The sequence below is a fragment of the Colossoma macropomum genome, unplaced genomic scaffold, assembly GCF_904425465.1.
Source record: "Colossoma macropomum unplaced genomic scaffold, Colossoma_macropomum, whole genome shotgun sequence".
Taxonomy (NCBI): domain Eukaryota; kingdom Metazoa; phylum Chordata; class Actinopteri; order Characiformes; family Serrasalmidae; genus Colossoma; species Colossoma macropomum.
The window spans coordinates 7780296-7902692 of NW_023494795.1; the positions used below are offsets into that span (position 1 = coordinate 7780296).

The 122397-nt window shown below is 39.4% G+C and overlaps 1 protein-coding gene across 1 annotated transcript; it reads left to right on the forward strand.

Moving 5' to 3' along the window:
- The first annotated feature begins 7446 nt into the window (after positions 1-7446).
- On the forward strand, positions 7447-109452 carry scara5 (scavenger receptor class A, member 5 (putative)). The gene is made up of 10 exons (XM_036581336.1): positions 7447-7826; positions 17587-17705; positions 23494-23625; positions 61387-61572; positions 63835-64323; positions 72339-72419; positions 73828-73935; positions 79116-79181; positions 93882-94070; positions 108265-109452. The coding sequence occupies exons 2-10, from the start codon at positions 17594-17596 to the stop codon at positions 108396-108398; spliced, it is 1497 nt and encodes a 498-aa protein (XP_036437229.1). The 5' UTR covers positions 7447-7826; positions 17587-17593; the 3' UTR covers positions 108399-109452.
- The last annotated feature ends 12945 nt before the right edge of the window (positions 109453-122397 follow it).

Consider the following 122397-nt stretch of genomic DNA (forward strand, 5'->3'; position numbering starts at 1 on the left):
AACTAATGACTTATCTTCTCAAATTTTTTGATGTATGATGAAATCAATACTTATTTTCTCAAAATAATGTGTCAAAGTAATGATTACATTTTAAAAAGTTACCAAATATTTTAGAACAATAACAATATTCTGAGTACATCAAAATGTAATATTATGATAATAAATCATATCTATATCTATCTATATATATATATATATATATATATATACAAGAAACAGTAAGAAAAACTAAGGAAGAAAAACTTTATTTGTGCTTTACATTGGTTTCAACCTGCCACAGATCCAGTTCTACACAGCGGTCATCGAGTTCATCCTTACTTCAACCATAACCATCTGGTTTGGTTCCTTCACCTCACAAGAATGAGCTGTTATGGAAATTGTATTAATTCAATGTGTTTGCTTTATTGCTTGCAGAGTGTAAGACTATGTACGGGCAAAATACCTTGTCCTCTGACTGAAAGAAATGCTTAGCTGCCTAGATACAGAACAAGATTGGACAAAATATCCTGTCCTCTGCCTTGAAGTGCTTGCTGCTTAGATAAGAAAATAGGAAGCCCCTATGTGCTCATAACCTTGTATGGCTATATTAACAGAAATCTGCTAAATACTGATTACAACAGTTGTCAAATCCTTTCCTTATTTGGTATCCAGTCAACGTCTAGTTTGGGGTATAAGACCCCTATGTAAGGGAGACCGCTCTCTTCTCTTCACTCTCTGGTCTGTATAATTTCTTTCTTAAATAAATAACTCTTGCTTATTCAAAACTTTTGTTCTTCTGATTTGTTCTTCTGTCAGGATTTCCATGACAGAACTTTGGGAATTACCATGACAATTACTTGGCTTCCCTTGGGTGTGCCACACGTGTTCCGGGTTTTTGGATGACGGACGAATTGGAGGATGCTCATGAGATGAAAATAAACTCATCCTTAACCTCCAATGAATTTTGAGTGAAGGCTTTTTGTCGCATCCTGCACCTGGGAACCACTGTGGCTCACCACAAGAAGCACCTAAAATGTATGATCTCTCTGATTTGTTGAAAGTGTTCTCATTAATTGGACTGATTTGTAGAAGTTTCGGTAACTTTTACGTAAAAGGGGAATGAGATTCTCTGCCTGTACGACGGCATTAGGTTGATTTTCCTTGTTTTTGGATAAAATAAGGCACATGGTTTTGACAAAAACATGTGCTGAGATATATAGAATTATGTACTCCACAAGAGGTGGTGATCGCTGTGTACGAGGGAATATATCCACGAAAGAACCGGTCCGATCAGCCTGATCAGATTGAGAACACTGTAAATTTGACAATTTAAATATAATTTAAAATAGAGATTTCTTTTTGTATATTGGTGGTGAAACGCATCCAGGTTTTGAATAACTAAATTCTCAACAAAATAGGAAAAAAAAACAAAGCAAAATATAGACAAAGCCAGAATGTAAAGAAGGCTGTACTTACATAGGACCTAATATTGTTTTCATTCACTATCCATTCGTACCGTGGGGGGTACCAGATTTGGACAAGAACTCCAAATGTTTTGCAAGGAGTTCAGACCCACATCACACAAACTCATAAGGGTCCTGATGGCAAAGATGGGAATGGACTGGTCAAAGATTTCAACTAACTGGCCGAAACAGGAGAAACGCATGGTCCAACCCGGGTGGGATCATGAGGAGGACGATGACTACAGAGAATTAGTCAAAAACCTGACACAGTGCCTTGCAGCTGGCTTCCCACTTTGTATGGACATGATAAAAATCTCAATGTGTAAGCAGGCTGATGAAGAGACTGTTACTCAGTATCTGGTCAGGCTCACAGAAGTCCACACAGACAATGTGGGCTTAAACAAACCAGGCAAACTGGCAGAGAATGGGGGTCAAGTTTCCGCCTGGGGAAGCACACCTCCAGAAGAGCTTCCTGAATGGGATAGAGCCTGCTATATCAAATATGATCAAGAAACTGTGTATGGGATGGGAAACTGAGAGCCTCACCAAAATTGAGCAGTATGCAGTGCATGCTGAAAAACAGGAAGACAGAAAAGAGATCTAAAGACTTCCACAACACCACTTTGACCATGTTTCAGCACCTTCAAGGCCAAGGTGGAGAGAGAGGAAAGGGGACATGGAAGGGGAAGAGGACACTGGGGAGGACGAAGCGGGAGCCAACACAGACTGAATCTGAAGGATGTCATCTGCTGGAACTGCAGGGAAAAAGGACACTTTGCCAATGACTGCACCACAGAATGGAAAGAGGAATTGAAAGCCAAGGCTGACTGGCAGGCGGAAGACGGGGATGGTGAGGCAACTGAGAACAGGAGGGGTAATGTAGACCAAGAACACACACATAACATAAATTGTCATTTGCACAGCTTTTCCTTTCAACCAACTGCCATGTATACCTGTCAGTTGAAAAGGAGGAAAATACAATTGATGGGGAGGAAAACACAATTCCTGGTTGACACTGGGGCAACCCACTCAGTAATACAAATGGCTGAATTTCATGAGATTCCAAAACTCAGCAACCACAGTGTTCACACTGTGGGGGCTACTGGACACTCAGTAGTGGAACATTTCAGTGAACCATTGGGGAGCGAGACTGAAGAGGGGCGCAAAATAAAACATTCATTCCTTGTCTCAAGCACATGTCACATAAACTTATTGGGAAAGGATTTGATGTCTGCATTGAGCTTCTCCCTAGAGTCGGCACCACAAGGGGTCACTGTCATAGAAAATAGCCTGAACTGTGTTAAAGCAGAACCAGGAAGTCCTCTTTATGTATATGAGTGGAAGTTGTGTCCCGACCCAACCACGGAAATCACAGAATTTTTGATAGAAAAGGCAATGGAAAAAATGAGTGGGGAACCCAATATTGAGTATATTTCTCCTCCCGACCTCCATTGCACAGCTTATGTGTATGAGGAAAGGGACGAGACATATGAAAAAGAATGGCTCAGGGAAAATTGAATGAAAAATGAAAAATTGCGAATAACAGAACTGTACTGGGATAAAAATTTCTGTGCATGCCTAGTTGAGCTCACTGGATCAGAGGAGCTTAATTGTGAGCGTAATCAGAAGCAAATGTTTTGTGTGGAATACTCAGCCCAACACATCTCCCTAGCTAAACCAGCAGCAGTTAAATGGAAGGCAATAGGCCCATGGATGCGGAGATGTTCTGATCCTAGGGTGTCTGACTGGATGCTCACAGAAACCCCAAGGTGTCTGGTTCGGTGCTAGGCTGCAAGACTACAAACAGAAAATGCCGTTATTGACACACAGTAAAAGGGAATTGAACATGCACCGAATGACATGGCTAGTGGTATATACTATAGGCCTAGACAAACACAATACCCACTAAAACCGGAAGCTGTGGAAGGGATCAGACCTGTGTTTGACTCCCTATTAAAGTAGGGGTAATTGTTCCCTGTCCCTGATTTACCAGTTCGAACACCAATTTTCCCATAAAAAAAGGCTTGAAAGCCCCCTCAACCTGATGAGTGGAGGTTTGTACAAGACCTGAAGGCAGTAAATTCGGCCGTGGTACAAAGACCCCCAGACGTACGAAATCCATACACAATTCTGAGTCATGTCCCTGGGGGTAACCAAAGGGGTTTCATTAGTCGATTTGGCCAACGCATTCTTTAGTGTTCCTGTATGTAAAGACAGCCAATTTTGGTTCGCCTTTATGTTTGGCGGGAAACCATATACATTTACTCAGCTGTGCCAAAGATATTGTGAAAGCCCCACAATTTATAATCAGGCACTCAAACAGAGCCTACACTCACTGTCCTTAACATCTGGAACCGCACTCTTGCAGTATGTGGATGATTTGATGATCTGTGCACCAACAAGAGAACAGTGTGAGCATTGTTGCAACACCTCGCTAAAGAGGGCCAAAAAGCTAGTCTTTCTAAACTGCAGTTCACCCAAAGATCAATCAAGTTCCTAGGATATGACATCTCAGCAGAAGGGAAGAAACTATCTACAGACAGACTTTTTGCCATTTAAAAGATTCCAAAGCCTAGTACCAAGAAACATAGGGAAAGGCTGAGACCAGCGGCGTATTTCTCTAGCAAATTAGACCCAGTAGCAGCAGGCCTGCCTCGTGTCTCAGGGCGGTAGCAGCTGCAGAAAAGGCGGTCACCGCCTCACAAAACCTGGTAGGATATTCAGATCTTACTTTGCTGGTGCCACTTGCGGTCTCCATGCTTCTCACAGAACAGAAAGTGTCACATCTGTCCACACAGAGGTGGGTAAGGTACAATACTGTGTTGCTTAATATGCTAAATATCACAATTAAGAGATGTACAACTCTTAACTCTGCCTCTCTTCTTCCCACAGAACAGGACGGAGAACCACATGACTGTGTGGCACTAACCAATAACCTTTGTACTCCTAGGGCGGAGCTGAAGGATGTCCCCCTGCACAATCCAGATCTTGTCCTGTATGTGGATGGATCAGCATCAAGGGATCCCGAAACAGGCAAAAATAAAGTAACGTTTGCAGTAGTAACAGATCATGAAACAGTTGTGTCAGGTGCCCTACCAGGCAACCTGTCCGCACAAGCAGCGGAACTCAAGGCACTCATTGAAGACTGTAAATATGCTGAGTGCAAGTCTGTAATTGTCTATACCCGCTAATTGTCTATAGCCGCTATGGCTTTGAGGTACAGGCATTCTACTCTGAACTCTATTCACAAATAGGTGAAAGCTGCACTCCCTGACCAGCCGCACAACCCCTACATGACATGAAACCGGGAGACTGGGTGGTAGTGAAGGACTTCCGACGAGCCAGGTGGAACAAGCTAAGGTGACGAGGACCGTTCCAAGTCCTTCTGATGACCCAATCGGCTATAAAGGTGGAAGGAAGGACTACATGGGTGCACGCTAGTCACGGCAGACGAGTACCAAAGCTGGAATCCTCAGCCTCCTAGATGTCACTCGATCAGTCGGTGTGGATGCTTTCCGGGTCCAAGCTCCTTTGCCCAGCTGTCAACATAACAGGTAGGCTGAAAGAAACCCCAGCGAAGGCTCTGAGCAGGGAGATCAGAGACCACGTCACCATGTGCCTACTTTCTTCACCAGACAGTCGGATAATAACTTGCGAGTACAAGGGATAACAGGAGAAACTGCACACCTATCACGTCTCAGTTTGTCGACTTTGCCCTGGCCACAGTGGTGGGGTCCTGCATGTAATAGGGATTGGGATACTGGCCCAGTGGAGAAATATTCCACCACATCTGTTCACTGAAGACGCATTCCAGTGGTAGAGAGGGTGTGCGGGAGCCCCATTGAGGTGGGACAAGTGCTGATTGGGCATGCCTACACTCTGAGCATCAAGAAGGGTAAAAGCTCACCTCTATATACCAAACCACATTTACCGCCTACAAACATTGCCTGTAGACTCTCCTGACACAGTTTAAGGTGTGCAGTAGATAGAGATACTGACAGATTGATTCCCCAACAATGAACAGATGCTCAAAGGACCAAATATGTTGCTCAGGGCATTGTTAATGTTGATACAAACAGACTTAAATCACAGGAAGAAGCTCACCCTGACCATTATGGAAGGAAACACAACCACCTTTAGATTTGACGTCTGGAAAGACTGCTCTCACGAAGAAGGATTCGAGACACACATATCAGATGATTAAGTTCACCGACGACAGTGATTACAACCCCTATGTGGATCCACCAGACCTATACCCCACACCTGACTGACCCTCCGTCCAAGCCTAACACCAATGAAGAAAACGGAGATGTGCTCCTTCTTATAATTCGAAAGAATGCTATAAACATATTTTCCTACTCTCTATAGCTTTGTTCAGAATTATAAGAATGCTGTATGCTCGTAAAAACAGTCTTAGCTCAGTAGTCCTACTCATATCTATCTTGAATTAATTCACTATTTTGTTATCATTTACATAACAAAAGGGGGGAAATGTTGTGGAAATTGTATTAACTCAATGTGTTTGCTTTATTGCTTGCATGTGTAAGACTATGTACGGGCAAAATACCTTGTCCTCTGACTGAAAGAAATGCTCAGCTGCCTAGATACAGAACAAGATTGGACAAAATATCCTGTCCTCTGCTTTGATAGAAGTGCTTGCTGCTTAGATAAGAAAATAGGAAGTATCCTCGTATGGCAATTGACCTCTGTCACCTCGTCCTGCCAGTAGTTCTGCTTTCATAAGATATTCTAGTCGTATTCTAGCCCCTATGTGCTCATAACCTTGTATGGCTATATTAACAGAAATCTGCTAAACACTGATTACAACAGTTGTCAAATCCTTTCCTTATTTGGTATCCAGCCAACGCCTAGTTTGGGGTATAAGACCCCTATTTAAGGGAGACCGCCTTAGAGCACGCTCTCATCTCTTCACTCTCTGGTCTGTTAATTCCAGACATATTTTACAGTCACTGGTGTTATACGAACATGGTATAACACCATGACGGTGTCGTGACAGTGACTCCAGTGACATTCTGGTTAAAACTGAGGATTTTGTAAATTGGCTGACTGACTGGTCGTCAGGTGAGCTTGTGCAACTATTTAAAATCAGTATTAAAAGTAACATTTGACATTATTTTGACATTATTTTAATTACCCAGCCATTAAAGCAAACAACACCGGTGACACTTAGAAGTTATATCCTGCCTGATAAACAAAATTATAAATAAATTCATGAAATATAATAAGCAAGTATGGGCTTGACTTCTCATGCCTTGAGATGCTTCCTCTCTGATGAGCTTTGACTCAAGGAAGCAGTTTAATACTGTTGAAAATAATGTGTTAAAATGTAATTTAAGAGTCCTTATAACACCAGTCACCAAAATCTCTGTGACAAATATGTTTTTTAAATAAAATACAAAATGTTTAAATGTAGTACAATGTTAATGATATAAACAGTAAACATGACACAAGTTAAACCTCTTACAAATATTGTTTTATATTAAAAATGGCTTCTCAAATGTTGAAAATTGGTTATGTGACGAGCTGTTTTACAGATACAGAGCGACTATGAAACAATAAAGAAAGAAAAATCTGAGAAATCATAATCATAAGGAAAAAAATATTAATTATTAATTAATTATTTAATCTTAGATCAGCTGTGTAAATATACATAGTGACTTTTGGAGCTAATATTTTAAGCATCTTTTTAAGCCCTGCAACCTTTGTGACGTGGTTTCCCCTCCAAATGGAGAATGGCCCAGATATTCATAATAGCTCTTTTTTATTAATTATACTATATGCTTAGTAACAGTCTGTGTGCTTGTCCAGTATGTGTGACTCGCCAAGACAAACTCTTTGTATGTGTAACTTGGCGAAATATAGTTATTCTGATTTTCCTCTGCTCTGCAGTGACGCCTTATTTCCACTAGAGGGCAACAAACGCTTCCAAACAAAAGCCCAAACTTTCTAAACTTCCAGCTGTGGGTTTGAGCTCCTCCGCCTGAGAGAAGTGGACCTGTGAGCTGATCCGGTGGGAGGTGAGGATGTGGGGAGGTGAATGAAGTGGTCATGTGAGGAGGTGAGGACAGTCCGTCGTGTTTACCCAGTACAGCCTCAAACGAGCGGATGATGCGGGCACTGGAGTTTTGGAGGCGGACTTTTCGACTGGCCAGGCATCAGAGAAGACCAAACAACAGGAGACTTTGATCTCGCTCTCTCTCTCTCTCTCTCTCTCTCCCTCTCTCTCTCTCTCTCTGACGAGAAGAAGCTGAATGAGAAGTTGCGGAGCAGCTTGCCTGTGTGTCACTGAGCGGACTACAGGAGAGCAGAGCAGAGTGATGTTTTGGACAGTTTGAGCATCTTCTCAACTGGAAACTCCTCAAGGTGGGTGACTGTGTACTCGTGAGAGACCCTCTGTCATGTTTTGAAACGTTTCAGTGGCAGCTTTGCTCTTGTTTTCGCTGTTTAGTTCGCCGTTCACCTGCGCAGCCCCAGCAGTGAACCGCATCTCTCGCTGATAGAGTCCCGCAGGGCTGCACGGTGTATCGCTCGTTAACGGTTATCGCGAAGTTGAGCATTGTTATACCGATGTCGGGGAAGTGTGGAATATGCAAATAAGCTGCCTAACGAATCACAAGCTTTGTTTACTGTTACTATGGGAGCAATTTCAGATGAGTTTCTGTGTGTGTGTACTGATGAGATGAAACATTCAGTCCAGTCTTAATAGTTCCAGACAGTCTTTGGTTATATCACATAAAAACCTGATGTGTTTTAAAGGAAAGGTTCAGCCTTGTGTTTGCATGCATGTAGGATGTTATTAGCCACTTTCAGCCCATGGCCAGTCTAAGTGAAGAAGTCAAAAACAAAGAAATTGACAACATTAACAAACTTTTTTACTGTAAACATAGATGAAAAGCAGACAAGAAGAAGAACAAAATTTACCCCCAATCCCCACCCCACAAGTGGTCTGTCGAAACCATTGTGGGCTGTGGTGCATCCACACTGTTAAAAAGGTTGGGAAACCCTTGTACCACAAGGGAACAGTGGTCACCAGCCCCCCCTCCTAGAGATCTACTTTCCCGCAGAGTTTAGTTCCAACCTGCTTCTAACATGCTGTTCCCCCCTTTCCTCACACTAATGCATCTGATCTAGCCAATCACACACTTCTAAACAAGTTAATGAGATAGAGCAGGTGTGGCAGATTGGAGTTCGGACCGGAATCTGCAAGAAGGTGAATCTTCAGGACCACGGTTGGTGACCACTGATACAGAATGTTCTGTATAATGTATGACTGGACAACAGAGCTCAATATGGCCCAAATGATCAAATTGCAGTTATATTGCTACATCAAACGATTGTGATGTGCCTTGCAACATATTAAAGAAATGCATTGATTTGGCCCACGAGAAAGGTGCCCCGACCCAAACCCCTCACCCAATGAGAGAACGGAATTTATATACTATTTCTTAACTGTATCCTTAATTCTTGTTTTGATTGCATAATATAGTGTGTGTTATAAATACACTCAATTTGAAACCTTTATTTGTATATTATTCTGTCTTTTTGGCCCTCGGCCGACCACAAAATCCAAAAAATTTGGGGACCACCGCTTTAAACATTGGGTGTGTTTTTTTATTTGGTCAGCATTGCAGCTTGGTTTGCTCTTTTCACTTAAGCTTGATAGCGCTCTGTGTTCAGTCTTGTCTGTCCATCACATGCCGGGATTGTGCAATGCCGGTCATGCGTGAGAGAGAGTGACCTGCAGGGTGGAAAGACAGGCCGCGGAAGTGTGTCCGTGGGTTAATGCGCTGGCTTGCTTTTTTGCTTACAGAAAGACGCGAGAACACACGCACATACATGCACTGATACAGCTACGCAATCGCACACAGGAAGACAGAGGCCACTGCTTGCCTTGCGCAAACAAACAAACAAGCACGCATGCACAGGAAGTGCAACCCCGTGTTTTTGCTGCAGGCAGCAGACCCAGTAACCCAGTGGTTCTCCTTCCAGATGACTAAAGAAGTCGATTAGGGAAGTTTTGTGTTGACTGCTCCAGAGCAGAGACGGAGCGCTCTTTGTTGCCGCTCCAGAACCGGGAGAATCGGAGCGCACTGAGCAATGATGTCATTAATGGAACTTTACATGGCCAAATAGAACAGACTGCTCGTATATTAGAGCGCGTTCTCAGTTCTGTGGTTTAGTTGTATTGGAATCAAATGAGATTTCCACCGATTTTTCAAAACTCATTCAGGGTGGTTTGATGTGAAATTGTGCATCGTAGGGAAACGTACCAGCTCTTATTTCTTTACGTTGGTGGTGATAGGAACCAGGGGTCATGTTATTTACAATGCAAATGTATTTTATTTACTATCCAAAATGACCAGTGAACGTGCACCTGTCTTTTGAGTTTAGTATGCAGTATTGATGATGGTAAAGTAGTGGTAAATCTCGGGGGGACATTTTTGCCTTACAACACCCTGTATTTATCTCTCATTAATTAAAAAAAAATGTTTTTTTATTGGCCAAAATCTGATTTGAAAACTGACAAAAAACAATGTCTCAGGCATCAGGCAGCATATTCCATTTCATGTAATAACTTTCTGCGAGGGAGCTTTTACATGAAACTCTTCAGATGTCTGGTTCCTATCACCTCCATAGCTCCAGTTCAGTGAGAGCTTAGCTAGCATCCATAGCTCCAGTTCAGTGAGACCCTAGTTTACATCCATAGCTCCAGTTCAGTGAGACTAAATGAGATAATGAAGACTTTTCTTATGAACTGGTAGCGCATCTGAACTTAATAAAAACATTGGGCCTCATTCAACAACCATTTTTGAGAAGAAATTTCTTCGTAAAACTCACACAATCTTTATGAAGCTTCTGACATTCACCAATGCTTTCTAATTTGGGATTTGTTCTTAGGTAAGAACAGAATCTGCACACATTTAAGAGCACAAAGGTGTAAACAATTCTGTGATTTAAGAACACACCATGAATCTGATGTAGACTTTTTCTTAGGACCTTTGTCAAGAACTAATTTAAGAAAAAAACTTAGGGAGATATTGGCGAGTAAGGCCCATTGTCTGAAACTAACTAGTGCTAACTAAGGACACAGTAAAGACTTTACAAGCAAACCTAAGGGCAGATTTACACAAACCTGATACAGCCTAATGCAGGTTTTTTGGAATAGGAAAATATGCTAATCAAGTGTACTCCAGGACCAGGATTGGGCGTCACCACCCCAGACCATCATGGTTATTGCTGCTGCTAAGGGTGTCCTGTCTTTGAAGACTCTTGGAACATTTTTAGTCTTGGCATGACCTTGTTTCAGCAAGAGAGGACAACTCTAGTGTTTTCTTTACCTCCTCACCCTGGTAACACCCACTCTGCACACTTTTGCCTCTAGAAAGACCCACGGATGCTCCTTAAAATGCACTTCATCTGGGAGACAGAGTGCTTATCTTAGAGGTTGAGCGCAACGTTATCAACTTTTGTGTTTTCTCAGGGTCTTGTTGTTCACAAGACCCTGTGTTTCACTGTAGCCCCTGTTTCCTAGCACCCCGTGTATGTATGTGTGTGAGGCACCGGCCACCTAAATGTCACCGGACACTCACAACACTTAATGAAAAAGCCAGTGATGAAGCGTTTTTTAATGACTTCAATAAACAGTCCCCCGCCCCGCACATCTTCTTTTTGAAGGACGGTGCAGCACTTTTATTAAGGGCCACTCAAGCTGGAGAGTAATCACTGCACTGTTTTCCCATTTGGCCAAGAGAGGCTCTGTCTCCACAGAGACATCACTGCTCCCTCCAAGTGCTTACAGGAAAATGAGGTGTGCTCACAAGATTTATAAAACACTTTTTTATCAAATGCTTACAAGCAGGGCGGTGATGTAAAAAGCCAGGCCGGTCAGTCTATCTGTGTCTAGAAGTGCTATGTCAAATCGAACCTTCTGGAGGCAATATAGCCCCCAACTAGGGATTCACAATAATAACAGAATCAAGCCAGATTCAGCAGAATCTTGCTTGAAGAAAATTATCAGACAGATGTTTAGTTGATGACATTTTATTGTACTCTGGAAGAGCACAGAGTTTAAGTAACGCTGGGTAACTATGCTAAAATGTCTTCATTTTACTGCATTTATAATTCTCATTTGCATTACATTACATTTCTCCATAATGTTAATCTAGGTAGATGCAGTCCCAACTTCAGTCTCTTATTTTATGTATCAGCACTGGCAGATATCTACATAAAAATTATTGCAGTTGTGTCCACCATTTATTTATATGGAAGTTAATCATCAGTTATAATTTCATGACTGTAATGGGCTTAGAGCCCATGTGTCAAATACAAGGCCCTCAGGCCTAATCAGGGCACAATCCTGTTCAGCCCACAAAATTATTTTCATTTTCTATTAATATTAGCTAATTTCACCATGAGCTGCACTACAGTTCCCAGCATGCACTGCAACTTAATGTGTGCTCCCACCCCCTCCCCAACAAAAATCTATGGGACAGCACCAAAAAAAAAGAAAAAAGTTCTAGTTCTAGTTCAAGTAATTGGCCAGTTTTAAAAACGCTACTGTACATTGGGGATGTTTAAAGAAGTTTAACAGTTATCTGCAGCTACTGTAGCCTATTGTTTTATACATAACAATTTGTATTTTAGAATCTTTCAAGTATTCAGTGCCTATTTATTGCTGTTGTAGTGTTGACATATTTTGAATAAACTATGGCCAGTTGGGTTCATGGCAAAATGTTAAGTAAAAATAAGAACACAGCTGGCCCACAGATTTGGTGAGATTTTTTAACACAGCCCTTTTAGTGGGTGAGTTTGACACCCTTGTGTCTGCAATGAAAAACAGGTGGCTGAATGTCATTGATTGTAATACATTTATTGTCAGGCAGCTCTTTTAAGAGCAACCCCTGTATTCATTATCACTGAAAACACAAAAAGGGAAAGATTTACAGGTAAGAGTGTTACGATAAGGAGTATTAAGTGTCTAATGAAGGTCCTTAGGTTTCAAAATGAACAAAAAGCTGTCTCATGATATGTTATTGCATGTTTCATTACACTGTTGTAACTGATAAAACCTCTGAAAAATGAAATATTAACTTGCATAATGTGTATTGTGAAAATGTCTTCAAGTATTGTGAAATTCTCAGGTTGGAAATGGCCATGTTTTTCCCCATAAAAAATGCTTGTTTCTGGTGCATTTTTACATTGAAATACAACTTAAAAATGGCTTTTCCATTCATCGATTTTTATAATCGACCAATAAATGCTTAAAATGCATTAAAAGTAACAGGACATGTCAAGAGCTGACAGCTTTACTGCTTTCTTAGAAGCTTTGCCTTACATCAGGGGTCTATGACCTTAACTGAAAGAACAAAACACTTAAATTCTGCATGTTGCCAACAAACTTTTAACCAATCAGTGCAAATAAATCTCAATCTCTGTCCAGCCTTGGTGTCATTACAAACTTTGTATCGCTGTTGTTGGAAGAAAACCTTGAATCTCCAAAATGGTAACTTTACAGGAAAAGGAAAGAACCTACCTTACTTTTAATGTAAGTCAAAGGAGCCAGAATTTCATTTTGGGACATTTCTTTTGGTCCATTCTTCATGAAATTTACATACAATGTAAAGAGCAACAGACATTTTCCTCAGACAGCAGTGATATATAAACATTAATGCTTTGATATAAACAGTTTATTTGCAACTGAAACTTCCTCAAACCTCTTTATCAGTTATTACTCTACCTTGTTTTTGAGTTGCATTAACTATCACGCTAAATTGTAGTGGACATTTTAAACTGAAACACATGAAGCATCAACTAATGTTAACCACACTGAGCAGATTAAACTTCCAAACAAATGTCACTGAGGTTTAAAGAAAATTAGAAAACAGCACTTTTATTACAGATTGTGGAGTTTCTTGGCTGCCTTCATGTTTAAAACACAAGGCGTATCAGCGGTCATTACCATGAAGGATAGGTGGGTGGACCCTTCTGTAGCACCATCACTTTTCATTGACTTAATGAGCTGTAAGCTGAACTTGAGATGCGTTCAACAGACATGTTGCTTCATGCACTGACTTCAGAACAGAGTAAAACAACTATACACAGTATTCCTATAAAAACAGTTACCAAGGTTTTTGAGGACTGAGCTGGAACAATGTTACAGCTTGGTTTTTAGTCCTGGAACTCCTGGAGTTCTGGTGATATTACATGTTTGCCCTATTGCCCATCCCTACTGTGGAGGTTAGAAAGACTTTCCATTGTGTTTTGGCATAGGCTTGAATCAGAGTGTGTCACACTTTGCACAGTTCATGTGACTTTGTGCTTTGTTGTGAATTTAATGGTGCCGTGTACAGGAGCTGGAAGAAAAATCCACAGCTCCTGCTTTTCCTTCCCAAGTGACTATTCAGAAGAACCAGCTGGTCTGATGGTACAAACTGGACCAAACGTTCTCAGAAATTGCTCGCATCACCATCAATGGTGGATTTGCTCAATAAAAACTGTGTGTAGTAGCAGGTTTTTGGAGCAGGCCTCTCACGGCCCTGCATGTTGACAGCAGGAGAGTGATGAACATAGTGTGATCAGCCTGTAGGCCAGTGGCTCTGAGGGGGAACAGGACACTCTTTATTGGAGTGCTGGAATGTGGGGAGCTTCAGCTCACTGACAGCTGCTCTGCTTAGCCTCTCTCGCTCTGCCTCCCTCTCTCTCTTTATTTTTCCCTGTTTTTCTCTGATATATGGCACTAGATGGCAGTACTGCTGGGGAGTAGTACAGTAGCAGCATTCCTGCATTGTGCGGTCATGACTGAGCCACATTCTGTGGGACACACAGGCTACTCATTAGGCTCAGTATACTGTATGTGTATTTGTGCTGACTTTATGGGTGATCTTAGGTCCATTTAGGGTTAATTTGATAGTCGTGCTCCATCCGTCCACACTTGTGTTTACTATCTTTATGAGAGTTTTTACTAGAACTAAAAACCAATATATGCACAAAACCCTGATCCTAATTCAGTGACCAAGAAAGAATTCAGAACAGAAGTACAGATTTAAACAATTAATTAAAAAAAAAAACGAATAATATTCAGACCTGTCATAGTTATAACAATTGCCTGATTGCTGTCAGGTTGAGTAGTCTTGTTATGATCTCTTAACAAGAATGGTCTGGAGGCTACTGTTGAAAAACAAATCTAGGTGCCATGTTGGTGGGAACATAGACTTATTATGGTGCGAGTGAACTGCATTTGAAATTTATAAACCAATCCAGTGCCTTGTGAAGGCAGAGCTCAGTAGAGGGTGACAGTGCACTTGTAAACATTCTCCAACAGACATCAAGCCTTGTGTTAGCCCATCGATGTAACATAAGTTAAAATGGCTGAAAAGCTGAAAAGTATTAATAAACCTCTTGCAAAGAAAAAGGGTTCTGTTAGCTTACAATAGTGTTTCGCCAACTACTTTGTTTTGCTTGTGCTATTGGCTATTCCAGGCTTTAAAAGAGTACAGATTAGAGGAATTTGGGGTTTTAGAGGGGGCACAGCCTTGCTTGCAGTAAATCCAGCACCAAAAGTCCTGTAAGACTTATTTGGGCTGATTGTGATTATTTATGCTGACCACAATTGTTTCCCACAGTTGTTAGCTTTCCCAAACATAGGTTTACATCACTTATGATGAATGTGAATTCGGTGCATTTTCATCAATTCTGTGCTATAGGCAGCTTTTTGCACAAGGATGTCTGCCTGCAGCACCAAGCGCGTTCAACCAGTGCAGCTCAACAGCCGTGTTTCTTGAACAATCTCATCTATGTTAGGTAAAATACATGTGGTGTTAGTACAGGATATCACATTGCCCAACAAGTTTGAACCTTAAAATCATATACCTGTGAGGGAGTACTAGTGTCTTGTTATGCTTTCATGAAATAAATTAATAACAAATTAAACAACAAACTAGTTTTTACCAGTGCATGGTAACTCGGTTAACCATGACAGGGCCCAGGCCTAATAAGGACCAACATAAAGTCCTTTCAAGGAAGTGTTCATGGTTTCCTATCTTTCTGAAGACGTATGATCCCCACAAAGGAAACAAAACAGAGTATATGCCCAAATACACTATGTGCCCTGCAAACGTGCAGCTTTGGTCTGTTCAGTACAAACCCCTAGACCAAACATTCAAGTCTCTCGGAGCGAAAGCCACTTACAGCCTCCTACAAAAATCTCTGGATCACTCTATGAGAGCCAAAACAATTTATTGGAACTTTTAAGCCAGGTTTGAGTGTTCTGCGTTGTCGTACATCATGTTGTTTTGGGTTTTTAAAGCCAGTGGACATGATTCATGTCCAATCACTCCATCCAAAACACCCCGACACGAGGCAATGAATCATGAAAATCTCAACCTCGCTTGCTTGTTTGAGTATGGCATTGCCTCGCAAAGTGTTTACTGGTACTGTAACAGCACTCAGTGCCAAACATTCATGAGTCTGATTGTCATTATGCTACCAACTCAACGGATGTCATGTGGCTAGTCTGGCAGCGGTGAACATTTTCAACATGGCCATGTCACTTTAGCCAAAGATTTGGACGAGAGTTGAGTCGAATACAAGCATCTTAATGTGTTTCTGACGCCAGAGGGCTAAAGGCAGACTGTTCTGTGTGTCAGTTCTCAAGTGTCTTTTTAAAGTTTAATAACTCTAACTTGGACAAAATGGTTTAACTCTTTGTATTTACTGAAAACACAGCTTACATGGTTGTTGTACTCTTAAAAAACAAGACTTTTTACAAGATTGGCCCCTCATGGACCCCAGTTCTGCAAGTCAACATTGAACACTTTACACGTTGCCTGGTAAATTGTTGCACCTGAGTAGGATGTTTAAAGACTTTAAGTATGATGCGGGTCTGAAAGTTTCTGTCCTGCTTCATGTCCTGAATGACAGTATCGAATGTTTATATCCCGTTTCTGTCCCGAATGACAGTTCTGAATGGTTATGTCCTACTTTATGTCTTCAGTGACGATTCTGAATATTTATGTCTCATTACATGTCCTGAATGACAGTTCTGAATGTTTATATCCTGCTTCATGTCCTGAATGACAGTTCTGAATATCTATGTCCTGCTTCATGTCCTGAATGACAATTCTAAAGGTGTCTGTCCTGCTTCAGGTCCGGAATGACGATTCTGAATGTTTATGTCCTATTTCATGTCCTGAATGACATGTCTGAATGTTAATGTCCTGCTTCATGTTCTGAACGACAGTTCTGAATGTTTATGACCTGCTTCATGTTCTGAATGACAGTTCTGAATGTCTATGTCCTGCTAAATGTTCTGAATGACAGTTCTGAATGTTAATGTCCTGCTAAATGTTCTGAATGACAGTTCTGAATGTTTATGTCCTGCTAAATGTTCTGAATGACAGTTCTGAATGTTTATGTCTTGCTTCAAGTCTTTATTGACAGTTCTGAATGTTTATGTCCTTCTTCATGTCTTTAATGACAGTTCTGAATGTTTATGTCCTTCTTCATGTCTTTAATGACAGTTCTGAATGTTTATGTCCTGCTAAATGTTCTGAATGACAGTTCTGAATGTTTATGTCTTGCTTCAAGTCTTTATTGACAGTTCTGAATGTTTATGTCCTTCTTCATGTCTTTAATGACAGTTCTGAATGTTTATGTCTTGCTTCATGTCTTTAATGACAGTTCTGAATGTTTATGTCCTGCTTCATGTCCTGAATTATGGTTCTGAATGTTTATGTCCTGCTTCATGTCCTGAATGACATGTCTGAATGTTTATGTCCTGCTTCATGTCCTGAATTATGGTTCTGAATGTTTATGTCCTGCTTCATGTCCTGAATGACATGTCTGAATGTTTATGTCCTGCTTCATGTCCTGAATGACAGTTCTGAATATTTATGTCCTGCTTCATGTCCTGAATGTTTCTGTCCTGTTTAGGTCCTGATTGACCGTTCCGAATGTTTATATCCTGCTCCAGGTCCTGATTGACAGTTCTGAATGCATATGTCTTGCTTCATGTCTTGAATGCTGTACCTGAACATTTCTGTGCTCCAGGTCCTGAATGACAGGTCTGAATTCTGAGGTATTTTTCTGTCCCACTTCATGTCCTGAATGTTTCTGTCTGGTTCAGGTCCTGAATGGAGAACAAGGCGATGTACCTGAGCACTTACGAGGAGCGAGACAATGGCTCGTTCTATGAGGAGGGCTATGACGGGAGGAACCTATCCAAACTCAATCTCTGTGAAGACGGTAATGAAACACTTTCACCTCAACATTTACTGTTTTGACAGAATTTCTCAGCTTGTTTGAATGAACCTCAAGACACACTTCAAGGTGTACAGTCATGGAAGGTTCCTTTGAGAGCATTTCTGCTCTTGCTTAAGGATGTAGAACATTATTCCTCTCCTCTCTGTGTAAACTCCCAGCAGGGTGTCCTTGGTCAGGAAGTGACCACCCTTTACAAAGATACATGCTCGATCATTTAGACTAACAGTGTTCATACGACACCTGCTCTCAGAGCTGCAGGAGTTCCAGGGGTCACTGAGCATGCTGGTTAATAAAACAGGCCCGTCACTGCGAGTGTGGAGTGTTGACAGAAGGGCAGCTGGACGCATCATAGAGAGCTATGTGAGCTGACCAGACATTTTTTTTTTTATTTCTGTTTTATGTGCCTATCTGAAGCTCAGCACAGCAGTGGGAGGCAGTGAGAGTTTTGACAAGTGTGAGTGGAGCTGTGGTAGTTTAAGAATGAGGAATGAGGAAAGAATTTCTGCAGGCCTGATTGGCGGATTTGAAATGATATACAAATACAGTGGCCCCAATGTGTTTGGACATTTGTGCCATAATTAAAAATGTATTACGTTCATTGTGTTGGAAAACAATGTCAAACCAAGTGGCATTTATTTTAAACAGACCATTCCATGACTAATTTTCATTTTGGGAAAGTATTCTTTCAAGAGGCAGCTGGTATGTTTTAGATCGTTATCGTTTTGAGCAGTTTCTTTGGAGACTTTTGCTGGCTTGGATCCAAAATGCCTTTGCACACTTCTGAGTTCATGATCCCATCAATAAAAACAATCTCACTGACAAAGTTGAAAGAAAAACAGCTCCAGATTTTGGATGTTTTCACCTTGGTGCTTTAGGCTGGGCATCCACTACACAACTTAAAATCTTAGAGCATCACAAACTTGATGTCAGTTTGTCACCGAATTCCTTGTCTTTTTGTCGTGAAGGCGCTCAGACTAGACGACGAGGCAAAGAGAGAGTATAACACACATAATGAGTTTGGACTACAAATAAAAACTCAAACTCCCAGATCTCCTCAGAGATCATGACACAGGACCTGTTTGTGCTTTTATGTGCAGCTGAGCTGAAATTGTAAAGAGAGTCAACTGACCTCTGGATCCGAATATTATGAACATTCTAAACATGATCAGCTAATTTTAGCTTAGCTTACACTGCACTAGCTTTATGATTTACGGCTTTGGCAGGGGCTGAAAATCAGTTAGACACAGAACTACAAAACTACTCTCTCTCTTCCTCTCTCTAATTCTTTCTCGCACTCTCTCTCATTCTCTCCTCTTTTTCTTGCTCTCTCTCTCTTTCTCTTTTTCTTCTCTTCTTACTCTCTCTCTTCCTTTCTCTTGCCTTGTCATTCTCCCTCTCTCGTTCCTTCTCTCTCTCTGTCTTCTTTTCCTTCTCTCTCTCTCTCTCTCTCTCTCTCTCTCTTGTTTGCTCTCTCTCTCTCCTTTTGTCATTCCCATCTCTTTTGCTGCATCTCTTTCTCTCTCTGTCTTCTCTCTCTTTTTCCTTCTCTCTCTTTCCCTCTCTCTGTTTCTCTCATTCTACCTCTCTTGCTCTGTTTCTCTTTCTGTCATTCTACCTCTCTTGCTCTGTTTCTCTTTCTCACTCTCTCCTTTTCTTCCTCCTTCTCTCTCTCTCTCCACATTTTCTTGTTCTCTCTCTTTCTCTTTCTTTTCTCTTTTCCTCCTCTTTTTCTTACTCTCTCTCTTTCTTTCTTTCTCCTTGTCATTCTCCCTCTCTCGCTCCTTCTCTCTGTCTCTCTCTCTCTTCTTTTCTTTCTCTCTCTCTCCCTTTCCTTCTCTCTCTCTTTCTGTCATTCTACCTCTCTTGCTCTGTTTCTCTTTCTCACTCTCTCCTTTTCTTCCTCCTTCTCTCTCTCTCTCCACATTTTCTTGTTCTCTCTCCTTCTCTTTCTTTTCTCTTTTCCTCCTCTTTTTCTTACTCTCTCTCTTTCTTTCTTTCTCCTTGTCATTCTCCCTCTCTCGCTCCTTCTCTCTCTCTCTCTCTCTGTCTTCTTTTCTTTCTCTCTCTCTCTAACTTTCTTTTGCTGTCTCTCCTTATCTCTCTCTCTTTGTCATTCCCTGCTCTTTTACTGCACCACTCTCTCTCTCTCTTTCTTTCTGTCTTCTCTATCTCTCTTTTTCCTTCTCTCGCTTTCTCTCTCTTCTTTTTCTTCTCTTTCTTTTCTCTCTCCTTCTCTTTCTCTTTCTGTCATTCTCCCTCTCTCCCTCTGCCTCTCTTTCTCTTTCTCACTGTCTCCTTTTCTTCCTCCTTCTCCGCTCTGTCTTCTACACTTTTTCTTCCTCTCTCTCTTTCTTTCCTTCCCCTCTCTCATGCTCTCTCTTTCTCTCATGCTCTCATAATATGGGAATAAACAGCATTAGAAATAAAATCTCTCTCTTCCTCCTCTATGACTCAGCCTCTAAAACCTCTCTCTGAGTTCAGGCACCAGCATAATGTCCCACTTATGGTCCTCGTAGTTCTCGATGTCCTTGGATTCGCACACTTAGGACTTTGCCCTGAAGCTCCAGCCACACACAGCTGTTATTTCTGTTCTGAGGTTTTTTTTATTTTAAAAGGCGTTCATAAAGGAAAGGCCACCGTGCTTCACTTGGATATGCGTGAAGGTGACGGCTTGTATTGGTTGATTCTAATGAAAGTCAAAGACGTGGAAATTTCACAACAAGACACCTAATCTGACAGGAAAGCGTAAGCGCTCGGAAAGTTGAGAGCGGCTGATATGACGCCATGCTAGTGGGAATCATTACCAGGCGGCGATGACTTTAGCTTTAATAAGTGTGTTTACCTCCGAAGTCTTTTGAAGCTACAGTCTGTAATGTGAGCTGGAGGCTAGCCAGAGCCAAATGTGTCATGCTGAAACGCTGGCGTCGCACAGGTTACATAAACAGCCGCCCAACATGATGCTGACACGCATTTCAGGAGATCACTGAGCGCTGTCCCCTCAAGGACAAACTCCACACACGTGTTCCTGGAATTGCTGTGTAAATAACTTCCTTAAGGATTTGCGCTAATTAGCTGAAGGCCTCGGGCTTCAGTTTTAGTGATAATTTTGATCGATTCGCCAAACAAAGTCATGGTTCTGATGTTGAAAAGCATGACGATCTGCATTAGTGGAGCTCAGGGCAGCCAGAATGTTCCAGAAACTCCTTTGGGTCGATGTGTAGAAACAGCTGTGTTTTTCCGCGTCATGGTGAAGGTCCAGCAAATCAGCTCTCACAGCATGCAAGAGCTAAAGAAAGTCTTCAGTTCATCTCCACTCATGATCATCTGCTCACTGCTTCTGGAGAACTCGAACTAAGTGCAAGAAGTTCAATTATAAAACGGATAGTTCTGGTCCTACAATCTGATTGGCTGAGCAACTCTACCATACTCTAAAGGAACTAGATTTCTTGGTGGAATACTTGTTCACGTCAATTGTTATTACTAATAATAATTTAAAATATTTTCTGAAAAGTTATGTATCTTATTTTATGTTGGCTGCCACTTTATAAAAGCAATAAGCCACTTGAGGCTTTTTAGGGAGTTTTAGGGACTCCACTTTGCATTGTGCCTAAGAACACCTCGTGGCTTATTGCTTTAATATACACTCTGAGGTTGTTTTCACACCGGAGATTTTTTCCAGACCCAGGACCACTTGCTCTGCAAATTTGGTACATTTGATCAAGTGTGAAAGCTGTTTTCAAGCCCGGGAGCGGTCCAGAGAATCGATCTCTGGTCCTCCTGAGATCAGTGGTCTGGGGTTCACTTCCAGCAAACTGGTGCAGTCCACTGTGCGTGTGGAAGCTTTTTGCTCCCGGCACCATATGTAGGGTTGTGTGATTGGTTCATTTTCTAATGTTACTGCTTTGTGTACTGAGAGCATTGCGAAAAACACACTTTCGTGCTGGCCTGCATGGCTAAAAACCTTCTAATACGAGACCGGCTCCTTGTTTGCAGGTGCTACTACATGGTGTAATGCCATCTGTCCAAAAAGCACTGTTCCTCAACGTTTGAGTGTTTGCATCCAAGGTGAATAATAAAAAGCAGCAAAGAAATGAAGCAAATCTACTGATGTATGGAATTGTTCAAACGATCCGCGTTTGGCTGGAATTCTTGTGTGTGAAAGCAAACTAGCGATAATGAGCCCCTCCCCCAACCAAACTCAGAAATGGTCCTGGATGTGGACTCAAGTATTTGGGACAAGTGTGAAAATGCCCAAAAAGCATTCTTTACCTGAACTTTATTGAGTTATGGAAATGTTCTGCATGCAATGAAAATGAGCCAGTTTTGTTACAAATGTTCTTCAAAATGTCTACATAATTCAGTCTTTGAGAAGTTAATAAACTCATTCAGAGTGTTTTAATATGAAATGGTTCATTATAGAGAAACTTACCAACGCAGGTGTCTTTACAGTGGTGGTGATAGGAACCAGGATGTCTACAACACAAATATAGCCATTTAATTTACTGTCCAAAACTTCCAGTGAACCTGCATGTGTCTTCTGAGTTTTGGTTTATATATGTAATGTTGAGGATGGTAAAATAGTGGTAAATCTGTAAAAAAAAAAACACCCCACATGTTCATCTCCACCATGAACAGAGTTAAAAATACATTTAAGGACATTTAAGATTTTTCCTCAAAATGATGTCTCAGGCATCAAGTATATTCATAACCATTTAATGTAACGTCCGTTGAGGAAGCTTTTAGAGACATTAAATTCTTCAGATGTCTGGTTGAAAAAATTCTAGAACTAAGAAGTAAGTTTCTCTAGACCTGAGGAATCCACATCAGACCACTCTGAATGACTTTGTTTACATTTTAACCATTTAATTATGCCGAAATTTTGAGAAATTGGCGGAATCTGTGGTCATAATCACCAACTCAACACTCTAAAGTTTGTTGACCGTAGCTTACTTTTCTTATGTTGATCAAACTTGTCTTACTAGAGTGGGTTTAAAAGTGGTCACTGTAGTGCCTGGTCAGTTTAGAACCACACTCAGCAAAAGAAAATATGATAGTGCAGTCTTACAGCCAACAAAAACAATGCTTACAGTTAGCCAAAGTAAACAGTATAAGTGTACACCCAGAGAAGATAGACTAGGAGGAAAGACAACACAGAGATAGTAAATAAAACAAGGAAAAGACCTGCCCAAAATGCAAATAGATGAAGCCAGGAGCCAGTGGAAAATATGTGTGATTTACTCAACAAGGTTATTCAGTTTCTCATTATTCTGGCTTAAGCCAAAAATAAGTAAGAGAAAATAAGTCAGACAAATAAAAGGTGTCTTTTTGTCTTAATGGCAGAAACAGGCTGTGTCCATTTGCATGGAAGTTCTTAGTAGAACCCGCTAATCTGGCCACTCCCACCAGTGCAAAGTGTCAGTAGACTGTTGTCTCTTAGACAACTGAAGCATATATACCAGTTTACCAGAGACTTTTAGGAGTTTTGTTGCACTTTCAGTTTACAATAGTTTGAAACTAATGCAAACAAAGGATTTTTATTTTTATTTGTATTTTTTTTCTAGTGAACATCCATCTCTCTTTCATTCTGTCTCAGTGCGTGGCATGTCGTGCATCATGTAAAACCCTTCTGTAAAAGCTTTTGTGCATGTATCTTGACTAGAAATCAAGAAAGTCATTGTCTTGTAAGACCTGTTGTTCTCCTATAGCAATCACAGCAATGCCACACAGTGTTTGAGGTGTTTCATACAGCTTTTGCTCTTCTCTTCTGCAGTGGGTTCCGGAAACCGCAGGAGAAAGACGGATAACTGTTGTGGCCACTTGGACTCGCTGTCCGCTATCAAATATGCCATTGTTTCCCTCTACATCCTGGTCCTGCTGAGCATATTCGGCCTGTGCATCGCAGGTAAACACCTAGCATCTGCCACCCCCCTTCGCTATCTCTAACACACTTTTATGCAATCAATAATCTATATGAGCCATGAATGTCCCATTGGTGGTGCTGTAGGTCTCTGAACAGAGGACGAGAAAAAAGAAAAGACAGAGTTGCTTTTTGTTGGTCGACCACTCAAACGTGTGTTTCTTGTTTTATTAAAAATGATAATTCAGTTAGGTGAACCTCTCATGAAGCTCGGTTACATTACAGTTAATCCTGAAGTGCAGCAGAAACATGAGTGACACTATATAACAGGCATATTCAGAGACAGAGCAAAATTACCTTAAAATGACCTTAAAAAGGATTATTTTTGAAAAATTAGATTTTATTTAAATTAAGAATATGCTTAAGAATAAGCATTGTTAAGAATATCTAAAAGGATAGTGTGGCATGCACCCATCCCCTGGGCCCTGATGGTGGCCACGAGAGTCAGCAGGAAGGTGGAGCCCGAACTCCAAGCCCAGACGAAACTCCGCAAAGACAGTAGGGAGAGGATGAAATGCACAAAGGAGTGGGGGATGGCACGCAAGTCCCGAGTTCCACCTACTGGGTACCGCCTCCAGTCCCGGTGAAAGGCCACTTTAATTTGCATCAGGTTCAATCCCGGTGGCCGAGATGCAGAGCAGATTTCATCCTCTCCTTTCATCTGGACTCGGAGTTTGGGCCCCACCTTCCTGCTGGCTCTCACAGCCATCATCGGGGCCCAGGGGACGGGCGCATGCTACAGATAGATTTGTAAGAAAAATAAATAAATAAAAAAAACAGATGAAGGAGGTGGAGAGGAATGCTGCTAAGGCCAGCTTTACTGAAAGAGGTTCTTACCAGGAAATCATACAAGGGCTGTGGGGCATCATTTAATGTTCAATATTTCAAGGGGTTCCTAAATGATGCAACTGTCTGTCATCATGAGATTGTGAACTTGACCCATGGCTGCAAGTCCAAGACAACATAGCTGTCCTCTCTCTCTCTCTGGGTGGGTAGGACAGCTCTCCCTTCTTTTCCATCACTGAACAGCTAGCCAGTGCGAGTGTCTGTTATCTGATGTAACAGAACTGGCAGTTAGCATTCTCCTTCAAGCGTGTTGAGTTGTCCAATATTGCATTTGCAGCAGTTCAAAAAGATGTAGTGGCCTGAAATGACTAGAGGGAAGGCTTCGTCTTCTTAGTGCTGGTAGTATCACATGATTGGGGAGGAATTGGAGGGTAGAAAATTGGAGAAATATGCCAAAAAAAGTTCAATAATTCAATACTCCATCAAACTTCTAAGAGCAACATCTACCGCCCTCCTCCCAGCATCTCTGAACTAAGCAATGCACTGCCCCAGCACTGGAAGTGACCACCATGTTTGGCCAGTGTACAGACATTACAGCAGAGACTACGTCTTTGTATTTCACCACCAAACATTTACTAAAGGAACACTTCAAGTCAATGTTTTTACGTCTGTGTTTTTACTTCAAGACTAGTGGACAGAGCTTAGACGAGAGGGTAGAGGCTGCTCAGCGAAGAGTACAAGATGTACTCACCAAGAAAGTGCTCTGACTCGGACACCATCTCTCTCTCTCTCTCTCTCTCTCTCTCTCTCTCTCTCTCTACATCTGGCTTCACTTGAGTCTGGCTATTTTTGACTTCCAGCCCTGTCCAGAATCACCCCTCGGGTTGAACACCTTACAGTAATAATTCGACCCCCCAAATGTGCTTGATCATCCCAGGCATGTTTAAAGTCTGAAGTTTCTTTGAAACAACAAACTTTTGTCCATTTGGATAACTTACAGTGCTAAAAACAACATAAGCAAATCTATTTGAGATTACTTAATAACACAGTTTGAGGCAACTGTGTGATGATGTACGCATGCAGTTTGCTAATCGGTGACTATACGCTTCCATTATTTGTTAGCTACATTAGCTTAGTAGCTCCAGTGCAAAACTAAAAAAATGAACACCAGATGTTTGCCAACATTTGGGGAAAGGAGACGAATGTATGTTTGATATGTTGAGATGTTTGGCCTTACTATCGCTTGAAGGCCCTTAGTTTCGTACTGTACCTTCCTGTGCACTTATTAAGCTCTTTCTTTTGTAGTTTGCACTTCAGAAGTTTAATTTATGTGTGTTGAACTCTGTGTTTTGATCGTTCGGTTCGCCATACACACAAAACTAGTTGTGTGTGTGTGACTCTGGGGAAATCAGAGCGAAGACAGCGGACTGCTTTTGACCTTAAGCTAATGCATAACTGCCCTCTGAGCCATTAATTTTTCACACTTAATACCATGTGACAGAGTGTTATGGAGAAGTTACAGTACACTACCACACACTGCACCACTATTGTTAATGTAAAGGAACTATGGGTAAATTTATACTGCACTGAACTGTATACATGAGGCGGACAGTATCAACCATGCTGTGCCTCTTTGACCCTTTGTGCTCGAACACACCTGTAATGAGTTGAAATGCAGCCTCATCTGTCCATCTAGAGCAGATGCAGTCATTTAGTAGACGCTTTAACGTTTTCTTCCCTTAGACAGTTCTCACTGGGCGGGAGGTGGGGGCGCTTTTTAAGTGAATGTTTCAGTGTGTGCTGAAACATCTCTTCTCAGTTGCCTTGGAGAAGATTCCATTAAGAACATTATTTATAATAAAGGCGTTAAAAAGGGTTAATTCAGCGCTATAGCCGTGAAATGACAAGACATTAGGTTTGACGAATCGCCGAAAGTATCAGCAATCACGAAGAGTTTCCATCCATCATGAGTGTCGGGTAAGTTGGATCCAGCACATCGACTACAAGAACCGACTGATGAAATTCATACAAAGACATTAACTTATAAATGTATGTTTGTAAACACTGTTAAAGTTTCAAAACATAATGTTCAGTGTCCAGTCCATACAGTCTGGGAAAAGGAAGCTGAAAAAAACTTGAATAACCATAAACAGTCAATGGGATACATTAAAAGGGAGCACATTACAGTAATGTTACTTTTTCTTGTAACAAAATAGTCTAATACATCATATTAGTTACAGTCTGAATTAGAATCTTACCTTTTCTACTCATGTGATTTAAAATGAATAATTTCTTGTCAAAGTGACCTTTAAGTACAAGTGCATTTTACAGTATCAGAAAAAAAAAAACAGAAAATTACACAGAAGACTCGACAACTTAATATAAGATCAAATACCTTTTTAATCTAATTATTTAATTGTTTTCCATTCTGCTGGGATATTTTTCCACACCTCCAAAGTTCAGTATTAGAAGTTGGTTGAATTTTCTGCTTTCCATGATCTAAGTAATCCCAAAACACACCCAGTGATGTTGAGGTCTGGACTCTGGGGTGGTCACTCCATTATTCTGAGAGCACCAGCAGCTTTTTGTTTGATTTGCTTATTTATTTTGTATTTTTTTTTTGTTTATTTCCTTTTCTCAGTCAGTGTTTCTTGACAGCTACTCACAGTGGATGGACAGAAACACAATATGATTTTTTTTTTTCAGATCTGAAGCAAGAGTGGAGCTTTTTTTTTCTTATTTAAGTGCTGTTTATCTGATGGGACATTTGTTGTTTGGGGTCCCATTTTTTGAAAACCTTTTTCTTTGACTTTCTCTTTATTTGTGCAAGTAGATTATCTCATATCTAATCTTCTCTGAAATATTTCCTGAAAAATGAATAACTTGCACTTTGATTGCCATTTAATTGAGTGGAAAACAGCACTGTAGATATGTCTAATACTCAATAAACACAAATATTATTCCATACTGTAAAGCTTTTGCCCTAAATCCTTTGAATTGTTCTAAAACATGCTGTTTAATATGAATGTATAGTTACCTGTTCATATCAGTTGGTTTTTGAGTAGTCTTCAGTACACAGCCTTCAATGCTCGATCACAAACCACCTGTTTCCAGGCTCAGATAAGCCCCTAAGACTTTAACAAATAGTGTTTCACTTGGATTTTTGCCACAGTGTATAGAGAACATCTGAAAATATTCATAGACAAGCATACAAGAGGCTGCCATAGAGCTTTTTAGCCACTGATTGGTGGATGTAAAACAAATTTCTCAACAAAACGTCAACACTGTGAACTTTCAAAATAGTCTTTAGTAATAAGTGGCTCATCAGAGACACGAATGGGCATGATGAATGCGTGTATAAGATGTGGATCAGGAAGACGCTGTCAGAGTTCCAGTGGGAACGCGAATACATCCCATCCAATTTTTAATCCACATTTGCTTTCTATTTGCACTCATGCTGAATTTATGAGGTTCTAGTCCCAATGACCTGCATGTGCCTGCACTCTATAACATTCCTTAGTGACAGTGCATAGATAAGTGTGTATGGGAGTGTGCAAGAGCGTAAAGGGAGAGTGTGTGTGTGTGTGTGTGAGAGAGAGAGAGAGAGAGAGAGAGATTGGGTACTATAACTCAAATTGCACTTAGATTTCTCCAGCACAAACTCTCTAATGGTGGGCCTTAAGATGGTATGTTATATTATCCCAATAAATTACGTTACAATATGCTTTTCTGAGAGTATCATGGGTATAGACCAAATCTGAATATTTATAGCTTGACTGTACTTCCAGTTCAGTACTGTAAATAGCATCCAATTAGCATGGAAGCAACTTAAAATATGGTACAATTTACAATTAATAGCAACATAACATACAGAACATTGGCAAAACCTGTAAAATCTTATGTTTGAGGCTGTAATGTCCAATGTACCCAAGGACATAGTGGATCTTACTTACACCTTTCCCATTTTCTGACATTCAAAAGCAGGTAGAGCTCAGATTAGTATTAATCCCATATCATCCGTCTTTGCTAATACCTACAGCTGAGGCTAATCACAATCTAGCCAGTCTTCCAGATCAAGATGAAGTCATCAACACTGGTAACAATGACCAACAAAAGCACCAGAAGGTAAACTACACCCTCAAAAATGATGGTTCTTCATGGGTTCTTTAGTAAAGAAATGGTTCTATATAGAGCCATGAACACTTAAAGAAACTCTTTGCATAATTAAATGGTTCTTCTTATCATGAAAGGTTGTTCAGCTTGATGGAGAATGTGCTGCAGAAGGTTTTGTACAGAACCTTTTTAAGAAGGGTTCTGTGTAGCACCACAAAGGGTTCTTCTATGGTCATGATGTCATGATTGTAACAATAGCAGAACGCTATTTTGGTGCTATGTAGAAGCAAGCATGACATCATGACCATAAAAGAAGCCTTGTTGGTGCTATATGGAATCATTTTCAAATAATCTCTAAATAGAACCTTATACAACACGTTCTCCATCAGTCTGATGAACCATTTTACCATGCAAAGAACCCCTTAAGCATGAAATGATTTTATATAGAACTCATGGTTCTAAAGAGAACCACTGCCTTTACTGAAGAAGCCTTAAAGAACCACCCTTTTTAAGTGTGTAGGATGGAATATTGATATATTGATTACTACAGTAATTACTTTGTAGAGAGTTTGCCATTAGTTACTGTAGTTAAGAAGCTAATGCTAGTAGTATTGATGCTAGTGGCCACAGAACAAAGAGTAAATTGAAGGTTTTTTTCAATCTACTCCTGATTCTGTGTAAATGCAGATATTTGTGTGAGTATGTGAGCAGAATATTGCAGTAAATTGATTCATATCTGGCAATAACGTTAGCTAACTTGCAAGCAAGGCAGCTAATTAGCCAGCTTAGACACTTTAGAGTGATATAAAAAGGCTGAAAAGTTAATCATGCTTATTATAATGGCTCCAGCTGTTTCTAGAGCAGAAAGGAAATAAACTAAACCTAGAACTGTAAGTTTGTTTGGGTCTTGTTTTTGAATGAGCAGTGAAAATACACCTGTATAAAGTGAATGCGTCTTTGTTAAATGGTGCAATGAAATCTGTGGCTGGTGCAAGTTCACGATTATATGACAGGAAATTAACCACACAAAGTTGTGTGGTCAATCTGAGAAGATCAGTTGAAAAAAGTCTTGTTTTTCCAATATCTCGGTTTAAATATGTTTGAAGATTAGTACATAATCCTGTTGTATCAATGCAGCACTGCCTGCTTTATCCATCCGGAAGTAAATTCTTTGCTGTTGTGATGTGATGCTGATCATCAGTGCTTCTACAACGCTGACCAACTGCATACATCATAAAACAACAGATATCCACATTGTTCCTGCACCCTGTGATGTTCTGAGTGACTTCTTCACAGAACTTCCTGTGAAGCATAAATGTGTTAAATGCTTATAACATCCTAACATGATAGAAATGTGGGAATAAATAGAAATGTAAATAATCTTTATTGTTGGGATATTGTTTAAATGCTTGTGTGCTGATGTTTGGAATTAATCTGTCAGCAGATTAATTCATTAATCCAATTATTCATGCTAATAAATCCATTTCAACTTTGTGTTTACACAGTTGTTTTAGAAAAACCATCAAGCAGTGTGACTGCATAGCCATGTTTAACATAGAAATCTGTTTTTTAATAGTAATGCTCCTTGTTTGTTCATCATGGTATGTTAGCATCAAATTAGCAGGGCTAGCTCGGTGCTATATGTGATTTTTATGTTAGTCCTAGTTTAAATGCAAACATTTTAGGCTCACAGCATCCGTGCAGGTAGCCATTTTTACTTTGTTTGCCTTTTTTTATGCATCTTTTTCTTTAAAAGCTTGAACTTTTTGTCTTTTATTATTATAGCATTAGCCTGTTCAGCTTTCTGCTGAACTGCTCAGCCTACTCTAGTGAGGGCAGAATACAGCCAGTTAGAAATATAACAAAGTGTAAACCAGTTAAATAGTCTGTTAGCAGCAACCAGTGATGTTCAACTGGCCATTCATCATCTGCTAAATCTCCCACCTCTACTCACAGCCAGCCCAGTTCAATATAGAATAGGCCTGCTGTGTTGTCTAGAACCCATAGTGAGCGGTCTTGATTTTCTTCATATACAGTGTTCAGTTCTTTTAAGAACAGAGCCATTTCTGCGTCCTCATACTGTGATTTCTATTGAGAAAGTCTTTGATGTTGAATTAGCTTGAGCGTATTTATGTGTATTGTAGAGTGGATTCCATTGGAGTCTGCAGGAACGAGCCACTTCCCTACAGCTGTACAGCATCTGTCCACACAGACACGCACTGGACAGCCCAAAATAATCACTACACTTCCCTCTGCGTCTAGAACCATGCCAGGACACAGCTATAGCAGATAACATCATGGTGGAAACAGATTTAGTCAGTGACTGGCGAGGAAGGCGATGAAGGACAGCTCCCACTGTCTTTCAAATATTCACTAACAGTTTAATTATATTCAAAATAAATAAAAGTCTCTGATGTTTGTAAAGATCTTAGCGGGAACCCAGTTGATCCAAAACAATTTTGGTACAGTGGTGTTTTAGCTCTTTAAACACTAAGCATTCAAATGTCCAATGTTCAGTTCCTTACTCTCAAAAGTACATAATTTACGTATTAGTTTTATAGTCGTTACTAAATGAGTCTTAATTAATAACTACATAATACATTTAGGGTTTCACATTTTGAAACTCTTCATAATCCTCTTCATAAAATAGTATCTCTAAAACCTTGGCCTTTTTGCTGTGGATTTGATTGCATTTCATACAATTATTTACATATTACATTATTACATAATAATTACATAGTAGCTACATAGTGAATAACTTTACGTTCAGTTTACATTATGTATTGACAGCTTGAAAAATAATATTTTGCATTTTTTACTTTTTTCTGTTTGTTTTCATGCCAAAAAAATGAAAAACAAAAGTATTTTAAGGATTTTAAATTAAGGGGTGGCCCCAGTAACTTCTCATCAATGTCAAATCATAATATTTAGGTAATAAGCACAGGAGTCAACATTTTGAATCACATATTCATCTTTACAAAATATTAACCTTTAGAACTCTTGTGTTTCACTGTACATCTGATTAGAGTACTGAACTATTTAAATGTTATTACATAATGATTATATAGTAGTTACATAATGAATAACATTTACATTAAGTTGACATTCTGAATTGACGCCTTATTCTGAATTTCTGACACTACTGCAGCTGCCCGTGAGAAGTAATTAATACAAAATGACAACTTATCTTTCTTGTTAGTCATTGCAACTTCTAAGTGTTCCACTGAGCTAATGCTGTTGAGTGAACAAATTCAGCATTGCTCTAAACAGTGCTGAAACCCAAAGTGTTTGACACGAAACCATATTACCATAGTTCTCTGCAATATGATACTAAGCGTACATGAGAGGTCTGTGACATATCACTGCTGGTATCTGCATTAAAGCTGGAGCCCCTGCAGGGTGCGACCTGGATTAAGTCAAATTCGCTCACCCGCCAGAATGGCTTAAAAACATATTTTCAAGGCTCTGTGATTTGCCGCATTTTTTACGAGCTCTCTGAGAAACTATAAAAACTTGGAGCACATGCACAGAAAGATATGGCAACTGTGATCGGCTGCTTTTACGAGAAAAAGTTATGGACTTATTTGGGTTTAGATAGGCCTTAAGCAGAGGAGAAATGGAGAGGGGTCATGAGGGAAAGGCGCCTCGAAGGCACTGCCAAGTAAGGTAAAATGTCAGGTCTTAGTGTGTGAGATTGAAGTGACACCTCCTAGAGAGTGCATTTATTTATTTTATAGGTTCAAAGAGGGGTAAGAAAGACAAAGAGAGAGAGAGAGAGAGAGAGAGAGAGAGAGAGAAAGAGAGCTTTAGAAAGATATTGTACCACTTAAAAATTTAACAGACTCCAAGGCTTGAGTGGCTCCTAACTGGCATCCAACTGGAATAATATAATCAGCATCTACCAGCACCCTAGCAAACACCTTGCTACAGCATACTTAGCGACCACCTTGGATGCCAAAGCAACCATCTGGGACACCATAGCAGCCACCTGGTAGCAACCTAGCAACCACCGTGAATACCTTAGCAACTACTTAGAAACACCCTAGCAACCTCCAGTGATACCATAGTCACACCCTAGCAACCACCTGAAACACCACAGCAACCTCTTTGGATACCTTAGCAACCATTTAGCAACACCTTACCAACTACCTAGCAACACCCTATCAGCAACATAGCAACCACTTAACAATAAACTAAAATGCAATAGCAACCATCTAGCCAAGCATCAGGTCTAGTAATGATGGAGTTGAACATACATGCAGTAACTAAGATCAATTACTTTAGAAAAGAAAAATGAACTACTGTTTAGTTATAGTTCATACTCAATAAACAAGTACTATTTAACATACAGTATTTCAATGACGTTAAAATCGTGCTGCCACCATTTTGGTAGGCAACATGAAGTTCTTTCAGCAGTGCTGCGGCTTTTTGTAATGAGATAACAAAGCCATAATCAATCCAGCAAAGGCGGTAAACCGTTTTTATCACTCTTTTAAATATAAGTTTCGAAGCAAATTATATCAGTACGTAACTAATTAAAAGTGTTGCTTTGATTTTATTTGATTTGTTGCTGTAGTGATAACAAATGAAAGCTGAAATCTAAACGGCTGAGATTTCCCACAGTGTTACTAGAACCCTGCATATTAGCACACTTAATATTGAGTAAAAATTAGCTCATATACCATTAGAAGTGCACTCATTAGTGTAGTAGGTAAAGTACAGAAGTGTGTACTTACCCACTAACAGCTGCTGTGTTGTGCTGCACATTAGCAGCTCATTAAACATCTCCAAGTGAAAGTTTGATGTTTTTGTTGATTAAGGATGCAGTTATTGAGGTAAATTAATGCATTACTGAGGTAAACTCAAAAATAATTCATTCTACGTTTAAGGCAGCTCAGTGTAACTGCAGCACCATTTAAGGTGGAACGGAAAACACAAATGTGAAGCAAATTGAAAGCTAATTTCAGTCTGTATATGAGCATGGGTTTACTTTTTAAGAGCTTTGGCAGCTTTGGTAGCTATTTCTATTAGATCTTGTTAGAATTTTGGATTGGAATGTTCTGAACTCTGGAGGTATGCAGGCTATACAGATCCAGTCCACCAATCTAGCTGATCTTCTTTTTGTAGCATTTTATGGAGACTATATCTAAAGTGTCTGTATATTTATTCATCCTCTTCATGGTCATTCTGATCTATATTGCTATTTTGCTTTTGGTCTTCAACAGGGTTGTAATGGTGACAAGATGAGCTCTATCAGAGCTGAGAATTACGGCTCGCCTACCAACATGGTGACGTGGTCTTCTTAATGATGAAGTCAAATACTATGAATTCTTGCCTTTTTTAACAACAATACACTTGCTGCTGAGTTAACGTTTTAAACAATGGCCTCAGACTTTTCAAAGTACTGCATACTTTGGGGTCCAGAAGTCTGAGACCACTTTGAAAATGTTGGATTGTTTTCATTTAATACTGTAAATAAACAAGAGAAAGTTTTAGAAATTTGAAAAATTTAAGACAGGCACACTGTCATTAAAGCAAAAGGAGGACAAACACTAAGAAATTCTGAAATCCATGCAAATACAGAATGATTCAAAAAGATTCATCCAATTTCAAAGCGCCGTATTTTTACAACCGTGAGGCACCTAGGAACCAATCACATACCAATTGAAAGAGGGGGGCATAGAATTTCTGACTGTCACCAGAATATGGCTCTCTTCAGTCTGCGAGGAGACGGCGACCCCTGAGCAGAAAGCGTTTTGCGTTTTTCACTTAGAGCATTCTTTGTTGGTTCCACAACACTGGATGGTTTCCGAAATTGCACTGAAAGAGCTGTGAGTACAGCAACACCCGACACTCTCAATCGAGTATGGGATGAATTTGACTATGGTGTTGATGTTGTCCATACAGCTGGAGGAGGTTCATACTGAACACTTGTAAAATTACATAATAAACTTTAAGCTCATTTAAACCATTTACAATTTACTGCTTTGTTCTGTAATGATTTACATGTGAAAAAAAAATTTGAAATCAGATTAATCTTTTTGAATGACCCTGTATTTCAGCCAATCTACTGTTCACTCAGATTGTTATACTGCTAAAATATTTTGCAATGAAAAACCTTGTATTAAATCAGAAATAGAAACATTTTCTTTAGTAGTCTTAGACTTTTGGACTCCACTGTATATAAAACAAGCCACCTACTTTATTAGCCACCTACTTGCATTATCAATGCTGAATATTGAAATCTGTGGAATTTTAATATTGGCTGATTTTTTCAGCTTAGCGATATACTTGCCAGACTTTATTTGATACAGCTTAGAGCCGAGCAGTATAGCCAGCAGAGACCATGGAAGAGAGAACATGAGAAAGAGCAAAGACGTCAAAGCTGCACAACAGTGTCCAAGACCTCAGAGAAGTTTATGTTATGTTAATGAAACATATTAAAATGGTTTGTGAAAATGGGGCCCATGCGAGAGCGTCCAAGTAGCTGGCATGAATCATAATCAGGACATGGTTAGTTACACGAGTTCTGGGTCCCATTAACCCCTTCACTGTTGGCTCTGATTTCAAAGTATGAACATCATGACTCTCTATAGAAACCAGAGCTTTGTTTGCTTTCTTCATTACTCAATCATGATCCACTTCCAAATGCCTCCTAGTCATTTAGGGGGAATATTAACGGCCTGAAAATGGAAGACTTGGATTTTTTCCTGTTTATTTAAGAGACATTCTTAATTAAAGAATGCGGTGGGATTAGACTTAGATATATGTTTATTTATGTTTATTCATTTATCCAAAGAGACACAATGCAGAGTGGAAGCCAAACTGATACAAAGTAACCAGAGAATCTGCAAGGATTTATGACCTAAAAGACCAGAGCACAATCATACACAGCATTCCCATGAATGTATGCCGCTTATCCTGTAAAGGCTAGCGTTATTACTGTCATGTTATTATACTATTTATATGTAACAACACAATTACACAATTCATTACATCGTTATTACATATTTACAAAAACCATTTGAGTCTTCACGTGCAGCTTAAGCAATTTTAGGTGGTTGTTAGATGGTTTCTAGGTTGTTGCTAGGTGGTTGCTATGGTACTTTGGGTGGTTGCTAGGTGGTTGCTAAGTTGTTGCTAGGTGGTTGCTATGGTATTTTAGATGGTTGTTACATGGTTGCTAGGTGGTTGCTACAGTATTTTAAGTGGTTGCTAGGGTACTGCTAAGTGCTATCCAGTGTGTTTGCTATGGTGTTTCAGGTGGCTGCCAGGTTGTTGCTATGTGGTTGCTATGGTATTTTTGGAGGTTGTTAGGTGGTTGCAAGGTGGTTACTATGCTATTTTAAGTGGTTGCTAGGGTACTGCTAAGTGCTATCCAAGATGTTTGCTATGGTATTTCAGGTGGTTGCTATGGTATTGTAGGTGGTTGTTAGGTGGTTGCTGGGTGGTTACTATGCTATTTTAAGTGGTGGCTAGGGTATTGCTAAGTGGTACCCAAGGTGTTTGCTGTTGTGTTCCAGGTGGTTGCTAGGGTGTTGTTAACCAGTTACTGATTTTTGCAGTGTATTCTGAAGCAGGGCACTTACTTAAGCATCATGAGCTTTGATACTGCACTCTTTCTGACCTACAATCAGGGGAAATATGCTACTTCTGAGGTCAGTATCATGGCGATCTACATAGTCTCCAACTCCACTGCCTGTGCCTACAAAGCAGCTCTGCTGTAATTACACTCTTATTTGCTGTTCCATTGTTTCCCAGAGCAGTGACAGGAAAATGGAATGAGAGATAGAGGGCAAGATCAAAAGAGAGAGAGAGAGAGAAAGAGTCAGCCAGCGTTGATGAAAAAAGGTGGAGTGCGGGAGATTTGGTTTGGATTTAGAACCAGTGGAGGACATAGCATTCTACTCACGGCTTAACTGAACTCCATCCATCTGGGTAAATAGTTCATCAAAGGAGGCCACTGCTGAGATGGCCCAAAACAAAAACACGACAAGCCTTTTCCCAACAGTCTCAAATTCAGGCCTCCCTTGATACTTCCCGCTCTAACGTGACGTCTCGTTTGGACCGACGAGTGCTGAGGACACACAATCCGCCCGCTGTGGCTCAGGGTCACCATGCATTTGTGGGTGGTCAGATTAACAGCCGTGTATGAACATGGGCCTGAAATCATGGGCCTGGACTAGAATCTAAAACACACTGGCAAAGGTTATTGAGGCAGTGAGTCACTCCACTAGACTCTAATCAGGATAAATGAGCAATAAAACTAGTGTACATTCTTAATCCCTTAAAATCCCAGGCCTATTACATACTAAGGTTTATTATACAGTAACTACAGGGGACTTCATTGCAAACTCATTGAGCTATTCTTAGGTTATAGAGGTATGTAATAAAACTTTGGGCCCTGGCCATTCACAACTGTAAAAACGGCTGATTATGCAGATCAATTGTGATATATTTACAAAGGCAGAATTTGATATGAGAATGAAAACCAGTTTCTTACCCCTGTATATAAACCCATCTTTGCCAGCATCACTATAATGTAGCTTATGCTACTGGGCACCACTTGGTTTCGTTTGCGAGCCCCTCAAGGGGAAAATAAAAGGGGGAACAAAAGATTCTGATGTGTTTTCAGCACAGAGAGTTTGGCTAGCACTGTGGGTGTGTTCAAATAACACAGACTTCGTGCAGGTCCTCAAACACTTATTTTCCCAGAAATGCTGTGGATGATCACAGCCTGCGCACAAACTCTGAGTTACTCCAGCACACCCACAGCTTGAACCTTTAAAAGCTTTGAACGTGTGTGTCCATGGGCTGAAGTAAAACAGGGTTCTTATTTCCCAAAACCCCAGTGCAAGCCAACCGCACCGCGATCTGATAAATCTGATTGGCTTCCAGTTCTCAGTGCTAACCCTTACATATAAACCCATCTTTGCCAAGTTACTTGCGTGTGTGAAGTCTGAAAGTGGTACAAGGCTGGGCAAAATACAGCCTTACAAAACTAAAAACCGTTGATGATAAAATGATAGAATTTTCATTATTAATTCACCTGAACAAAATCAGACAGCAGTGTTTAGTACTGATTGTACCCTAAGATAATAAAGCATGATAACAATAGTGTATCACCATATTTCCCATCATTTGTGTGGTACCCAGTTTTAAGCCAAGATTCTAAGAGTTGCAATATGCAGCCCATTTTAAAGCCACTATAACTTTAAAAAGCTATAACAAAGCTAGACATCTGGTTCCTATCACCACCACTGTGAACAGTTGTGACTCTAAGGCTGTGTTCACATTGCCAAATTGAAGTGACACAAACCTGATTATCCATTGAAATTACATTATATAATCTATTGAAATTATATTTTCTAAGCTGTACTGACTCCACACACCCCGTCTCGTCTCCAGGCTTTTTATTATATTGTTCTGTTTTAAAACATTCGGTTATGAAAAGATACAAATATGTACTTTTCACCTGGAAAAACCTATTTAAGGTACAAAATTGAACCTTAAAACCACTGTTGTACCTTTGAGGGAATATTTACATTGTTTGTACCTTGATGAACGAAAATGTACCTGCACAGAATTTATTTCTTTATTTCTAACAGTGTAATGTGACACAGATCGGATGTTTTCAGAGCAGTGTGAACACACAAGCCTGATCTTTTTGCATCCTAAATCAGATACATGTCCAATTTGTGGCCATCTGATCTTAATGAGAAGATCGGAATTCATGTGTTTGCATGCACCATCATTCAGTGTGAACTTGGCAGCAGTGCTAGCACTGTAAAAAACGGTTCATCAGGTCAACTTAAAAAATTACTTCAAGTCAATTAACTAGTTTTATTCAACCAAAATAAATACTTTGAATGAACAATTCTTTCTAATTCAGTTGCTTGTTACCACATGAAGTACTTTTTTTTGTACTAACCTGAAGTTAGTAAGTTAGTAAATAGTGGAAAAACAACACATATTACACTGCAAAAGAATCACTCGTCAGATCAACCTAAAAAATTACCTCCTGTGGTAACAATGAACTCACCCATTTTGTTCAACCTAAAAAATTACTTTGAATGATTCTTTCAATCAATGTCATTTTGTAGTTAAATAAAACTAGTTCAGTTACTTCAATTCCATGAAGTGTTTTTCCAGTTTTGTTTTTTTTTTTCCTCTTCACCTTCATTTCACTCTAATTAGCATCGGAGAGCTGTTCAGAGCTAATTACATTCATGGCGAAGGCTCATTCTGCTGGTTAATTTGTTTGCTGTTCATGACAAATGTGATTCATTTATGTCATATTGATTATGATTTATGCATGCAGGTCATTTCAGGACACAGGTTCATTCACAGATCTAAGCAAAAATAGGATTTGAGCAATGAGGCTTGTAATGTGAAAGAGTTTCAATTGAACTAGCAATTGAACTAGTTTTATTCAGCTTAAAATATTACATTGATAGAAAGAATCATTCCTCAAAGTATTTATTTAGGTTAAATAAAACTAGTTAATTTGCTTGTTACCATATGAAGTCATTTTTAAGTAGATCTGATGAGCCACTTTTTACAGTGTAGCAAGCAAAAGCCACATTACAACCTAGTGTACCATGCTAGTAATTGGTCATTGTTCAAATGTTTGCTGCTAATACTGAATACAAGAACAGGAGACCGTTATCATATTATTGAAGATACATAAAACATGCATTACTGATATTGAGAAAAATCATTAGTTTTCTATAGCTTTCCACAGTTAAAGCTGGCAGCACCCTTCAGAAGTAAAAGATGTCTTGAAGCAAAACAGTGTTTTGGGCCAAAACAACATGTGGTTTGTGTTCGTATGTTGCAGTGTAGAAGAAAAGAAAATGTTTTTCCTTCTCCTGTAAAGTTCCCACTTCGGAGATGCAACGTTTTGTTCTGATAGCGACGATATTGATGATATTCATCTTCAGAAAATGCTCCCAGACATTACAGCTTGTTAACTGCTAGCTCATTCTAGGTTCTCATTCTTTGGAAATTTTAATGAAATAAGTTTTTAGTTGACTAAGAATACTCCGACTGACTAGTGGACTAGTTGATTTAAAGGGAACAGCCCTACTTCTCAAAGAACATCTTTGTGTTTAAGACCATGTTTAGAGAATGTGATATCTGTGCGACTTTTTAGAAAAAAATATGTACATGAAGTTTATTTTCTGGCTTGAATGGACTGATTAAGCACCAGAGTGCTTTGAATGCTACAAAGTGACTATTAATGACTTGCAGAGTTGTCCTGACAGAAAAGTCAGCGCCCACATCTGCCAGAGCAACGTCTCACTTTGTTGAGTACACATTCACTGGGTTTGAGAATCTGAAGCGAGGGCCCCAAAGCCAGTCTAGAGTGCTTCTCCAAACACTGGTTGCTCGGAAACCTTGCTGGAACCCTGAGCTGGAACATTTGGTCGGTGCCCCCACCTTGCTGTGTGCTCTGAGCTGGGGAAAAGCCTCTCTAATGAGTGTTTGCACCCCATCAAGTCTCCATTGTCCAGACCTCATTAGCCGAGGGCTGCTCTCAGAGCACAGTGGGACCAGTCGCAACCGTGAAAAAGCGCAGCCAGAAGTCAACGACAGCCAACACGCACACATTTAGAGACACAGAGTTAAAGGCCATGGCAATTAACATCCAAATGCTAATTGGTGCTGACCTTTGTGGCATTTAGCCATATGCTAGCTTTCTACTAGGTGAAGAATTCATGCTGAATTTGACCACCCTGATAGCAAGAAATGCTGTGACAAAGTGGACTCACAAATGTTTAAACATATCTTGAGTGATCCCAGACGTTTGATGTTCCCATTTAACGATGCATCAAAAACCTCATTGTCCAGCTTTCGCCTCGAGGCCAAAGACTTCTCAAGTCAAGTGTTCACAAGAGCGGAAGCTATGCCTCTTGACATTGCATCGCGAAACTCCTTCAAATGCATTTTTTACCAGATGAATGGCTAGATTCAGTGACAAAGACAGGTTACAAAGTTAGATTCCAGGGCCCAACATCTTTTTCTCCCAGAGAAAAAGCTCTCTGCAGGAGGCGACAGCTAAAGCCAGCCTTTCTAATAAAAAAGCTGAGTCTCAGAAGGTTTTCTCTGTTTTATTGCATTACAGTAATTAACCATAGCAGACTATCTAAAGCCCCATGGGAAGGGGTGCATTTGTGTCCCAGCCAGAATTCTTCCCAGCCATGAAAGTAATCAGAGTTTGAGCAGCTTGTGCAAATGGAAGTGAGCATTCTTTCTAGAAATGTTTTAACAGCAGATTTGTCAGCATGTCAGGCATCAAATCAATGCCTATTGAGTATTTGAAAGGATAGTAAGTTTCATTTATGTGGTGCCTTTCTTTCAGTGTTCTCTGTTAAAAACATGAACTTATTTTCACTTAACAGAACATATAATTTGACCAGGGGCATCCGAACTATTGCATACGACTATAGGTCCACAGCTCACAACCCAGTCAGTCTCAGCTGTAATGGCACAAAGTCCATTAGTCACAACCTAGTAAGAAGCTGCTATCAAGGTGCAAATTTCCCATTTAACAGCCCAGTCAAACCCTGCTGTCACAGTGCAAAGTTCCAGCTGGCTGCCTAGTCAAACTCTCCTATCAAAGTCCCTGACTCACAGCCTATGGAACTCCACTATCACAGTACAAAATCCCCAGCTCGCAGCCGAGTCGGACTCCACTGTCACAGTGCAAAGTCATTGGCTCACAGCCTAGTCAAACTCTTCTGTCAGAGTGCGAAGTTCCTGGCTAGCAGCCTCATCAAACTCCACTGTCATGATGCAAAGTCCCTAGCTCATGGCCCAGTCAGTCTCAGCTGTCATGGTGCAAAGCCCCCAGGTTGTGACCTAGTCAGACTCTTCTATCAAGGTGCAAATTTCTCAGTTAACAGCCCAGTCAAACTCCGCTATCAAAGTACAACGTCCCCAGCTTGCGGCCAAGTCAAACTCCGCTGTCATAGTGCAAAGTCCTGGCTGGCAGTCTAGTCAAACTCCATTGTCACAGGGCAAAGTCCTGGCTCATGGCCTAGTCAAACTCCTCTCTCAGAGTGCGAAGTTCCTGGCTTTGCAGCCTTATCACACTCCACTTTTATGATGCAAAGTCCCAAGCTCGCAGCCCAGCTAGTGTCAGCTGTCATGGCGCAAAGTCCCTGGGTCACAACCTAGTAAGACACTGCTATCAAGGTGCAAATTTCTCAGTTCACAGCCCAGTCAAACTCTGCTGTCATAGTGCAAAGTCCCGGCTCGTGGCCTAGTCAAACTCTGATATTACAGTACACCGTCCCCAGCTCGCAGCCTAGTCAAACTCCTCTGTCAGAATGCAAAGTTTCTGGCTTGCAGCCTTGTCAAACTCCACTGTCATTATTCAGAATCCCTAGCTCACAATGCAGTCAATCTCAGCTGTCATGGTGAAAAGCCCCCCAGGTTTTGACCTAGTCAAACTCCCACTCCCAAAGCCCACTATCATGGTATAAACTCTATTACTGGGTTAAAAAGTGTCCCAATTCACAGCCTAGTCTAATTCCAGGCTTGCAGCCCAAACTGTCAGAAAAAAAGGTGCAAAATTGTCACTGGGGCAGTACCCCCCTTTTGTCACTGGAGTGGTACCCTCAAGGCTACATCTCAGTACCTCAGTACAAATATGTACTTTTCACCTGTGAACAACTTACTGAAGACACACAACTGGGCCATAAACTCACTGTTGTACCTTTGAGTGAACATTTACATTGTACCTTGATGAATGAGAAAAGTACCTGCACAGAACCTTTATTTCTAACAGTGCAGTCAAACTTCAAAACTTCAATGCAAAGCCTCTCAGTCGATGATGGAAAAGTCCTAAGCCAGAGAGGAAAGTTCAAAACAAAACAAGTCAGAACGTACAACAAACAAACAAACAAAAAAACCCAATGTAAAGTAGTCATAAATGCACACAGCATTCTAATACCAGACATGACCACACATACATGTGCACAAAGAATGACTTTCTGCAAGACTCTCTGGACCCTGTGTAAATATCACTGACACAGAAACCGATTTTTATTGTCTAGACAACAAGCCGCAGACGTCAACACTATCTTTGTACCTCAATTGTGTGTGAAAGCAGTTTCCCAGGACTCTTTGGCAGCAGAACCATTTCCAGTTGTTATTCAAGACTCACCTGCAGTATCCTCGCTCATTTGTCTGACAGACCGTTTTTAGAAAATAAAAGTGACATGATTTAGCAGAATATCTGTTGCAGGAAATAGTTCAACAGCATGTCTGCATATTTCACGGCACATGAAGAGAGAGAACAGGAGAGAAAAATGAATGGCGTAGTGTAACTGGATACGCTAATTACAACAGCACTGTGGAGCTGAGGTATTTCTGTAGTCCCAAGAGGACTAGCAGGTGTCTCTCTGCATCCTGTATGGGGCCTCTTATTCTTAACCAGTCATCTCACAGAGTACGACCTTTCCAGCCAATTGTATCTCTGTATGGAGTCTCTGTGGCCAATCCCATCTCAATATAAGGTCAACTTTGATCTCTCTTCAAAAAGGCTTGGTCCCCTCAAACAAAGCTAGCCAAGATTTTACGAGCATTCCTGCAGTTTGCTTTGTATGTTTGCGCAAGGCCTTAAAATTCCACCTCTCCTGCTTACCAGGAGCCAAACGTTGCCCTGATGTCCCTAAGCAACTCCAGGATCAAACATCCTGCCCACTTCTCAAGGAAAAACTCGTAGGATGTTGTCTGAGAGGACAATTAAGCAGCCAGTCCCATAATACAGTGGAGGCATTAGTCTGAATGACGGATAAAAGGTTGGTCAGGAAACAGGAAATGAAATCGCTTTTGTCCCCAAGCAGACAGTCATGAAAGCTCTTTTGCATGTGTCTGAAGTAAAAGGGCACTCTTTCCCGATGCCCTACTTCAAGAACAAAGATCAAACCGTTCAACATTTTTAGACTTCCACCTCTAAGGCCTCCAAGGATCCAAGGCCTAGTCCTTCTCAAATGGCACCGCGACATTTCGCCAACTCTTTCCAGACGTCTCAACTGTAGAACCAGATGTCATGGAGGTAAACGACCCTCTGTTTGGGGTAGTGCAGTTTGTAGTTGCCATCCCAACCCCCAGGACGTTGATGTATCAGCAATAGCAAAAGACCTGACCTCTTTCATGAGAAAGTGGGGAGCCAAAATTTGCAGCTAATTCCGTTGGGCAGCCTCACAAATTCACCCAGGCTTAGACGATTCCAAACTTGGCCAGAACACACCATAACTTGTGGTCAATGTTTTGACACACTCATCTAGCACGTAACGATGAAGCCAACGAAAGCTAATCCACAGCCATGTTTTTTTCAGTTTGAATGACTTCAGTACTAGCTTGGCCTTATTATTCACGCTCGTCGTGTGTGGGGGGGCAGTTCTGCTCAGGATACAGAGATGCAGTGTTGAGTGTTGGTGATGTCTGGGGTGTTGTATTGGGATAACAAGTCAGGGTTGAGTCCCCAGAAGGAATGGAAGATTACCGCAAAAATGCGCTCACACAGCCAACTGAGAGCATAATGTGTTATTTAATACCTAGCATTCCAGCTAAATATACATCTCTGCCAGAGGCATCTATCCTTCCTCTATTTGTTATTAAGATTAACATGGTGGTCATGAACGTCTCGCCCTCCTTTGAGAATTACCCCTAGCACAGGAACATAGAAAATTGCTTGTTTTGACAGTCGTAATGCACATTGTGTTCAGCATGGTGATATATTTCCGCTTGTCTCATGTAGTAATTACTCCTATAAAAACAATCTGTAGATGTTTGCTGGGATTTATTGTGTTATAAGCGTTTTGTTGAGATTAAAAGAGAATTCCATTAAAATATCTGCACAAATTAGTTGTTAAGATTAAAAAAACTTATCAATTTGGCTTTCTTTACCATGGTGGTGATAGGAACCAGGGATCATGAGGTTTACAAAACAATTATAGCCAAATTATTTACTATCCAAAGCAACTAGTGAATCTAGATATGTCTTCAATGTTATATGTAATGTTGATGATGGTAAAAGTGATAAATCTGAAAAACATGTTTTCTTTGGGGACTTTTTTGCCTCACACCCAGAGTTTTCCTCTCTGTCACGTATGGATTTAAAAATGATATTTTTGGCCAAAATCTTATCTCAAAACTATCATAAAACAGTATCCCAGGCTTTTCATTATATCTATATCCATTTTGTGTAATAACTCTATGTGATGCAGGTTTTAGACGCCTGGTTCATATCACCACTATCGTGAAGAATTCTGACCTGGTAAGTTTCTTTAGAACGGAGGGTTTATTTCAAAACACTCACACTAATTATGGAGAACTCTTCAAAGCTTGGTGGAATTCCCCTTTAATACCTCACAAAGCTACCACACAGAAAGCTATTATGCAAAATAGCTTAAGAATAAGAATACGTTGCCTTATGAATGTAGACCACTCTGAATTACTTTGTTTACCTCTTGACCCAAGAATTCTGCACAAACTTTGAAAACGTCAGAGTTCCCCTTTTAGAGGTTATCTTTCTAACTTTCTAACTGCAAACTCGGTGTGTCAGTTCAATGCACACCACCATGTGGTGACCTCAGAGGTAAGCCAAATGTTGGACTAAAGAACATTGGAAATTCTTCTTTAGTCCAGAACCAGGGTTAATGGTCAGTGAAAGTAGCCCTTGTGTGTAGTGATTACTGATTGGTGGGGTTTCTGTGTTTATAGTTGGTGTTTAATATGATTGTTAGCCAAAGCATTTGAGTGCAGCTGTGTGGAGTTCCAGCTAACATGCTCTACAACTACATCAGGGGAATCAAATGCAAGACCTGGAGGGCAGGAGAAGCTTTATATGTATCTCTGTTCTAACACATCACTGCGGTCCCTGTGATGAAAGACTTGATAATTAGCTGATATTTACTCCATTAGCTGTGCTAAACATGGAAAACACTAAACTGCAAAGCCCACTAGTATTGGTGTTTTACAATTGAGTGCTATGTGCTAAAACCAACAATAAAAACCAGCATCCTTTTATCTCACGTAGCTGGATTAAAGGGGAATTCCAACAATTTTTCAATATTTTGACACAAATAAATCCTTAAGCAGCAAACCCAGCCATTCAGGGTGGTTTGCTGTGAAATGGCCCATTCTAGAGGCGCCAATACTGACACCTCAATGCAGTATCAGTGATGGGGATACTGATACCTACGACCGTTACCATGAAGCGATTTCTGACATGTGCATGCACCAGCTGCTGTGTGCTGATGTGTAAACACCACAGGTTTATCTGTACACTGTTCAGTACTGTTTTTAACTGTTTTGCATAATAAAGATATATTACATTTACTTAAGTTGTTAAACATGCTTCTTAATTACTAATTATATATAAGTAAATACTAAACATATACAGTGAATACGTTTTCTTATGCATCTAATAAATATAATCCAACAAGTAAATGCTATCTAGCCAAGCTGATTGTGTTTTGTTTGTGATGCAGAACATAGATTTTACCAAAATCAAAAAGTTAAAAAATGTATTTGTATAAATATCAGGCCTTATAGGTGAATTACATTAGATAGAGTTAGTATCAGTATCGGTGCTCAGTATCAGTATTCGGTATCGGCCGATACTAAAGGATCAGGTATCTGTATCAGTATTGGAAGGGAAAAAGCGGTATTGGTGCAGCTCTACTACACAAGCTTACCCCGTCTGAAAATTTCACAGTTCAGAGTGGTTTGACATGAAATGGTGCATTGTTATGGTGAAAATGGTGGAATTTTAAATTCAGAATTGGTCAATTCAGTCCTAGTATATTCACTGTGAGTCACAGAGAACATTTTTAATAACATCAAATTACATATGTGGTTTTTCAAGCATCATCATTTCCTTTGACAATGACTCTGATCTGTCATCACAAGCCGCATGCTAGCCTTGAGCATCCAGTGTATTAAAGGATATAAATGTACCGCTAAAGCACACATGACTTTTAACCTGAGAGATACCAAACAAGCTTCCCTGCATAATTAAAAAGCGAGAGCTCCTAGCATAAGCACTCAGTTCTACAAGCACAAGCATGATTGAACATTCCTTCTACTGTAAATACTAATTTACAGTAATGCTAGTGAAAGTACAGAGACACTTAAGCCCGAGAAATGGGTTAATAATACAGTGCTAGCATGCTCACTCAAATCTCATGAAGGCTGAAATACCACATAAGCTGCTATGATTGCTCTGGGCCTGTCCAAAACATCCTCCTGTTTATTCAGACCTTGTGCATGCTGGCCAGCTTGTAACTGTCATTTTGACATGAGTAAGACTCAAATAAAGTCGTTTGAACCACGAACGTCTGTGTGTACCTGCATATTTTACTTAGCTGACGCCAGGCTGTAAAAATGGCGGCTTCTTTGATTAGCATACGCTAACAGCTGTGTGGCAGCGAGGACGAAAGCATGGCACATGTGTTAGGACTGAGTGTGTAACTGTTTCAAGGACAATGACCTCTTTATAAGGTTGACTTGTAGGTTATGACCTTACATACTAGCGCCCTCTTCAGGCTATTAATGGGCACCGTTTCTAGTTTATCTGCTAGGGTGTCCTGAGTAGAGCTTGGGATATTTGGGGAGCTGATCGTTCACATTGGTGGGGTTCAGTCATGTCTGAAAAAATTTGTCGGGCTAATTCCGTATTTGGGTTCTCATAGCCTCCTTTGACCTGCATCTACCCCACTTTAGTCTTTCACCCAGTCTTTCTTCTCCTTTTTCTTCTTCATTTTTCTTTTTCTTCTTCTTCTTCTTCTTCTTTCTTCTTTGTTATTTCTTTCTTCTTCTTTCTTTCTTCTTCTTTCTTCTTCTTCCTCTTCTTTTTCTTCTTTTTTCTTCTTTCTTTCTGCTTCTTTCTTCTTGTTTCCTCTTCTTTCTTTTTCTGTCTTCTTCGTCTTTCTTGTTCTTCTTTTTCTTCTTCATCTTCTGCCTTTTCTTTCTTCTTCTTCCTTTCTTTTTCTTCTTCTTTCTTCTTCTTTCTTCCTCTTCTTCATCTGTTTTCTTCTTCTTTCTTTTTCTTCTTCTTCTCTCTTCGTCTTTTCTCTTCTTCTATCTCCTTCTTTCTTGTTCTTTTTCATCTTTTTCTTCTTCTTTCTTCTTCTACATTCTTCTTTTTCTATTTTCTTCTTATTTTTCTTCCTTCTTTTCTTTATTTTTTTGTTTTTTACAGGTTATTATTATTCTGCCAGGTTTTTGTCCATTCCAACTCCAGAATGTTTATAAGCTTGTATACAGCTTTTTGATTGGATGTACAGTTTTTGAATGGGGTGCAAAAGTATGTGCAACCAGATTATATCACAATGATACAGGTCCATTAGAAACACCCTGTTAACCATGTGGGATATCATAGCAATCACTAACAACCACCTAGCAACCACCTGAGAGACCATAGCAATCACCTATCAACACCCTAGCAACCACCTTGCCAGCTTCAGCTGTGCATTCAATCTGCATTGTCTTCAGGAAATGCACTTTTCTAGTTTTATTATCAGTAACGATGGCTGCCTTGTCAGATGAGCTAATGAGTTGAACACCTATGCTGACCAGTGCAACACTGGACGCAGAGAATGCTCTCAAGTTAAAGTCAAGTTTAGATCAACATTTCAGGCCTGATAGTAAAAACAAATCATCTGATGCAAAAAACACTCTAAAAATGACCAGCAGTGGCTTTGAAACTGACCCCTGTGTTTACAGTCACCAGAGAAGAGGGTCAGCTAAAAACAGACGACAGAAGAGAAAGAACGAGGGACAGACGGTGAGAGAGGGCTGTGTAATGGCTTCCTCAGGTGTAACATCATCCGTAAATCTGCTTCTTGTTAGGCCTGCTCAGGAAAAGAAGAGAATCGATGTGTTCTCCAGTTCTCAACAAAAGACAGATGAGCAGCATGAAGTAGAATTTAGTGTGGTGAATTAGTGAGAGGCTTGGTTTTATTTCTGCACTAATAATGAGGTATGAGAGGAAACCTCGCTGAAAGACATTGGACAGTGGGAAAAGAGCCAGGAGTGTTATAGCAGAAATATGGCTGGAACTGACCAAGAAGGGAATGTATCATCCTGACAAACTGATGCAGCCCTTGTGTAATTACTTCAACACCTGATTAGAACCCAACAAGAGTCTTGACGTCCTAACTAATGGACAAGCTCACATAGGCATATCTACCTAGATACCGCAGAGATAAACAATTCCTTATTGGCCGGTTTTCCACTGGCTGTTTTGCAGGTCGAATTTAACCTTTTCGTTTCCAAAACTTAACAATGAGACAAGAGTTTCACTGTAATAATTGCAGTAAGTCATTGAGTTTAAACGCAAACATGATTCTATTAAATAAAAATTAAGAAAATAGTACAGACCTGTATTTTTTCAGTTCCCAAATATTATTGTCACTGTAAACTACACTCTTAAAATAGATGGTTCTTCAAGGGTTCTTTAGAGAAAGAAAATGGAAAGAAAGAAGATGGTTCAATATATAACAATGAGCACTCAAAGAACCCTTTCCATGATTAAAGGGTTCTTTGCATCACAAAACGGTTCTATATCTAAGGGTTTTATATAGAATCCTTTTTAAAAAGGTTCTATATAGAACCATATACAGCACGTTCTCCATCATATGAAGGGTTCTTTAAGTGTTCATGGTTATAGATAGAACCATTAGCTTTACTAACTATTCCAATATACAGTTGTACAGTTATACGTTATGAAATAAAACTATGAAATGTGCTTTTGTACACAATTCCGTATGTGCAGTGAGTCTGAGGTAGATAATAAATGAGATGCTTGAACTTGTCCTATGACTTGTTAAGTAATCTCAAATAGACTTGTTTTGTGGTTTCTGTATAACATAAAATGCTAGTTATTTTAGCCATGCAACATAATTTTGATATTAATTGGTTGCTGTTCTCAAAATGAGCACTTCCTGGAAAAAGTGATGTCACTATTCATTACTTCTATTCATTACATCTGTTGGTCTTTACCAAATTTTGGCTTGTCTCAAGCATTGTTTCATAAAACAAGCGAAGTTATCTGCCAATATAGTGAGAATTTTACTTAAAGTTGCTTTAAAAGGTCTAGAAATAAGTTAAGTAATCATCCTTACCACAATCTCAAAATAAGAAATTTTAGATAAATCAGCTTGATTTAAGATGATTTCACTTGCACCACTCACCAGCCCAGAGCCTCAACTAATTTTTATAATGTGCATCCAGGGGGCCCCTTTCCACTCCTGTCTTTCGTCTAGACCCCCAGAATCACTAAATCCACCCCTGATTATATTGGTCCATTACATGTTAGCTACATTAGCCCCATAGTTCCAGTGCAAAACTAAAACAACAAACATTTCTTGGCAGACTACATTTGCGGTACATTTGGGAAAAACTGTACATTAGATTTTGTCTGATTGAATGAGCAGCTCATGAGAATGAGCTAAACAACAATTCAGGTCCAGATAAGCATGCGTGTTGTATTCCATTAAACATGCTTATTCACTGAATTATGTTCTCGTGCATTTTCCATATGTTGTGTGTTTGTGCATGTAAAGTACTTACTATATTATATATTGTAGTGTCGGTGTTTAGGAAGAACCAGAAGGTGCCATCTCAGGAAAAGCTCTTTAAAGTAACAGTGGGGCCTTTTTAAAACTCTAGGGAACTCTCTAGTAGGGGAAGTATGGGGGACAGGTAACCAAAAAGACAAGTGTAACCAGAGGAGCATAGAACATTTTCAACACATTTTAAACTGAAAAGAACATGATTCAACCAAACCAAGATATACACACATTTCAACAACAACATTTAAAACATTCAATTTAAACTAAATAAAGGCTGCATAGAGGCGCATGGCATTCTGGGAGTCCTCGCTGTGCTCCTCTCCACTCTCTCAGAAATAAAGGTAGTAAACTGTCCCTGGGGCAGTTCCCCTCTCATCACTAGGGTGGTACCCTCAAGGGTACATCTCAGTACCTTTAGTCAGGGAACATAATTGTACCATAATCCATTGAAATCATATTTTCTAAGTTGTATTGACTCCAAACACCCCGTCTCGTCTCCAGACTTTTTATTTTACTGTTCTGTTTTAAAGCATTCGGTTATTAAAAGGTACAAATATGTACTTTTCACCTGCAAAAACGTATTTAAGGTGCACAATTGGACCTTAAAACCACTGTCGTACCTTTGAGGGCACATTTACGTTGTTTGTACCTTGATGAACGGAAAATGTACCTGCACAGAACCTTTATTTCTATCCGTGCGCTCTCCTTATTGGCCTAGTGGTGGACGCCACAGTATGTAGCCTGCCAGCCACCCTTGGCTGAGACATAAGTCTTAGATGAGACTTCCACCATCCACTGTTTCAGAATCAGATAAACATTGTTGAGTGTGTTAGTCCACTTTGTTCAGCGCTGCTCTCTGCCAGAAGAGTTTAATGATGGATAATTTAACGGCCCGTTAAATATTATTCAAGGTTTACGTCTACTCAGCATGAGCCGTGTCCAGCCAAAGAGCCCAAACAAATACAAACTGGACTCACAGTCGCCAAGACTCCAGTACAAAACAGCTCTGGCCGAGGATTGTGGATTAAATGTAACAGATTTGAGATTTCAGACTCGAGACTCTTTTTCACAGAATGGCAAACTGTCACAGACAGCTGAGGAATGCATAACAAATTACGGGTCTGGCCGTTCCTTTCGTCCACTAAGATGGTACAGCTGTTTGCGTGTAAATATTATCGTCCTCCTGCTGAAAGCTCTGGCGTTCTCACCATGTCCTTCATTCACAAAAGCACTCAGTTATCCATTCAAAAGGAAAAACATCAGATAAACCTCACAAGTGCAATAGTGGGAAATCATCTGCGGAGGCCGCGAGGTCATCCAGCTCGCTCTGGCTCAGGTTAGAGAAGAACTGAACTCTCATCCATGCATGCTCCATTGAAAATACTTGTTTGCATATTGAGGAGAACGTTTGAATTTGGGAAGCAGTTTTGTTTGTTTGCCCATCGACCGCGATGAAGTGTGGGTGGTGTAAAGCAGAAAGAAAAATGTGAATTACAGGATTTTCCATGGACCTTCTAGCTTCCAAACAGGGAAAACTTAAGCCAAAGTATTTTCAGTCATTACTGATGGCCACAAATATTATTCAGTAATTCCACTTAAATAAGCTGCAGTTTCCAGCTTTACTGGACCTGAATTCCTCCAATCTAATTCTAAAACTAAGTTCTAGTTAAGTCCTTCAATTATATTCCACTGGACAGTGTGCTAGGACATACAGTTTGTGATCTATAATCATTGATTTTCTTCTTATTATTATATTTCCATTGCCAAGTGAACCGTACCGTTCGTAAGTATCCATGCTGAATTTCTGCACCAATTATGAATTTTTGTGACCTATTTCAATTACGATTTCTATACATCTGAATTGGATGGCAGATTTTTTGGCCAATTTTTATTAGTCTTTTATTTTTCAGCCCAGAGCCTCACACTGTGTGGGCTGCATGAATAGATGAAACATGGTAGCATATTTTCAGTACTTTTTACCAGCCAAACTTGCAGTATAAACATTATTGGCTCTTTTATGGGCCAAAGTGCCCTTTCATTTTTTTTTATTTAGTTGCCTATTTCAATAACATGAATCAAATAAAGTGCAGTTGGCTATGTAGCACAGTTGTGCCTAATTATGGTTTTGGTACAGGTGCAGCAGCAGCATTCAAATACGGCACGAGTGCATTTACCTGGTTCACATGATTTACTTCAAGAATCATAAACATCATAACACAGATCTGCCAAAATAAAAAGGATAAACTGGCCGATTGCTGATTTTGTGTTTTAAGCAAATATATACAGGCTGATTGTGATTGTGCACCCCAGTTAACTGCTCAGATGGTATTATCACTCAAGTCAGAAATGCATTTTCTAAAAAAATGTAAACTAGCCAGAGTCGCTAGTCAGAATTGACTCTTCACATAAAATCAAATGAAAGGTAAATCAGAACTTAAAGCTCCTCCATTATTGCCTGTTGTTCTGTATTCAGTGTTAACAGTGTGTGTGTTTACAAGCAATTAATAATGTGATTATTATCTCATTTCTGAGGTTTAGTATCTGTTTATTCAAGTGGTCATGTAAACGGCAAGCTCTGATTTCATAAATCAGATTAAGGCCTGGAAATCCAATTAAGAAATCTAATAAAGAGAGCTGGATTTGATCTCAGTAATGATGTTTTTCAGCACATGTATACAGACATCCAGAGATGCTTTAAGTTATAATTCTCTGGATAGTTATCTTAAAGTGCTGATGAATGACTTTGATCTCCACTTATCACGAGCGAGCTCCAATCCTGAACAGTTAAGGATGAGAGAGAGAGAGAGAGAGAGAGAGAGAGAGAGAGAGAATGCAACTCAGCAACTAATCATGAAGCCTTTAATTAAGCTCAGCAGGTGTGTTGGAGTACGAAAAGCTCAGCGCTGAGATCGTCCAAGACCAGAGTCGCTCTGCAGGGAGGATGACAGCCCAAGAAAGACGGAGAGAGAATAACACAGATGCGGAGAGCGAGAGAGAGGGATTAATAAAAGGGGGTCATCTAGAGAAAGGGAGCTGGCTCGGCCTCTCTGCAGAGGGAGAGCTGCAGAAGAACAAATGAGTCACAGCAGGTCTGTGTTTCCCCCTCACACACGGAGCATATGTGCTTCATTAGCCAGCACCCACAGGAGAACGCTCCCTCTCTTTGTGTGTGTCTCTCTCTCTTTCTGCCTCTCTCTCTTGCTCTCGGTCTCTCTCTCGCACTCTTTGTGTCTGTCTCTCACACTCTCTCTTACTGTCTCTCTCTCTCTCTCTCTTGCTCTCTGTCTCTCTGTCACACTCTTTGTCTTTCTCTCTCACACTCTCTCTTTCTCTCCCTCTCTCTTGCTCTCTGTCTCTCTCTCTCACTGTCTTTCTCTCTCACACTCTCTCTTACTCTCTCTCTCTTGCTCTCTGTTTCTCTCTCACACTCTTTGTCTTTCTCTCTCACACTCTCTCTTACTGTCTCTCTCTCTCTCTCTCTCGCTCTCTATCTCTCTCTCTCTTTGTCTTTCTCTCTCACACTCTCTTACTCTCTCTTTCTGTCTCTCTCTCTGTCTTTCTCACTCTCTTTCTCACACTCTTTCTTTCTCTTTCACAGTCCCCTTCTGTCTGTCTCTCTCTTCCTCTCTCTCTCTCTCTCTTTCTCTTTCACACTCTTTTTCTGTCTGTCTGTCTCTCCTCCTCCTCCTCCTCTCTCTCTCTCTCTCTCTCCTACTGTCTCTGTCTCTCTTTCACACTTTGTCTTTCTCTCTCACACTCTCACTCTGTCTCTCTCTCACACTCTGGCTCTCTCTCACATTCTCTCTTCCTGTCTCTCTGTCTGTCTGTCTGTCTTTCCCATTCTCTCTTCCTCTCTCACACTGTCTCTCTCTCTCACACTCTTTGTCTTTCTCTCTCACACTCTCTCTCCCTTCCACTCTATCTCTCTTTCCCCTTCCGTCCATCTCTCTCTCTCACTCTTTATCTTTCTCTCTCACACTCTCTTTCTGTCTGTCTGTCTCTCTCTCTCTCTCACTCTCTGCCCTTCTCTCTCACACTCTCTCTTTCTGTATCTCTCTATCTCTCTTTTTCTATCTCTGTCCTTCACTCTTTTACTGTCTGTCTCTCACTCTCTCTGTCACTCTCTGTCCCTCTCTCTCTGTCTTTTCCCTTCTGTTTCTGTCTCTTTCTCTCTCTGTCTTTGTTGCTCTCTCTGTCACTCCCTCCCTCCCTCTCTGTCACTTTCTTCCTCTATTTTTGTCTCTCTCTCTCTCTCTCCTATCTCTCTCCCACACTCCCTCTTTTTTTCTGTCTCTCTCTCTCTCTCCCCCTACCCCTCACCTCTCTGTCACTGTTTTAGCAGAATCTGAGTTTTGCGCTAACAGGGCAGAACGCTCCAATCAGAGCTGTTTTCCTTTCTTATCTGTTCTGATTTGTCAGCGATCGTTTGCTGCATCCGCGTGTGCAGACAGTGTGCAATTTAAGGCTTAAGGATAGATCCAAACTGCTATCAGTTATTCAATAACTACTTTAAAATATGCAAAACTACTATCAATAATTCAGTAACTAATTTAAAAATATTCGATAGCTACTATCAATTATTCAGTAACTTCTTTAAATTATTTGCTAACTACTATAAATTATTCAGGAACTGCTATGAATTATTCAGCGACTGCTATCAATTATCAGTAGCAATTAATATGTAAGTCATGTTGTTATAAGACTAAGCAGTCGAAGCGTGAGGCAACATAGGGACCCTTAGGGTCAGTTTCCTGGAATGGTCCTGAATTTCCCAGTCATCTGAATGGACACTCTCCACTGAAAGGAGAATAGTCTTGGACTAAGCTCAATCTCTAATTTGACCAAAAGTTAAATGCACATGATGCTGTCATTACTGATTTCCCTATTCATCTTAACTGTAATCAGATATTGTTTGGACAGCTTGTTCTTGTTTTCCTATCATGTTTAAGTTGCCTCTCTTGTGGTCTGTGAGAACTTTCCTCATTTAGAAGCTGATGGATGTGACACTAGTGCTGTCACAAACAGTGCTGTAATATCTCCTTTTCTACCAAACACATATGGTGTGGATTGAAAGGTCAGCTCTGCACGCTGAAAACAGAATTCTACACTTTTTTCAAGCAGCTCGGAGTGAGAAGTAATCAAAGTTACGCAATGCTGTTGTGAAGGTGAACGATCTCACGCTCTGTTTTTCTCTCTCCCTTTAAACCTGTTTCTCTCCTCTGCTGTCCCATTTAACGCTGCTGTCCAAACATCTTGCGCTGTGGTCGTGTTGGACTGATGTTGTGTTGGACAGAAAGATGGATGGATCCATCAGGCCCAATAAAAGTGTATTTCTGTGGGATGTGCAGTGAGATGAGTTGACAGAGAGACAATCACAGGATCGTTTTACCTCAGTCTCTACAGGCCTCACAGCTGACACTATAAATCTACACAACACGAGAAAACACGCAAACTGGGTCAGCATGATTTAGCAAGAAAATATATTTATAGCTTTAGTCCCTTAGTAATTTAGGAAGATTTAGCAAGAAACACTGAATATGCCTTTAGATCCTTAGAGATTCCGCAGGAAAATAATGGGATTGTGGTAAATATTTAGTAATTTATAAAAAATTTTGCAAGGAAATATAATAATTGTACCTTTAACCCCTTAGCAATTTAGAAATACAATAAAGCAACTGTATCTTTTAACTACTTAGCAAATCATACAATTTAGCAAGAAAACATAGTGATTGTACCTTTAACTCCTCGAGAGCTTTGGCCGCAAGTCTTGGCAAGAAATTATAGCAATTTTACTTTAAACCTTTAGCAATTTAGCCAGAAAATATAGTGATTGTACCTTTAACCTCTTAGTAATTTAGCAAGATGCTGCAAAAAACATGTATTGGTTGTACTTTAACTCCTTAGTAAGATTTAGCAAGAAAGTATATTGTAACTTTAACCCTTGTCAGTGTGTCACTTATCAGTTTAGCAAGATTTATTGAGAGAATATAGTGATTGTACCTTTAACCTCGTAGTAACTTAGCAAGACGTTGCAAGAACATATATTTATATGTATAGTTGTACTTTTATCTCCTTAGTAACTCAAGAAAGCAAGATTTAGCTGGAAAATATATTGTAACTTTAACCCTTGTCAATTTATCAGTTTAGTAAGATTGAGAAGATACAGTGATTGTACCTTTAGCTCTTAGCAATTTAGACTTAACAAAGAAAATATTGAGACTGTACCTTTATCCCCTCACAAATTCAGCAAGAAAAAAAGTGATTGTACCTTTAAACCTCTAGCAAATTTATTGTCCTTTTACCCCTTAGCAATTTAGGAATAAAATAAAGTGATTGTATCTTTAAACCTCTTAGCAGAGTAGCAAGATTTAGCTAGATGTAAATATAATGATTGTATATTTAACCCCTTAGCAATTTAACACAGTTGGCAAGAAAAAGGAATGACTTTACCTTGAAATATTTATCAATTTAGGAAGAAAATAAAGTGATTGTACCTTTAACTCCTTAGTAACTTAGCAAGACTTAGCAAGGAAAACATATTGTAACTTTAATGACTTTGCAATTAGCAAGATTTAGCAAGAAATATAGTGATTTGGCTTTTAAGTCATTAGCAGTTTCGCAAAATTTAGCAGAAAATATAGTGATTAAACATTTGACCTCTTTACAGTTTAGTAAGATTTGATAGAAAATATTGATTGCAACTTTAACCCCTTAGCAATTTAGCAAGATTTAGCAAGATAATATAGTGATTGTGCCTTTAACCTGTTAACAGTGTAGCAAGATTTTGCAAAAACTATAGTGATTATACTTTTAACCCCTTTGTAGTTTAGCAAGATTTTGCTGGAAAATATTGAATGTACCTTTAACCCCTTAGAAATCTATTAAGATTTGGCAAGAAAATATAGTGAATACTTCAAATCTTAAACTTTGAAGTTAACTGTTCCACATTCTGGTTCCTCGTCTTGTAGCCACAGAACGTACATGTTAGTTTCTAGGTAGTTACTAAATAACATTTCAAAAAATTAAAAACTGAAAAATAACCCTGCATTTTAAGGGGTTTAACATCAAACTTTTACCAAACATTAACCTGAAGAGGAAAATTACTAAGTGACATCATTTGTGAGGAATCGGAGGACATCTGCTATACATTTTGAAGTTTGCACACATTTTGGGCGTGTGCTGCCGTACAGGGACCATACATACAGTCTGGGCAGTCAAGGCTAGTCTACCGAAGAGTGTTTCCCAGCATGCTCTGCATGTCTCGTGGGGGCAGTGTGATTGCATATTGAGGGAGAGAAGGCCTTCGCCATCGCTGCGTTTGTTCCTCAGCTGAGCTCCTGAGCTGAGAAGCTCTGATTTACTCCTGTGGGATCGTGTCCAGCTGTTACAGTGGGTTTGTGGTTTTGGCTGCAGCGTCGGCCAGTTTTTAACTGACGACAAAGTAAAACTGCATAATCCCTCACTTCTGATTTAACAAGACTAGATGCAGCTCGAGGTCATAAAAACAGGACAATTCCACCCATCTTTTCAAAATTTCTGCATCTAGTTAAAAAAGGTAGAGCTGTCATCATCATTTAGCCATAGTTAATAAAGCAGTCACCACAGAAATGTCCTGTACTTTGTGTAAATGGTTTTACGGTAAAAAATCTGTCATCAGGGCCGTTAACAAACAGTGATGATCTGACGCTGAACTCAGTTAGCTTATCTCACTGGAGAGTGACCACTGCTCAGAGCCTTAACTGTATTCATTTTGCCCAATAACGCAAATTAATCTCTACATCAGTGTGTTACTGTATTTTAAGTTACATGTTGTGTTCTATGTGGATTACTGTAACATTGCTATTGGTGAAGATTTGACAATATTCACCACAGAGTGGTGAAACGCACAGGAACGCACAGGAAATGAAACGCACAATAATTTAGCAAGAATTCTGTAAAAAAAAGTAGTTGTACCTTTCCTTAGCAATTTAGCAAGAACCTATAGTGGTTGTACCTTTAATCCTTTAGCAATTTAGCAAGATTTAGCCAGAACTCAGTCAGAATATTGGTACCTTTAACCCCTTCATGGTTCAGCAATTTAGGAATAAAATAAAGTGATTATACTTTTAACCACTTAGCACATTAGTAAAATTTAGCTATGAAATATAGTGATTGTACCTTTAATCTCGTAGCATTTAGCAAGATTTAGCCAGAAAATACAATGTTTGTACCTTTAACCACTTAGCAGTTCAGCAGGAAAATACAGTTATTATACTTTTGACCCCAGTTATTAGACTTTTTGAAGTTATTTAACAAGATTTAACAAGGTAATGTAGTGATTGTACCTTTAACCTCTTAGCAATTTAACATAATTACCAAGAAAAAATAATGACTCTACCTTTGAACCCTTAGCCATTTAACAAAAAAGTATAGTGACTGTACCTATAATGTACAAGAATATATTATATAATAATGTCTGTTGTTTGTCATGTAAGCTAAATGCTTTTTTACAACTGAATACATGTATAAGGATATCAGAGGTAAATCCAGTCCTACAGTAGGTTAGCTTGTTACCGTGTGCTTTTATCGGCACCCCAATAAAATCTGCGGGTCTAACTTGGCCAACTCACTGAAAAGCTTCTGGTGACACCCTTGCGTCTGAGTTGTTGAGTTGTAATATATATATATATATATATATATATATATATATATATATATATATATATTATAGATAAAATATTGGAAAATCTGAAAAAAAATATGTTTCTTTATGGACTATTATGTATTAGAACTCCCTGCATGTACCTTTCCACAAAGAGTGGGTTTTAAAAAATACACTGTAGCCCAAAAGCTTTTCTCAAAACTACCATAAAACAGTATCTCAGGCATCAGGCAGCGCATTCCTAACAATTTCCTGTAATAACTTTCTGTAAAGGAGCTTTTAGAGGCATTAAACTGTTCAGACGTCTGGTTCCTATCACTTCCACTGTGAACAATTCGGACTGGTTAACAGATCATTTCACATTAAACCACTCTGAACTTTGTTTACATCTTAACCAGATAACCAAACCACATCTTAACCACCAAACTGACATTGGAAGGGTGGACAGAAGCACCTGTGGATGTTTTTAGATCTGAAGCAGCTTGATTTTCTCCTCTCTCTCAAAGATCTGATGGGGACAGCTTTGGTGGTCTACCAGCTCTTATGGGTGGTTGTTAGGCATTACATTCTCTCTGTATCTTTGATCAGTTTTAATTTTTTCATTTATTTTCATGTATCTTTCTCTTTTCTTATACAAGTGGACCATCTTACATCTAAACTGCTCTGAAAGTTCTCCTCAAAATGAATATCTTGTACTCAATGGCTGTTTTGACTGTAAATAAACAAAGATCTCTGACTTTTGCACAGTACTGCACCTGTTATGTTGATACCAACATTTTCCAGTTATCTTTAATAGTGATTAGGTAGTGCATGGACAGCTTGCCGTTGTTTTACTATTGTTTTTCTATAATGAACCTGTTAAAATGAACTACAGTGCAAAACTGGCTGTTATTCTTAGTTTATAGAAGTATTTTAAAAAGTTCTGACCATTATAAGCGATTAAAGTCGTTGTGGTTTGTGACAGTCTTTCCACTTTTAGAAATGAATGTGTATGCTGTCACCTAAAGTGCTATAATTACAAAATGATGAAACACATGTGGCCAAAATGAGCTTTACCTCATATTCATCTTTAATCCATAAGCGCACAGCTCAAAACCACAATATTGACTTCACTGTTCCAGAGCGCTCTGTACAGTAATGATTGCATATGAGAGAGAGAGAGAGAGAGGGAGAGAGAGAGAGGGTGAGAGAGAGAGAGAGAGAGAGAGAGAGAGCACTATTTCCTCTTGCTTTCCTGTCTTACTGTTAGTGTGAGAAAGTGAAACAGCGTATGACAGCCGAGTCTCCGCAGAGCAGGCCAGTATTACATCACCTCAACAGAGAGAGTATTAAGTTACAAAATCTGTCCCGGGCCAAGAGCCGTCTGTTACCCAGCAACCCCTGCCCAACAAAGCATAAATCCTAATGTCTTTTTCTTTCTGGGACTGTGCTGTGATTTCTAGTTCTCTGATTTGGTTAAATCCATTCCTGAGAGAATTCCTGGTGGGGCACATTTTTGGAACTTGCTATAATGTTTTTTTTTTAATTTTGAGCTTGATTGGTGCTCATAAAAATAGCCATGTTGTTGCACATGTGTGCTACATCTAGGGCTATACAGACCGAGGAACCCACACTGCGGGCTAAAATAGCCTAAACCAAAAACACCCTGAGTCTGAGTATGGCACAAAGCTGAACGAGTTGATAGGTACAACATGCATAATGTTTACTAGGAGTGTAACAATGCATTATAAAGTCAGGTGGTCTTTATGGTAATTCCTGAGAGTAACTTGTATACACTGGAATAAAATGTGGTTCTTCAGGCTCCATGGTGCAACACACAACAGCAGCACATTAAACAGGAGTACACAGAATGCAGATACTCAACAGAGTGAAATGAGTGCAGAATATAAAATAAATACACCAGACAACAAATATGCAGAATAATAAATATGCATGGCAATAAATACAAGACAGGAAAACAAAATGATGTATGCAAATGGGCATCATATATATACATATATATATATACATATGTATATGCACACACACATATGTATGCATGGATTAGCATTAACGCAAACTTTGTCAATTGTATACTGTACAAAAAGATTGAAGTCTTATAACAGCATTCAAATAGTTTAAGAATTTAAAGTGCAGGTGTGCAGTGATGTAACGGGGTCTCTGATTAGTCCAGGTGGACATCAGTGCATTCAGTAATCTGACCACCTTGGGGAAGAAGCTGTTGCAGAATCTGCAGGTGGTGGAATGGATGTTCCAGTACGTTATGCCAGATGTGTGATGACAGTGTTTCATAACTATAATGGTATTTTAAAAGTATATGTCAAATCTGAAAAATCCCTGAACAAGCATAGCAAGATGACTGGGCATCTCACACCACATTGGAAAGGATGATCAAATCCAAATCAGGCCGCTTTTGGAGGCTACACCGATTTTGCACCTAATAAACCTAAATTTAGATTAGCCTATTCAACAATGAATGTTTTCGTTGCTCTAACTTAATCGCTTCCCCTCTGAATCCATGCAAATGACTCCACAAAGCTTTCTGATCAGATTTATGGTCCCGGCAGATTTATGAATGAAACCTCAAATTCATGCTCTCTCTCTCTCTTTCAGTGTCCAGGACCCAGGTCTCCTCAGAAAAGCAGGAGGCTTTACTAGAGAATGTGACCCGTCTGGGTGACCGCTCCGAGGCACTGCAGGAGTCTCTGGGCCAGCTCCCCTCCCAGAGCGACCTGCTGGAGAACATCTGGAAGCTGGAGAGCCTCTTCCACAACCACAGTGAGGAGCTGCAGCAGCTGGGTATGAGCCAGAAGACTTGCTACACAAACAGTGATGATGCTTCTAGTGTTTTTCATGCACTAACATACTCGATTCAGTGTATCAGCTAATCGTGAAGCTCTTTGATGAGTTGAATTATGTGTGGTGGAATGTGTGTCCTGGGACGCCTAGGTACTATTCATGTAGAATATCATGTTTAACCCTTAGAAGTCGTTAGAAGTCTAGTATTGCCATTTTGCCACCCACTGTTCCTTGTGGAACAGTTCTATATTCTCAGGCCGTCTCGCATGCGCAGCATGTTTAAGATCGTATCTGTATTCTTATCTGTGTAGAATGCATTAGATTGCAACTGGTTGTTCTGGATAATGTGCTGTAGTCATATTTGGTTACCGTACAGCACTGTTTCTCAACCACAAGCGGGCCGTGAAGCACCCACACTGTGGTCCATGGGCCCAGAATCTGAGGAAGTCAGTAGTTTATGATGGGCTGGTAATGACACTTTAATTCATAACAACATTAGTGAAAAAATGAGTCACTTAAAATAAGCAAGATCGCTGAACAATATACTTATTGATAGAGGCATACAAAAAACATTGCAATAGTAGGCAAATTAATTGTCATCAGTTTGAGAGCATGCAGCCGCAACGCAGACGGTTAGCTAGCCAGATGGAGGAGTTCATCAAGGCGCTTTCAGAACTACCTTTGTGTGGACCAATCAAACTTTTTCTTTAGTTTGGTCCAATTTTTACCATATATGTAAATACTCCACTCATATTCAGGTGTTCACTAAACAAACGAACTGTAGTCCAACAAAAACTGGACCAAAGATTATGGGGAAACAAGATATTTTGTCTTTTGACTGATATAACACAATGCAGTCCTTAAAATGATAAAGGACATTTAAAAATGCCCACTTTGATGTCAGGTTGATTTTAACTGTCTTTATTTTAGTGCAAGGTAGGAGTTTGTGGCTCAAACAGTTGCAAATGTGAAAGTAAAAGGGCACTTATATGCCCTGCAAAATGTTTGACCGATAAATAAGCTCTCACAAGTATAATTTGTTGCACCTTAGCCACTGCAGTGTGAAATCAACTGAACCAAATGAAAAAGATACACTGTCACAAAAATCCAAACTCTTTCAGCATCAGAGCTTGTTTTCCTAGGAACACATCAGAACTGCACTGTCTGGGTAATCTGCCTGTTTTAACACCTGATTCTTGATAAACATCATTCCTGCAGCACATGCTACTAATAATGGCAGACCAGCGATAAAATAGTAGCAGACATATGGGTTCGATTTTGGTAGATGGACTGGGAAATTGGTATTTTGGTCAAGCAAGAGTGACCAGTTGATTGAATTCAAATTGAAAGCTACCTACCCTGTGGTTCATTGCAAGGTTTCTGTGATTTAATGGAAAAAGACAATCTTTCTTCAGGCCCTAATTCTCAGGTTTTCAGTGTCAGCACTAAATAAAATTTTTAAAAGTTTAAAAATATTTTGATTTATTGTGTGCCACTATGCTTTGTAGTTATAAACAGGTTTGCTTTGAAGTGGAAAAGGTTGAGAATCCCTGCTTTACAGCATACAGAGCTTAGTTTAACCTGCACAATGCAATATATCGCTGCTTTTGAAACAAAACCCTGTATCTTTAGTTTCGTTTTTCAGTTTTTGACATAATTTAAAAGTACCTACTGCCCTTTATGAACATTTCATGATAATTGGATCAAAAGAAATGGGCCAAAATTACTTGGAAAAAATTCTGGTTCCACTGACTTACATTAAAAGTAAAGTTTGTTTTTTCCTTCTCCTCTAAAGTTATCATTTTGGAGATACAAGGTTTTGTTCCGAAAGCAGCGGAATATATTCAGAATAAGCTCTGTTACCATTCTACAGTTCTCTGGTTGGTCTAAAAGAGTTTTCTCTAGTGTAAAATTCTGAAAGGACTTGCGTTTACATCACATTTCATACAGCATACAGCATATACTTTTGTAAGACTTTTATGCAGCATGATACAAACAATACTCAAATACACAACTTTCAAATTAATGTTTATTAGTATCATTTCATTATAAACAGCCAGTATAGACAAGCTACTGTTCACTCCAAACAGCCTACTACTGAACATGGGAGCCTCAATAAGCCTTATAACACCAACTTAGTACAATGAAGGAACTGATTTTTGAAAAGCGTGGACTGTGAGACATTTATTTTCAGAAATATTCATCAGAAGTGAATGCCGGATGGAACTGTATAATTCTAAGCTCATGTCTTTCTCTCTCCAGGGCGTCTGGTGCAGGGTCTGGAGCGGGACGTGCGTGACCTGCAGGCCCACGCTGAGCACATGTCAGGCTCTATGGCCCAGATGGAGGATAACTTGGGCACAGTCAGCCTTTCCAGCCGTAGCAACAGCAGCATCCTGGGAGCAGCCTTGGCCCGGGCCGCCACCTCCATCCACAGCCAGGACACTTTGCTGCGTGAGACAGCAGGCCAGGTGGACACGCTGCGGGAGCGGCTGGAGGAGGTCGGCTGGACTGTTGGCTCCATGAACCACTCACTCAGCAGCGATGTAGGCGTGCAGCGCCTGAAGATGGAGCAGCTGCAGGTGCAGCTGGGCAACGTGACCCAGGACACCAGGAGCATGAGGGTCATGCAGATCCACCTGGAGGAGCAGATGAGGAACGAGATCGAAATCCTCAACGTCATCACAGAGGACCTGAGGCTAAAGGACTGGGAGCATTCCATGGCACTGAAGAACCTCACCATCATACAGGGTAAGAATAGAGTGAAGCATATGAATATAATAGGTGCCCATAGTCAGGGGTGGGAATGAGCTGAAACTAGAACCCCGTAATGGGAGTTAAAGTCTGATTTCGAAAACTCAGGTAACTATTTTTATGGGGAAACCATGCATAATTTTACTCTGAAACAAAATGTTCATGCACCTCAAGTTCAGCCAATGGAGAGTCACAATGCTGCAGCAACGTCCGCCCACCCAGTCTTTGTAGTATCGACCATCAGCATGTGGTGTGTTTGGAAAGTAGAGGCAGCCAAGAAACTCCACAATTGTTAATAAAAGTGGTGTTTCATGTTTGTGTGCTCAGTGTAGTTAATAATATTTGACGATTCATGTGTTTATGCTTGAAAATGTCCAGCTCGGTTTAAAATGCCTATGAAAACATATCATAGTATGTTAGCTTTGATAGTTAAATACAAGATGACTGATGCTGAGATAATTTTGCCATTCATTACAAGCTAGTTAGGTATCTAAATATAACGTATCAAGGATTAAAGGAACTGGATAGTCTTTTTTGACAGTCTAGCTCACATGATGAAAGACATAGTTTAGTAGTGTGTTGACATTGTGTTGTTTCGGCAAGGGTTTGAGGTTTTGCTCGCTCTTTGTAGTCCGCATTGTTGAAAAGTTTGTTTGCGTTCCTATTATGACACTATTTAATTGTAATTTCAATTTGAGTGGCATTAACTTTTAGGATTTGGATCCTTGGATCTCTCATTTGGCATTTTTCATGGAAGCCACTGTCAGCGATCAAAACTAGTGCTTCCTATCAGAGTAAAGTTAGCGGGAAAAGGGTGGGGCTATGCTAAGTATACCCCACACTTTCAAATGACTGAGCTTTTTAATAAAGACACATGAATTCTAGAAATGGTGATTTTGGTGGCATAATGTGTTAGAGGGCTGGAACAAAGTTCTAAATAAGAATCTGTTCAGACGTCTAGAACTTTATTCGAACACATGAAACTGATATCTTTTGTCAACTTGTGCTTAAGCATAAGTGTTTATGTAGGTTTGTGTCAGTTGTTATGAAAGGCTTAGCTGCCATGTAGCCTTACAAATGTTGCCTTTCAGTAAAGTGTTCCTTAATTATCTCCTGAAAAGTGAGTACCTTGAATTTTCTGGCTGTTTTGATTGTAAAATAAATAATCTGTCTTTTGCAAAGTACTGTGCTTTGCCATCGTTTTGCAGGTGTCTTCCTGTACAAGCACATTATTGAAAATTAAAATGGAAAAAGTACAGCATTGTCAAGATGGAAAGTATGTCCAGAATGAATCAAAAACATTCTTTTTGACCACAGCTTGTTTTCCAGGCCTAAGTGGGATTACTTCTTTTCCAGTCCGAAGTGGAAAAACCAAAAAACATCCTGTTTACAGCAACTTGAAAGACCCCAAACTTTTCCTTTCAAAGATTTGCCAATATAGTTCCTAATAAAACATGAATGTACAGTGGACCACTCAAGAAAAACAAAATGAACTAATCTAACTGGACTAAAAATACCAAATTATATATTAATATATTAAACATATTTAATGTCTTAAACGACCTCAACAAATACAGTCCCGCTAATTATTTAGCACACCCACTGTGCTGCAATGTAGCATGATCTATTTTCAACAAGCTTTAGTCATAGTCTCAGTGGGTGTTTGCTCTGTCCACCAAATGTCATTCACAGAGTTTGTTTTGGTCATAAAATAGACTGTTCCTGACCTGAATCCTCCTTCTGCAGTCTTGCGTTCAGGGTGATGTCATTTTGGCTGGAGAGTTGTGTGTAAAGTTAACTAGAGAAGTGTCTCATTGTGCGTCAGGCCCAGAGTCTGTGCGTTGGTTTCATAAAGAGGTTGGAACGATTCCTACTGGACCTCTGAACACATTTCATACTGAAGGCATCTGCGCCATCATTACTTCCAGACTGCAGTACATTTGTGCATGATTACAGTGGGGGTTGGCCAGTGGACCTGCACAGCCCTGTGGTATAAAGCTCTTTGGCATACCACCTCAGTGACCTTTGATTCAGCTTCATATGGTACCTTCCCTAAGGCCTGGCAGCGGATGGAAGCTGCGTCCAGGAAAATTTATTTCTAATTATCTCCAGTGAAAAACAAAAAACCCTATATGAAACCTATGGAACCTGTGGATATTTTGGATGACCAAAGAATGGAAATATGTAATCATGGAACGTCTTGATTAGTGGTAATGGCATCCAGAGGGACGTGTTTTTGCGCACACTCTGTGGTCCTGCCAGCAGCCCTTTGGTGCTGCGTCCATTATGGTTCAGACGTTTTTGAGTTTGTTCAACAAATAAAGAGGACATTTCCTGGCCTCAAAATCAGGAAATGTTTTAGAGTAGAAAGCCAAACTGCTGGCCTTCATCATCTGCCTTTCTTCAGGTGCTGATTGGCAGTTCATCAGCATAGGAAAAATCATTTGTAGGGAATAGTGGGGCACAAACAGGGAGTACAATGTAACTCGAGTATTTTATGGTTCAGGTTCAAGTGCTTTGGGTTGGGTTTCTTGTATTCCCACAACAATGTCATCTGCACATTTTGACAACAATTGGACAAGTTGGTCAAGGTTCATCCTGAAGACACCTGTATTATTTTAATCAGTCTCTTGGTGACTATAACAAAACTCCATTTTGGAAGTAGGGGTACAATGATTATTCGACTTAGTTGACTAAAATCCTCAAAAGTGTGGGAGCATTTCACGCTAAACTTAGAGAAAAGGTTGTCAGTTGTGCTATTTGTAAAGCTGACATGGGAGCACATCCTCCATGTTGGAGCATCTGAAGAGGAAACATGTTGGCTCACCGTATAAAGCAGATTCATGCACTGCTGTGTCTGATCCACTCAGACCAGCACAACACACACTAACACACCACCACCACATCAGTGTTACTGCAGTGCTGAGAGTGATCCACCACCCAAATAGTACCTGCTCTGTGAGGGTCCATGGGGGTCCTGACCACTGAAGAACAGGGTAAAAGGGGGCTGTGAGCTTGTCTCATGCTTCAAAACGGTGCAACATTGTAGCAACAAGATGGTCATTAAAGTAATATAAGGTTGTGTTTTGTGATTTACACACAGCTCAGTAACCTGAAAAAATAACTTCCTGGCCCTGAAAACACTGTTTAACTCAGATTTCTTTAAAACGCTGATGAATCGCTCTGAATTTTGGTGGGAGACCGTGGCTAGGAAATGTGGTAATGTGGCCTGAAGCACAGGCTGCTTGACCTTCTTTAACAACGTAAAAAGTCTGTGTTAATTTGCCCCGTGTTAGGTTGTTCCAAACACTCCCCTACATGTAATGCCGTTATGTAATCAGAACAAAAGGTAAGTGTAATAGGTAACGAGTAGGAAATTATATGTAACTGTTGCATTTGAAGTAGTCCATCTTGAAGCAGTGTACATTAAGGCATGACTGGTATTGGGGTTAGCCTTGGAGTGATTGTCCTGCTTCTGTTTACATTCGTACTGTCTGAGAAGCTCACCAGTCAGTTGCACTAGCTGGGGCCTTGTACACAAAACAAGCTGTGCACGAAACAAGGTACTGAAGCATGAGCGAAAGTCATATTTTCCAAATTTGGGCAGTGTCGGACAGTCATAGGCAGGTGTGTGTGGGATTCACATATGAGACAAATGTCTTAAGAAAACTCAAGTTGTCCTTTTATTTGAATTTCCCATTCCACCTTAAATGATGCAGCAGTTTGCTTCAGACACTTGCAGGTGCCACAGTGTAACTCAAGCTCTAGGTAAGGTGGAACAGAAAGTTCAAATAAAAGGTTGCTGAATAAGAAGCCAACTCCAGTCTTGTAGGAACCATTTTTGCCAGGCCTGTGAATTGTGTTAGAAAGCAGTATCGACATAAGTTTATCTTTATGTTGCTCAGTTTTGTTTTGTTTTTTACTATTTTGCTCAAGGACAAGATTTACTTTAGTTGTTAAAAATAGTTCTTATTAGAAGTGAAGGGGTATCCCAGAATAATAAGCCTACAAAAAATCAACCATAAATTAAGCATCTAAAATGGTTTTATTTGAAAAAATATATATAATACCAGAATTGTCCAATATGTTAATTATACCCTTTTGTACATTTTTGGCCATACCGCCCACTATTAGGTGAGTGTAACTGAATGGATTCAGTCAGGAGTATTAAATCTAAAGTAATATGAATGTAAAATGTATTTGATGTGTTTTTTTTTTGTTTTTTTTTATCATAATCCACATCTTCCCCACCTTTGTTTTCCTGTGGCAGTTGGCCTGACATCATAAAGTGTTTCAGTTCGGGCAAAAATCCACAAAAAGCTGCTCCAGGCACTCCCAGCAGGAGAGAAAATAAGAGCTAAACATAGATTCTCTGCCAAGCAAAACCCAGGTGGAGGTCCACCACCCAAAGCTCGCATTCCAGCTCCGCTACAGCTGTACATGGGGAAGTTATTAACTCCCAGGGGCTATTGAAGTGGTCATTTTTCACTGAGTGTCCGTTGCCCTAATCCTAAACTCGGCCGTTATGAGAAAAGCCACAAACTGCTCACAAATCAGCAGCAAATGGGATCGTCCACTAACACCCTTCAAACAGCGTGCGACCGCAGTGTATTCGGCCCAGTCCAAGTGTAACAGATTAATGGTTCCAGAGGCCACAGCAAAGGAGTGAGGCAAAAACACACAGCATGCACCAAAAACAAACCATCCATTAACCCATTAACCCCAGGGGCGCCAATGCTGACCGCATCTCTCTCTCTTTCTCTTTCACTCTCTCTCTCTCTCTCTCTCTCTCTCTCTCTCCCTCTCTCTGAACCTTGTTTCTGAGAACAAGTGCCTTCATCAGATGTTCATGACAAGATGAGCATTTGAACGAGGCTTTTTGTGGGTGTCATACACCCCCAGCCCACCGACACATACACAAACATACTAAAAAACTTAGGTAACAAAACTAACTAACCCTAACTGACCATTGGGATAGACTCCAGCACCCCCCCCCCAACCCCACAACCCAGAAAGATACATTTTAGAAAGTGTGTGTAACTACAGGCTATACTGCAGGCGTGAACTATAACTATTAGAACCTTCAGTTCAGGCCATAAACATTGATCAAATCAAGAAAAAGAACACCTTTACGATAATTCTAATTTCTTTTAGCCCCCATGTGGGATTCTAGTAGTATTTGGCCTGTGAAAATTTTATATTCTATGTTCTTTTTTTCTAATATGTTACAAATTTTGCACTAAAAGTTGCAGAAAAATATTTGTTTGTTCTCTGTAAACTTAGTTTTACCTAGAAAAATGTTTGAAATGTTACGTAACACCTTCTATGAACTCCATGTCTTTGTGCATCTATAAAGACATTCATAACACTTTATAATGCGTTTATAAAGCATTATAAACATGGCTTTAAATATTTATAAATTAATTACACTTTATAGCCATGTTTACTATCCATTATGAATCGTTAACATCATGCAAAATAAGTAGTGTTCATAACATGTTTTATTGTGCCAAAGAAACTCCCAGTAATGCTAATTTCTGCCAGCATTCTACTGGATATGCAGTGTTAAGTTAGCACCAAGCTAATAGAGGAGCACATTGACTTTCCCACGTTGGATTGAATACTCTCAGTGGTGCCACTAATTTAAAATCTGATTTTTTACGCTTGTAATGTGCTTTACGTTATGTTGCAGTGTTTCAGTAATAGTTAATAGTTAATACTTCAGCTTCACTCATAATACTGGAGGAGGCTTTATTATTGTGGTGTTATTATTATACACGGGCCACGCTGCCGTGATGAGCTTAGAAGGGATTGGCCATGCAAAGTGGCCCTTGGGGGGACACCATGGTCCCGGTTTAAAAAGGGACTATTGTAGTAGTTGTTGTTGTTGCTGCTAATGTTGTTTTCAGTTTAGTTACATGGTGTCTTGTGTTGCTTGGTGTAATTTGGGTCCATGGAGGGTGGGCTTTGCAGTTAACCAGTGGTCCTCGAATGTTTTGCCCTCCTGCAATATCCCCTCCCTGTGTTTCGTGTTGGGCTGGCCATTTCTTGCTGCCCAGGAAAGCTTTACAGTGGATGACAGAGGAGAAGCACAAGGAAGAATGTGAAACGTTCTCCTGTCCTGTGTGCTTGAGCCTCTACATAAATATGTTTTCCATTGTTGCGAGTACAGTGCAACAAAAAGAGCAGAACTGGCCACTTAAAGCCAAGACAAACATCACATTGGCCAGCTACGAAGTCGGTACCTTGGCGTGCAAGAGGTGGCTTGCATGGCATGATTTGTGATCCAAACATAGCTGTGAGGTCTAGCTTTGTTTTTGCTTAAAGACAAAGTTTGTGACTTTACTGTAGTGAAGGGCTTTGAGAGTTTTCCATTGATCTGAGGTTTCTGTAAACCTCTGTGGTGCAGCTGTAGCTTAAGGGGAAGCTTTGTTATGAATCAGAGGAATTTTGACAGATTTCAACTTCAGCCAACACAATTTCATAAGACAGTGTTTTGAGTTACAAGTTAATTTGTGTGTTTAGGCACAGAGTTTTATATGCACAGCTTTACCAGTTTGAGTATTGAAGCTAAGATGAAAGTGAAGTCAAATAAAGAGGCTGATTTTCAAAATAATAATTCACTCTAAAATGCTAATATTGTTAATAATGAGAAACACCTGGTAGAGGCAAGATTGCTTTATGTGTTCACACAGATCATTTTTTGGGTGAACTATTTTGGTCATTTTGCTATAGATTTGATTTATGTGACATAATTGTTCAAATATAACTGCAAAATTATTTACGTATTTAGATTTTACATACCTAGATACATTTAGTTACATGTATACATTTAAATTAGATTTATATTTTTCCTGCATTTCCAACTTTACTTTGATGTTTTCTTTCCACAAAAGACCGTAACTTTTCATTAAAATAATATCTCTTCTACTTACAAATGCAAATGTGGTATTGATAGAAAGTTTAGAAGCTGCACTTTCAACAGAATCTCTCTACATGTTTCAATGAGCTACAAGTGAGAAATTGTTAATAACTTAACTTATTTCTAAACATGTTTTACTTGTTTTAAGTAATTTTATCAAGTAAAACTGACAATATTGGCAGACAATTTTGCTTGTTTTAAGAAATGTCCTTGAAACCAGTGAAATTATCTGCCAGCATTTATATATATATATATATATATATATATATATATATATATATATATATATTGACTAGATTTAAGATAATTTAATAATTGGACTTGAGAAAAGATGAGCGATCATATTGCATTCGAGATAAATGGACTAGAGGAATTTGCAGGAGAGACTCAGAGGGATGTACACCTGTTTGCAGTGAATTTCACCCCAAATCAAGCTCCAAAAGTTTAGCAGGTTATCCCCAGATGTGTATTCTCATTACAAGATCACTTGGATTATGAGAAGCAGAAAATGCAACCAACTTCTAAGACTGAACTGAAAGTGTGTAAAAATATCTGTGCAGGTTTCTTTCTAAAACTGAAAACAATCTTGTGAAAAGAATAAAAGTTGTAACAAAGGTAAAATTTACTTGTTGGAAATTTGTTTAATTTCCTATTAAAGAGCTGTTGTCTGCTTTTTTATATAACACTGAGAAAGGAAAATTGGTTGGTAAAGTGTAGTGGGTAACATCTCTGCCTTCTACGTTTTAGAGTGGGGTTCAATCCCCCGCCTGGGCAGACACCATACACAATACCAGTAAAAATCAATGGGCAAGACTCCTAACACTACCTGTGTACACTGTTCAAATTGTAAGTCGCTCTGGATAAAAGCGTCTGCCAAATGCCGTAAATGAATAATTTGTGTTTAATGGCTGTTTTGACTGAAAACTAAACAGATGCTGGTTGGTCTCTGACTTTTACGCAGTACTGTACAACATACTTTTGCTATCGCCAGCTATAAATTGCTATAATGATTAAATTCATGAAATTTGTTTTGTTGTTTGGTTTGTTGCTTTTACTGCACTTAAGTTAACTGTATTTCCTCTATTTTCAGGCCCGCCAGGACCAAAAGGTGAGAAGGGCGATGTGGGGCCTTTAGGGCCCGCTGGACTGCCCGGCCTGACCGGCTTAAGAGGTAAAACACCAAACACACAGATACAAATGTTCCCAAGTTAAAGTTGCTTCGGTCTGCTTCATTTGATGGAGTGTGCCCTACAGCCCTCTGTCCACATATTTTACCACCATAGCTGAGACTCCCTTCAGTGCATGGTTTCGCTCTCTACTTGTGTTTAGGACAGCAGCACTGATACTCCTTCACAGGGAACGTTCTGGGGTTTCCAGAGTGTGGAAGTTGAAAAGATGAGGTTCAAAGGTTATTAGCTAATAGATCACTGCCTACTACAGGGGTCGGCAACCCAAATGTTAAAAAGAGCCATTTTGTCCTTTTAACAAAAATTAAACCGCCTTGGGAGCCACAACATTTCATATCTATTTTACCATCTTAGCTGTCTCAGTATGTGCTAATGTACTGGTAAAAAATATATATATACAAAAATACAGACTTACTTTGCTCTGCTTTAAGCTTTAGCTCAGCTATAGCCACTGTTCTTCCATCTCCAGCAGGAAACTTTTCACAAAAGTAGAATAGTTTCTTGTAAAATGTCCCTCAGTGTTCAATTTTTTACTAGGCTGAATTCAGCTTCTTCAACTTCAGCGTCGCGAAATTTTAATGTTTGACAGCTTCTTGTTTCAGATTAAACGTATCAGGAAACCAGCTGGAGTGCTCATAAACAAAATTATGTCCATTCATTTCCACATAATTTATGTTCATCATAAATATTTCTCTTTGCCTTTTCCTTTAGCTACTAGCTAGGCCAGATTCTTATCTGTGTTGCTATGGTAACCAGCAGTCTGCACGCCAACCTTCAGGGTTAAAGGTCGGTGAATTAGCAGTTATACATTAATGCCAGCGTTTGTCAGAACTAACTATCAGCAAACTTTATTTTACTACAAAGAGGATTATTTTATGTCTACCTACAAATCTAATTCTCCATTGGAGCCACAACAGGGCAGTAAAAGAGCCGTATGTGGCTCTGGAGCTGCCTGTTGCCAACCCCTTGCCTACTGCATAGACCTAAACTCCACACAAAGTAAGGCCATTTTTCCACTGCACATTCAAAAACAAGAACTGACTCAAATGGAAACAAATTATGGAAAAATGTTAATGACCAGTTGGTAGCATTAACACACACACATACACGTGTCCTGTATCTCATGATTCCTGGCTGTCTGTTGATGATAGATGGCCTCTACTTTCTAGAAAGGGAAGTACTGGATGTCCTGCTGGACTTATCACATAACAAGAGAACATACACACACACACACACACACACACACACACACACACACACACACACAGTCTGTAGGACATCCTGTGCTCTTCTCAGACCTGATAAGAATGGATGTTTTCATTTGTATAAAATGTAGCAAATCCTGTTACAGGTTATCATATCCTAAGTTTGTGTGTGTGTGCGTCTTGTCAGGTTTACCAGGGGACAAAGGCATCCAGGGTCCTCGAGGACTTACTGGTCCTGGTGGTCTTGATGGCCAAAATGGAGAAAAAGGAGATATTGGACCACAAGGACCCAAAGGTAAGAGCGCTCACACACACATTCACACACGTGGTGGACAAAGTATACAAATCCAGTGCTTGAGTAGATGTATAAATTAGATATATGTACAGATTAGAAAATATGTGTATGAAAAATGATTCCAAACTTATGAATGCTAGCGTATGTGCAACAATTTCTCATTAGGTTGAATGGAAATTTTGCCAATGTTCAAAATTTTTGACCAAATTTCACGACAAAGCACTTCTGTGGGTGGAGCATGGACAGGCCAATAGTTCTCAAACTAAGGCTTCATTATGAAGATGCAGTTGACCTAAGCTAATGAACAGGACATGGCTCTTCACGGTGATAGTAGCCATGTTTATGTGCAACCTGATCCATTAATAATCTGACTAATAGCTCAATCAGAATAGACAGTCGGACTAGACTAGTCCAATTGAGGCCATTCGAAATACAGTTTCTATCCGACTAATCGAGGTGGGTATTCCGGTGAATATTCAGTTAAATAGAAGAATAATAACCATGTAAACTCTTCTTTCTGATTACATTCCCAATCGGAAAGTTTAAATATGTTCAGAAGTTTATGCTTTGAACTTTAAAAGACGGCGGTGGGACGAGTGTCCAGTTTATGTGTCTCAGAACACGACGTCTTCCTCTTGGCCTTCTTTAATAAGTACATGTGAAGTACATTTTCCTAAGTCTGACATAATTTTAAAGTAATTAAAAACACAAGCACTGCCCACTGCTGCCTGTCTCACACTGACTGGACTCACGTAATGCTCGTTGTCATGGTAACGTCTACACTAATTGGTACTCTACACAAGCGTGTCGTTTTGGATCTGATTACTTGTAGTGTGCATGTAAACAGAGATTTTCCATCAAATGGTTGAGTAGAGTGAGCTTATAAACACCTCAGTCTTAATCTATAATCGGAATGTATTCAGTGGGATTGGCAACAATCTTTGCATGTAAACACAGCCATTGCTAACATTGCATTTAGCTTGCTAATGCTGGGAGAACAATGTCTACAGCTGTAGTTTGTTGTACTGGCAAGTTATACGTTTGATAGGAGTGGAGTACTATATACAGTAACACTGGGTAACTGTAATTAGCTGTAACATTAAGCTCACTTCATTTGGGCTGGACTGGCTGTGTTAAAGACATTCACCCTCTCTTTCTCCCTTCCTCTTTCTCCATGGACTAAAACACGAGTTCTATAAATCTAAAACCACATACAGCCCCCAAAACCAACTCTTGTAATACAATCTGTTTTTTCCCCTCTGCATAAACCATAACAACAAAACGAGCAAAGCTTACAACTTCAGGAGGAATATTGTGTCCCGTGTTTACAGAGAAAGTCGGCAATTAGATTTTAGCACTTGGTCTGATTGCCCAACACCCTCGTTTTCCAGAGCTGTGTGGCTGACTTTATTAGGATCAGCCATTCTGGAACTTTCACAGCAATCAAGTTAAGAGTGCATTAAATGTAAATGTAAATCTAGGCCAAATGGGCCAAGCCTAGTTAAGAAAACAGCCTGGAATCTTGAGCGGAAAACTAGGTTTGTTTGAAGGTTTCTTTCAACAAGTTAAATGGCTTTGCTCTTTAGTTTCACAAGCGAAGGTTTCTGCTCTGTTTTGGGACGTTGTGAGGGTGCAGCCTGACCTGGCCAGATCTGTCCATGTCCTCTGCTTCACGCTTGAACAGGAAACAGAATCTGACTGCTTATGTAATGTACTGTTGGTTGCATTTGACAGATTTTCCTCAAATGTGGGCAATCATGCACATTCGATACCTTTAGTTCTGCACTGGAGCTGTGAAGCTAATGTAGCTTACAAGTAGTGGAAGCTAAAGGTGGCCCATTATCACACTTGTCTCAAATCATGTCAAAACTGTGGTACATAATCTCTTTTAGACTTTTTGTGAGGTTTCTGAAACTTTCTGACACATTTTTAACTATTAAATGGACAAAAGTATGAAAAATGTATAAGCTGCTGTTACTGTTTTGAACTGACTGTTCAAATTTGCCCTTTTGGCCAAACCATTGCTTGAAGAAATAGAATACAGAGGGATAAATAACAAGTAATTGTTCTCAAAAACATTTTTTTATATGATCAGGAACTGCAGATTCCAGTTCTGGAGACATACCACCCAGTTCATGGTGTATTTCCCTGCCAAGCAGAGTTCCAGATCTAATCTGACACACCTGATCCAGCAAATCAAGACCTGCAGGGGTATCAGAGTATTACAACCAGATGGGTTAAAGTAGGGTTGGAAATAAACTCCACAAGGATAGAACTATTCAGCAGACTGGATATTTTAAAAAGTGCCAGATATATAATATTTGTCAAAAGTCTGGGGATAACTAGCATTTCCATTTTTCAATTATCATGTTTTCTTTGTCAGTTTGCAATATCTCAGCACAGTACATAGAAAGCTGGTTTCATATTGCTTTCTATGTAAAAACTACAAAATTGAAGAACTGATAAAGATCCTAACTTGGGAATAATGCCAAATTCCACACATATTATGTGGGATTTGGCATTCATCAGCACTCACTTTGGGCCAAAGAGTTTCAATATGTGCTTTTAACAGTAGTTTGGAAAAGAAAAACCTACCATTCATACCAAGGAAGACACTGTGATGAATGGGACTCAACTTGTCTGTACTGACTCAGCTTGATTCTTGCCTTTGACTTCAGTCTTAAATTGGGCCTTGCCTGTTTTTACTCAGGACTCAACTTGAGACTTCCATCTGCTGACTCAGAACCTGATGTGAGACCTGCCTGTACTGGCTCACCTTGAGATTTGCCTGACTGACTCAGGACTCGACTTGAGATTTGCCTGTACTGACACGGGACTCAACTTGAGCCTCACCTGTACTGACTCAGGACTCAGCTTGAGACTTGCCTGTAATGCTTGTACTGACTCAAGACTAGACCTGAGCCTTTCCTGTACTGAATTGGGACTCAAAATAAGATTTGTCTGTACTCAAGACTCAATTTGAGACTTGCCTGTATTGACTTAAAACTTGACATGAGACTTGCCTGTATTGCTTGTACTGACTTGTGACTTGAGATTTGCCTGTACCGACTCAGGATTCAACTTGAGTCTCGCCTGTACTGACTCAAGAATCGACTTGAGACTTGCCTGTAAGGCTTGTACTGACTCAAGACTCATCCTGAGCCTTGCCTGTACTTAGTCAAATTGAAATTCATCTGTACTGACTCGTGACTCGACTTGCCTGTATTGACTAAAGACTCAACATGAGACGTGCCTGTATTGCTTGTACTGACTTGGGACTCGACTTGAGCCTTGCCTGTACTGAGCTGTGACTCGACTTTAGATTTGCCTATACTGACTCGGCACTCAACTTGAGACCTGTCTGTATTGACTTAAGACTCTACATGAAACCTGCCTGTATTGCTTGTACTGATTTGAAACTCGACTTGAGCCTTGCCTGTGGTGACTCAGGACTCGACTTGAGCCTTACCTGTGCTGACTTAGGACTCAACTTGAGCCTTGCCTGTGCTGACTCGTGACTTGACTTGAGACTGGCCTGTACTGATTCGGGACTCAACTTTAGACTTACCTGTATTGACTTGGGACTCAACTTGAGATCTACTTATTCCTTGCAGCTCAGTGAAGTGAGTTGTTCCCACCTCTTTGTCAGTTGCTTTCTGATTGGCTGTCCACACATCCATACGTACAAACTTCCATTCACTATCCATTGGAATAACAGTTCCTTGCTCATGATACCATGACTAGTCTTTTGGGGCAATATGCAGGCACTGGATTGAAAATCATGTGTGAAGTTTACAGCACCACATCTGCATGCATATAGAAGTTAGAAGTGGGTGTTTACTGCCACGTGACCAGTTTGTTTCCGTCTGTGGTTGGTTGTTTTGCTGGTCAATCGTAGAGTCCTTTCCTGTCTAGGTAGATAGTTCTCTGCCACTTTAAGCAACAACATGCACCAGTCTCTCTGACAATAGACAGAAATCTGCCTTGCAAGACTACTCACTACTCAGCTCCCTCCCATGTAGTACTCAATTTAAAAGCTAGACTTTAATTATAAGTGCCTTGGTATTCCAGCACTGAGCGGCACTTTTGAAGCTGTATGTGGGTTTGATCCTGGGGTGTGAAACTCAAACAGCCCATGCTTATTCTGATGTGGTGATGTGTAATCAGCCTAGTCGAATTAAAGATGGAGACAGATGCGTGTGGGAAGTGGGATGGTATTATTAGATCCAGGCGGACGAGAAAGGTCAGCTGTACGATTTTCAAAATAAATGTGCCGAAAAGGCTTCTTTGGAGTGATGCTATAGAAGAATCACTTTGGGTTCCATGAAGAACCCTTCTGTGATTGTTCTCAACTGAAACCATTCAATTGAAAGGTTCTTTATGGAACCAAAAGTGGTTCTTCTACAGCACGATTCAAAGGAAACTTTTTGGCACTTTTAATTGTCAGAGTGTTTCTTTTGATTCTCATAGTACAGCAGGCTAATGTACTTTGGGGATACTATTTTCATTCTTCATTCCATCACAACCACCAACCAAACCCCTTTTTTCTGGCCATTTAAACCACAGACAGAAGTATAGAGCTTATTTCTAATCTTGGTTTCCTGCATTTGCCACCCAAGTGTGGCTGAGATCCCGTGACCACAGCCAGCGCTGGAGTATCACTACGTAGTTCTAATGCATTAGCATTGCCATTTTTTGCTAAGTCTTTTTATAAAATCTGCAGCATGTTCTTGGCTGATCGTGCTGGTCCAGAGGGATATTATAATGCAGGGTTGGGACTGTGAACAGGATATTCTTTCCCAAGAACACTGAGATATTGATGCATGTCTTTGCCAAAGCTAGATTCATTGAGCAACATTTGTTTTATTGATTTGTCATAAGGCTTAACAGGAAATAGGCCTTGAAGCTCCTGACCTGAATCCATTAAGAGAACTATAATATTTTTGACCTTAAGAAGTTCAGAGTTATTGATGTTTTTTTTTCCTATTCATTAAAAATAAATCATGTTGTTGTCCAGTAGTTGAGATTTCAACAAATAATTTAGTTGATTTATCATCTCTGTTTTCTCACGGACATTATCCGGCAATAACTCATATTCACCAGAGAGGTCTCCAAATCCCCAAATTCTTACAGTGCAGCTTTAAGATAAATTAAATTTAATAATAAATTGTCTCTTTCAGGCCAGAGAGGAGAGAGAGGACTCAAAGGAGAGAAGGGTGACCGGGGTGACCAAGGAGAAAAAACAGGTATGAACTTTGCCCTGGAAACCTCACACATTTTGACATATTGAATGAATAAAAAATTGGTCTCACTTTGTGTCTGTAATAACTGTGTAGTTACATATTTACTACACATGCAAGAACAATGTAACTACAGGTGATGTATTCACTGAAACAGATTACAGTAGTGCAACGTGTTATGCATGTAGTTATTCATCCAGTTATTCAAATATATCTTGATAACCTCATTAATTATTACGTAATAACATATGTAATAGGGTAAGGGTCATTGCATTTGTAAAAAATAAAATGTCTTGTTACAACTGTGAAGATGTGCTTGTGTAATTACATGAGTAAAAACTAAAGTTGATACACATCTGTATTTACCTTCTGTATTTACAGCTCTACTATTGTATTCCATCTGTGACAGTCAATACATTACCAGTAACTACATTGTTATTGCATACATTATTAATGTGTAACTACATCGTTATTACAAACACAATATAAAGTGGAACCAAAATCATTGCCTAAGGAAGGGCTCAAATTTTCCTAGCCTTGGGCCACAACATGGCTCAATCCAGCCCTGCCAAGGCCTCTAATAGGCACACTTTTGTGGGTGAGGCATGAATTGGTCAATCCCATATGTGCTATTTCAAACCCTGATGTCTTCACTGTTGTTCCAAAAGGGTGGAAAAAAGTCAAAATAAAGAAAAGCCTTCTATGTATAGGTGTGTCCATTCTTTTGACTGGTACTGTACCCTCTGTGGGCTGAGTCCCAGGCTGGTCAGAGTAGTAAATGGAGGGTGTGTTTCAGTCCCATGATCTCATCCATCTTGTCTGGCTCGCACTCCAGCTGCTCTGGAAAACAGAATTGTGTTTGAGAGCGGCTCTGAGATCAAACGCATGCTTTTCATTTTTCCCACTCTTCTTTTATTCATAAAGCTCTGTTCAGATGAAGCACAGCACTCACCTTTCACCCAGCACTCTCAGAAACAAGAGGTCAGCATAACTGCCCTTTCATTATGCACTTTAAATGCAGCATTACTCAATCAACCTTTGACAGGTAAATTATTTCAATCAGACCCAGACATGGAGGGAAGACTTCCAGAAAGTGGTAAAAACACAGTGTAAAAAAGTGTTTAAGTAAATGAGGCTCTAAAACTTGAGGTAGTAGTCAGTTAAATGAACTTAGAACTTCATTTCTGCTCTTGTATCTTTAAAGCAGCATGCTGTCATCTCTTATTTTTTTAATTTGGTAATGACACACTTAATCCAGTTAGCATAGAATGATTTACTCAATGGTCTTGATAACAGAAATTAGTTTTTATTCTGAAAAATACTGCAGTACATACAGAAAAAAGGTTATGAACCCCTGCCTTAAACCATATGGGTCCATATTTGGGGCACAAACCCTCATTTTTAACTACATTACTACTTAAATTTGAAAGACCCTCATTTTTAATTCCTGGTGTACATGCACTGCTATAAGTCTTCCTGACTGAAGCCCTAAAAAGTCAGAGGTGTTGGGTCTTGGGTTGGATTTAGCAGGAATTTCTTGCATCTTTACATATTAAAGATGCACTAAGTAAGTTTTGGGGATTTGGAGACCTCTCTGATGGAAATGTGTAATTGCACACAGCTTGTGTTCTTCAGACCCCTCGCCAAATGGATGAATTTGATGATTGCGAGTGTGTTGAAAGGGAGTTCAAAGAGAACTTGGTGAAGGGCATGTCTTCTGAGGATGTGAGTGAATTATCTGTGATTGTCATCATATCATCATCAGTATAATGCATTTGAGGACCAAACATTGAGTCAGACCTTGTTTTTATGCCTGTGCCCATGACGTTAATACATTAACATGTATGACACGGTCTGTAAAATTTCTGAATGATTATTAGAGGCTTTACAGGGTGATTAACAGGTATTTTGACAATGGTAGATAATTCACTCACACCTCACGAAGACACGTCCCTCACCAAGTTTTGACTAAGTTCTCTTTGAATACTCTTTGAAAGTTATTGCAGTTATCAGATTCATCCACTCGGGGAAGGGGTCCAAAGCACAACCCATGTTACTAAATATTTTTCCACATAGTGCGTGCAATTACACATTTCCACCATTGAGGTCTCCAAATCCCCAAAAATTACATAGTGTAGCTTAAAATTTCTTAGTTTCATAATAGTTACCAAATAACTTATAGTACACTCAAGAACATGTATATTATTAATTACAATAAGACAATTTAGTCCCTCAGTTTATTTACACTTTTGCGAAAACTTTTTTTACTTTTGTTATATTATTAATATATATTATGTGGAACATTTTAATAATCTGAATATTTTGAATCAAGTAAATAAAACAAATGACATTTATTGAACAACTGAATAATGGATCAACTGAATAATAAGTTCTAAAATTAATAATTAAATAACAAGCCTTGGTTTTAAGTTGAGTGTGAATGACAATATTTTATCGCTATCTTAATATATATTTTTTTTTAATGTCACTTTTGTGAGCATGTTTTGGATATCGCCCACTTCACTGGTCACTTCACTGACCAACTGCATGTTTCATTTAAAAAGAGAGCATAATTAGTCCTGTTTAATTGGATATAATACAGTACAGTACTGTTTTGAATAAAAGTCTTTGTGTTTACAATGGCAGTTTTTAAAGTGTTTACTGTATCATGTATCGTGAAAATGGTATTTTTTCATATCACCCATACCGGGGTTTAATGGATTAATCCCATTCACAAGGATCCTTGTAAACTGTCACCCTAAATGTTGTAAGTGAGCTGAAGACTTGCAGACAGGCCTGTGTTCCAACAGGAAAGTGATTATTATTCTGGATGACATCATTACAGAATGTTCAGACACTGGAGCGGGTGCTGATTTCCCACTGTTTGGAGCACACGTACATCCAGGCAGACTGGGAGAGGGCGGTGTATTTGTTTTTGCTCTGAAATGGGTTTCAGTGGCATGAGAGTGTTTGTGAAGGAAATGTGTAGGAAGCGTGTTTACAGTTTCTAAGGGGTTTTTTTTGAGCACCTGTCATAAATTCTCGGATGTTTGAGCCAAGTGTTTGAGTGGAGTGTGTGAATGAAGGGACTGTGTGGGAGAACAGTGTATGAGGAATACTTAAAATCAATATCTTTTGATAAAGGTGGTTGTTAGCTGTCCCATTTTCTCTGTAGCATTTAATTATTTGGGGAACTTCAGTTCTGCAAAACTCCATTTTTTTCATCTATTTCCCTTTGACCTTCACTATGTAAGTGTATTATTACATTTCTAATCTCCTGTTGAATGTATTGAATATATATATATTTTTTTTACTTGTTGGAATCTCCCACTTGATGTGCATTTGGATATTAAAACTTACTATTTACTCAAACTTACTTAAACTTAATATTTACTTCAACTTGAAGTTCTCAACACTGATTTTGAATGGGAGAGACAAATGACAATAAACGCCACGTTCTGGGATGGCGCAACCATCTATGCACTGGCCCTGTTGTTGGGAGATTGCCTGTTAAGTCCCCATCAGTGCTGTAGTCATCCATGGCCGAGAGTCCAAGAGAGCGTAATTGGCCTTGTTCTCTTTAGATGGGTAGGATGGACCCCCTGCGCCCTCCATCACCCAGCCAGATGCCAGCCAATGTTAGTGGCTGCTAGCTGGTGTACCAGAACTAGCAATTAGCATTCTTCTCCAAGTGTGGTGAGCTGTCCACTGACCAAGGTGCAAAATACAGGGGGTCCTGGACTCCCTAATTAGCCTCTTGGACCCCTCTGAATGTCTCAAAATCAAAATTATGGGGGTCCCTTAAAATAAACTTATTATGACGTTATGCTGTCCATTGCTTAAATATAAATTTAGGGAAAGGTCATTGTTGCTGCTTCACCCACAAATCTGCAAGCTTCTGTCTTTGGTATTAGTTAGCAACCTAACTAGAAATGCAGCACTGGTTTGCCACATTGGTTGACCTAGTTGGTCCTCAGTATCCCAGCCACTGTATCTATTCCTGTGATACCTCTGAAAAACTTTACAATATTCCATAGCATATGTATTAATTTGAAAACCTGGCCAATTTCTCAAAAGTTTGGTGGAAAGAGTGAATTATTACTAATTTTTCAACCTGGACAAAAAAGAAGATGTGTAAGATGTGGTAGACCACATTACCAAACTAGCATGAAGATTTCCAGAAGATTCGTTAAACCTAACATTTTGTTGCAGTTGAAATGCTAGTATCAGTGCTGCTATGGCAAGTGAGTTAGCAGCCAGCCAACACTGGAGTAGCCGGCCAAAATTGGACCCCCAAAATTACCAGCAGGTATTTTGCACACTGCCAATGACATTTTGTTAGCAACACTTCAAAAAGATCTGGTTCTAGGTAGATTCCTGTGATGAGGGAGACTTAGCAAGCAGGTGGAGTTCATTAGCAGTAACTGGCTGTTCCCTTCTTTCTCCTGTACTGCTTTTCTCTCTCCTCTCTCCTCCATGTGTATGCTGACAGCTCCTCGTTGAGTGAAAAGTGAGAGGTGGAGGTGAGAGTGCTCAGCGTGGATCAGGTGTAAGGCTGAGGTGCACTAGAAATCTCCTGGGTGCTTTTAAATACACTGACAGGTTGTAAAATGCAGGCAGTTGGAAGCTCATATATGGTTAACTGGACCGTTCACAGACATTCACCTCTAGCTGTGAGAAAGAGAGACTTTGATGCTCGCTACAAAGCAATTAACTACACATAATACATAAATAGCAGAGTGAGGGTCTAATAGGTCATTCAACACTCAATACCCCACCCCCAGCACACATGTGTATGTGACCAAAGAAGCAGAGCTGTGGTGTTTATAGAGCTGTAAGACTACCATTTTGTGTGAAGTTGAGACTGTAGTTGAGTTGTTTAGGACTGTCTGACTTCCACAATACAGGGAAAATGGACACGATTGTGGTAAAGAGATGATAAAAGAAATTTCAAACATAAACACAGAAAAGCATTTAAGGGAGATTACAAAATCTCTTAATCAGTGTTTTGTGTAATTTGTCATAAGGCCTTTTGGATAATATATCATATATTCACATCTGTTGTCTGAGCGAATGCTGTTCTTTGCAGAAATCCTGTCTTTGTAGGGCTTGCACAGTTTCACATCACTGTTGTGAAACATCACCAATGCTTTTTTGTCTTTCTTCAGTCTTGCTGAAGTATCTTTCTTCTGATTGAGTGAAAAATTATTGTAAAAAGCAATGGAAACACTTGCGTTCATTAAGTCCTGCTGTTGTGGGTTCATACCGGTTTTATCTGCACAAAGAAACCTACAAATTTAGATATTTTGTCTATTAAAAATTATGAAAATCATTGTATTACCTTAGTTTAATGTCGTTTCAAAGTATTATGGTCCTTTTCTTCATCACAAGCATAAAAAGTCGCAATTAGTACGCTGATGTATCGGTAGCTAACTAGCTCAATTTCCCATTCCACCTTAAATAGTCCAGCGGTTACATTCCGGCACCTCTGGCATCAGAACTGTTGCACCATTTAGGGTGGAACGGGAAAATTCAAGCAAGAAGCTGGTAAATAGCTGACTTCTTCATATCACAGAAGAATTAGGCGTCGGTGATAATTAATAATTATCTCATTCCCCTTCTTTGAAGCCATATGATGCCCTAAATGTAACTAAAGTCCAGCAGTGAGGAGCTGAACTTTACCCTCCTCTGCTATCACTGCAGACTGGCAGGGTCGTCTACAGAGCACCGCTAGTAGCTGTTAATGAAGCAATGTGTTTTTTTATTTGAGGGTCCCATTTCATAGGGGAAGATTTCAACCATTAACCCTTGTAATTCAAGGGGCAAGGTGACACTCAAAAACAAGACATAGGGGTAAAAATAAGAAATGGGATCGGGCCTAAGTCTAGGTCATAGATGAACTTATACCCTGATCTTTTCTAGCTGTTAGTGAATGTTATTTCAGTAAAATGCATCAGCATTTATTTCATATTTTAAAAGGTTTACATTTTTTTATTTTTTTTTACAATAATTTTCCCACAGATAAATGAGTAACAGTTTAAAAAATCCAAATGAAAATATGATAAATCTGAGAAAGCTAAAAATGGGAGGACATATAACAAGATTTGAGGGGGGGTGGGCATTACATGGGGTTACATGGGGCCTTAGTTGTTTCATATTGGATGACAATTGTACTTACAGGCTGTGTGGACAGTATTAAGGGTTAGAAAGGAATGGGTTGGTGAAGATCAAGTTTACACAGTTTACCCCAAATGTAATTGATCAGCCAAGTTGTCTGAAGTTTCCTTCTTTAGTTTTGCACTGGAGTTACAAGGTTAACATAGCTAACAAGTAATCGAAGCCAATGTACATCAGTAAGCTGCCTGCTTAAATCATCATATACTTGCCTCAAACCAGTTTGAGTTGTTAGGTAATCTCAAAGTAGACTTTCTTGTGTGGATTCTAACAAAGTTTAACATAATGTTGACTGTAAAGATGGACAAAAGTCTGTCGCTGAGCTAAAAAGTGCTTTCAGCCACGTCAAAGCCTGAATTTTTTCCATTCCATACTTCACAGCCTCATAGCTCCAGTGCACAACTAAAGAAGCAGCCTTCAGGCACTACACACGTCTTGGCTAACAGACTACATTTGAGGTAAGGGGGAAAATGTGTAAATTAGATTTTTAGCCAAACTATTCCTTCAATTATCTCTGGGTAAGATCTTTCGGCGCTGGTAGTGAGGGTTTGTGGGTTTCTCCAGCTCTTCTCCTGAAGCTAACATCATAGCCAGCGGTGATGAAAGTGGAGCGGAATGACATCAGTTCTACTAGAATCAAGCTGATTTAGTGCTTTTGATTAAAGTGCTTTGGCAGTGCGGTCCTTGGCCTAACTTAGTGACACCACAAGAATTGTTCTGCTAAGAAGCAGTTTAACTCTTGTTATGATCATCACAGTCTACAGTATGGGTTGTTACTATGAATTGATCCAATATTTCAACACTTTATTGCTTACAGAGGAGAATCAGATGACTCTTGGGGTTGATAAAGCATTTCCTGTCAGCTGTGTACTCTTCTTTTATTACAAGAGAAAAGAAGGAGAAGAGAACTCCTAATGCAGACTCCTTGGAGCTGATGTTGGTTCATGAGTCAAGTTTCCAGTTTCTTGGATTTCAGCAAATGTTTAGCAATGCAGTGTTTATTTCACTCTTAGGAGAGTGAAATAAAGTGTTAAAAGCAGAGAAAGAGAACTTCAATCATCCGTTCCCTCGCTGAGAGAGAATATCATTTGTTCTCTCTAAAGGCCCGAGTACATAAACAATAGCATACGTCCTGTTCTTCTCTGTGTTAGCATGAGAACTCTTAGGCTGGATTAACACGGTGAAACTTTCATGCAGCTTTGATTGTCAAGTTGCATGGGAATTATGTTGCTGGCAGTGCACAACATGCAACTAGTTGCATACAAGTTTCACCATGTAAAGCTGCCTCATACTCTCCCTCGACAGCCACTTCCTTAAGGTAAAAACAGAGAGAGATAGAGTGCGGTCCAAAGTCGGAGACCACTAACAGTGACCACTTCAGTGAAGAGTGGAATCTCTGAAATATTAACATAACATGTCAGAATTTCTTAGTGTGTGCTATGTCCCTCTTTAGTGACAACATGCTCTCAAACTGGTTCCACAAGTTTGTGAACAAGCCTCTGATGAGTAGATCAAACCCACCTTAGAGTCGTCTGAACAAGAGCTTCAGATGAAGAGAACGAACTTTAAATAGTGACCTAGAAATAGCATAAAATTAAAAAAAAAAAAGTTAATCTCATTTTACGTGTCATAACTTACTTGTTTTTTATGTATCAGCATTCCTAAACTTTCTGTTGTTTATTTCCAGGAATAAATGTAAAAGGTCTCAGAGTGGGGCCTCACTGTGTGAATACTTCATCTTACTTTTCAAAGTGTAGTTATTTTGCATGAGTCAGTTGGTTCAAACTAGCATAAGGCTTCAGCTCACTGCCACCAACTGTGTGACATTTGCATCATTTTCTCCCTCACTGTAAATGTAGTCAAGTCAACAAGACAGGTTCTGTTTCTGAAGTTTGCTTCTTCACTTGAGCTAAGAGGCTGATGTAGTTCACATGTAATGGAAACTTATTGCCACCAATTAGCACTCTGCAAACTGCATAACCACAATTCTGCCTCATACTGCATTGAGATCTCAAATAGACTTGCTTATGTGGTTATTCTGACACTGTGAGACTTACTGTTATCTATAAAAATGGACAAATGGGAGTTCTGAGTGGTACAACCATCTGAGTTCTGGCCCCATTATCAAGAGATCGTTGATAGATGAAAACACATGAATGAATACAAAATTGTCAATTCTGTCAACATAATTAGGCAGAAGGGTGCAATGCTGCACTACAGTATGTTACATAACATGACAAATAACACATTGAATGCTACTTTTCTACTTGACAAGATACTTCCAGAGCAGGGCTGAGCAAGTAACCCTTATCTGCTACTACATGCGGGCCTGTTCACTGGTCAATGGTTTAGCTTAGTCTGCCTCTTCTGGGGTCTTTCAGGGGAGATGTTTTTTGAGAGTCTTTCAACTGACAGACAGAAAAATTGTTTTAATAAAACAAAAAAGGATTGTTCCAAAAGGTTCATCAAGGGTTAATATGAGTACTCATGACTTAGAGCTCATATTCACAGCTTGAGTTCACCCATTTGTCATTGCAGAAGGACAGCTTAGTCTTAAAGACTGTGTATTATCGAGCTCTGTCATGGATTCATTTACAGTTCTCATTTCCTATCTGTTGCCCCCTGCAGGGGCTTCCTGGATATTATGACTGACAGAGACTGTAGACCAGCTTCTTCTCTGCAGGGGAGAGCGTGTCTGACTCGAAGCAGTAAATAACAGCCTGTCTGTGTGTGAGTGAGTGTACAGTCATATCCAGAAGTTGGGCAACCCAGGGTAAATAATGTTGTGTTGATTTTTGAGTGAAAATAGGTGAATACTTCCTAAACAGAGAACACACTCTGCACATTTGAATGCACCACTACTATTATTTGCTGAATTTAACATACTGGGTAAAACTGTGCAAAGATTATGGCACACTTTATATTGTGTGTTTTATAAAACATGTTTCATGTGCACTAAACTGTATAGAATATGCATATACAGTGTACCCACTACCATAATGGTATCACTACTTTGGTAAAAATTGTCCACGATACAAATGGATATGTTATTGTGGGGCCTTTATTGTGGTTCAACACAGTTAAATTGTGTGGCAATAGTAAATAACTGAAACCTACAAAGTGCACCTATATAGCAGGTGTTTTCACTAAAATGGCCACTGATTATTCCATGTGATTTTCCTATTATTCTCTAGATGCTTTCTGAAAAGTCAATGCTTTTAAAATTAAATAACTAATAGAATCTAATATGTTTTTAACCCTTAAACTGGGGTTTAATTCCTCACTGTTATAGCTACACTAAATGGCCAAAAGTATGGACACTTGACTGTCACATTATGAGCTTGTTGGACATCCCATTCCCAAACCATGGGCATTGATATGGACTATAACAGCCTCCACTCTTCTGGGAAGGATTTCTACAAGAATTTGGAGTGTATCTCTGGAAATTTGTGTCTATTCAATAGCATTTGTGAGGTCAGGTACTGATCTTGGATAAAAAGACCTTGCTCACAATAGACATTCCAATTTATCCCAAAAGTGTTTAGTGAGGTCGAGGTCAGGACTCTGTGCAGGCCACTGGAATTCCTCCACGCCAACCTAGTCAAATGTCTTTATGGACCTTGATTTGTGTTCAAGGGCACAGTCAGGCTGGAACTACTTTTTTGCCACAAAGAAGCATACGATTGTCTAAAATGTCTTTGTATGCTATAGCATTTACTTCTCTGGAAATAAGGGGCCGAGTCCCAGCCCTGAAAAACAGCCCTGACCATTATCCCTCCTCCACCAAACTTTGCTGTTGGCTTTATACATTCCAGTAGGTAGCGTTCTCCTGGCCTCCAGATTTGTCCAATAGACTGCCAGGTGTTGAAGCATGCTTTATCACTCCAGAGCTCATGTTTCGACTGGTCCAGAGCCCACTGGTAGTGTGCAGTACACCACTCCAGCTGGTGCTTGGCATTGTGCATAATGAACTTTGGATTGTGTGAAACTATTTGGCTTAGGAATCCCATTTCATGAAGCTCCCACCCCACAGTTCACCTGCTGATGTTGCTTCCAGGGGCAGTTTGGAACTCTGTAGTGAGTGACAACGTAGGATAGGCAACTTTTGTGCCCTTGGAGCAGATCTTGTAAATTTCATAAGGTGGCATCCTATGACAGTGCAATGTTTAATCATTGAGTTTATATATATATATATATATATATATATATATATATATATATATATATATATATATATATATATATATATATGTGTGTGTGTGTGTGTGTGTGCTGTAACCTGTCTGTCTACCTTATGAAGCTTTTTTTCTCCATATCAAGAACATACAGCAAATATGATATAGCTGTGTTTCCCCTTAAACATTCACTTTACTTCATGCCACAGCAAACACGCAGCCTTTGCCATCAGACATGTTAGAATTAAAATCTCATCATTATTTAACCTGCACTGCTCGGGTCACATGTGCCCACACTTTGCTCACATTGCTTTAATCAGACTGATAGGGTTGGGTCCTGCTGCTAAGAATTACACCACATCTGTTCCACATTTAGGAGATGTTCCTCTGGCTCTCTCTAACCAGACCGTCACATCCATCCATCTCATGTCCTGTTATGTCAATTGAAGCTTCATCCGCTCACAGTTCCACAGCCTCAGCTTTTAGCATTCTCTTATAATAGCCTGACTCAGCATTACCAGTAACTAAGGGTGGGCGCTAGAGCAAATATATAACATCTTGATACTTGATACATTTATACTATATATTGCTTTTTTTCTGACATTGCGAACAAGTTGAAACAGATTAACTGCTAAAGGAACAAAGTCTTCATAACACATACATAAGCCTTGAATAACACCTACAAAGCAGTGTATTTCTATAAAGGCTCATGGTAACTGCAAGATGACATAAGATGTTTTAGGAGATAAATAACTGAGCATGATAAATGATCATAGCTGACTCGTTTTTGGTGGTCTATTATTATTTTTTCCCAATTTTCTTGCCAATATAGACATATCCAGTTCCACCCACTAGTTAGGACTCCACCAATCACACAATACCACCAGCGCTAGGAGGGTGAAAGCTAGCACAGGCTTCTACCGAGACCTATGAAGTGAGCCACATCTTTTCGGACTGCTGCCCACGCAACGTCATTTGACAGCTAAAAAACACCGGTTGCCAGTTCGGTTTCGTCAGCTAACAGACACTTGCATTGGATAGCAACACACTGAGTGATGGGGGGAGATGGGGGGATGGGGGTGGTTGGATGGGGCATCCTACCCACCCAGAGAGAGTGAAGCCAGATGTGCTTTCTTGGACTCCCAGCCATGGAAGACTGTAGCATCACCAGTGATCAAAGCCACCATTTCCTGATGATAGGCCCAATGATTAGATGGTTGCACCACTCAGGAGCCTCATTTTTGACAGTTAATGCATCTTACTATCGAATAGACTACTTCATAATGTAGCTCGCAGAGCAACACTGCTGAAGGGACCCAGTGCCCATTCAGTCAACTGTTAGCTGAGTAAATTAGCCCATCACAGCAACATGCGTTAATTATTAAGTGCAGTGTCATCAGACTCTCATAACTGATTGGTAACTACCCTGATGGCAGATTTTTACCATAAAGCATAACTGATGCTTTATTAATGATTGCTGACTGTCTCACTCCATAACTAGGTTGGCTAGAAAGGTGGTCATGCTTCATTCTAGGTTGGCAGTGGCCACCCCTACCCTTCTAATCAACTACACACACTTTGAACTTTTCAGAAACATCTCAGCCACTTTCATATGTGGTCCTACATCAGACAATATCTGATTTGTGGGCATGCAGCCTCAATAGTCAGATTGGAATTCACATGGGTTTATTATTGAAGTGCATTACCTTCATCATTCATCATTGGCAGCATGGGCTGATCATCTTCACGATGAAGAAATGTGATCCCTGGTCATGCATTTGCTGACACAAGCGGATCGTTCACATAATGTTACTGATCAGGATGTGCATGTGAGGGTTATTCAAGGCCACACTAAAAACAGAATGTGAACCTTCAAGGCAGGAAGATTGGAGCAAAAAATCAGAATGGCATAGTAAAGAATTGAGCAGTAATATGAACATAGCCTAAGTAGGCTCTATGCAGAGTTTCTAGGGTTTCCAAACCAAAAAAAACTACAGTTATTGAAACAAGACTTGACTGGTGCCTGGAATTTAAGGAAATTGTTTCCTCGTGCAGCTTTAAAGTAAAACACCTGTTGAACACATGTATGTTGACATAGTTCATAGCCTGTGAAATCATGCATGTATACATTTATGCACATGCACACATTTCTTCAGTGATTATATGACCCAAAATAAACTTCAGACACAAATGGACAGTCTGACGTAGATGTTCTGCTGTGTGTTTGTGTGTATACTGCACAGACATTCCTGAGGAAGACACTTACAGTATCTCCGCATGTCCACATTTTTAAAGACTGAACCTCCTTGTTTATTTTCAACAGGATAGGCATGTTGTGCTCACTGCTTTTGCATGCTGGCCATGGCATGCTTGAGCCTTCTTTTTTTGTGGAGCACTTATAGTATTTATGTAGTTCATATCACTGCTGTCAGATGAAAACCTTGTATCTCCGTTTTTTTTGTTTTTGAGTTTTTGACATCATTTGAAAATGCCTGTCGCCCTTTACATTGCACGTAAATTTCATGATGAATGGACTAAAAGAAACAACTGAAAATGACTTGGAAAAAAAGTCTGGTTCCATTGACTTACATTAAAAGTAAAGCCAGTTTTTTCCTTCTCCTGTAAAGTTATCATTTTGGAGATACAAGGTTTTCTTCTGACAACAGCGATATGCATTTTTCCTCTTTTGACCACTCGGATCAAAAGCAAGACAGGCCTTCGGTGACTGTTGCAGTAACTGAGTACCTAGAACTGTGTAGCACGGACCAAAATTAGCATGACATAAACAAAAAGCTTGTTTATGCTCGTTTTTGCTTGCAACACCACTGTTGTTTTAACATTTCGTCATAATTAGATTATAAAGACAAACAAAGTCAAATGCTCTGTTCTAGAGCAACTTACCGAATTAGAATTGCTCACAGTGGTGGTCGAAGCAACCAGACATCCACCGCTAAAAGCTCCCTTACCAGAAGTTATTAGATGGAATGGTTATGAATACACTGCCTGATGCCTAAGGCATTGATTTAAGGACTTTGAAAAATACCTTCATGGAGAAAGGGTACATGCAGGGTGTTGTGGGGCAAATAGTCCCTAATAAAATGTATTTTTTCTGATTTACCACTGTTTGACCATCATCAACATTACATATGATATAACATATATACAACATATAACAAGAAGTCATGTGTAGGTTCACTGGTGGATGTGATACTCAATGAAATGGCTGTATGTGCTTTGTAGTGGTAACTGCATTCCTATCATTACCACTGTAAATAAGTCAGAGTCAGTAAGTTTCCCTACAATTAACCATTTCACATCAAACCACTCTGAATTTCAACATTCAATGTAATATCTTTCTAATGATAGATCACTTTTTTAAAGCCAGATATTTCCTATTGATTTGAATTTGTGCCAAATTGAAAAGCAGTCACTACAGTAGAGAAAAGTGAAATGCAAGGCATGCATGGCATTACTCTTCTGTAGTGTCACGCAGAATATGTGCTTTCACTTCGCTTGATGTCTTTACTGAAAAATAACACATGAGGATTTGCATTTTAAAAATAAATACTGAACTCATGTCAGACGTGAATACAATGTGCCTCAAAATGTATTGAAGGCACAAATTGCTGTACACTGTGCAGTACTTAAAACAATGTAATGGATCTTTTACTTTTCATTTTGGTATGTTTCGCATATTACTGCTTAAATTCATTGCATTTCACTGTTTTGGTAGCATTTCAATGAGGCAAATACATTTGAAGTACAAACATCGAGTCAAGTGATGTGAAAACAATGTAGTAGAGGTTTTGCTTTTCATTTTGGCACTTATTCTGCATGCCACTAAGGAAAAGTACTGTCATGCGTGCATTTCACTGTTTTCAGTGTAATGAAGGCGTTTCAATGAGGCAAATTTGATCAAAGTACTGCCAATGGAAAGCAATAGCTATGCCTTTATTGCATTTCAAGGCGAATTGTATCCAATTCTGACACCAATTCAGCATTTAGTTTTTAAAATGCAAAACCCCATCTGTTGTTTTTTTTCATGCTTTTCATGTTTCCATGCTTTCCACCTATACACATTGGGATGACAACGAGCTTGCACAGCTGATTGATTTTTATGACGCTATTGTTGCTAAGCAACAGGGAGATGCGTAGCCAAAAACAGCATTAAAAAGCCAGTTTGAGCCCCCAAGTAAAAAAAGTGATGTGAACCCTCCGTTTGTTTGAATGGATCTTTTTTATGTGTAGTCTCGAGTCATGTTTCTTCATGTATCATAATCTAGTGCAGTTAAATACTGTATGTATGTGTTTCATTTGAAGCCACTCTGCTTATAAGCCCTGTTTGTGTTTGTTTCAGTGGAGACCGCTCTGGTGAGGTTGGTCAACGGCTCTGGTCCTCATGAGGGCCGAGTGGAGGTGTATCACGAGCGGCGCTGGGGGACGGTGTGTGACGACGTGTGGGATAAGAAAGACGGAGACGTTGTGTGCAGGATGCTTGGATTCCGAGGAGCAAAAGAAATCCACAAAACCGGACGATTCGGACAAGGTCAGACACTAATACCACACATTATCACTCAGGCAGAGATTCACAGAGCAGGCCATTACTTTCTTCCCTTACATGCATGACTAAAAGTATGGAAGCAAAGTTTTTTCCAATAGATAATGAACAATATGTTTATCACCATAACAGACGGCTATAAGTTTTGCTCCAGCTGATTCTGCAAAGCTTTACTGTACACTCTTAAAAAAGATGGCTCTTCAAGGGTTTTTCAGTAAATATAATGGTTCTACATAGAACCATAAACACTCAAAGAACCATCTGCACGCTTAAAAAGTTCTTTGAATCACAAAGTCGTTCTTCAGATTAATGGAGAATGTTTTGTATTTGGTTCTATATGGAACCTTTTTGAAAAGAGTTATATATAGCACCAAAAAGAGTTCTACTATTGTGACCATGTCAACTTGTAACAATAAAAGAACCCTATTTGGTGCTATATATAACTTTAAAAATATAATGTCTTTAATATCTTTAAAAAGCATCTGTATAGAATCATATACAACACATTCTCCATGAATCTGAAGGAACATTTTGCGATGCAAAGAACACTCAAGCTCATTTTATTTTATTTGAGTGTTCATGGTTCCATATAGAACCACTGTCTTTACTAAAGAAGAACCCTTGAAAAACCATCTGTTTTAAGAGTGTAGCTACATCCACTTGATATCCCTGTTCAGATACGCCTGAAAGCTTATTGAACTGAGTCAGTGTGAAAGACAGTTAACAGTAAGGAGTGAAGGCTTTTCACCTTGAATATGCTAGTGAAGGGGTGGGGAACTCCGGACCTGGAGGGCTGGATTCCTGCACAGATTGGTGATTTTCACCTGATTCAACCCTTTACTGACAGGTTTAGTAGGTGTGTTAGAGCAAGTAAAACTGTATGAGACATTAGCCCTAACTTCCCCACCTCTACTTTAGAATAAGGCCAGGAACATACTTCAGACACATAAGCAAACGCAAAAGCTTCAAGCTGTGCAAACATGGTTTCACGCGACATTGCATTCTAAAATGTGTCGCATTTCACAAGTGCAAGCTACGTTCTGAGTGTTTCTGTGTGTTTATCCAGCTCGTTTTTGTAGTGAATTTGATTAATGGCATTGAGGGCCCTCTGACTGTGAAGACACAAAGCCTAAACCCACCCATACATGCTGTGGAAAACAGTGACAGCCAGCTGGGCGGCATCCAGCCAGGCCCCAAAACCAACAGCACCATGAGCAGTGATGTCACACTCACACTTTCCTGGCGTCCATACCAGAATCCCTGCTTTCTTTAACAACAAGTCTAATCACAAACAAGAAAACAAAGTAGCCAGGCGGAGCACTGCTGACCGCTGCTTTTCAACAACTCTCCATAACTGTAGGTGTTTTACGACGTACATTATTGTGAAAAGGTCAGAGACCGCCCTTCATTTACTTCATTTCCAGTCAAAGCTGTCTCCTTTTTTAGTGTCAGGAAAGAAGAAAATATATTGTTATCAAAAAATTACACAGAAGCCTCAACAACTAAATATAACTTCACATTTCCAGTCTTTATTACAGCTTCTGTTCTTTTCGGGAGACTCAATATCTGCAGTGACATTTTTCCACCCCTTCACAGTTCAGTATTAGAAGTTGGATGCAATTTCTATTTCTCACAATAGTAAAACCAAACAGTTTTACTTTTTTAATGATGTGGAGGTCTGGACTCTGGTGGTCAGTCCATTGTTCAGAGAACACAAGCAGCTTCTTTGTTTTATGTGCAAATCTTCTGCTTTTTGGTCTCCTTGTCTCAGTGAGGGCTTCTTGACAGCTACACATCCTTTCAGACCCATTATTACAATGTCAAGCTTGTAACAATAGTGCTATTTTCAAAAGGTTCTATACAGAACCATGTACACCACATTTTCTACACTTAAAATGAAGGGTTCTTTAGTAAAGATAATGATTCTTTATAGAACCATGAACACTGCATGATTAAAGAGTTCTTTGCATCACTAAATGGTTCTTCAAATTGATGGAGAACGTGCTCTAGATGGTTCTATATAGAACCTTGAAAAGGTTTCTATATAGCACAAAAAAGGGTTCTTTTTGGTGCTATATGGAAGCCTTTTCATAAAGGTTCTATACAGAACCATAGAAAAAATACATTGTCCATGAATCTGAAGAACAATTTAGTGAGGCAAAGAACTCTTTAAGCATGCAGATGGTTCTTTGAGTGTTTATGGTTCTATATAGGACTATTGTCTTTACTAAACAACCATCCTTTAGGAAAACCCCCTTCTGGTGAGTATCATGAAGAAAGAAGGAACTTTTAATAATTTTTTTAATACAGCTGGAAACCAGACAGCTAATGTTATTGCTACTACACTGAATATCACATCTGTATTTATTAGCCTGGTGCATCAGTGCATTTCTTTATTGCATGGCAGGATTCCCAATGGTTGTATGATGTATTTGTGTAATGCTTGCTGGGTATCGTAGCTACAGAACACTGGTAAACGAAAACACAAAAGGGAAATAAAATTGTGAATTCTGTCAAAGTGACAAAGCTGTGGGACGCAGTGCTGCACTATAGACGCTCTATTGGCGTATTATGTGCTAATTTAATAGTTCAGTCTGGAGTGACTCATTAACAACTCAACACAGTTTGAGAAATTTATGAGAACGAGGCTCTTTAATCACCCAGTAAACATATTCAACTCTGTTTTTGTCCTGTTGTCCTATTAGAGTTAATATACACTCTTAAAAAGGATGTTTTTCAAGTGGTTCTTTAATAAAGACAATGGTTCCATATAGAACCATATACACTCAAAGAACCCTCTTCATGTTTAAAGGGTTCTTTGCATTATTAAAGTGTTCTTCAGATCGATGGAAAATGTGAATGAATGTGCTATAGACAGTTCTGTATAGAACCTTTGTGAAAAGGGTTCTATATAGCACCCAAAAGAGTTTTTATATTGTTACAAGCTTGACACCATGACAGTAGAAGAACCCTTTTGGGTGCTATATAGGACCATGTAGAACCAAGGCTTTCCTACATTCTGAAAAAGGATGGTTCTTCAGTAAAGGCAGTGGTTCTAATGGTGAAATAGTTCTTCAGATTGATGCACACTTAAAAAGAAGGTTCTTCAAGGGTTGTTTAGTAAAGAAGGTGGTTCTATATAGAACCATGAACACTCAAAGAACCCTTTGCCTGCCTAAAGTGTTCTTTGCATGGTGAAATGGTTCGTCAGATTGATGGAAAATGTGCATGAATGTGCTATAGACAGTTCAAGCACCCAAAAGCTTTTTTATATTGTTACAAGCTTGACAACATAACAATAGAAGAACCCTTTTAGGTGCTATATAGAACCCTATAGAACCAAGATCCTACATGCTGAAAAAGAATGGTTGTTTAGTAAAGACAATGGTTCTAATGGTGAAGCACACTTAAAAAAGAAGATTCTTCAAGGGTTGTTTAAAAAAGACAATGGTTCTATACAGAACCATGAACACTCACAGAACCCTTTGCATGATTAAAGGGTTCTTTGCATTCTCCATCAGTCTGAAGAAAACTTTCATGAAGCAAAGAACCCTTTAATCATGCAGAGGGTTCTTTGAATGTTCTTTGATAGTTCTATATAGAACCATTTTCTTTACTAAAGAACCCTTGAAGAACCATCTTTTTTACAGTGTAGCTTTAACTGAGGGCTGTGCATTGTACCAAGACCTGTTCTTTCAAAAGAGCAGAAAAAATGGAAATTTCAAAAAGAACACGATTAAAAAAATACCATAAAACATCAAAGTGTTCTGAACCATGAATGGAACAAAGGAGTAATATTCAAAACAACGTTCAGCATCTCTAGGTTCATTTAAAAGATTGACGACTGCTGTAAGTCATTGTAAACCCATGTATCTGTTTCGTGGAAAGAAACAAAGTCGTTACGCTGAACATTTCAGCCTCTGTTTTTGTTGAAAGGTTTTGAATGAGGAGGGATTTCTGAAGGATGAGGTCAGCACGAGACTTCATTATAAACGGCTGGAGTCAGGATTGAGCTTTTAGGAGCGACTCCCTTAAGCAGGGGCTTGTTCTTTCAGGGAAAACACCGCTGTCACGTTGCTGTTTTTCACTTATTAGAATCATATGTGCGAGCATGCTGCGGCAGGACTGAGGGATTCGAATGAGGATGCACGCAACAAATAGTTATTGGCGGCCTGCGGAGCACGACTGTGGCAGAGAGAGAGAGAGAGAGAGAGAGAGAGAGAGAGAGAGACACTGACATGCCAAAGAGATCTGAGGTGATGGCAAGCATACAGCTAAACCCCTCTTTCCATTTCTCGCTCATGGACAGCGTATGATTCATCCAGAGTTCAGTGATTTTTCAATAGCACCATGTGGTAAACAGGTCAATATTTAGGCTAACATTGCGTTGACTCTGCTATACTGTTAGAACTAAAGGTTCTGTACAGGTACATTCCTCGTTCAGCAAGGTACAAACAATGTAAATGTGCCCTCAAAGGTACAACAGTGGTTTTAGGGTCCAACTGTGTACCTTAAACAAGTTTGAAAAGTTCATATTTGTACCTTTTCATAACCTAATGTTTCAAAACAGAACAATAAAATCAAAGCCTGGAGACGAGACGGGGTGTGCGGAGTCAAAACAACTTAGAAAATATAATTTCAATGGATTATGGTACAATTATGTTCCCTGACTGAAGGTACTGAGATGTACCCTTGAGGGTCCCACCCCAGTGACAAGAGGGGTACTGCTAATGGACAGAGGCTGTATATTGGCGTACGAAAAACAAGGGAAAAGTTTTATTCAGTAATATGATCGTATGAAACAATGGATGTGGAACATTCTGCTGAATTCATTCAAACTGCAGACACACAGTAACAAAACTGTTTTATAAAAACATAATAAAATGTTCAGACCTTAGATATTTGCAAGGCTTATGTTATAATTTATAAGGCCATAATCATAACTGAGATATCAACAAGGTAAATCTACAACTCCATTTCTTAAAAAGTTGGGACGCTGGGCAGAATGTAAATAACAAATAGAATGCAAGGATATGTAAATCATGTAAACTGTATTTTTAAAGAAAATACCACAAAGACAACATATCAAATGTTGAAACTGAGAAACTTTATTGTTTTTTGAAAAATAAACGCCCATTTTGATTTTGATGCCAACAACACGCTCCAAAAAAGTTGGCCGGGGGGCCTGTTTACCACTGTGTTTCATCACCTCTTCTTTAACAACACTCTGTAAGCGTTTGGGAACTGAGGAGACACTGCTGTAGTTTGAAAGTGAAATGTTTCCCATTGCTGTTAATGTCATAATGTGCCAACTGTTTTCAGTGGTGACAGGTCTGGACTGCAGGCAGGCCAGTTTAGCACCCAGACTCTTTTAATCCAGAGTCATGCTGTTGTAATACATGCAGAATGTGGTTTGGCATTGTCTTGCTGAAGTGAGCAAGGTCTTCTCTGAAAGAGACATCATCTGGGTGGCAGCATATGTTGCCAAAACATGTATATATCATTCAGCATTAATATTAATCATGTCTGCTTTTAATGCAGTGCCACCTGAGGGCCCAAAGATCATGGCCAGCAAATACTGGTTTTTGGCCTTGTACCTTACATACACAGATTTCTCCAGAGTCTCTGAATCTTTTAATGATATTATGTACCGTAGATGATGAAAAGCAAAAGTTCTTTGCTATTTTACATTGAGAAATATTTGCTCATGCAGTCTTTCACAGAGTGGTGAACCCCTCCTCACCTTTACTTCTGAAAGACTCAGCCTCTCTGGGATGCTCTTTTTATACCCAGTGATGTTACTGACCTTTTGCCAATCAACCACCAGGTGCCTTTTTGTATTACACAACTTTACCAGCCCTTTGTTGCCCCCATCCCAACTTTTTTGTAAAGTGTTGTTGGCATAAAATTCAAAATGGGTGTATATTTTTCAAAAAACAATACAATTTCTCAGTTTCAACATCTGATATGTTGTCTTTGTACTATTTTCAATTAAATACAGGGTTTAAATGATTTGCACATCATTGCATTTTGTTTTTATTTACTTTTTGCACAGCGTCCCAACTTTTTAAGAAATGGGGTTGTATACAAAATCATTTATAGGGTACTTTCTGTTAGGAGGTGTCTGTGCCTAACCCTAACACCTAAATTTCAACTAAAAAAAACACACATTTTTGTTTGCTTGTCTTCTTCAATCTTTTTGATTTTTTTAAAGTGAAGTTGAAAGATTTAGATTTGTCCTGAGTTTAAACTTCTTTATATTTTTCAAAAATGTCAAAAATAATAAAAAAAAAATGCTGTAACACATTTTCATGTCACTCCTGAAACATAAAGAGGTTTAGTCTGTAGGCAGAGCCTTATTTTCGCCACACCCCTGCATTTTAGAGAGGGAAGTGAGACTTCACCGCTGTCCCTCATGTCCACATAGTGAGCAGTTAGATCTCTTTGTTTTGAAGTAAATGTGTCCCAAAGTCTGAAAATCAGTGTGGAACATTAAGAATTGTCACTACCGAAACATATATTTTCTACAGTTAAGTGGAATTGTTTGTGTATCAATGAAACACGTTCTGATTTTGTGTGTCCAGCTGTTCAAAGCGTTGTTTGCTAGTAATGTACTGCCTAGCGTTTTTGAGTTCTGAATAAAATGAGCTAAAATTGTCACAGAAACAGTCAGTACTGAAACATTCGGTAAAGTTTGGTAGTGTTAAGATTTTTTTTTATTTTTATTAAGTGACAAAATGGAATGTGCGATCATTTGTTCTATTAAAATAAACATAATTAAGGTCACTTAAAGCAAAAGGATTTTAATCTAAAGTCCAAGTTAGTTAAAAGTCCAAAATGGGTTTTGACCTCTGACTTTGAGCCACTTAACTAGAATGATCCATATGAGTTTGAAGCCATTCTGTGTTTGTTTTTAACTCAGTGGGACAAATAATAGGCCTGTAGCCTGCATCCCCCCAGTTAGTCCACCAGCTGAATAGAAATCTACTCTGATATTTCTAATTAATAGAATAAAACAAAATATTTTCCCCTCTGTTATCAGATTAATTTGGCTTTATATGTGTAAAATTGTGTGAGATCTGCTCTCCAGTAGAGAGTAGTGTGGATGAGCTTGTCCAGAAGAAGAGTGGCAGTTTGAAAATATTTCGGTTCTAACTAAATAAACATGGAGAACCACTGGATGTTAACATTCAACATGCCATAAACACAGAATATAATCAAATGTAAGCTATAGAGTAAAACTGTAAGGCTCTGTCATATGTGGTACCTCATAACTGCATTTGGATCAAGCTAAGTTGCATCTAACAGTATGCTCAGTAGTCCAACATCAGTTGTCGTCAGCAGGTCATTGGTGTGCATATATCAAAGAGTTTATGACTTCAAACACAGCTCAGCCAATCAGGTTTTAGGACCAGAACCATGGGCATAGCCACAGATAAGCCTGGATCAGCCTGGGCTGAGCCAGACTGATGACATATCTAGCCCATCAAATGGAGACAGAATATTTATTAAGCTGCATTTTTAAGCTAATCAAATTTTAGTTGTTTATGGTGAGCATTGTCACTGGATTATGCCAAATCAAATCATTACACTCTCCTTCAATCACTGTTCAGCAACTGTCACTATCCACCATTGCCTCAAGCCTTCAGCCATGGTTGGGTTTATGTGAATTCTGGTTGATTAGCGTTGTTTTGTATCATCATAGGGAGGAAGCGATTAGGTAAGGTAATGACTGCACTGCTTTATAGGCTGTAACCTGATGTTCTCACAATGTGGGACTTTAGTGCATTTGGAAATTCGTCCCCTTGGAATTGTAAGGTTCTGTCTGCGTTCTGAGCAGTTTTTAGATATTAAACTTCAAAGATTTTGCATTTCTAAATAGCAAAACTGAAATGTGAAGCACGTCTCATTTCTACATGAAAATGACAAACATCCTAGATGTATTCTAAATGTACAATATCAAAATAAGAATTTGTAAATGAGTTTTTTGAAACAGGTAAAATGCAGATAGAACCTTCTAATCCTAAGAACTCTCTGCTAAGAACTCCAAGGTTCTATCTGGCAAAACCTGAAAATAGGTAATGATTTTCAGTGAACACAAACAGTTTATACTCGTAATTTGTTTTAAAACAGCGGTCAGCTACCTTAATAAACTGTCCCAGCAAGTAAGTGTAGCAGGTCAGTCGAAAGGCAGCGTGAGGTTTTGTTTTATATCCTAAATGTCTTATTTTGGGAAAAAGAAGAAAAAGAAAAGATGGATGAATGAATGAAATTAATGTTTATGTTGTATTTTAGAGCCCATCAGTTCTAATGTGTACTACTTAATTATCTTTAAGGCTTAATATTTATGAAATGTAAGACAATAGTACTTTTTAAAGAACTGCAAGAAGACATTTTCATGTTTTATAAAGTTTTCTAAACTTGTCCCACAGTCACTGAGCAGTGTGGCGACATGACAACCTGATTGGTCCTCTTGTGTGTATGCGAAGTGCTGATTGGCTCACAGATAGAACCTTCGAGAACTAAAGTTAGTTTGACTTTGAAGATAGAAGCTTTTTGGTTTCTAGATAAAGAGTCCAAAAATGCATATAACTTAAAAAAACACCTCACGTGATGTTAAGAAGTCACAGAATCAGAATATGTGAATAACTCAGTTGTAAGATAGAACCTTACAGTTCCAAGGGGATGAATTGTATCTACCCACTTTTTCAGAGGCCTAAATAAAAATGGTATTTCTAGTGATGCACCACTGACCAGGACTATCCATTTTATATTTTTTACCATGCTATCAATTTGGAGCATTGCCAAAACACCTAGTCTCAATATCAACATCAAAATTCTAGCAACATGTCAACCTACACTCAAACACAGGTCTTTGAAGAGCGTATATTGCACTGCTTCTGAAAGATGTGTCAGGAAGATTTAAAGAGTCTGTCAGGTTTTTAGGCTCCAGTAAGATTGATGAGCTATTTGACTCTCATTGGTCCCTCATGATCTCTCTCTCTCTCTCTCTTTCTCTTTTCATCTCTCTGTCTCCCAGTCTCTCTCTATTATCCTCTACCACACAGCTCGAAACATCTGCAAGTGTTTATAGAAGCTCACACGTCACTGAATGTGCCAGGATACTAAAAGGTTCTGCGCCGTTCAACTGTTTGAAAGTGGAAAGTAAGCAAGTTGAGGAAAATGCAAGTGTCAACTCATATGGCGCCACTTACCAAAATGGTGCCAATTGTGTCGCGTCTAAGATCGATTGCTCTTCACATTTATGGAACTAAAATAAATATGAAACATAAATCACTGGAGACGTGGGAGTTTGAGGGTTCGAGAGACATGGGGTTTGATCATGAGCAAGATACACTGGAAAAGAGCATGTGGACCACATGCTAGTATACAGTCAGGTCCATAAGTATTTGACCCAATTTGTGACCCAATTTTTGTAATTTTGCCTCTGTACACCACCACACTGGATTTGAAACGAAGCAATCAAGATGTGATTTAAATGTAGACCTCCAGCTTTAATTTGGATTTTAACAAAAAACAGTGCCTCCATTTTCACAGGCTCAAAAGTAATAGGACAGTTGACTGATAAGCAGCTAAGCATGGCCAGATTTGGCCTGTTCCCTCGTCATTTCATAACAAATTAAGGGGATAAAAAGTCTGGAGTTGATTCCACATGTTGAATGTGAATTTGGTAGCTGTTCATGGAAACTCTCAATATGCGGTCCAAAGAGGTGTTGATGCAAAAACAAAACAAACCAGAGAGAGTTTAGAGAGATAGCAGAAATGTTTAAAGTGGCCAAATCAATAGTTTGGCACATTCCTAAAAAGAAGGAATGCACTGGTGAGCTCAGCAACACCAAAAGGCCTGGAAGAGCATGGAAGATAACTAAAGTGGATGACTGCAAAATTTTCCATGGTGAATAAAAAAAAACCCACAACATGTAGTCAAGTTAAGGACATTCTGGAGGAGGTTGGCATGTCACTGTCAAATGCTGCAATCAAGAGATGGCTTTCTGAACGTAGATACAGAGGTTTGACCTCAAGATGAAAACCACTGAAACACTCAAGAACAGAAAGGCCAGATTAGCTAAAAAACATCTGAAAAGGCCTGCTCAGTTCTGGAACACGATTCTTTGGACAGATGAAAATAAGATTAACTTTTAGCAGAATGATGGGGAGGGAAGAGCATGGAGAAGAAAACAAAGGGCCCATGATCTGAAGTATATCATCTGTGAAACATGATGAAGGTAGTATAATAGCATGGGCATGTATGGTTGCCAATGGAACTGGGTGACAGGTGCTTATTGATGATGTGAGTACTGACAGATGTGGCAGGATGAATTCTGTGAATTCAGGATGAAAGTGTGCAGAGCTATACCTTATGCTCAAATCCAGTCAAATGCTGCAAAATTAATAGGAAGGTGCTTCACAGTATGGATGGATAATGACCCAAAACACACCGCAAATGCAACCCAAGAGCTTCTTAAGACAAACAAGTGAAACATTTTCAGATGGCCGAGTCAGTCTCCTGTCTTCAGCACAACTGAGCTTGTTTTTACTTACTAAAGACAGAACTGAAGGCAGAAAGACCCACAAACAAGCAGCAACTGAATGCAGCTGCAATAAAGGCTGGACAAAGCATCTCAAAGGAGGAAACTCAGCATTTGGTGATGTCACTGGGTTCCAGAATTCAGGCAGTCAAATGAATTATTAAAAATCATCCTTGTATTTATAGTTATAGTTTCTCCAATTACTTTTGAACCTGTGAAAATGGAGGCACCATGTAAAAAATGTAATAGTTCCTATGCAGTTTACCCTTTACATTAAAGCTGAAAGTCAACACTTCAATTAAATCTTGACTGCTTCCTTTCAATATCGTTGTGGTGGTGTACAGAGGCAAGATTACCAAAATTGTGTCACTGTCCAAATACTTCTGGACCTGCCTCTGTGTTTTTCTACTCCGGAAACCAAACTTGCTTGTTCCATTTTCCATGAAATGGGCCATTTAAACAATACACACTACTGCAGGTTTTGAAAATGTGAAATATGAAAGTGCAGTAAGTCCCTCTCTAAAACAAGCAAACGTAATTCTTTGCTACACTCAAATTAATATAATATTCATATCTTTTTAATTATTATAATTATTTTTACATTCAGGGTGGTTTCATTTCAGTGTCTCTGGTGCTGTCTTGGCTAAAACTGAGTGCAGGAGTCAACTCAACTCCAGCAGCAGGAGTCGAGAGTCTGACTTGAGTCTAGAGGTCCTAGAATCAAGCATTACTAAGTTCTGTAAATGCAAGCTGAGACGATTAAGAGAAAAAGGAATGGGAAAGCAATAAGCCAAAAAGAATAAGACTGTGCATTATGGTGATTGTATCACAGGTAAGGATGTTATTAGGCACAACACAAAGCAGAGTAAACCCCCTTTTCTGGAGTTCAAATCACTGTAACCCACATGCTCAAGTGATTTAATTTGCTTTTATAAAACAATGGATAACATTATATATATATATATATATATATATATATATATATATATATATATATATATTTCATTTTTTCAGTAAAAAATTTAGTTATTATTAATTTATCATAAATGTATCATAAAAGTATGAAAATGCAGTTCCTGGAGAAATTGCAGATTGATTGCACAGCTTAAGCAGTTTCCTGGTCTTGTGATTTGTGTTTGCTATGGCATTGTCTGTAGTATCCCAGGTGGTTGCTAGTGTTGATAGTTGGTTGCTATGGTTTACCCAGTGGTTTCTAAAGTATTGCTAGGTGGTGGCTAAGGTGTGGCTAGGTGGTAGCTATGGTGTTCCAGGTGTTTTCTAGAGTGTTACTATGTGTTTGCTATGGTATCTTTGGTGGTTGCTATGATATTCCAAGTGGTTGCTAGGATTGTGCTATGGTATCCCATGTGGGTGCTATTGTGATGCAGATGATTGGTAGGGTGTTGTCACATGGTTGCTAGGGTGTTGCTAGGTGGTTGCTGTGCTATCTCGGGTGGTTGCTATGGTATCCGCAAGGTTAAAAGGATGTTGCTTTGCTAGTGCACTCACTTTTGCCCACCATTCAATCCTATAGGGAAAAAATGTACGGAAACCATACGTCCAGTCAAAGAGCTGCACTCAAGCGTACACTATTCCTGATCAGTCTGAACATTTCAGAATGTGTTGATATCTTGGGACAAATGCAGACCTATCAGTTTTATAATATTGCTATTGGCTTACTGTACTCAGCAATGTTTTGTGGCCAGTTGATGATGTCATCAGCTGAGAACTTGGACAGTTGTAGTTGTGTGTGACTGGGGACAGATTTACAGACTCAGTAAGCTAAAAATAATTACTTTCAAGCGGATAGTGAAAAATATCGGAAAAGATATTATTAGTTCTGACTGAGTGAATGAGGTGCAGAAGATCTGGACCAGTGAGTGCTGTGAGAAAATAAACAGACGCAAACAGTGGATTAAGCTGAGTTTGGGGAAAAGCTCAAATGTTTCTGTTTGTGTTTGTGAAGGAGAGAAACGTGGATGAAGGAGTAGAGATGGTCTGTTCTGTGTGAGATAGCAAGAGAAGAAATACATTAAGACAGATACAGAAAGTGGTGCGAGAGAGAGAGAGAGAGAGAGAGAGAGAGAGAGAGAGAGAGAGAGGAGAGATGTGGAGAGTGTTGGAGAATGTGATTCAGAGGTAGATTCTGATCCAGCAGCTGAGTGTATGTGTGTGTGCGTGTGTGTGTGTGTGTGTGTGTGCTTGTGCCGGGGGCTTCAGTGAGACCGTTTGGCTGGTCAGATACGTGCTCCTTCCTTTCTCCTCTTTACTCTCTCTCTCTTTCTTGTTGCTGTGCCACAGATTAGAATCATCACTGATTTCTGATCTCCACTCACTGCCATGCATTTCCATTTGTCTCCATCTGAAACGTTTTAAAGACCTGTTCACACTATTTTCTATAGATTGTCATACAGATCCTATAGTTCCTATAGATTATCTACAGATGTTCATGTAACAGCTTCTCTGGTTAAACTAAACGTTAGGGTTGGGGTTAAGTTCGGATATTGGATTGAAATTCATGTTAGGTTTAGGGTTGAGGTTAGAATGAAGTTTAAGTTCAGGTTTAGGTTTTGATTTGGATTTAAAAATTAGTGTTAGGGTTAGTTTTAGGTTTTGGGTTGAGGTTAAGATAAGGTATAGATTTAGGTTTAGGTTTTAGGTTAAAGTTGAAGTTAACATGAGGTTTAGGTTTTGATTTGAAGTCAAGTTTGGGCTTGCGTTTACGTTTAAGGTTGACGTTAGGTTAGGTTAGGTTTAGGTTTAAGTTTAGATTTTGAGAAGAAGTTTTTAAGTGCTTAGTTTTATGTTAAGGATTAGGCTTAGGTTTTGGATTGAACTAAAGGTTAAAGGTTAGGTTTAGGTTTAGGTTTTGATTTAAGGTTAATGTTTGGGTTAAGTTAAGTTTTAGATTATGGGTTGAGGTTAAGGTTATCTTTCAGGTTGAAGTAAAGGTTCAGATGGGTTTAGGTTTTTGATGTGAAGTTAAGGTTAAGTTTAAGGTTTTGAATTGGAGGTAGAGTTAAAATTAGGTTTTTGCATTTGAGTTGAAGTTGAGGTTAGGTTTGAGTTTCATGTTGAGTTAAGGTTAAGTTTAGATTTAGGTTTAGGATTAGATTTAAAGTTAAGGTTAAGGATAAGGTTTTGGATTGGAGGTAGGGTTAAGATTAGGTTTTGGGGTTTAGGATGAGATTATGGCTAGGTTTGGGTTTTAGGCCGAAGTTAAGGTTTACTTTAGGATTAGATTTAGGTTTTGGGTTTCACTTAAGGTTAGGTTTAAGGTTAAGTTTAGGTCAGGGTGAGCATCTACAAAGCATCAACAGTGGATAGTTATGTAATTATCTAAGTATTGACCAATAGACACTTTTTATGTCCCTCATTTTTCATCATGTGAAGTTATGGGTCATGACATCATCATGTTCCAAAACAATATAAATGTCCATACATTTAATTTAAAAATTATATGTATAGTCTCATTTTCCATTGCATATATGGATCGGATCTATTCTATACAAATTTTTCCCTTGTAGTTCAGAAAATTGATGAAAATAAAGAATTAACTGCACCTTCTAAGTCTCTCTCTCTCTCTCTTTCTCTCTCTCTTTCTCTCTCTCCCTCTCTCTCTCTGTCTGTAGGCACGGGTCTGATCTGGATGGATGATGTTGCCTGTGTCGGCACTGAGGACACCATCCACCAGTGCAAGTTCTCCGGCTGGGGCAAAACCAACTGCGGTCACGTGGAGGACGCGGGAGTGACCTGTAACACTTAACCCCTTCTTATCCTGGCTTGTATTCTTCTGCTGGATTGACTAACCCACCTACAGGACTGCAGCGCAGCAGCTGATTGGCTGAGAGAGATTACAAGAAAAGTGCCAGGCCCCTCTGGACCACCATAGGCTAATGGACCTGACAGTTTAAAGAAAGCCTCTTTTGGGCGGGGGGTTGCTGAGGGGCAATGAGGTCAGAGAGTGCTTCTGGCACAGACTGGCATCACCTCAACTTACACACTGCCAGTTGAAACAGCGCAGGGCAAACACGCTGGCATGGGAACACTTAGAGCCTTCACAAAGGAACCAGCAAACGCCCTGCATCTCAAACAGAGTGTGTGTGTTCTAAAGCTCCCGTTGCCTTTTTCTCCGTCTTCAGTCATGAGCAAATGAACGTGTTTATGGAGTTCTGGACGTTCATTACCTCTTTTCTCAGTCATTTTAATGAAGCACAGCCAAAAATGCCACTGTGCCTGAAAAAGCGCTTGGGAACGGGATGTGTGAGGGTGTGGGTTTAAACTACGGCTGTCCCCAGCTAAGGCTAGCTTTACACCATGACACTTTAATTTGACTTGTTGCAAGTTCATTTTTCTGTGCAACATGACAGTTATATGAAGCAATTCAGGCAACACTGCAACAAAACCAAGTTCGCTGTTTAATTTACTAAAGATGTGTAATGCTAATGCATAGTTTAACCTACATTTCCTTCCTTGTATTTGGGCCTGGCTGATATAAAATGGCCAATAGGTATTTTAATCAGCTGTGAAATTCCCAGAACCAATAATATCAGCCAACATGGCTGTATTTTTTTATATATTTTATTCTGTTTTAATGCTCTGGTAGTTTTAGTTAAACCGTGCTTTACTGGTATATAATGGTCCATTCTCAATTGACCATTTGCGAAATTCCCGCCTCCCTTAATTGATGCTTTTGTAGTCATACGCAAAAGTTTAAACAACCCTGGTCATGACTTGTTTTGTTGATTTTCTAAGTGTTAATAAGTTAATATATCCTCTACAGGGAACACATTTAAATATAGCACTTTTCTGCAATTTTCAATGCACAATTTCTGTTTATTATCTGAATTTAACATATTGAAAAAAATTCAAATCTAAAATGTGCTGTTACTTTTGCACATGCCACATTTTTTCCTTCATATGTGAAATTCAGCAAATAAACAGCATTTGTGCTTTAAAATATGTGTTCTCTGTAGAGGATGTCTTAACTTCTTTTCTATTAGAAAATCAACTTAATGTGTAGAGACAGTTGCAGCTGTTGCGGTTGACTCAAACAAACTTCAAATGAAATATTGCAGGAGGCTTTATATTGTGCAGCTTAAGTAAAATTTACTTTCATGCTAATTTTAAGCAACTGAAATTAGAAGAAAACTGTGTAAAACTAGATTTTTTTAGTCAACCAAAAAGGCCAGATTTGTGCCTGAAAGTCAACTATTCACCTCCCCAAGAAATACTAGTAAAGAAAAATGGACAGAATTGTATTATATAACTCAAAACTGGTTTGTACCATAATTAGAAGCTTCCATTTTCCTATATGAGAACATTTTTGTGACACTTTTAAAGCTGTACTATGTAAGAACTATATTTTTTGTTCAAATTGAAATTAGTAGCATTACTGAATCGAAACATGCTAAAGTTTGGCATGCATGCACTGCTGTGAGTCACCTTGTAAGGCCTTAAATAGTCATCCAGAAGTCATCAGAGGTGTCAGATTGGGAGTTCTTCGGACCATGACAAACGTCTTTACGTATCATCACATACACAGACTCAAAAAGAAGGTCCAGCTCGTAGTTTAGGTCTCAAATGTAAAATCAACATTATACTGATGAAGATATGATGACAATCGTAGATAATTACCTCACATTCTCAGAAGACACATCCTTCACCAAGTTTTGACTGAGTTCTCTTTGAATTCTATTTCACACTCGCAGTCATCAGATTCATCCACTTGGGGAAGGCGTCTAAAATACAACCTATTTACAAAATATTCTTCTGCATGTTGTGTGCAATTACACATTTCCACCAGAGAGGTCTCCAAATCCCCAAACCTCCAAAAGGTACATAGTGCAGCTTTAAATATGGCCAGCTACAATTTAGCATAACACCATCTCACAATTTTAAGAGGTACATCATATTCAGAGCTGTAATGTAAGTAATACTCTGTTTGAAGAGTGATTTTACCTTCATGGAATCATCTTTCAAATTCCAAATGAACTGTTTTTATCAAACTCAAATTTTTCACTAGCTACTTGGTCCTTTCTGCCAAATAAATTCACATAAATACATATACAAATAAATAAATGCAAGCAATAAACTGACAGAATCTAAGTTGACTGAGAACTGATTAGTTTACTAGTCTGCTTAGAGGGGACAGCCATAGTTTAATCTATGAACTTGATTATAACAGAGTGTATATTCCTATTTTTGTCGATAATGTCAGCATTAACAGATACGTTATTATTACAGTATGCATTTAATGCACCATGCAATATATTAGAACTATAACTCTGATAAAAAGACATGCTGTTTTACTTGAACTTCTTAATATCTTGTGCCTTCAGTATTCCTCTGTGTAGCTCATAGGGGCTCCTCTATCGCTGTGATCTAAAAACTTCTCTGATTGTCTTGAACCAAATCATTTCAACTCAACATATGCAGCCAGACTCAGCTTTGATTAGAGTTTACAGCAGGAAAGAACAGAGAACTGCTCTCCTTTAGTCTTTAATTCTTTTCTTATAAATGAAATGCATTGGTTTATATATCGAAGCACTTGGTTAGATCTGTTCAGACAACTTAAACAACTTGTCTTGGGTTTTTGAAGCGTGACAGTGGTTTGTTTACTTACATTTGCAAATGAAATTTGGTAAGACAGGCAATGAGAGCCCCATCTTGACCCTCTATTTGTTATTTAGTAATAGAAGACCCCCAAATGGCACAATAGTCTAGGCATTGGCTTGGTCCGGGGGGGGGGTGATGCCGTGTCCAAGATAGCATAATTGGCCTCACTCTTTCTTCATTAGTAGGATGTTCCCTCTGACCCTTCATCATTCCTAGCAATGCTAGCCTATGCAGCATCTGTTAGCTGATGTAACAAATTGGTGATTAGTGTTCTCCTCTAAGCATGTTCAGCTTTCCAGCTGAGCAGTTTGATGCTGTGTCTTTCACCTTCCCAGCTTGGTAGCATTTCGAGGAGACTTATCTAGCTGGACTAAATGGGGCAGAAAAGTTTGGAAAATTCCATCATACAGAACACAAACAGGCGTGCATCAGCTTTATTATTCAGTTCTATTCAAGTGCCGAAGGTTTGAAATCATAAGAACTCAAGCTGAATATGTATATGCTGTAAATTAAAGCAATATATAAGCTATAGCAGTCACACATAAGCAGATTTCAACTGAGTGTATATGTGTCAGTTTTGAACCAACGTGCCATTCCTCTCACTAAGTGCCTGTTTCCACTTCAGGATTACTGAAGAGGGTGATAATTTATCAGATCATCCACCAAAGACAACGTACCCCCTCTCAGTTGGGGTGTTCCTCTATACTTTCTCAAACAGCCTCCTGCAAGGGCAAAAAGACTCACTCTGGTGTAGAGGAGAGTAACTTCTTCATCATTCCTTACCTTAAAAAGTTGGTAAGACATTTTTGAACCCTGCTACATAACACTGACATAACCCTGCCATAAACATATTAAAATATAGCAAATTTCATATGCTGTAATGAGTTGCCATGACAGATTGTGTTCAGTAATATAACAGTGTCATATTACCCTTATCAGTAACTGTTATGATGCCATAATGTTTAATGTCACGACAGCTTAGGTTACATGCTAATTTAGTGTAATGTAGTTGGCCATTATAACGTCAAACCTTATGTCATCTGTCATGATGTTTAAAAGTGACAATAACTTGACACTGTTATGTAGATATATATATGCAAAAGAACACGAGAGGGACTTAACATAATGTGTTGGAAACATGGTGGTGGTAGTATGAGAGAAGACTGATTGGGGGGCGGAGACTCTGAGACTAGGGGCTAGAGTCCTGGTCAGAGTTCTGGGCAGCTTCTGCCTGTAGCTAGAAGGCCATGACCTGTTTATGGCATGGTTATGTCAATGTTATGTGGCAAGGTTTAAGCAAAGTGTTACCGAAAAACTTAAATAGTGATTTAATGTGCAGTAACAGGTTCTTACCCAGTCTCATTCTTCTAAACAAGCAGCTAAGCTCAGACACTTGAAGTTATGGTTGATTTAATCTTGAATGTATGTCTTTTTTGTTGTTCTTTTTCTCGCTTGACAGATGATTTAACAGTTTCTAACATACCACAAGTGTGTATTATTAAGCATAGCTTACTTGACCTCAGTTAGAAACGTATTTCTTTTACATTTAAGCAGCAACCCTTTATATAGAAGGCCATATTGTCCTTGATATACAGTTAAAATCATTGTGTACAAGCCAGCTATATATTACAATCAGCTACTTGTTGAATCTTGTCGCTATTCTTGAAAGAGCATTTATCGTTTAGTGCTTTGACTGCAATGTGTTTGCACCTGTGCCTATTGTAATACGAATCAGGAATCCTTTTGGTGGAAATGTTAAGCCTTAAGTATTACTTTTGTCGCTATTTCTGTTTATGCTCTATTAGAACATCTGACTCCATGCACTATGCAGTGAATTCAGCATCTGTGTTAATGTAAATGATGATATATGTAAGCATACCTGCACATACTGTAAATGTCAGAAACATTATAAACCATTATCTCAGTGAAAACACCTCGAATGAAATATTTCATCTTTTTTTTTGTCTACGTATGAAGAGAGAATAAACGGTGTATTTGCGCATGCAGGTGCTTCTGATCATTTCTGATGAACGTTTGGAAGGTCTTGCGCTCCGGCAGCAGGTGAAGAAGGCGATGAGGTGTGGTGAGTTTTTACCATCAAAGAAACAGAGTGCTTCCACCTGCTCTTGCAGATAGAGTTACAGCTGAGACTGCAGGGGTTGTTGAGGAGAAGAGGGAGAAAGAGAGGGAGGGAGAAAACTACATAAGAAAGAGAGAGAGAGAAGGTGGGGGTGTAAAAGAAAGAGGGCCTGAAAGGGAAATGTGCTCTAAATGTAGTCAATAAGTGGCTGCACTGGAGCTTTGAGGCTAATGTAGATAGCAGGTAATGGACATGTATGGAAGCATAAATCATTAACTTTTTCCATTGTTACAGTTAACGGTATGGCCTGCTGTGTCAGGACCAACATAGTCAGGTGTACTTCAGATTAACAACTGACCGGTCCATACTCCACTCACAATAATGGAATAATCATATTTTTATACAAGCAACATATACATCTCTGCTGCAAACAAACACTTGAATTTTGTTTCTAGAACATAGTGTCCATGTACAGTTCCACCCAAAATGACAGGAAGCGCAATGTTACAATTTACCACATGGATGGGTTCGCTGTAACAGACGGGTCAGTTTATCACTTGCTAGAAAAGCTTTATGAATTAGTGCAAACAAAGTTAATTGAATATAATTCCTTCTTTTGAGAAACAAATATATTTTCCAACCAAACTGCATTATATATTAGATTTATTTTTTGTCCAGTGAAGGACAGCAAATAAAAACATCACACATGGCACTTTGCTTCAGAATAACTACAGCCTTACCAACTGTTAGGCCCAATCCCATTTCACCCCTTGCCCCTACCACTTGGCCCTTAGCCCTCTGTTTTGTGCGTTCTTGTCTAGGGTTAGGGTGTCCCAATTTTTATCAAGCTAGAGGGGCAGGGCGAAGTGTTAGGGCTACATGGCCCTCCAAACTGAGGTTTTTCAGAGGCACACTCCAAACAGTGTTATGAGAAAAAAAGAAAAACCAGCAAGATGGCTGCACAGGCAACCAAAGAAACCCACAAATGTGAGGATTTTCTCAGGTAGGTTCTGTATTAAGGTCCTTTTCTTCATAACAAGCATAAAAAATCGCTAATAGCATGCTAATGTCTCGGTAGCTAGCTAGCTCACTTTCCCATTCCACCCTAAATAGTCCAGCAGTACTGGTGCCTGAAGTGCCAGAATGTAACTGCTGCTGCATTTAAGGTGGAACAAGAAGATTCTAACAAGAAGCTTGCGAATAACTGACTTCAGCATCGTATCATCAAAGAATTAGGGGTGGGAGATAATAAATAATTGTTTAATACCCCTCTTTGAAAGCATATAATGACCTAAATGTAACTTAAGCCCAGCAGTGAGGTTACTGAAGATGGGCCGGGTCACCTACAGAGCACCACTCCTATAGGCTATTAATGAAGCAATGTTTTTTGTTTTTTTTTATTTGAGGGTTGTCACATTTCGTAGGTCAAGATTTCAATCACTACCCCTTGTAAGTTCCAAGGGGTTAGGGTGACACTCAAAAACAAGGGGTAGGGGTAAAAAGAAGAAATGGGATTGGGCCTTAATGTCAATTTATTAATATACTTATGTAAAACCAAAATACTAACATCTAAAAGATACTGATAAAGTAGAAGGAAATCCCTGTTTTCAGATGTTTTCTCTTTTTCATTTTAAAATCTGTGTAAACATGAGACAAAAAGACAAAATTTACTTTATTTGTCTTTGTTTGCTAAAGGTAGCTTAGATGTAACGCTGTGTTACTACTAACCCCGCAGTACAGAAGCTGTACTTAAGCCTAGCTAGCACTTGCTGTGAGCTTGTCTCGTGCTTTAAAGCAGGGCAACGTTGTAGGCAACAAGATGGTGATTAAAGTAATATAAGGATTTGGTGATTTATACAAATAGTTCAGTAACAGAAAAAAAGCTTGTGTTAAAAAATAGACTCTTTGAAATCACTCTTTGGCACAGATTTAAAATGCTGACGAATCACTCTGAATTTTGGTGGGAGACCAAATGTTGTTCCACGCGCTCCCCTACTAGACAAAATACCACCCCTGACCTATCCTAACAGTGTGACCTTTCAAAAGCGAATAATTTTGATAAAAAAAAAAACACTCTTTCCTGCACATTACTGCACGCTTACTTTACATTTGATACACTTGGAAAGTTTTGACATGTGCAAAAAGCTTGGCCATCCTTCCTGTTGTAAAGTCTCAGAACTTAATTAGGCCTTAATTGACTCATTTGGACCAGTTAGGTAGATCAAGAACAATCAACAGGAGTTAAGGTGATATTAAGTCCATAGCATGATAGATTCTCTGACTTTTTAAAGCTGGAGATCTGCAAATTAAGTTAACTGAGGCCTACAAAGCAAGGGAGGGCTATTAGAAGATATCAATGCACTTCCAGCCAGAAACATCCACTGTCTGAAATGTCACTAAGAAATGGCAGATAAAACTGTAGATATATGCTCGCCAGAAAGGCAAAGCAAAATCTCCACTTGACAGCAGAAGTCCTGCAAGAAAGTTTAGCTGACACAGAAGTGGTGGTACACCATTCTGCTGTGCAGTGTTGACATAGATAGAAGAGTCATCTGAAGGAAATCTTATTACCTGTGACCTCATCATAGAAGTCATTTGAAGTATGCAAAAGAACAGAAAGCAAACGAGTGCTGTGACGTGATGAAGTAAAAATGGAACTCTTTGGCAACAATCTCCAAGGTATGTTTGGAGAAAAAAAAGGAGCAGCATTTGATGATAAGAACACCTTGCTGACTGTTAAGCATGGCATGGATCATTGCACCAATAATGCATGGGTAGATGCACTGGTAGATGCACGAATGGACTGCACTAAAAATCAAAACAGAAATGAAGCTGAAACGATGATGGCTTCTAAAACAAGACAATGATCCAAAACACACTTCAAAATACAAAATCCATAATCCTATGCATGACTGTGAATGAACCTCACAGTCTCCCTGACTTGAACCGCATTGAAAACACACCAAATTCACAATCTATTACATCAAATCATGCTTTTATTACAGCACAAAAATAATTTTTTAATAGAGAAGCCAATGCTCATTCACCCTGTGGTCAAACACATCTGCATTAGCTGAAGCCCAACGGCCCACTCTCTCAATTCGCTTTTCAATTCATCTGGCTGTCAGTCTGAACTGAGTGCGACACAGGCTCTTTATCTCTGTGATCTGTCCAGCTGTAAATATGCCACCAGATATGAAGGAAAGGAAGGATGGGAGGGAAAACTAGAAAAGAACTACAGACAGAATAGAGGAGTTTCAGAGGGAGAGGACAATGGTGTCTCTTTATATTCTCCTCATAGAGCTATATAGAGGACTTTTCACAGCACTGTATTCACTCCTTCACTGGACTGTTGTCTCATATATTGAAGCAAACTGCTTTAATGTTTCTGTGATACACATTGCCCCCTAATGGCAAGACTTATATTTAGAACTATTTACAAAAACACTTAGAGTAGAATGACCAGTCTAGCATCAGATTCCATCTTGGTCCTATAAACTAGCGGTTTCCAGTTCTGGTCCTAGAGTGACCCACCTCTAACACACCTACTTCAACTCAGAATAGAGTTGGTAATGAGCTAATTAGTTCTGTTAGAGCAGGAAAAACAACAAAATATCCAGGAGGCGGCTACTAAATGACCAGCAATGGTAACCACCAAAATAAACTGATTTCGTGAGTGGCCAGTTTTTGGCACATCTACTTTGTACCTACACTCACTGGTCATTTTAGCAGAAATGTCTACTGTACAGAGGCTGTATTTGTAGGTTTACATTTACAGAATGAATACTACCATGTCAGTCACTGCTGTGCTGTGAATGGTCCATCACCCAAGTAATATGTGCTGCTATTGTGGTCCCTTTCAATTGATAGACTGGGTAGTGGTGGGCTGAGAGACTTTGAAGCCACAGGTGGGCTATGTACAGCAACAAAGTACATCCAAGACCTGGTAGACCACCAAAACTGTCACTATCAGAAAGTACTTAAAGCTTTCATCTTTGAGAGAGAGGAGAAAATCAAACTGCTTCAGATCTGAAAAAAATCCACAGGTATTTCTGTCCATCCTTCCACTGTGAGAAGACAACTCAGCACAATGGGTCTGAAAGGATGTGTAGCTGCCCTTGCTCAGAAAATGAAGAAAAGAAGCTGCTGGTGTTCTCAGAACAATGGACTGGCCACCCCAGAGTCCTCAACATCGCTGCATGTGTTTGGGATTACTTGGATCATGAGAAGCAGAAAATGCAACCAACTTCTAAGATTGAACTTTGGAGGTGTGGAATAATATACCTGCCAATTTCTTTGAAGAACCGAAAACAAGTCTCCTGAAAAGAACAGAAGCTCTAGTAAAGGCAAAGAGTGGAAACACTAGGCCTGGATCTGACATGCTTAGTGAAAGCCAACCCAGAAAGATCTCTTTCTTCTATTATAGAATCACTTGGTTATTGACAAATGACTGACCAATCTGAACAGGCCACCTGAGATCATGCTGCACTACATCTCTCTAGGTTGACGGTTTGGAAGTTCTTTTGAAGTTCTGCTTTCTTCACTGAATTTAGAAAAGCCTGAAAACCTGATCAAAATTCTCTTCTTCCCAATACTTCTTGCTTCTTAAATACTTCTTAAAGGTTTCTCTGTTGTTATTGGGGCTGGGGTAGTCATGGGCTTGAGGTTAGTTACCCAGCCTTGTGACCCGAAGGTCGCCCGTTTGATCCCCTTGGCCGCCAGTATGTGACTGAAGTGTCCTTGTGCAAGGCACCTAACCCCCAACTGTTCCCCAGGTGCCATGGATAGGGCTGCCCACAACTCCAGGCAAGTGTGCTCACTGCCCCCTAGTGTATGTTCACTAGTGTGCATGTATGTGGGTGTTTCACTGCACGGATGGGTTTAATGCGGAGGTCTAATTCCTCTGTGTGCAAACACAGGTGGCTATTGGTTCTGAATCCTATTCTATTCTATTCTATTCTATTATGGATGCATGTTCCAGGAAAAAAAGTTTGGGGTGAGGAATATGCCTGAAAATGTCCTCTGCAAGTTAGATTATCAGTTTTACAGCTTCAAACCAAAAATCCCCCAACAGAATCAAAGTTGGCCAATAACTATATACAGCTGGTGACATCTTTCTGTTTTTACTGGAATCTGGATCAGACAGAAATGCTCTCCTGCTCTCCTAAGCTAATTGACAAATGGCAAGTGGCCTTATTTAACCACAGAGACAGTCACTCCACAGTTGACTTGACCTCGTACTAAACCAGATCATGCTTCTCATAACACTTCCATAATAAAATTGTGTGTATGTGAGAGAGAGAGAGAGAGAGAGAGAGAGAGAGATCCTACAGTGATCCAAGTGATTTTCCTCTCTAATTAGTTGGCATGAGTAGAGGCACAGAAGCCAGCGCTGGACGCTGCGAGAGTTTCAGGCTTCTGAGAGTCGTCTCTGCAAATTTGTCGAGTTCACATCTGCTGAAAGTGAGCTTGAGATATCAATCACTTTGCCTTGATGTGTTTTGGATCATATTAGAAGCAAAAACACCTACACAGCACAAGATAATGTCAAGATTACAAATTATTGTATTATAAAGGTATTATAAATACATTTATAATATGTTTACAGATTTTATGTATGATGTATATATGTAAATTTAATAATAGGTTTTAATTGATTTTGCTCTACTAATATGCCCCCAATATCCATAGTCCCATCTCTGCTCTGTGAAAACAACACAAGACTGCCCTCTGTTGTAAAATCAGCAGTAATGCAGCATTCTCTCATTCTTTGTTGTGTTCCTAATAAATAAAAACACCAAATGAAACAACACATGAGCGCCCTCTATGGTACAAAGTGAATGAATGGTATGCTCTTCATTTCTGATCCCTTATTGATAACACTAAACAGTCAACAGCCTCCACAGGCCCTAGGTAGTGTCAGCATTACCATTATGGGGCTTAAAACGAGGCCTAGAGCTAGAATTCAATGTTAGTTGTCATGTTTTGCAGAATTCCGTAGTGTGGCATCATATTCCTCAGCTTTTTTAGCTTAACTCATCCTTATTAGCATCAGTGTTCTCTCATTACAATATTCACATACATCATACAACCACTGGCACATCCCTACAGCACTCAGTGAGTCCTGACTGTTAGCCACTTACGGAGTGGCTAATAACATAAAACACAGTTTTAAAATACAAACCCAAGTGACCTAACAGTGAGTTGGAAAAAAGAAGAAATATTTAATGTTTTACTATTTATGTTTTTTTATACATATATACGCTAATTCCAAATTTGCCTTCAATACATTCCAAAAAGTTGGAACAGAGGCAATGCAAGAATTCCCATTCCCCTCCTGTTTGTGGGATGATCAAAAACACTGTTTTGAAAGTTTCCACAGGCGAACAGAAGAATACGTAACAGCTGATGCTATGATGATTGGGTATAAAACGAGCATTCACAAAAGCAAATTAACTCAAATTGCTTTAAATAATGGACGTTTTGTTCTCCAGAACAAAGAGGAAAAGGACTGCTACCAGCATAAACCTCAAAGGCCAGCATCTGTCACAGTATGGGTGTGGGTTTGTGCCAGTGGCATGGGTAATGTTTATATCTAAATGCATTTGTACCTGCTGAGGGATACAAACGCATTTGGAGTAACACATGCTGCCATCTAGACAACGTCTTTTTCAGGGATATCCTTGCTTGTTTCAGCAAAACAATGTCAAACCACATTCTGTACATCTTACAACAGCCTGGCTTTACAGTAAGAGAGTACAGGTGCTAGACTGGCCTACCTAAATATCTTGTCTTTCTACTGTGTTCAAATAAATACAGCTCAATTTTATTTATCAACTTTATTAGCATTTTATCTCCTATTAAACTTTTTTGGAACTTGGTTCGTACTTCCACCTTAAAGATAAATCAGCAAAAGGGGGGAATTTTCTAGTCTTCCAGCCAGGAAATCTCACTCTAGAGTCTACTCTGGCATGGTCTACTAGGGATGTTTACAACAGATTTTGTGATAGTTGCACTGTTCATTTGGTCAGAGTGTTCCTTTAAAGGATACAATTAGCACAATGTTGGGTCACTGCGGAGCCACTGCTTGACCACATCTTACAAAAAGAAAAAGAGACCAGCTTTAAAAGCAGTTCCTTTAGTGGCCACAAGAGGCCCTCATGTCTATGTGTTCTGTCTGTGGATTCAGCCATCAAGCACAAGACATAAACATAAACTTCTGGTGAGTTTTCCTCAGTATTCGTGAGCAACATCAATGGAATTTGTGAAGTATGATTTGACCATTCAGTTCTACAAAATGTGAGAGGAAATAAATAATCCTACACTGTAAACTTAAGTTAGTTGATTTAAAAAACGTACTGCCTAGAAAAAAATAAGTTACTTAACAGGTTCAAGCTTGAATAACTTTATGAATAAGTTATAGTTTCTAATTTTCAGTGATCCACAGTTCTACAGCAAGTAAGATTAACTCAAACAGCACAATAATCATTAATGGTTTCCACTGAGCTGGCAGTGCTCTGCTTTTACAAGTTCTGCTTACTCTTGAATAAGTTAGGTTGACCTGAATCAAACAGTCTTCCTTGTTTAATGTATTGGCATCAATTAAAACAACTCCATTATATTAAATGGACTGTTTTGTACGGTAATGAATAAAGAATTCATGAGCACCCCCTTTAGTACAAAGTGAATGAATGGTAATCATTTCATTTCATTTTTATTTCTGACTCTTATTGAACACACTAAACAATCAACAGCCTCCACAAGCATGTCAAACTGGGGAACGTCTGGGCCAAAGTGCAGCAGAGATTAGCATTTACCCTCATCGAACGCTCTGAATTCAGTTCATGAACGCCTTGCTAATTCGCTGATGAGATGTGTTTAATGAGGCAGTGTGCTGAAGTCTGCAGTGTTTTGGCCCACAAGAACTGAAGCCTGACACATGCACTCTAGATGGTGTCAGCTTTACCATTATAGGGCATAGAACGAGGCCTAGAGCTAGAGTTCAATGTTAACTGGCATGTTTTGCAGTATTCCATAGTGCAGCATCATATTCCTCAGCCTTATCAGCTTAACAGAATTCATGAATTTTTAACATGGATTTTTTTCATCTATCATACACCATACAACCACGGGTACATCCCTACAGCACTCAATAAATCCTTAAAATACAAACCCAAGTCCAAAAAGTTGGGACAGTGGGTAAAATGCAAATGAAAACTGAAAACAGGGAGTTCTAAAACAGTGAGTTGGAAGAAAGAAGAGATATTTAATGTTTTACTATTTACTATTTTTTATAAATATATTTGCTAATTCCAAATTTGCCTGCAATACATTCCAAAAAAGTTTGGGACAGAGGTGATGCAAGAATGGTAAGTTTGTGATATGATTGAAAACACCTGTTTTGAAACTTTACACAGGTAAACAGGTCAATAGGTATCAGGTGATGCTATCATGATTGGATACAAAAGGAGCATTCACAAAAGCAAATTAATTCAAATGCTTTTGGAAATAATGGACATTTTGTTCTGCAGGCCAAAGAGGAAAAGGACTGCTACCAGCATAAACCTCAAAGGCCAGCATCTGTCATAGTATGGGGGTGGGTTTGTGCCAGTGGCATGGGTAATGTTTATATCTAAATGCATTTGTACCTGCTGAGGGGTACAAACACGTTTTGGAGTAACACATGCTGCCATCTAGACAACGTCTTTTTCAGGGATATCCTTGCTTGTTTCAGCAAAACAATGTCAAACCACATTCTGTACATCTTACAACTGCCTGGCTTTACAGTAAGAGAGTACAGGTGCTAGACTGGCCTACCTAAATATCTTGTCTTTCTACTGTGTTTAAATAAATGCCGCTCAAATCACTGCTTTCTGTTTTTTATTAGCATTTTATCTCCTATTAACCTTTTTGGAACTGGGTTCGTACTTCCACCTTAAAGATAAATCAGCAGAAGGGGGGTTTTCTAGTATTCAAGCCAGGAAATCTCACTCTAGAGTCTACTCTGGCATGGTCTACTAGGGATGTTTACAACAGATTTTGCGATAGTTGCATTGGTCAGAGTGTT

Coding starts and splice junctions, on each gene's coding strand:
- scara5 (XM_036581336.1), top strand. CDS start 17,594: ATGGAGAACAAGGCGATGTACCTGAGCACTTACGAGGAGCGAGACAAT. Junction 61,573..63,834: donor TGAGGAGCTGCAGCAGCTGG/GTATGAGCCAGA, acceptor TTCTCTCTCCAG/GGCGTCTGGTGCAGGGTCTG. Junction 64,324..72,338: donor GAACCTCACCATCATACAGG/GTAAGAATAGAG, acceptor CTCTATTTTCAG/GCCCGCCAGGACCAAAAGGT.